The sequence below is a fragment of the Aristolochia californica genome, unplaced genomic scaffold, assembly GCF_029961685.1.
Source record: "Aristolochia californica isolate CCGP_79_NKW_82.1479 unplaced genomic scaffold, dmAriCali1.0.hap1 SCAF_6, whole genome shotgun sequence".
Taxonomy (NCBI): domain Eukaryota; kingdom Viridiplantae; phylum Streptophyta; class Magnoliopsida; order Piperales; family Aristolochiaceae; genus Aristolochia; species Aristolochia californica.
In genome coordinates this window covers 3841629-3970183 of record NW_027182257.1, presented here as the reverse complement: position 1 = coordinate 3970183, position 128555 = coordinate 3841629, and the positions used below count along the sequence as shown (strand labels likewise).

Genomic DNA, 128555 nt, shown 5'->3' with positions numbered 1-128555 from the left:
TGATCATGTCACATTGATGAGTCTTCCCTTTTTCTTACTATTAAGTTTCCACCCTATTCGTCAGTCACTGTGCCCTCACCACTACCCTCATTGATTTCACCATCACATCCTTTGCTACAACATGGTTCTACAGAGCCTAGTCTTCCTCCTCTCCATTCACATCCTCTTTCATCGATTCCATCAATCCCTTTATCTCCTCTAGCTTTTGTGAATGATATGCCACCGTAACATAAGCCTATAGACTAGGTTTCTATTACCAAAATCGAAGGAAGACGATGACCGGATCACGAGTGCCAGAAATAGAAATTTTAAGTTTTTTATTTTATATATAAATATACGATGTAATCTTAGTTTCTAAATCGTGGTGAATAAAGAGTTTTTTTATTAAAAACTTACATAGTATCAGTCACAGTCGATCCCTTGTTGATCTGATAGCCATTTTTCCAGCGAGAAGCTTCCCCTCTGTGCATTGTTGCTCTGCTTCCGCTACTGTCCACCTCTACCCATCGGTTCTTGGCCCCGGCACTAGCATAGTCAACGCCCCTCAAATATCCGACTAGACGTGAAGCCACCGGGCGTACCTCTTTTCTCTGTTGACTCGTCATCGTTGTGTCCCGCAACTTCCTTCTCTTCCGCTGACCTCGTCCACAGAGACCTCGGTGATATTTTTTTTAGGGACCACTGGAATCGGTATCTCACAAATTTTTTTGAGTATGAGAGGAAAGTTCATCGGGGCCACGAGTTAGCCAACCCACACACGTGAACCTAGGTTGGTTTGTGGTTCAATCCTGTGCAAAACTCGGTTCACAAAGATTTAAAAAATGACCGTTGAATCCTTTTCTCATCTTCTCCCTTTTCATACCCTCATCCACATGATTACCATTAAACTCTCTTCAAAAACCTACCTCTATGGAAAAGTCAACTTCTTCCTCTTCTGGAAAATCAAAGTCTCTTCAACTATGTGGACAAAACCCTCGCGACACCACCTCAGTTTGCCAACATGGATTCTACCACCCCTACTGTAAAATATATGGCATGGACATCAATGGATCAATGCTTTCTCAACCTCCTTCTTTCCTCCCTCACTGAGGAAAGGAGCCTTCAGTCTTTAGTCGAAGCCGTAGGCCTCTCCAATACACACGAGGTCTAGTTTGTGTTAGAAGCCTTCAGTTTTTAGTCGAAGGCTCGAGAAATCCGTCTCAAAGATAATTTTCAGTAGCTAAAGCACGGAAATCAATCTGTTGTCATTTATACCCAAGTTTTCAAGGGTCTTTGTGGTTAGCTTCACGTGATCGACAGATCTGTCAACAACACCAACAAACTCCATTGGTTTCTCCGTGGATTCAACTCTGAATTTTCCACCTTCTCCATCACACAAATGGCCCTCATGCCTTTCCCCCCATTTCTTTGACCTTGTCTCCCGAGCTGAGAGCTTTGAGCTCTTTCAGAAATCTCTCGAAAGCTCTGTTTCTCCCAATGTGCTTTCATTGCCGCATCCCGTGGATTGGACCAGTCGACCCCCAACAGCTCTAGTCGAACCCATGACCGAACCAATGGTTCTGGCCACCACTATGTCAACCGAAGCCAAACTTATTCTGGACAAGGGCGTCACCCTCTTCACTGCCAGATATACCATCTTAACGGTCACTATGTTGATCAATGCAACCAGCGTTATGCACGCAGTGAGTCTAGTGAGTCTCATGTCCATCTTGTTGAGACTTTCATTGGATATGCTCTCTCACTGGATTTTCACCCTCCGACTAGTGCAAATCAGTGAGCGTGGCAACCTTACCCTTCTTTCTATCCTTAAGAATAAATCGTTACATGCTTCTTATGATTTATGGCATGCGAGTTTTGGACATGTAAATCATTCTGTTATTTCTTCCTTACATAAATGAAGACATCTTTATCTTACCTCTTTATTGCCTTCTCCATCATTATATAGTTCATGTAATTTACGAAAAATCATCGTATGCCTTATCCACGTCATGAACATACATCGTCTAATGTGTTAGATCTTATTCATTGTGACATATGGGGGCCCTTCACCTATCAAATCTCATTTAGGATTTTCATATTATGTTATTTTCATTGATGATTTTCCTGTTTCACTTGGTTTTATCCTTTGAAATTAAAATCTGATTTTTATGATATTTTTATCCGATTTCTAAAACTTGTGGAAAATCAATATTCGGCTCATATTAAAATTTTCCAAAGTGATATCGAGGATAAATTTACTAGCACTTGCTTCCAAACTCATCTTCATACCTCGTCATCCATAATAAAATTTCTTACCCTTATACACCTGTCCAAAATGGACGTGCAGATCGCAAACATTATCATGTGTCTAACATCACATCCACCTACACTGCCACCTGTAATCACTGTCCCAGTATTTGATCTGATTCCGCCCAAGCAAATTCTTATTATACCAAGAACTAAGGCTTATCAAACCATTGATCTTGTTTACCTACACAAGCGATGATGGGGACAGAGTTTGCATGATCTACTGTTAAACTAGTATCTGTAGATAGTAGACGCCTTTTCTTTTCTCTACAACAATAATAGTCAAAGGATTCAAGTCAATTAAAAAATAAGATCATCGCTTATTATTTTGATCTTTATCGCTCCAAAAGAACCATCTATATGTTAAAGTTGTTAGAATAGTTAGAAGGAACTATTCCTTCGGGACTATTTTTAGTCTTGGACCGTTTCTTCCAGAATGTTAATTGGAAGAATTTCTGTTTCTCTGTAAGGCTATTTGTAAGGCATTTTAATTTTTGAATAAACTGATTTTTCAGCTCCCAAATTCTTGCTTCGTATATGAGTTATCCAACATTTGGTATCAGAGTGAGGAGAGAAATGTTGCATTGTTCTTCGAGGAGAGGAGAACAGTGCCAGTTTCGAGGAGATAAAAAAAATTGAGGTGAAAAAAAAACTTGAGGTGAAAAGAAAAAAAAACATAAGAAAAAAGTAAGAATGACTTAAAGTAGGGGCATAACTCACAGAAGGACAAAATAAGGTTTCAATTCCAAAGCTTGATGAACACTATGATCACTGGTGCATGTTGATGGAAAATTTTCTACGCTCGAAGGAATATTTGGATTTGATAAAGGAAGGAATCCCTACAGTAGAACCAGGGGCAGAACTCACAGAAGGACAAAAGAAGGTGATTGTAGATGCAAAGCTGAAAGATTTAAAGGCTAAGAATTATTTCTTCCAAGCCATTGATCGATCGGTCTTAGAGACTATTTTGAACAAGGATACATCGAAGAATATTTGGGACTCCTTGAAGCAAAAGTACAAGGGGACAGCACGGGTGCAGCGTGTACAACAACAAGCACTTCGAAAGGAATTTGAGGTACTCAACATGAAGGCAGGAGAATCTGTGAATGAATATTTTGCTTGAACCCTTCTATAGCTAACAAGATGAGAGTTCATGGTGAGAAAATGGAGGATATTGTGGTCATTGAAAAAATTATAAGATCTATCACTACAAAATCCGACTACGTTGTGTGCTCTATTGAAGAGTCTCATGATCTAGATACCTTATCTATTGATGAGTTACAAAGCAGTCTTCTAGTGCTTGAACAACGCATGAATAGTCATGTTGTGGAAGAATAAGCATTGAAGGTTACTTATGAAGGACAATCAGGAGGAAGAGGACAAGGTCGTGGCGGATTTAGAGGGAGAGGACAAGGTAGACAAATTTTTGACACGTCCACCATTGAGTGTTACAAGTGTCATAAGCTTGGACATTTTCAATATGAATGTCCAACAAAGGGGACAGAGATAAAGGCACATTATTCAGAAGTTAATGAAGCAATGTTGCTAATGGCATATGTAAACTCCAAGGAAACTAGTAAAGAGGAAATATGGTTTCTTGATCCAAGTTGCAGCAACCATACGTGTGGCAAGAAGGAGCGTTTCTCCTCGCTTGATGAAAGTTTTAACAATTTTTTAAAGTTGGGAGATAATTCAAGCATGGTTGTGATAGGAAAAGGAAGCATACGAATGTTGGTGAATGGACTTGTGCAGATCATCACTAAGGTGTTTTATGTTCCTGAACTGAAGACTAAATTGCTAAGTGTTGGTCAACTACAAGAAAAGGGGCTTGCAATTCTCATACAGCATGGGAAATGTAAAATTTATCATCCTGAGAGAGAATTGATCATGGAGACTGCAATGACCTCAAACAGAATGTTCGTCTTACCTGCCCAAAAACTTAAAAAAGAAGAAATATCTTTTTCTTCTCTTACAGAGGATCCAATTTGGCTTTGGCACTCAAGATATGGACATTTAAGTTTCAATGGCTTAAAAACTCTTCAACAAAAAAGAATGGAAAATGGACTGCCGCAATTCACAGCTCCTTCAATGGTATGTGAAGACTGCTTGGTAGGAAAACAATGCAGAGATCCATTTCCAAAAGAGAGCACATAGGGGGCTTATCAAAATCTTCAACTGGTGCATGCTGACATCTGTGGGCCAATCAACCCTACTTCAAACGGCAAGAAAAGGTACCTAATCACTTTTATTGATGATTTTAACAGCAAGACTTGGGTTTATTTCTTGGTAGATAAATCAGAAGCTTTTATTACTTTCAAGAATTATAAGAGTCGTGTTGAGAAAGAAACTAGTTCATATACAAGTTGTCTTCGCACTGATCGTGGAGGAGAATTTACATCACACAAGTTCACAAATTTTGTAAGGAAAATGGCATACGTAGACAACTGACTGCAGCATATACTCCACAACAAAACAGAGTTGCAGAGAGAAAAAACAAAACCATTATGAATATGGTTTGAAGCATGCTTTCAGGAAGAAAGATTCCAAAAACTTTTTCGCCTAAAGCAGTCAATTGGACTGTCTATGTTCTGAATAGAAGTCCAGCTTTGGTAGTTAAAAACAAGACTCCGGAAGAAGCTTGGAGTGGAATTAAACCATCAGTTGATCATTTCAGGGTATTTGGTTGCATATCACATGTTCATATTCCTGGTAATAAGAGGACTAAACTTGATGACAAGAGTGTGAGATGTATTCTACTCGGAGTTAGTGAGGAATCGAAGGCATACAAATTGTATGATCCAGCTTCTCAGAAGATAATAGTAAGTAGAGATGTGAAGTTTGAAGAAGAACACAGTTGGGATTGGAGCAAGAATCATGAAGAATCTATTATAGCTGATTTGGACTGGGGAGAAAGTGATAAAGAATCTCTCCAAATAAATAACAATGGAGGAAACATTGAAGTTGATCACCGTGATAATTCAACAGAAGATATAGAGGGTGATCATTCAGATGAGTCAAATGAAGAAAATAGGAGTAATGACAATGAAGAAAGAGTTAGAAGGCCACCAGCTTGGATGAGAGATTACAAAAGTGGAGAAGGTCTCTCTGAAGAAGAAAATATTGCATACCAGGTTTTGTTTCCAGGCAGTGATCCAATCTCATTTGGCGATGCTGTGAAAAGCATGAAGTGGAGAAAAACAATGGATGCAAAAATAGAAGCCATAGAGAGAAATAATATGTGGGAGTTGACAAACTTACCTGCTGACACAAAGAAGGTTGGGGTAAAATGGGTTTATAAGACAAAACTCAATGAAAATGGAGAAGTGGATAAGTACAAAGCCCGATTGGTCGCAAAGGGATACACTCAAAAACATGGCGTAGATTATACTGAGGTTTTTGCACCTGTTGATCGGTTAGATACAATTCGACTAGTAATTTCTGTTGTAGCTCTAAGGGAATAGACAATCTACCAATTAGACATAAAGTCAGCCTTCTTGCATGGTGAACTAAGTGAAAAAGTATTTGTCGAACAACCACCTAGCTATGAACAAAAGGGCCATGAGCAGAAGGTTTTAAGATTGAAAAAAAAAAAACCTTGTATGGACTTAAATAAGCTCCACGAGCTTGGTATAGTCGTATAGTCCTATTTTATGAAAGAAGGATTTGAGAAATGCCACCATGAGCATACTTTATTCATCAAGATTGGAAATGAAGGTAAGATCTTAATTGTGTGTCTCTATATGGATGATCTTATATTTACTGGGAATGATGAGTCTATGTTTGCTAAGTTTTAAAAAAAACATGATGGTTGAATTTGATATGACTGATCTTGGAAAAATGAGATACTTTCTTGGCATTGAGGTGATGCAAAGTTCAAATGACATCTTTATCAGTCAAAAGAAAAAGGTACGGGAAGTATTGGAGAGATTCAACATAGACAAGAGCAACCCAGTTTGCAATCCTATGGTTCTAGGATTCAAGCTCATGAAAAATGGAGATGGAGTGAGGATCGACAGTACTATAAGCAGATTGTGGGAAGTCTTATGTATTTGATTGCTACTCGTCTAGATGTTATGTTTGTGGTGAGTCTCATCAGTAGATTCATGGATTGCCCTATTGAACTTCATTTCCAAGCAACAAAGAGGATATTAAGGTATTTGAAAGGTACTATTGGTTTTGGTGTGTTCTACAAGAAGGGAGGAAGTGAGGAATTGATTGCCTACACAGATAGTGATTATGTTGGGGATTTAGACGAGAGAAAAAACACTTCAGGTTATGTGTTTATGTTAATCTCAAGAGCAGTGTCTTGGTCCTCGAGGAAACAACCTGTAGTCGCTTTGTCCACTACTGAAACTGAGTTCATTGTTGTAACCTCCTGTGTCTGTCAAGCAATATGGATAAGAAGGATATTGGAAAATCTCCTCAACTTGATTCCACAATTGTTTACTACGATAACAGTTCAGCAATCAAACTTTCTAAAAAATCCAATGATGCATGATAGAAACACATTGATGTTCGTTTTCATTTTCTTCGTAAGCTAACAAAAGATGATATTGTAAAGATGGTTTATTGTCATACATAGGAGCAAGTTGTAGATATAATGACGATGCCTTTAAAGTTTGACGCGTCCTTGAAGATACGTGATTTGTTGGGTATTTATTCGGATCCAGGTGTAAACTGATTGTTAAAAGCATTCAGTTTAAGGGAGAATGTTAAAGTTGTTAGAATAGTTAGAAGAAACTACTCCGTCAGGACTATTTTTAGTCTTAGACCGTTTCTTTCGGAATGTTAATCGAAAGAATTTATGTTTCTCTGTAAGGCTATTTGTAAGTTACTTTAATTTTTGAATAAACTGATTTTTCAGCTCCCGAATTCTTGCTTGGTATACGAGTTATCTAACACTATATATCTCACATAAGAGTTAGGTCAATTTCTAAGATTAAAGGAAGTGAGATTAGCTATCTGGTTCATGAGTTCCAGATGAGAAGATGATAACGTCTAAATATTACAACACAAATTTTTGCTATTGTTTGACAAACTTGAAATTAAATTATCAAAAAAATCAATACGAGTATTTTGATTTGTTTCCGTAATCTGTTTTTGAATAATATCTTCTTTAAAATGTTAAAGAAAATGAAATGCAGAGGCGCCTTGCTTGCTGAAGCATTTCATTTTCGCTCATTTGCTTCAACGGTGACATCGAATTTAGACAGCAAAAGCGTCCAAAACAAAGCCTTCGCCCTTTCTGGTCATGCTTCCAGACGCCAATCACTCTCTTGAATGGTCCTTTGACGGATTCTGGACTTCATGCGACGTAGCATCGGATCTTCTACGTGTTCATCAAACCAGGAAGATTTCTACGGAAAAGCTTACGGCCAAGTGTCTCGGCTTTTAGCCCCTTTCATCCTTGTCTCCTTCTCATTGGCATTCTTTCAAATACCCAGACTGCAAGTATGGTCCACAATAAATTCTAGAAAGGACATACCAAAATCCTAAAAACGACCGAGATTCATGGCTCCTAACTTCCCTGTTCACCGACCCATTCCAGAACAACTCCAGCGGAAGGACCCCAGAAACTCCGAAACTGGATAATCCAGGACCTTGCAGGCGGAGCCAGCGGAAGGACCCCAGAAACTCCGAAGCTGGATAATCCAGGAGCTTGCAGGCGGAGCCAGCCATGGACGATTTTTTCACTAACATATATGAAATTATTCCACTAAGAATTTAAAAACCAACCAATTTACTCAAAACAATTTTCAATGCTTACAAAAAACTGAAAATAAATTTGCAGAGGCAGGCAGGTCACCGCCCATACCAACATCCACCAAACAAAAGAAGCTCAAAACAGGCCATAACCTGCAAATAACCCAGGGGAAGAACATAGAAAACAAAGAAGCAGGCATTTAATCGGGTAGGTTGAAGAACCAAATTGGTGCCAAAACAACCCACCAGTCGCTGCTTTCAACTTTCAAAACAAAAAAAACAAGGGCAGCCTTTTTTGTCCTTGGCATCAAGGCAAACGCCTGAGTTTGATTTCTTTTAATTTATGCGCTTCTGGGCAGCGCAAACAGGAATTGACATTTGTTAATAAAGAGATCGTGTGCCTAAATTAAGGAGTTGGGGTTGGGAATTATATAAATGCGATTCGGAAATAGTAGTGGGAATGGATTCTCTCGTTTCAATATGCAAAAAACTGGAATCCCACAATGTTTAGAGATGTGATTGCTAGCTACTTCTTTCCCCTTCTTATGGCATATGATTCGGTTTGGGGCTGGTTTGCAGCAGCAGCATTGGATTCGTGAGAGAATAAAGTAGTTCCAATCCTATTTCCAAACTTTGAAGCTATCAATACCCGTTCAGTATTATTTAAGGCCACTTAATAGAGTAGGTCTCTTTCCTATCGAATAAGATGCTTCAATTTTTTAAATTTTTAAGAGAGAGAGAGATGATATATCATGGAATGCTCAAGATGTCTTACATTTTCTTAAAAAATGCAAGATGTCAATCCCTCAACCTTAGTCCACATCTCAACATGTCTTTAGTGTTATTTTCATAAAAAAAATTAAAATATGCTTATAATTAAAAAACCGCCTCATGAAATTTTTACAGATTTATATATATATTATATACAGATTTACAGTAAGAATCACATAAACAGAAGGATGATTCAGAAGAGTCTTATTCTTATGGAAAACTCAACTAATTAACTATTATAAGTGAATATAAATTTATATAAAGTCAAAAGAAGTTTATCTGCTCTTTAGAAATAAGGGGACCAAACATGATTAATCTTTTCTCTCTCTCTTGCTCTCACTCAATAGGGAAGTCGATGAAGTCTATTTTAATTAGTTCTTAAAAATGATTGAATGAACTTATTATAATATCTTCAAAGTTGGTATTTCATCTTCATTGTACATGTGGAGTTAACTATGCTCAAAATACTTGATATTTACATTTTATATCCTTAAGTGTTAGAACTTTTCTAATTAAATTATAAAATAAATTATTTTCTTATTTATAGTATTTTTTCTTCTATTCAATTTTCATCACAAAATTAAAATTACAAATTGAAATTCCTCCAACATTTCCCTAGAAACTATAATGCTATGGTCAAAGATATAATTGACCTTGCAATCTTTTATTAATAACTCATATAGACTAATTAGGCATTCAAACAACAATAATACCCATCAATTAATATTTTTTTTATCAAGGTTAAGGGTTTAGGGCTTAGAATTTAGTCATGTTTAGAAACACAACATTCAAGAGTAAGGGTAGGCATCATGTTGGGTTTTACGAAGAACTCAATTCGAACCAACCCGAAAACCATGGGTTTGGGTTGTGGGTTTCATCCAATAGGTCAGGGACAGGGCAGATGAAAAAAAACTGTCAATTTTCGAGTCAGGGATGGGTTTTCTCGAATCCAACCTACAAAGACGAGACGAGGATATAAAACAGGGTAGGTACAAGTTTGGGATAGGTTAGATTTACATGGATGGATTAGGGATGAGGATGGGGGGTAGGGATGGTATGGTTTAAATCGGGTTTACAAGGACAGGGTTGCGAGGACACCGATTAGGTTGCGATTGATTTGACATTTTAAATTGTTTTGGGTTCAAATTTAGGGAAACCCAACTCTGATCCAACCCATGTCCACCCTTATTTCTGTGATATTACAAGATATTGAGTTTAAAAATATTAACAAACTTAAACCAAATATTTGGATGGACATAATCTGTGATGGGGTCCATTTCTCAAGGTGAAGCAAAAGGCATTTTTCTAAAAATTTCCCAAGCAATAATAGAGTGACTTTTTCTTTCATGAAATTGATATGGTAGCTGAGCCCTCAGCATCACATGATCAAACTTGAAGCTGCCCTAAAATTGAATAGTTACAAAGTTTTGTCCCAACTTCCAAAATGCTTTCTTTCTATCGTTTAGCTAGCCTTGAATAAATCCCACATCAAGGGCCATGCCCTAGATGGTGGTGATAGGTGGTCATGGTGTCTTAAGTGGAGAAAAAAGAGAAAAAAAAATCTCAATCTTTTGCACTTTTAAGTATAGTGCTCAAGTCACTAATAGACAAAGATAAATCTCACAATCTATGTCGTTTTGTTTCGATTAAACTCTACAATTTGGAAAAATTGAATCATATTCAATTTATCTATTACTATCAATCGAAGTTCGTCTAAGCTTAGGTGCACCCAGTTTTTAATTTAATCGTTAATTAATAAGATAAAACTCGAGTCCGTCTTAGTCCACATTTGTTTACTATCTAATGCATTCGTGTTGATGTGTCATTTGTGAATTTTTTTTGTTTTTATCAAATTTTATTAACAAATATAATATATTAAATTAAATTAAGTAAGAGGGAGAAATATCAATAATGTTGGAAGAGGAAAATGTCTTGGCAGACTAATAAACAAGAATTTGCTCCATTGACTCCATCCTAGGAGGGGAGAATAAACAAGAATGTTTTGCACACATTGACCGACCGCATAAATTCAGGATTGAATTACTTAATCGGATTGGGGCCAACCGATGTTATCGGAGTCGGATCCGGAGTCCGATTCGTTTTCTTTTAAGCCCCGATTGTCTTTTCACTTGGTATCGAGTGAAATGACCGAAAGGGCCATAATTACGAATCGCGTGTCTGGAAATGAATAAGCGGCAGTGCTTTGACCTGCAACTCCGTTTAATAAAGTTTAAATATAAATAAACGGCTCCGAAGCAGCCACGGACCAGAGGCACCAAAACTCTTCTCAGTAGACACTGCGTCTGCGCCTCCCACAAAATTCTCGCTGTCCGTCTGCGTCTCTCCCGGTCACTCCATTCCATTTTCCCGCGCCGCTGAGCGAACCTGTGGTTTCCGCTTCTTCGTCATCCCTCTCTTGATTTCGGCTGTTTTTGGGTTTGAATTTCTCGGTGGCGGGGGCCGGGAACATGGCGGACTGTAGGGGAGTTTGGGAGAGGTAAATGAGGTGCAAGCGCCACCCCTACGAGGGCGGCGTTGGTGTCTGTGCTTCGTGTCTGCGGGAGCGTCTGCTCGCACTCGTGGCCGCGCAGGAGAGGGAGGCCGCGTCGCCGGACGATCGCCGGAAGTCTGACACGGACCAGCCTCCGCTTGTTTTTCCTAGGTCAGTTTCGCCCTACGTTTCGCGTCGATCTGCGTCGAGGGAGGCCTGGCATCACCACCCGCGGTTCTACAGCACGCCCCAGGTCGGTCCGAGTTGTGGCGTCAATAAAACCCGACGCTTTTCCCTGATTTCTTCCATATTTCGCTCCAGATCCGACGAGAGGGAGGCCGATCCGAGGACTTCGGACGCTTCTTCCAAGGTCTCATCCTCTTCCTGGATCTCGAATCTTCTTCCTGGTCGGAGGAAGAAGAAATCAAGGCTCTTTTCGCTGGACGAGGAGAGTTCCGGTACAGGCGGTTGTCGGAGAACGTGCCGTACGAGAAACCGAGGCATGTCTCCTGTGTCCAAGGTGAGAGATGAGGGGTCGGAATCTCCGGGGGGCAGCGGTTACTCTTCGGAATCGTCTTCCGGGTACAGGAAGCAGACTCCCGGGCCTCCGCGCCGGCGGGCCGCCCCGCCGCAGGCTCGCAACGTATCAGGATTTGCGTTTTGTTTGAGTCCTCTCGTCCGCGCCAGCCCCAACGCGAGCAGAGTCGACGCCGGCTTCTCCGGCGAAATCCGAAGCGCAAACCGATTCCACCTGTCGACGGCCGCTTCCCTCGGCGCGAATCGGTCCAGGAAGCTCGCGGATTTCAGAAGGTACCCCTGAAGCGAAAGACGCCGTTTTTTTTTTTTTTCTCTGACCCGTCTACCCTCCCTCGCCTTCTGGTTTTTCCAATCGGGACCTTCTCTGATTCACATGAATCCAAATTCTCTCTGTACAGAAGATAACTCTCGAGAACGGACGAACCCACGAACTAAATGAAAATTTGATCAAATCGATGCGTTCCCGAGTATATTTTACCATGTATTTTCTATGTCATTGTTTTCAGTACTGTTTTATCACTTTTTTCTGGAAGACGGAGATGCAGACTTGCAGACGACTGTGAACGTGTCGTCCCTTTAGATTTTCTGGCAGAAATTGAATTGTCGGGCTCGACCTTGATCACTTCACCGGTCGGTACGAAGTGTTATAAGTAATAACTGCTGTTAATGGTCATCTCTGGCAGTTAAAACTGCTCGCGACTGGTTTTCTCCATGGGCGTTACCGACGGGCAGGACTTGGGGTTCGGAGTCCGCGCTGTGATTACAGTAAAATTCTACTGCCGACTCCCAATTTAATGAGGATAAATGGTTTTCGAAAAGATGTTGTTGGTTTGCGTGCGGATCTTCCATTGCGGAAAGCGTCACTGCCGAGACTCCATCTGACGAGTCGTTGCAGTCTCTATTGACGAAGCCGATGATGGAGAAACGGATCCCCTGACGAAACTTTGTATGCAAAGCTTGAATTGTTTCAATTCGTATTCCATGCCGGAATTTGGTCGGGATTTTATTTACAAGTAGCTATAAATTATAATTTTCAAAAAAAGAACGCCAAGGAGGATTTGTTTTAGACGTGTAATCCAGAAGAAAGCTATGAAATCACGACGGGTAGAGTCTGTCCTCAAACAGATTGGGGACGATGTGGCCGAGGATTTCAGTCTCCAGACTCTCTGGGTCGTAACGCCGCGTCGTATACGAAAACGAAGCCTCTGCGCTCCGTCAGAGAGAGAACATCGATTGCAATGTAATCCTTTCTCAACGACAAATTTCTCCAATTAGGCGGTCTGGCAACATCTTTGAACGATTCTTCTGTGCCTTCTGTCCTTTCCCTTTTGTTTCTTCTCACCTGATATATCCAAGATTAATCATTTCGATTTTTTAGTTAGTTAAAAAACCATATTTCTGTCTTTTGGGACATACGTCGGCGGAGCTGTAAAGCAACGCAATAGGGACTTTCTGGCTTATGCTTTCAGAGACTCACAGTCAACTTCAGAAGAGCAAATCCCAAAGCGACGACTCGTGAAGCCTGTGCCTGTCATCATCCCCACTTCCCTTTCAGACTCGGTCGCGCGGCCGCTTTCTCGATCCGTCGCCTCTGTGGCTCCACCGTACGCGAACGCCGGGATCTACCTTTCGGCCTGCTCCACCATGTACGCCCGCAGAGACCTTCCGGAGCAGAAGAAGAAATGCCGGAGAAATGGGACTCGAACAGGGGACGAACGAGATTATTTTTCATTTGTACTAACAACATTGACCCGGACTTCTTTTTCTGTCATTTCAGCTGTCTCCACGATTGATTAAAGTTCATGAAATCTTCGGACCACGTGATTCGTCAATCGAATGTGACAGAACAAATGGTTCGGGCAGTCACTTAGTGACTATATTGTCATTGAGAAATTTCCTCAATTTGTGGCCCCATCTCATGTCCGGGACGCCTGAGAGACAGCCCCGCCCTTAACTAAGAAGGATGCCCTAAAAAGGAAACTCCAACGGACTTTTGTGTGGGGTCCCCTTTATTAACATCGACCCATGAAAGGATACCCTTAAGGTCTCACCTACCTCCGTACTGGTTCAATCAAGTGGTTAAGAAATTATTTTTGATGGGTCCTCTTTAATTTGTCACAAAAGCCCCCCCCCCCCCCCCCAAAATTTGAAACATATTCATGTGTTGATTATATTTAGTTTTTTTATCAAAGAAATAACTAAATAAATTTTAATAACTGAAATTATAAATGTTCTCCAAATGTGACATAAATATCGATGTCGGTGGTCACGACCTGTTGATAGTTATTGTGATGGCATTTGTAAACCCTAAACCCGAGATATGGCTTCAAAATCTATTAGGGTAATTGATTTGTGGTTTGAAGGACAAAAACAAGGGTGGCTAATCAATTAAATGTAGCGAAAGAGAAAGAGAGTACCTTTCAAATGTCAATTTAAAACTACCGGATTGATTTGTAGCTTTCTTTTTTACTATTGGATGTTTAATACGAAAGAATCTAGATAGAAAGGAATAGCCAGAAGGCTAGGATAAATAGAGTTGACATTGTTGTTGTTTGCTAGCTTTTCTTGAAGGGACTTGATGGCCGGGTTCAATCTAAGTTGAAATAGAATTGGAGCCTTTTTCGATTCTTATACCACTCATAACTAGATTCTAAGTGAGAACTAAGGAAATTGGTTAATTGTTCAAAATTGACACATATACTTGCATATACCCCACTTTCGAAACTGAAATATATTAAGGTTTAGGGTTTAGGGTTTAGGGTTTAAGAAAGTTAAATTCATTTTCAGTAATATTAGTTTCATTTTCAATGATGTTAAATCTTTTATGTTGTATTTTTTATATTTAATAATTTATGGAGTTGCTACTTAGGGGTAGGCATTGGGTCGGGTTTTATAGGTAATCCGACTTGACCCGAGTTGAAAAACCTACTAGTTTACGGGTTGAGAAGGGTTTTTCCAAATCCGATCCGGACCCAATCGACGAACAAAACAGGAATATAGAATGGGGATGGGTTGGATTTTGGGAATGACTCGGAAAGGGGGTTATAGGGACAGTGATCGGGTTGGGGTCGAGTTTGACGAATTTTTTTGGGTTTAGGTTTCAGAGTCCGGGTGAGGTTGGAATTTTCCGACCCGACCCGTACCCACCTGTACCAGTATTGATTAAAGCAGTAATTGGAAACTGAGGAATACCGAGGTTTACATGATCATGTCATAGGCAGATGTCATTAAACCCTCTCGTTTTCATTTTTCTCGTTTCGAAATTTCAAATTTGAATGCTTTGTGGGCTTTAAGGCGGTCAAAGGTAACAGAGAAGAGCTAGCGGCGGGTTGGATCATGGATGCAGTGTCGAGAGGCAAGGCAAGTAAATTTTCGTCTGACGAAAAATAAATTTGGTGGGAGAACGATAATTGGCTGCAGTTCCGAAGTACAATCCAGAACTGTTTGCTTTTCTTTCCTGTTGTTGGTTGATTCAGTGCAGTAGGTCCTTTTCTTTTCATAATGTGGAATTGAGTGGTTTTGCGTTTCTTTCGGGCAGGAGGATCCGGGTTGTTGCTTGGTGCTTCTCTGTTGTTTTATTCATTAATTGCTCTAACAAAAGCGATTTCTTACCGTGTCCTGCAATATTTTAATTTGGAATTATAGATGGCAGTTTTTTTTACTGTTCTTTGGGAGTGAAGGTGTTCGACGAGTTGCTTTTCTGATCGGGTTTATGCCATTTTTCATATTTTTACTCTCTTTTATTGCATCTCAGTACAGCTGAAAGGCGACTTTAATGGCTTCAACAGAGTTATCTTGCTTTCTTTGCGTATTTTTAACTTATAGATTCAGCCTCTAGTTTTGGAAATGCTGTCAGGTCTTAATTCTTACCGAGGGTAATGGAATCATTAGTTTGTGATATGTTGCTTCATCTCTACGGTATTCTAAGCTACATTAATTACTGAGGTTAAAGCTATGAAATAGTATAGCTGGAAGCATAAAAACGAGAAAATTGATGTTTCATACAAATTTATTTCTCTAAATAGTGCTGATATTTCAGAAACAAATTGAAGCATAATCTTTTTCAACTCTCGTCAATGATTTGTCTCTCTCAAGAGACTCTCTTTCTTATAATTCACAAATTCTTAGAACTATTTTTCGATAATGTTCTATTTTTGTAGGAAATTACAAGCAGAGTATTTGATATAATAGACTACTTGCCTTTTGGATGTAGAAAATATATCTCTTGCACTGCAAACTGATCGTATTTCCAGAAAACTCAATTTCGATAGTGTAACATAAATTCATCTGGAATTTATTAAAACAGCATAAGGATCTGGAAATCATAAACCCAGTGGAATGAAAGATGGAGGGTTAAGTTATAATTATAATGTAGAAAAGATTACATTCCAGTCACCTCTCCCTTCAGTGAAATGAGAAATGATCACTGCTCCTTATCATCGCAATTGTGATCAGGTATTGTTTTCATGGTCATCGTTATCTATGCTGAGGCCACACTGCTGCAATGTGTTGCAGCTGCAACTGATGTTATGACGCTGCAGAACGCTCAACAGGTGATGAAGAATTGTTTGTTGCTGTGCTGCAGATATGTAGGTAATCTATCTTGTCAAACTGTATAAATGTTCTATGTCGCAGATGCTTGATCCTATATGAAGCAACTTTCTTCTTTTATTATTATTGGACTTTGCTTGATAAACGGTCACAGATGGTTGCTGAGTCCATAAGGACAAGGATTTTCTCCTCTGATCAGGAAAAGGAAAGCGCACAGATCCTTACAGAAAATAGAAAAGCTTATATTTTTTACTTCTAATATCTGTACTTTACCTTTAAATAAATAGAATCTGTGTTATGTGGACCATTTCTCGGTTATTTGTGTTTGTTTTTCAAAGAAATAATTATATTAACTATTAAAAACTAGGTTGCTTATAATAACTACAGAAATTATTTTGATTTATTGGTATCAGATACTTCCAAAACCCTGTTTCAAATGAGTTCTGGCAAGAGAGTGGAAGCTTTAAGTTTTTTTTCAGACTTTTCAGAGCTGGGAAGTAGGCCTGTCATACTCAATTTCTATAGCGGCCACTTTAAATGCAATGGTTTATGCCTGTAGTTGACACAAAATCAAGGTATTGTCTTTAAGTTTATCCCTTTTAGATTTACCCTTGATATGGTGTTGTATGATAATTTGGGGTTATATTTCGTGTTATATTCCCAATACAGTTGTATTATTTTTTAGGCTGTGTGTTTGGAACAGTGAAAGTGAATAGAAAAGAAAAAGAAAAAGAAAATTAATTTCTTTTCTCTTGTTTGGATGCCCATGGAAAATGAGAGAGAAAATGGAAAAAATGTACTTTATCTTGTTTGGGATACATGTGAAAAATAAAAAATAAAAGACAATTATTAATATTTTAAATTTTTTATGATTAAAATTTTCTCTCAAGTTTCTATTTATTTTTTTCCCCCCAAATTCCATCATTTTGCGAGAGATAATTTATTAACTATGGATCTGTTTGGAACCCCATGGACAAGAAAAGAAAAGATTTTTTTTTTTTTTTTACTATTATTATTCCCAAATATAGTTAGTGAAATGGAGAATTTGATCATTATCTCATTTTCACTAACTATTTTTGGGAATAATAATGGTCAAATTCTCATTTTCTTTCCTTTTCTCTTAATGATTCTCTGCGGCCAAACAACAGAAAATAACTTTCTCTTGGCTTTTATTTTTTTTCTTTTCTGTGAGTTCTTGACAGGCCCTAAGGTAATTCTTATGAAATATTATGTAGATACTGAATATTTTTCTTTTGAAATGGATGACGTGTTTTTTTTTTCTTCAATGGAGTCCACTGAGCTCTAGAAGCAGAAATCTGCTAGTTTCAACCATAGGATGTAGGAACTAGATGGTTCTCTTTTTTTAAATGCTGAAAGTATTGCTAGTTTAAGAAGATTTCTCATATTCAAGTTCACACCTTTTTGATAATTTTCTTGTGCGATGGCTACAATCACAAAAGAAGTTTCATGTTATCTGTCACATGGAGTGCTTTCTATTTCTTGGTCTCATCTGTTGAAATATCATAGTTAAGTCTTATGGTCATCTTAGAAGAGATCACCATTCGTTCAGATTTTCATATTGATGTTTTTTCTTTTAATAATTGTAATCGTAGTAATTCGTATGAGAAGCTTCCTGGTAGGGGATATGTGGGGTTAGTCTGCACATGAGTCTATGACATTTATTTCTTTGACTGCTTTTGAAGTCATTATCAACTTGACCTTCCTTGTACTGCAATTAACGTAATATTTTCAATTGATGGGTTATAGTTCATCCTTTGGTGGGTCGATGAGCGGCACCACATGCTTGCAGGATATTTGGTGTATCTGATCAATTATCTGGGCCAAAAAAATTCATATAAGGGACTTGGCCATTTTAGTATTTTAATTTCCAGAAAGCGATATGGAAAGGGATCCCAATGTCTGACGTTTTCATCACCAAAATTAATGATCTCTGCTGTCCAAATTCAATTCCTTATGAGTGACCTGCTTATGATGTCACTTTCCTTCAAACAAATGTGCCTTGTTCTTGTGGTAAGAAGACCGTCTCATAAAGCGATGGTCCTGGATGGACTCTATTAACTCTTTTTGAGAAGTTTTGATGGATTATAATGGCTGTGGGCACCATTTGCTTTGTCAGATTGTTAGAAATATCAAGTTTTTCATAGCATAATGCCTCTTTGTGCCTTTTCATTTGTTAACCCATATCTCTGCTGTTCTCCTTCATGCTCCCCGTTTTGTCAAACAGCTTTCCCCTTTGTTAATGGCGGACAGGAAGATAACACTTTGCTCTGGTGGGTAGTTGAGATATTGGTAAGCAATGGTTTATGCAAACATAATTCTAGTTGAACAGTGAACTGTGGGAGGGTGATCCATCCATGTTCTAATTAGAAAATCTCCTTCGATGTGTTGGGAATGATGATCGTGGATGTTGACTCAAAGGTAATGTGTTTGGGAAATTTTTTTAGCTTTCGCAATGATTGATTTTATTTTATTTTTATCACCTCTCATGTGCTGACCAGTGAGCAGTGTTTCCAGGAATAAAGGAATCACTTTTGGGTCAATATTGATAAAAAAAAGCTTAGAACTTAAAAGCACTGGTTCTAGAATGTTTAGGACTTTTGAAGTGGATAAATGGACTTCCTGGTGTGGTTGAAAAGCTGTTATATTTGGAAGTAAAGTGTAAAGCTTTATTCCATGCCTGTAAGATCTGTTTGGAACCCATAAAAAAGAAAATAAGAATTTAATCATTATTATTCCTAAAAATAGTTAATAAAAAGGAAAATTTGATTATTATGTAACCGGAGACCGAAAGTATGAGATGCATCTAGTACTGGGTGAATGGAAGTACTTTTTTCTGTGTATTTTTTTATTTTTTCTTGGATTTTTCAGGTGCCAATATGATGCTTGATGTGTATTATATTAGGGAAGAAAAGGAGGCCACCTTGTTAAACAAAAGGCAGCGTCAAAAAAATCAAAATTTTGACAAAAACAAGCCAACCCGCTCCAATCCAAATCAGAGTGTAGCCTTCGTCTTTCTCCAATTCCATCTACAGTCTCCTGCCCTACAATTCCTTACACTGATGACTCAAACACTGGCGAGCAGACCCACCAGCAGACAGGCTCTCGAGCTGGTGCTACAGATTCATGCAAGTCCAATGGCTTTTTGCCGAAGATAAAAACAAGAGAGAACAGATAAGTTGATCATTCTGTTACAGAAATCTCATTCTCTTTCGTACTGTTCTCAGCTTTTCTATCTTCAATCTCTCATGGCCCAAATGTCTCCTGATCCAAAACAGAGCATTTGAATGGGGGCAGCGCGTGAGGGGGAAGGAATGCCACTTGGGTCAAAGTTGGAGAGGCACCACACAACGCCACTCACAAGCCATTATTGAAGAAGAACATGGATTTTAGAGGAGGTGAAACGCATCTGCTTCATTCTCCTGGTCTTGGATGCATTCTTACTCAAACTACTGCAGGAAGTTGACATGATCATACCGTTTGGGATGATGGAGACACCACTTTCACCCAATGCCTTTCCTTTTGGTAAGGAAATAATCTTTAGTGGGACACTAATTTTGATGGTTCATTCTATATTCATCTTGTTTCGTTATTGGAAGCAAAATGATAAGAATATCATATACTCAAATCTTTCTCACATTTTTAGCAATAAAAGATTCTTTCTTTCCCATCTTACACTTGAAGTAGGTGAACTAAATTTAGGTTCATCCATCAAATGTCTTGGAAAGAATATTCCGATGAAATTCTCAAGATCTTGAATAAATTTGATAATTTAGACCTAAATAAGTCTGAACTTCTCACATTCTAGTTTTGGGAAATACCTAATGCTCTATAGTCAAAGTCAAATATTAATTTGCTTAAGTGATCAGAGTCTGTATATCCAAACTCATTTTATATGATTTATTATGATAGCAAATCATCTAAGTCATGGATTCAAGCAATCTTAGCTCGTATTTTCCTATACCGACAAAGTGATGTCAAACAAAAACAAATTTACTTTATTGTGGGTAAAACTATTTGCTAGATTTAAACTTTTGCATATAAATCTAAATGTGGAGATTTGGAGACATTTAGGCCAACCAATCCAATTCAACCAATTTAAACTCATTTTTTTAGGTTAAAAGTTCATGACAAGTAGCTCTAAAAAAATGAAAATAACAAAATAAGGTGATGGTTTTAATCTAATCTAAGGTTCTCAAATTCATTTAACATTGAAACCTAATGCTAAAAAAAGATTTACCCAAGATGGACAGATAATTTCAGAATTGAAGCCCAATCCCCAAACTATTTTCGAGCTTTATTAATAAGGTAGAATTAATTTCAAGTCTAAGACCTTATAACTAGCTTGTATCTTCTTGTCTTTGTGATAACTAAAGCCTCATATATCCTTTTAATAATGGGTCAAAGTTCCAACACTCCAAAGGCTTAAATTTAGTTTTAAGAGTTGTGTACTTGATTGTTATCACTGTGTTAGATAACTATTTATACTTTAGACAAATATAGAAACCCGAATTTTTTTTACAGGGGTAAAGAATTCATAGGGGCACTAAATCATTATAAAGGTGCTGCAATTTTATCTCACTTGAGAAGAAAATTTAGATGTTTGCATTTTAAAGGATCAAAAGATTGTTAAACTCAATTTTCTCTCACTTAATTACACTAGTTTGGTTCTTTGGAACCCCCTCTAGACTAGTTCAAATAGATGTTAGTTGAAAGTTGTTTTCCAACACTGATATGACTAGTTTTTCACAATTGACTTGTTTGAAGCCTATGAATCCTAATACCTTGATTAGTTGCTACTAGGTGGACTCAAGGTCATGTCATTAGGAAGAGCTAAAAGTTCTTTTTTAGGTATTTGAAGGAAATTAGACAATCAAGTTTGTGTTTGTTATCTTCTTCTATTGTGAAGGATACATTGACTCGAAATAATAAGAAGTCTAGATGATAAAAAAAAAACTTCTTGTCTTGTTTTCATTGTCTATGACGATGACAGTAAATCATTTAAATGAAAAATGTAGTGTATGTTTCCTACAATTCTAAGGGTCAAGACATAAGTTTAATCCAAATTTGTATAGAAAATCCACTTGAATTTTTTTTATAATACAAATTGTTTATGTTTTGTTTGAGGTCTATTAATTTTATTTAAGAGTAAAGCACATTGATGACAAGTTTGGTTTGATCAAGAAAAATGTGCAAAAGGAAATCAATTAATAACTAATAAATTCCTTTGTTGTGATAGTTATTGATCCCTTATCCAAGTGCTTGAGTTTTAAAAGTATTTAACATTTGAATGGCTTATACACCATGAATTGATATCTTTGGTTTTGATTGCACCTAGTCGGAGATTGCTATCATTTTTAACACTTAAGTCCTAGAGTCTGGTCCTCAAATTCAACCCTTCGATTGAGATTACGTGGAACTAGGTTTCTTATTAACACTAAGTCCTAGAGTCTGGTCCTCAAATTTTTATTTGGGTCTATATGAAAATTTGGGTAGTTCACTTAGATCTTTGCATATTAGATGCTTGAATATGGGGTGTTGGACATGACACCATGTATTGACAAGAAGTCACATCACCATACAATATTGTGTGAGTACAATATATAGGCCAATAACCACTTGATCAGGTAATTAAGGGTTGGAATTTATGAAAAAGATAAATAATTTATTAACTTGACTATAATTATGTACAATGAATCTTTATTCATAGTAGAAGAAATAAGTAGAATCAAATTACAAATAAACTACCTATGTCTCAGTTTCACCCAAAGTCAAACATTAAAATATAAGTCCTCGAATAATAAAAAAAATAGACAAATAAAAAATCAACATAACTAAAATACCTTAAAACTAACTCTTCTATGAGACTTTTGTAAGACTGCACAATATTAATTATGGCTCTGTGGGACTACTTATTGTGAGAGTCATATAAGACTCTTCCATACTTGTTCCTCAATACTCATCCTCAAGTTGGAGTTTATAATTTCAGCTTGTAATGAAGACAATTCTTGGTCTTTAAGAAAAAATTCTTCATATTGTACTCTCCCTGACTTAGATATTCTAGTCACATAAAAATTTGATTACCTTAACACGTGAAATTCTTCATCCTTCTCCCTCTTAAGTTGGGAGTTAATTGCAATGATCCCAAGTAGAAACAAAAAAATAACTACAATAATTATCTTGGTCTTTCAAGGATAAGTACTCAACTAGACACAAATTCTCAAAAAAACTGAAGTGATAAAAAATAGTCAAAACCAACCTCATAGGATTTTGAACACAATAATTATAATAATCAACGAAAGCGTTAATGCCTATCACTCAAAGGACAAAAATATAAATCGACTTAAGGATACCAATAAAAAAAGTCTGAATGGACTTAAAAACACCCATATACAAAAAGAACTAATCGAAACAACACACCAAGAGGTTAGCCTAAAAGGGTACACGAGAGTCAAAAAATGGATAGTAGGAGAAATGTAACTAAGTAAAACAATTTATGAGAGAAAGAAGGTGATTGTACCTATAAAAAGTAACAAACAACTTAGACTAAGTATTATCTAAAAGGAAATTTTTCAGAGGGTGAACTAAATTTTTTAGAGATGATGATGCAAAAACTATACAACCAAGGTAAACAAGCAAACGAATAGGGAGGAGACCCCGAGCCAAATTGCCTCATGCGATCTTCCTTCAAAACCAAAAAATAATGTTAATAACAATAACATGACAACTTGTAGACCGAATCGGATTAGAGCACACAAGACTAAACAAGACCGAATCAGACCAGACTGGACAAAACCAAATTGCTAAAAGAAAATTTTTAATAAGCAATTTGGTTATGATTCTATCTTCAATGTCTTTTGCTTTCGTTTGAGCATTTGAAAGAACCATAAGTGTTCCAGATTTCAACAGCGACATCAAGAAAAGACAACATTGAAACAAAAAGGATTCAGTGCTGAGAGTATCTTCTGAGAATACATGGAAGTTCCAACTGTAGCAGCTCAACTGCTCTTTAATTAATGAAACCACGAGAGGTGTTTCCATCAACAGCTCCTATAGCATTTGTTAGGGATTTTTGCAGGTGAAGTTGATTCCTCGATTGTTCATGGGTGCAAACAATTCTGGTATTTCTGCCATGACAACTACTGCTTCATTGAAGCATGAGTATACTAGTTAGCTTAACATGAATTGCAGTTTCAATGCAACAATAGCATCTCTTCTGTCTGTGTTTAATCCAGTTTCATAGAAGAAACAAGTAATACACAACCGGAATGACGAAAGGAATCCAATTGTGCCCGTTGCAAGCACTATTACAAGAACCATGAATCTACCATGAAGAGTGAGTATCCAAGGTAGAGAGTGGCAGACAGAGAACCACTCAGGCTCTTGACAAGGATTCATAGAAAGACTTGAGAGAATGAGCGCAGAGTCTGATGAAGTGAAAAAAACAAAAGTAAACTAGGTAAAAAGAAAACTAAGATAAGGAAATAAGTGATAATGGAAAAAATAAATTACATTAAAACCTGATTAGGAGAGAATTACATTCTCTCTATAAATTAATGTGATATCAATTACAAAACCTATTCTAATACGAAGTTGAATTACTAAAAAAGAGAAATATTCATTGACTTGACTATAATTGACTACAACGAGCATCTATTTACAAGAGAGGAGACAAGTATAATGAGATAATAAATAAACTACCCATGTCTTAATTACATCCAAAATCAAACACAAGAAGATAAGTCCTAGAAAAATTAAATAATTGAACATAAATAAAAGACTGACACTAAACACCTTGAAACTGAGACACTTTGAGTACTTGTTCTTCAACATTGAGTCATTTGCTCATGATCTTGATAACCTTTTTATATCACTTTCTTTGATCTTTGAATTGACTTGACTTTTGTGTTAGAAAAATTATTCTTTTGTAGTCAAAATGATTGCATAAATATGATATTTGATACATATAAATACTTTTGAGAATTTATATTTTCTAAGCATTTAAGAGGTTTTATTCCAAGAGAAACTCGTCCCATGAGCAAAATGTAATTTTAAGAGAAACCGATAGAATCGTGAAATTGTGGATAATACTTTAGAATTATGAATATTTTAATTTCTATAAATATATTTTAAACTAAATAGTTTAAATTATTTTTGAAAATTATTTTAAAATAATATTTATTTAAAACTTCAAATAGTTTAAATTATTTTTGAAAATTATTTTAAAATAATATTTATTTAAAACTTCATGGTAATTGAGATTGATGAACCACACTTGTTGGGTATCTTATTTGGAATCAAACTTACTATTGGGAGATGTCTAATCTAATTGGAGTTTGAGTTGGAGTTGCAATTGGAAGTGGAGATAGACGAATTCTCATAAGAGTTAAATAGTTTGCTGAGTCATATGACTCTATATAGGTGCATGTGGTGGAGCTCGCACAAATCCTTGAATATACCCAACAAGAAAATGTTTCAAAAGAGGATTGGAGGACTTCAAACAAAAGAGAAAAATTCTTACAAAAGATATTTGTTTCAACAACTTTATTAATTTTCCAAAATCTTGAGTTTAATCTTAGGCAAGACAAATTACTTAATGCGATCATAACATTGTAGTATTTCGTTGAAGCTTTGCGAGTTGGGGGTGAGAAAAAAAAATTGTATGGGTGATGGGTTTATCCAACATTGACTCGCAATTCAACCTAATTTAGTTTATTTTTAATTTACCCTTTATATATATATATATATATATATATATATATTAAATATATTTGGATTCTTTATAAAAGAGATATTCTACAACAAGGACATTTAGGAGATAAAATTTTAATTATTACATAAAATTATTATAAAAATTATTTTATTTTATTGATATTATTTTATGCTTTATATCTTGTTATATATATTTAGTTAGTTATGATTTTATAAGTCATGTTAAATATTGAATGACTCATGGACCAATGTGAGGATAGGCCAGGGATATATGGATGAGCCAAGGATAGAGTAGGAGAACAAAAGAAGTAAATAAGAAAAAGGTTGGATTTCCGATCCAGACATGGGATTTTGGATGGATAGGTTTCAAGAAGCAGGTTTAATTTTTTGAAAATTAACCTCGAACCTAACTCTTGGCCATCCCTAATTGCATTGAGATGAGTATGAGTAGAACGTTTAAGTCCTATAAGAGTTCTAGCTTGATTAGAAAGTTTGTGTTTCTAATTTGATGTACAAGTATTCTCTAATAAGTAGAAGAATTTTACTAAAACAGAGAGAATGTGCTAGTCTTATCAAATAAACAAATAAATATATATGGAGGTGTGATCCGATATGAAAAGCCATTTGGTGTGAAACATGCAAAACACTATCTTAGCCATCTAATCATGATCAACGGCTATCTCAGTCGTTCGATCATGATTGGACAGTTGAGATAGTCGTTTCGCACCAAATGGTTTTTCGTATTGGATCAATGGTGTTTCGCACCAAATGGTTTTTTGTATATATATGTGTGTGTGTGTGTATGTGTGTGTGTGTGTATGATCCAATATGAAAAACCATTTGGTGCGAAACATGCGATGTATGACAAAAGGGGAGAAATTTTTTTAGCATAGATTAAAGGAGAGTCCACACCAAGTAGGAATACATTAGAACAATGACCCTTGCATGCATAAATCAAGGGGGAGTTAATTACCATGCATGAATACATCAAGGGGGAGTTAATTACCATACATGCAAAAATCTAGGGGGACCCATACTTAGGGAGTTAAGCCTTTGTGCATAAATGCTAGAACCTTTTGGACTTTATTTCATATGGTTCATGAATTTTGGAACTTTCAAAGAAATATGATGTTTTGGCAATAACGTACCATTTCCAAAATTATGAATGTATTTTTCATGTATATAAACTTTAAGGTAGGAATTTTGTCATCATAAAAAAAAAGATTTTTTTAGACCAATGGTAAAATCATATTTGTCTCTATTATTTTAATGATAAAAATATGTAGATTGAAAGTATGCTACTAACTGTGTTATCAGTGTATTTATAGGCACAAGCCTTTCAACACATATACAACAAAAACTAAAAAAAAAAAAATGATTAATCGAATTGCCAAGTTGAGACCCAAAGTAAACACATTGAAGATTATTGTTGTGAAGAACTTACATAAAAAAGACGACTGAAGAGTAGAACACTTGAGTCAAAGTCAAATAGAAGATCTCAAAAACTCTATCTATATAAGTAGATAGCCAATCAAATTGAGATTCTTTAGCACATTCATATTATGGAGCTTAGGGCATAAATATTTTCTAAAGCCATGTTTTAATGATGCATATAATTATTTTAAACTTAGTGAATCCCTTAGAATAACCTATATCATGCTTAGATGTCAAAATAGCAAATTGACATATAGCATGATCAATCAACGTACATTTGGCTTGATTGATTATCCACAATACAATTTAGCATAACATATAAAACATGATCAATCATTGGTTCATGCATGATCAATCATATACAATGCTACCAGGAAGATGCTATAAAGCATGATCAATCATCTCTTGTTGCACGATCGATCATACATAACTCTGCATAGTCAGTCTTATAAAGTATGATTGATCAATCGAAATGGGTTGATTGATCAATGAGTTTTTTGAAAGGTTCAAAACTCTTTGATTTTTGCCTTGATCGATCAATAGGTTTAAGGAACACAAAAAATATAGTTGTTATACATGGTTGATTGATCATATCTTTTTGCTTATCGATAAACACTTTTTACAGTTTTTTTAAAAACGATAAAAAAATAATAGTTTGGATGTGAAACTTATAAATAGGTCCCAACTCTAAGAGTAAGAATTGAGTTCAAAATATCTCTAAGCTTCATATTCCAGTTTTACCCTTTTGAAGAAAAAACTCCATATTCACCTATACCTTCTATTTTCACTTCACTTTCTTTACATGTAAAGTTTCATAAGATCTTATACATTACAATTCTCGTGTTTAAGGATTTAAAATTTTGGATCCCACTAGGAGAAGAGTTATCTCTCCGTAAAGAAAATTGTAAATTTATTTATCTTCTTTTGTATTTTATAATTTCTTTTGTAAAAAGTTCTCTAGTACCTTAAAGTTATGGAGTGCCCCATTAGACCCGGAATCTAGTTTGTATTAAATCTCTTGGAGAGAGATCAATTTGTGTTATTGGGGATTACACTTGGCTCAAAGAGAGCCTTAATCCTCTTCATAATTTCAACTAATAAAGCATACTAAAGGAATTTTCCTGAGCAAAGGTTGTTGAACGGTGACTATCATTAGGGGAACATCGAGAACAAAAATTCATTCTCCTTATAGTGTGTGCTTGTTAAATATTTGTCATAATTTATTTGTATACAATATGCTTAAATTTTTAACTTAGAATCTCACTTGATCTCTCTCTTGAGAAGCCACCTAGGCCAATAATTAGAAGAGAAAATAATTTTTTTTATCAATTTGTTTGGAAACAACAATCTCTATTCCAAGTTATTCTTCATCATTTCCATCCATGTAATGTTGCCAATTATACTTTCAAGGGTAGATGAAACCCAAACTTCCAATGTTTTGTAGAATTAATCATATAAACTTCCATTTCATGTAGTCATAATAGAATTGAAAATGGAAACCAAATTGATTGCACTTAGAAGAGTAACAAATACTAAAGGGCAATCATTTGAGAGTCACACAGAGGTCAAAATAGTATCATGCCTTTTCAACATTAGAATTGTTTTCAAACTTCATCTCACTAAAAGTTGTAGAAGAAAACAAACCCAAGTCAATTTAATTACTAAATCAACCAACCCACTAGTTATCATTGTTGATTTGGCTATATAACTAAATTAATGAAACTGAGACATATAATCTTGTTCATTTCTTGAGAACAATCACTATTATATCTCGAAATTTAATATTACAATAAATTCCTATTATGTCTCCAACCAACAATACTTAAACCTACATTAGAAAATGGAAACAACTTCAATAACTTGTTTGAGTCAAATATTCATTAAAGGTGAATAGGTGATATGTTCTCTATATACAGAAGATTTGCCACATTTTATTTCATGGAGACACTCCACTTCCCTCAAACAAAGTATAAACTCTGAAGTCCCAAAGGATCGCCTTAGATTTTCCACTAAATGATATGGCAAACCTAATATAAAATATAAAAGCCATTCTAGGATTGAAGAGTAGACCATGTTTGTTACCTTGACCAAATTTGATTCTCCAAGCGTTACATTTTGGAACATCTAGAAATGAAAAGATAAAAAAATATTATACTTTTAGACACAACTTGTAAAAAGAATCAATGCTTAGCAAATAACCTTTAAAACATATAAATAGGTGGTTTCTCACATACTTGCTCACACTAATATAGGATCTGACTTACTATGCCCTCACTAAAGAAATTCAACACATTGTAGTAGTATAAATCTCCTTAATGGAGATTTTTGGACAGTTATTAGGCACATCTGGCAGTAAGTCCTTCAAAGTTTTAGAAGGAAACAAGTCGAAGTCAATCATTAATCCCTTAGTGCAATAAAAATGAGACATTTGATCTTTGTTCCATTATCGAAAACTATTCATACCACAAATATCAACACCACAACAATCCATATTATGCTTGCAACCATCAATACTAATACTACAACATTGAAAATAGAAACAACTTTAGTAGCTTGCTTGAGTCAAATATATTCCATTAAAGATGAGCATGTGAGATATGTTCTCCATGCTTAGATAGCTTGTCCCATTTCATTTCATGGAGACACTCTAGTTCAACCTAAAGTCTTCAATGACCACATTGGATTTTCCTCTAAATGATATGATAAAGCTAAATATCAAACTCAAAAGCCATTCTAGGATGGAAAAGGAGATATACATTGTTCCCTGGACCAAATTTGATTATTGTAGTTTTACCTTTTGGAACATCCGACACAATTTCTTCAAAGTAGCCTAAAATTTTTTCCCTTTGTCAAATTTCATCAATTTTTTCTAGAATGATAGAGAATAGAAGAGCAACAGAGTGAGTGAAACACAATCTCTTGTTATCCTTGCTCTGAGATAGTCTAAAGCACTGTGTGCCTTAGGTTAAGTGGATGCATTTAGATGCTAGGGTTACATAAAGAAAAGTTTAGACTGAAGAATGAAGACTCGAACCAAAATTAGAGACATTTTTGTTCCAAAGACTATGAATTATAAATATGACATTGTTGATCTGAAAATTGTAGATTTAACATGATTTATTAAAGAAAAATTGAACCTGAATAATGAAGACTCACACCAAAATTAGGGACATTTTTGTTCCAAAGACTATGAATTATAAATATTTAACATGATTTAATATATAAACCATAAATTTTCTTTACCTTATTACTTGTATATGGGCCCTATTCTTTTTGTAGTATGCGCCCCCCTTTTTCATGACTCCATCTAAATGGGCCTCTAAATGCTGCCTACAAGCGACAAGTAGTTCGTGGAGCGAGCCCACCGTTGGACACGTCTAAAAAGCCTTTCGGACAGAGTCGGATTTTTCTCTTCTTTGACCTCAAGTCAAAGTTCCTACGTATTAACTGGCTATGCTCCTTGCACATGGTGGACTTGCCGGTTTCCCGCTGCAGCGGCGGACAGAAAAAGGAAAAAGCATCCGCCGATTCCCTTCTTCATCACCCTACTCTTTTTTTCTAGACTCCTCACTAAACTTGTAGTCCGTCTCTCCCTGCCACGGGCGCACTGTTTGCTTTCTGTACAAATGTCGAACTTCTCTTCTCAGTTGAGACTCTCTTCTACTCTCATCCAGCGCTTCAAGGCGAGATTTGCTGCTGCGATGGAGACGATCGAGAGGCGCAGAGCCTTCACCACGACCGAAGGCTCTCGCCCCACCATCGTCCACAAACGCAGCGTTGATATTCTTCATGATCCATGGTTTAATAAGGTAATCCTCTTGGATCTTTCTTCTTCAATTGATTTCCCCTGGGTTTGCAAAAGACCTTTGGGTAAGATCTCCGTTCTAGTTAAGAACCGGGGCATTTTGTGTATGTAAGAGGAACATTGCTGGACGGAGAATTCGTTTGTTTCCGGATCGTATGAATTGCTTTCTGTACTTGTTTAAGAGAGAGAGTGAGTTTTATTTTGAAAGAAAAATATTAAAATTATTATCGAGTTTTAAGGTGTTGATGTTGAAAGAACTGAACGATTGTACATTTATTGGGGACATTATAAGAGTTGAGTAAGAAATTTTTCGTGATATTATTAAAAAAACTAAGGAAAAATAATACTTGTGAGATATACTGTAAAGAATATGATGAACAAGCCGTCATTCTTCCCTTAATTAGACATGAATCCATAAGTGCGAACAGTTTTGGAACATGACCTCTTAAATGACCTTCTAGATGAACACTGAATGCCAGCAGGGTCATACACCTGCATTAATGGGGCCTGTTATCCACTCTTAAAATCTTTCCACTTGTACACTGTCACTAAAGGATTGTTTCATGAGTAAGAGTTGAATATTTCTGCCTGAATGAGTGGAAAGATGTACAGATCAGTGGTTTCTATTTTGTTTGAAAATCAGGGAACTGCATTCTCCATGACGGAACGTGACCGCCTTGATCTTCGTGGCCTTCTTCCTCCAAATGTCATGACAGATGAGCAGCAAATTCAACGTTTCAGTAAGTTGACCTCTTCTTAATCCAAATTGGCAATAAATAGTAAGCAAGAATTGCTACCTCATTTTATCCAATTGGGATAAAAAAGTAATTGGTCTACTGGTCAAATGTAAAGATAACATTATGGCACTCTGCATTGAGTTACATCTACTGGCCAAGTAGGGGGAATATATGATGCAAAAAGTAATGGACTTAAGTCAATTGAAGTTGCATTCAATTTCTATTTAGAGATTAGATTTAGTTTACTATTCATCTATACATTTCTTTTTTCTGTCATTTTCTCTAGTGATTGATGCCAGTTTCAGTTACTTTAAGGAAAACTTCGTACCTTCAAAAAAATTATATAATGGGGCTAGTGGCAATAATGAATAAAGGGATAACATGCAATGCGGGATTAGGCATGTCGGTTTTTCATGATGTCTCACCCATGACAAAATCTCAGACTTCTCGGGCATAGTGGGCTAAATATCTCAGGTGTAACATACACAATGTTTCTTTTATACAAGGGGTGATATGTCTCACTCCCCTTAAAAATTTGAAATAGCTCAACAGGCAAGACGTCTTGTTGAGATACCCATCCCTGTGGCTATGTTGTCATTATGCAACTTCTGAACAAAGTGAAAAAGTTCTGTGCGGTCGCTTGTTGGCTGGACTAGGTCCATACTTTTTACCCTGAATATTCAATAGCTTGGCAGTTTGTTTATTTTTTGTAAATTATAGACTAGTGAGTGAGAGCTCAGGCAGTTGAGCTGTGGAATTATTTTTGGATAAGGCAACGAAATGCCCTCGTTACATAATATGGGTAGGGACTTTTTTGCCTTGTATTATTGTCCTAGAATTGGTTCTTATACAACATATGTGTAGTTAAACTGTTGCTCCTGTCTGATCCTCCCCCCACCAATTCTGTAGTGGTTGACTTGAAAAGGTTGGAAGTGAATGCTCGGGATGGGCCATCTGACACAAATTCTTTGGCTAAGTGGCGGATTCTCAATAGGCTGCATGACAGAAATGAGGCAATGTACTATAAGGTGAGCACAAATGACTGTTTTACATTTTGTTGAACTTGTAACTTCCAAATAAAGTGGCTTCTAGGCTCTACTTGCATTTCTCTTTGAACCAGTATTATTTTCCTTGTTCATAGATCAAATAAATGGGTGAAGTGGTTGATGTGTGGCAGGTGTTGTTAGACAATATTGAAGAATATGCACCAATAGTGTATACACCTACTGTTGGGCTTGTTTGCCAAAACTACAGTGGCTTGTTCAGGAGGCCGAGAGGGATGTATTTCAGTGCTGCAGATCGTGGGGAAATGATGTCAATGGTTTACAACTGGCCAGCTGAACAGGTCTTTGTCTTTTTTCAGATTAATTATGTAATAGTTTCTTACTACTGGTAGATAAGTTCCATTTTGAAAAGAAAGCGCCAACAGAAATAGACAGGATTTACCCTGCAATTGTGAATGGGTCAAAACAAGTGGGTAATACTTTTCTAACATTATCCTGAATGTCCTACTACATGTGATCTTTCCCGTTTGATTTGTTCAGACCTAAACTCAGTTTCATATCCCACATCACTTCAGTATTAATGTCTGTTATTTTGGTGGTTATACTTGGGCCATCACTTGTTAACATTCTAACAGAAAGCAATCTCTGTTTTCAGGTTGATATGATTGTAGTCACGGATGGAAGTAGAATTTTAGGCCTGGGAGATTTAGGTGTTCAAGGTATTGGCATTGCAATAGGGAAGCTGGATCTCTATGTTGCTGCAGCTGGCATAAATCCTCAGAGGGTATTTTATACTTTTCATCTTCTTGAAAGAGTTTGATGTCATCTCTTTCATCTTTTATTGAAAGAACCCAAGTAGATGAATAATCATTGGTGAGTTCCTTGATTATAGGTGCTTCCGGTGATGATCGATGTTGGAACTAACAATGAAAAGCTTTTGAAGGACCCACTATGTAAGAATTGGCTATCCTTGATTTTGTCTATCTTGATTAGTTTGTTCCTGATGTGGAGAAGCTAGACAAAACTTACTTGGATACACTTGATAGATCCAAGACCTATAAGAAGAAAAAGAAATGAAGCTCAAACTCATATTTTTTTGAATATTTTGTATCTTTTGATTTTTCTGTTGTTTTCGTAATGAAGTGTTTGGGTATTTTTTACCTTGCATAAGTTATAACAATAGGGTTATTTTGGATTTCTTTAAAGATGTTTTGTTCCAAGTATCAATCTAGGGTTTTAATTTTGTAATCTATCTTTAGAAAGAAGAATTCCAACATCCTTCTTGGTTTTTCCATATTCTCTATCTGTGCCCTTTATGGTCATCAAGGAAACCCTCGATTTTTCAACTATTCATGGCATCAATTTTTCACATGGATGAGTAACTTTAAAAACGAAGATTGTTAAGAGCGTTGGTTACTTTTAGTTTATGGTCATGTCACCATGTATCTAAAGTATACCCTTGGGTGTTTTAGTGGTGTTTAATTGATTTGCTTGCAGACCTTGGGTTACAAGAGAAGCGGCTTGATGGTGAGGAGTATTTATCAGTTATTGATGAATTCATGGAGGCAGTTTTTACTCGTTGGCCAAATGTAATTGTTCAGGTATGTGCTAGTTGTGTTTGTGTTGTACAAATTAAATATTTGGAAACAGTTTATGAAGTACCACTAAAAGTAAATAGTAATAAATTTTGCCTCGTGCAGTTTGAAGATTTTCAGAGTAAATGGGCATTCAAGTTGTTGCAGCGGTACAGAGATACTTACCGTATGTTCAATGATGATGTTCAGGTACTATTGATAAAGAAGATGAGATTCTAGTTGGCAACTTAAGGTTGGCATGGGCTGAAATATGAAGTTGATTCATAGAATTTGAATAAGAAATGAAAATGTTGCTTCACAGAAAGCTCAGTCATTTGGTCCCGCCTTATGAATTATAAACAATTGTCCCTTGTGACTCAGAATTTCATTGAAAGATATCTGCTTTTAGCTCTTTTTTTTGGCTAGTGAGAAAGTTCATATAATTTCTAACACAATCTGATTATATTATTGTCAAAGGGTACTGCTGGTGTCGCTATAGCTGGTCTTTTAGGAGCCGTGAGAGCACAAGGAAGGCCAATGATTGATTTTCCAAAACAAAAGATTGTTGTTGCTGGTGCTGGAAGGTTGCACTTTGCTCCTTCTACCTTTATTCGCTTACTTGAGAATCTCAAGGACAAGTCTTTCGACACTATGTTTACCTATTATATGTTTGGCAAGAAAAATTGTAACCATTTTTTAGTGTGGGTTAGGATTGAAGATGTCTACATTCACCATTTTTGGAAGTTCTAGTTCCATTTTTGCATATCTTTATCATTTGGTAAAAAACACAATGATATTTTAAGGAAAAATTCTTCCTTTGTTGAACCCAGAGTACAATCGTTGAACAGACATTGAACTGTTAGTTTTAATAATCGGTTTAATATTTTAAAGGGGACATATAGAAACCAGTACTTAAAGTCAAAGAAATCAATATAATTTATGTTTTGTATTTCACATGTTTCTCTTAATGGCTACCCTTGGTCTTTTGGAGCTGCATTAATAATCATTCCACTCAACTGTGAAGTGATTTATTTTCACTGCCTTCTAATGTCTTCTCTTAAAAAAAAAAAATGAATGATGTTGTTATTCGGCACTTCTGTTGTAGTTTAAATTGTGCAGCTCAGTGATAATTGCATGCTTTGATGACTCATTATGAAAATGTCAGCCATTCAATTAAATTTGAAAACAGCAATATCTTGGTATTATTATTTGTTAGAGTTCAAGGGTATTTTAGTAAATTTATTAGGATATTATTGTGTCTTGATGTTTTAGTCAGCAAGATGTTAATTAGGGAAGTTCAATGATGTAATTTTTATCATTTTTTATTACTATTTTATGGCCGTAAGTGGTATACGTGTCATTAGGGCAATATGGTTCTTTTCTTTGTAACTCACTTAAGTTGTTTAATAAGAGGATTAGGGGTCAACCAGACACCCTAACGAGATTGGAATTAAACACACGGCTCTTTATTCCCTCTTCTTCTTCTCCTCTCTTCAGTTTTTCTTCTTCCCTTAGTTTTTATAGTATTTGAGTAGTGAATCCTAGAGGGCACGTTGTATTAGAGCTTCATCCTTCCGTCACAAGTCTGGAGTACTCTTTAGGGAAAAGCTTCAATCCTTTTCTACTGATTGGACTAAAGGTAGAATCGTTTCATGTCTTTGTGTAAAAGAACCTTCAAAGTGATGGCATGTCTGCAAATTAGGCATCTTTATGTGTTTTTGCACCCCAAGAGGGTTGATTCAAGGTCTTCTCTTAGACCTGTACCTGCGCACCTCTTCAGGTGTTGCTGTTTTTTGTTTATGTCATCAGTTGTGCTTGCATCGGCATGTTTGTGGAAGTCATTTGGATGCATTCATTAGTAAAGATTGGTCTTCTTGTGTATGTACTGTGGTAATTGAGCCTAGGAGTGCGCTGATGTGGGGTCCTCAAGTGTCTATGCAATTGTTTTTTGTTTGAGTCACCATTGTTGTGCCTGTGTCAGCATGTTTGTGAGTTGGAAGTCATTTTGGATGCATTCATTAGTAAAGATTGGTCTTCTTGTGTATGTACTGAGGTAATTGAGCTTGGGTGTGCGCTGGTGTGGGGCCCTCAAGTGTCTGTGCAATTGTAGTGCTTGTAGTGATAAAGTGGGGTTTGTTGTGCTGGAATTGGTTGATTTTTGTGACTATTGATGGTGCTGGATTGTAATTCTTATAGGGATATCAATGGCTGACGCTACCGAAGTTGTTACAACTTCTAAGGGATCAAGGAATTGAGATTATAAGGACTCTACTGAGCTGAACAGGCAGAATTACATGAATTGGTTCAAATCTATTAAAATGTTCTTTTAAGGCAAAAAGAAAGGTGAAGTTCCTTAGTGAAGTTCCTCCTCTAATGATGATTGAGAGGTAGAAGATAGCCAAGTAATGTAATGACTTGCCTAGTGAATAGTATGGAGGAAAGTCTAAGTGATCAGATTATGAGTTGTACCACATTAATGGAGATTCGGGACACTCTTAAATCTATTTTTTCCCAAGAAACTAACCTGTCCAGAATTTGTGATTTATGTGCAAAGTACTTCAATATAAGGGATGCTGACATAATACTTTACAGAAGCGATAACCAAACTCGGTACCACCATAGCCAATAAAGAAACATATCTTTGATTTAGCATCAAGTTTACTTCTAACAGTAGAATCAATGTGAATATAAGAAACAAAACCAAAAACTTTCAAGAAAGAAAAGTTTGCCTTTTTGTCGCTCCAAACCTCTTCTGGTATTTTGCAATCCAATGGTATCGAAGGGACCCTGTTGACCAAATAGGCAGTAGTGCTAATAGCCTCAGACCAAAACATCTTTGGCAATCCCACATGTAATCTCATGCTCCTAGCATGCTCATTCAAGGTCTGTTCATCCTCTCAACGACACCATTCTGTTGAGGTTTTCTAGGAATGGTCTTCTTCATCTTGATTCTATTATCAATACAATATCGCTTGAAATCATCATCTATGTATTTTCCCTCATTATCTGACTACAAACACTTCACCTTCAAATCTGTCTCATTCTCAACTATTGCTCTCCATCTCTTGAATGTATCAAAGACATCAGATTTCTTTTTTGGGAATTAAACCCATACCTTTCTGTTTGCATCATCAATAAATGTCACATAGTAATGTGAATCACCAAGGGAGTTAACAGTTGAAGGCCCCCACACATCAGTGTGAACCAACTCCAATTTTTTTGTCTTTTGCAGCCGTAGAAAAGCTAACCCTTTTCTGTTTGCCGAAAATACAGCCTTCACAAACTGTTGTTTACAGTTTTCAACCCCGGTAGCTTCCCTTTGGATTAAAGCACTTTCATTCTCTTCTCACTCATGTGACCGAGCCTATAATGCCACAAATCAGAATCAATAACAGCATCAGCAACTGCAACCATGTCTCTACAACTGGAAGTGATATAAAAGGTTCCAGTTTTAATTCCTTGTGCAACAACCATAGCTCCCTTAATGACTTTCCAAGCAGTACCATTAAAAGTCACATTATTACCTTCATCATCAAGCTGCCCTACTGAGATCAAATTACGCATTAGTTTTGGTACATGTTTCACCTTGTGAATTTTTCACATTGACCTATTTGACATCCTCAAACTGATATTACCAATACCAACAATATCCAAAGGTTTTCCTGTCAGAGCTGGGTGGTTCTGTCCACCACTGATGGGTTAAGTACTTGGCTTTCCACACTTAACAGACCGGTCTTTTGGGTTGTATTGGCTAGGCGTTTGACATGTTATCAAAGTTGAGCACCACGTTCCGCGTTCGAATCCCGACAGAAGCGGTAGGGAACGGGAACGGTGGGTGTCAGAGCTAGGTGGTTCCGTCCACCACTGATGGGTTAAGTAGTTGGCTTTTCGCACTTAACAGACCGGTCTTTTAGGTTGTATTGGCTAGACGTTTGACATGGTATTAGAGCTGGGCACCACGTTCCGCGTTCGAATCCCGGGTGAAGTGGTAGGGAACGAGAACGGTGGGTGTCAGAGTTGGGTGGTTCCATCCACCACTGATGGGTTAAGTATTTGGCTTTCCGCACTTAACAGACTGGTCTTTTGGGTTGTATTGGTTAGGCATTTGATATTTGCATCAGTAAGATACACTTTCCGTGATCTCAAGCAACATTATTCTCCATGATCTCACGGTGTGCCATAGTGTGAAAAGAAGCTCTTGAATCTAACACCCAAGAGTCAATAGGGCTATCAATCGACATGAGTAAAACATTTTGTACTTCTTCAATCACTGCATTTGCAACATCGTTTTTCTTTTCATCCTTCTTCAATGCTCTGCAGTTCTTCTTTTTGTGTCACTGCTTGCCACAATTCCAGCACTCCACATTCCTTTCGAATTTGGACTTGCTTCTTCTATTCCTTGACTCCCCTCTACCGTTGTCCTTGTTGGAATTCCTCTCGAAGTTCCTGTCCCTAGTATCGACATTTAGGGTAGAATTAGATATTGACGATTCTCCGAAGTCCTTTCTACGAACCTCCTCATAAAAAATAGTATCCCGAACATCATTAAATATCAACTTCCCGTTGCCTATAAAATTGTTGACTGCAACCCTCATAGGTTCCCAACAATTTGGCAAAGACGCCAAAAGAATTAAGGCGCAAACCTCATCATCAAATGTAATTTGAACGAATCAATTGATTGACGATCGTGCTAAATTCATTCAAATGTGTTACTTAAGTATTTTCTGTCATCTCTTAATTGGAGAATTTTTTCATGAGATGTACCTTATTATTTGTTGAAGGCTTCTCATACATGTCAGACAAAATCTTCATCATTCCCGCTGTGGTTTTCTCCGACGCCACATTATGAGCGACGTTCTTCGACAATGTTAACTAGACTACTCTCAACACCTGTCTATCAAGGAGATTCCACTCATCATCTTTCACACCTTTAGTTTCATATCCAGAAGTGGTGAGTACAGTTTTTTACTGTATAGATAATCTTTGATTTGCATCCTCCAGAACGCAAAATCCATACCGTCGAACTTATTGATTCCAAGTGCCGATCCTTTTCCGCTAGCCATTGCTCTCAATCACAAACCAAAGCTCTGATACCACTTGTTAGGAATTAGACGCCCTCATTTCAACCTAACAAGAACAATAATAATAATCGTGGAAAAAAAAAACCAAAATACGACAAGATTTATACAGGTTTGCCTCAAGGTGAGACTACGTCCTGTTTTCTGCCGCTGCAATAATCCACTATAAAGATAAAACAGTTTACAAAGAGAAATCACACACACACTTCTAGGTGTTTTTCTCTAACCTCTCTCGGGCTACAACTCAAGGTCCTTCTCCGTGATGATAAAACCCTAAAGCGGCGCCCCCAATTATAAAGAGAAAATTAGGGTAACCGCAATACAGGAGTGAAATCCCCAAACTGCCCTTAATGAAACAACAATCAATATATCGTGGACCTTTCAAGGGCTCCCCGCCCCCCTTCCAACCCCCACGACGACCTTACCGCGAAGGTTGATCTGTGTACCAACTCAGCATAAGGCGTTGATTAGGTTCCACAACTTAACAAGGGTTGTATTATGAACCACATGGACACTTAAATATTGTAGATTTTTCATATGTAGACTATGTAGAATTGAACTTAGAAAATCTACTATAGAATACTGTGTATTTGTGGGAGGTAACCTTGTAAGTTGGAAAAGTAAAAAGCAAAATGTAGTTGCTAGATCAAGTGCTGAAGCTAAATATCGAGCAATGGTGCATGCTATAAATGAACTTATGTGGAAGAAGTGCTCCTTGGAAGTTGATTGTGATAAACAAGCAACAATCTTCATTGCTAGCATTTCACCAATCAATAAAAGAACCAATCATGTAGAAGTGCATTGCCATTTTATTCGTGATGCAATGTTAAGTGGAAAACTGACTACTCCATTTGTAAGGACCACTGATCAGAATGGATATTTGTATCAAGGCCCTTGGGAAGCGTCTCTACATATCTTTTTGCAACAAGCAGGGTTGACGGATATATATGCTCCAACTTGAGGGGGAGTGTTAGAGTTCAGGGTATTTTGGTAATTTTGCTAGGATATTATTATGTCTTGACGTTCTAGTTAGCAAGATGTTAATTAGGAAAGTCCACTTATGTAATTTTTATCAATTTTTACTACTGTTTATGGCTATAAGTGGTATAACTGTCATAAGGCAATATGCTCCTTTTCTTTTTAATCCACTTAAGTTGTTTAACAAGAGGATTCGGGGTCAAACAGACACCCTTACGAGACTGGAATTAAATGTAGTCTCTTTCTGCCCTCTTCTCATCTGTTCCTCTCTTTAATTTTTCTTTTCCCTTATTTTTCATTATTACCTAGCCTCTTTTGTTGTTGTTTTACTTGTGCAGCTCAGTGACAATTGTATGCTTTGTGTAAAATTTGATAACATTATTTTTGGTATGACTACAGTGCAGGTATAGGAGTTCTTAATGCTGCAAGAACAACCATGGCACGAATGTTAGGAAACAATGAATCTGCTTTTCAAAGTGCACGGAGTCAATTTTGGGTTGTTGATGCTAATGTGAGTATGAGCTATCTTTTGACTTCATAGTTCAAGTAGTACACCGTTTCTATGAGTTTTGTTACCACATATTAGAAGTATCATGTTTGATGGGTAAAATGCCCACCAGTCTATGGTTGTATACGTCCTCCTTGTCTCCAGCAGTTATTTGGCATCAGGGTTGTTGTATGAAGGAGAATTCTTACTGGTTTGGGCTTAAAAAGATCTCAGTTGAAAGAGGTCTCCTAACTTGGGCTAATCATTTTGGGGGGAATCAGCCTGCTTTATCATGGTATTAGAGCTGACGCAAACTTGTGGTTGTATTGTGTGTGACCTTTGTGTTTATTCTCTATAATTCTTGTGTGCAAATTCTCCTTGTCTTGAGCCAGGTTTCAGTTCAGGCCTAAAAGCAAGGAGAATTGTTGGTGGGTTAAAAGTGCACCAAGTTATAATTAGACATGTGCTTCACGTCTTAAGACTAGTTGTCTAAGAGAGAGAGAATTGTTGTGTGTAGCAGAATAGTCCCACATTTGTTTGGACTTGACAAGATCCTACACTTCTTTGTTGGGTAGAGGCCTCCTAACTTTATCCAGTTATTTTGGGAGGAACTGCCCAACTTTAGCAATTGTGCTGGGAGAGGAAAGCAGGATAAAGTGCTAATAAAGGGCAATTTGTTAGAAAATGTTCTGAACACAAATTCCATTTACATTTTAGACGACAAATCGTAGTAGTGGCCACATTTTCTAGTTCACTGTTAGAAAATACATCCAGGGGTATTTTGGTCATTTTAAAACTTTAGTGGTTAATTTTCTTTATGTAATCTTGTTCTGAATGTTAAATTATATCAGTGGTTAAATTTTCATTTACATACGATGTGTAGTTAGGGAGATATAAGGATATTAATTTTTATTAAGCTTATAGGGGTATTTTTATAATTTAAAACTCAAAACACCTATTTAAGAAGTCTGAGAATTCGTGCACAGTTCGCAACGAAGCCTATCAGGCTCTTCAGAAATTTTTTGTTCTCCTTTCTCCTTTTTCTCTCTATTTTCTCCTCTTGCTTTACCCAAATCTTGATTTTTACATTCACTTTCCTACCCAAGTCAAAAAAAAGCCTTTAGGGAACAATCAGTATGTTCAGATGTTGAATTAAAACCATCTGGTAGTGAAGTAAACTATCATGACATTGGTCATAGTTTTGTGTCCATGTAACTAATTAGTAATCAACCTCCCCTGAAAAACTGGTAGGATGATTTACTTTGATTGTATGCTTCTTGGTTTACCACTGAAAATTTAATTTCTGTTATCTTCTTTCTTTGCTAGTTGACTGAGTCATTTTCTCCTTTTTAATAGGGCTTGATAACCGAAGACCGATCAAATATTGTTCCAGAGGCGTTACCATTTGCAAGAAAGGTGAATGAAGTTGGTCGTCAAGGTTTATCTGAAGGGGCAAGTTTAGTGGAAGTGGTATGTCCTTGCGGCTGTGCACTGTTGCAACTTGCTCTTCATTTACTAATTTAATTGAATGGCTGCTTATATCTGTTTTTGGAATAAGCTTTTACTGATCTTGTTTGTTTCCTATATTTAGATGTTGGTAGTTGTAATTGGAGCAAAATGTATGAAATAGGAGGTTTTTTTTTCTAACACCATCGTTTTGTGTGACTTATGATCTTGAACTTTCACCTATTTGTTACCAATTAGGTTAAGAAAGTCAAGCCTGACGTGCTCCTTGGATTATCTGCAGTTGGGAGCTTATTCTCCAAAGAAGTATGTAATCTCTCTCTCTCTCGCACCCTCTCTCTATCCCTCTCATGAGCAATGTATTTTTTATATTCAACCTATATCAGCCAACATGGTTTGTAGTGTATCATACATATCCTCTAGATCCAGCAAACTCTGCATGCTCGTATGATTCTTTTTATAATGGTGTCAAAGATGATGGTATATTTTGTTTGAAAGGTTTAAAAAGGAGTTAATTGAGGAAGAAAAAATGAAGAGAAGAGAAAATAAGGAGATGAGGGAGAGAGTGCAAAAGGCCCACTCGTTGGAGGCTGAGAAAGTCGGCCTCTCTCTTTTATTATGTCACTTAAGTGATTTCAAAGGCGAGTTTACAAAAATTCCCCTCATAGCTCTCACTCATATAACTTCATGTACACATATCAGAATTCAACCGAATTTAACCATAGGTTCCTATACTCTACTGCTAACATCAGAAATATATACTGTTTACTGGAAATGACCAAAATACTCCTTTATATCTTTTAACATAGAGAAAGAAAAATCTCTTAACTCATGACTTTCAATTGAGATTTTTGTACCGTTCGCAGGTTCTAGAGGCTCTCAAGGACTCAACTTCTACTAAACCCGCTATTTTTGCTATGTCTAATCCCACAAAAAATGGTATTGATGTGTACTCAGTCATTGTTCAGTATATCAAAATACTTTGTACTTACTTTTTGTTGCTGAATGCAATTATAGCTGAATGCACTCCTGAGCAAGCATTTTCCATTGTGGGTGACAATATTATATTCGCAAGTGGAAGTCCATTCAGTGATGTTGATCTTGGTATGTCTTGCTGAACTCAATTTAATGCTGAGAATAACATGAATTTTTCTATTCTTTCTACTTCTGTTAGAAACTAATAAAATTCTTATCTCCACTTTGAAGTTGATTAGGAATTCAAGATCTTGAAAGTGTAGAATTAATGAGAAAGTGTTTTGGGGATGTCTTTAGGTTAGTTTTTGTGAATGTGGAAGGATAGGAAATATTGATTATGAAGATCAGATTTGTCAGAGTGGTTCCGTCCACTCTTGTAGGCGGTAGTTTTCCACACCTAATAAATCGGTCTTTTGGGTGTATCGGCTAGCCGCTGTCATGGTATCAGAGCTGGGCACACCACGTCCCACGTTTGAATCCCGTGAGAGGTGGTAGAGAATGGGCGGGGTGGGTGTCAGAGTGGTTCCGTCCACTCTTGTAGGCGGTAGCTTTCTGCACCTAACAGATCGGTCTGTTGGGTGTATTGGTTAGCCGCTGTCAATATTATGCTAAGAATCCTTGCAGCTTTTTGGAACTATTCAAACCTTCTTTAACCCTAGGGAAATCAATTTAGAGCATCCCTAATGTCACTCATACAAAACCATTATGGTTAACCACAGAGATAGCAAGAGGGGAGCTAGTTGAGGGAAAGAGAAAGAATGAAGATATGAGTGAGAAGAGAGGAGTTGATAGATGTTAAGGAATTATTCCTACATGGATTAGTGAGTACAAAGATCTTGAGTTTATTAGTTGGGAAAGAGGCTTCCTAGGTTGGCTAGTCATATGTGGGGGATGGGCTTTGGACCCAACTTTACATGCTATCAGATCAGATACTCATATGTGGGCCTACACCTAAACTATCCACTTGCAGAGCCACAAAAGAGGGCCTACAGTTAAAATTATCAACTTGTGTAGAACCACAAAAAGGGCCTACACCTAAATTATCTATTTGTAGAGCCACAAAAGAGGGCTTATACTTAAATTATCCACTTGTAAAACCACAAAAGAGGGTCTACACCTAAATTATCCACTTGTAGAGCCACAAAAGAGGACATACACCTAAAATTATCCACTTGTAGAGCTACAAAAAAGGGCCTACATCTAAATTATCCACTTGTAGAGCCACAAAAGAGGGCCTACACCTAAATTATCCACTTGCAAAGCCACAAAAGAGGGCCTACACCTAAATTATCCACTTGTAAAGCCACAAAAGAGGGCCTACATGTGAGGGGGAGCGTTAAGGAATAGTCCCACATGGATTAATGAGTACAAAAAATTTGAATCATTTTGGGATGGGCCTTGGACCCAATTTAAAAATAGAAAATCATGTGCTGCCCTTGCAAGCTAAGTAGTTACATATAAAAAAATTTATGGCTGGAGGTTGCTGTTCCATACTTGTGTTCATGCATTGACAGTTAACAATTTTTAATGATTTATACTTCTTGCTGCAGAGTCTACACTCATTCTTTCTAATTTGTAAATTTGCGTAGGGGATGGAAAAGTTGGCCACTGCAACCAAGGGAATAATATGTACCTTTTTCCTGGGTCAGTGTTTCTCTAATCTTCTATATTCAATATTATAGGGTTTTTCTTTTTCTTTTTTGTCATATATTTGACCCTGCAGGATAGGCCTTGGCACCCTACTGTCTGGTGCACGGTTGATTTCAGATGGCATGCTACAGGCTGCAGCTGAATGGTAATCTTGTCTAATAACAATATAGGGCTATCCTCAAAATTTAAATTTTGATTTCTTAGTGTTGCAGTACTTTTCTCCCATAGTTGACAGATTTTCTTTTAACCCACAGCTTGGCTGCATATATGAAAGAGGAAGATGTACTTCAAGGTATTATATATCCTTCCATATCCAGGTATATGAGGAAAACTTTTGAAGGTTTGATTCCATGAATGTTGGTGCCAACATATATCCTGACATATAGTCTCCGACAGTATACGTGACATAACTAAGGAAGTAGCTGCTGCTGTGGTGAGAGAAGCAATAAAGGAGGATCTAGCTGAAGGATACCGTGACATGGATGTTCGAGAGCTTAGAAAACTAAATCAGGTAGCAATTCTAAATATGTTGCTTCTTTTTTTTTATCATGAGCATCATGTAAGAATGGACTTTATTCATGTTGTGTGGTGAGTCCTTAGATTTTATTCCACAAAATTCCACCTTTTGAAGTGTTGTAAAGTAACTAGGTGCAGTCACAAGCTACTGCAACCCAACAGGTGCAGCCTTAGGGAGACAGGGAAATAATGGAACAAAATCTGCACTTGGAATTGCCGAGAACATATCACGAAATTGTTTGCGAATTGCAACTTGACCTTGAAAGTAATTCGAAAATCATGCAAGACAACTTTCTATTAAGAAAAAGAAAGAAAAAAAACCCTAAGAATTTGATTAATTCAGATGAGATAAGATGTGTTATCAAGGACATGATGCATGCTTTTTGTAGCCTTGTATTTGCTTATGTGATAGAAACTTAGTTGCACTAGGACCGTAACTTACCTAACAACTCTAATAACTTGAATCTATGCTCAAACTACATGTTGATTTTCAGGACTCCATGGATTTAGCTCGTGGAGAAAAAAAAAGAGTGACTCATTGGGAGAAAACAGTAGAAGAAAGAGGTTATGGACTTATGTCCTAACCCTCCATCTAAGGCTCAATTTATATAAATAAGATTACAATATTACAATAATACCCCTAAAACTTAAACTAATTACATCAATGCCATGTTTATGAAACGACTTTTTATTTACCATCATGCCATCATTGTGTGGGCCTATGAGGCTTTCTCCTTGGTTTGTGGGCTTGAGCCCATCTTCCACCTCTCTTGGATGTGTGGGTCTTCTTTGGTCTTATGGGCTTGAACCTATTTTCTAACATACTTGGACGTGTGGGCTTGGGCCCATCTTCCAACACTCCCCTTCAAGCTGGGGATGAGAGAACATCATGAACGCCCAACTTGCTGCAAATGGTGTATAGGATCTTACCGTATAAAATGGCAGTCGACCATATCTTCCAACACTCCCCTCAAGTTGGTGGTCTCTTTGTTCTTTTCCAAGAGACCGAACTGGCATAATATAAGAGAGAGTAAAATCACTCCTAGCCGTAAGACATAGCTCTATCTTCTAGTCAAATGGTCATAGCAAAAAATACTTTCCGCTCAATTTCACAGACAGAAAAGTAGCCCTACTGTGGGGCACAAACTCTACCCACTTTTTCAGGGTAGCTCAAAAAAACATCTCTTGGGTGAATAATAGACTTGACTCACGTTGGATATTGGGCATGCTCCTATCTTCTATAGGTAGTGGGTTTATAGGCATTGCTCAGAAGTGTAGTAATAAACTTCTCCATCATGGTGTCCCTCTATAGGGCATCGACTCTCAAATGGTAGGGGCAAAGATGCCAAATAAGGAGGGTAAAGGGTAATCACCGGAAAATAATATTCTAGGACCACCATGTGTATTCTTCTTCGTCAGAATAACAATGCTGATAATAGTCAGCAACCAAGAAGTCCTTCAATAATAATGTCTCAATCAGAGAGACAATAGCAGCAGCTGAAATGGGCTTGGGCCCAAATAACATGCACCAAATAATGAATCCTTAATACGCTGACTGAGTAATAATAATCTGAGTCAATAAATAAGTCATGGCGAGTCAAGAGACCAGGATGAGAAGGCCGAGGCAAACTGACCCGGACCGAGTTGACTCGGTCAGGCTGGTGCGAGTTGACTCGCAGATCGCTCAGTCCGACTCGACTCGACAGAGCAGGCACTGGATTAAAATCAAGCGTTTCCTAACTTAGGTAGTCTTTTAATCCAGAAATATCCTTTCTTCTTCCCCGCTCGCTTCCAAACAAAGCAGGACAGCAGCGAGAGCAAAGAGTTTCCGGAAAAAGAGTTGTGAGATAATTTCGCCCAGCTCGGTATGGAAGGGCCAGCGAAGAACAGCAACTTGATGCTATTATCAATCAGCGAAAATTAGCAAAAAAAATCGGGTAGAAATCAGACAACGCAGCACAAAAGATCAATCCCAGATCAGATTGCTGGTTTGCTAGTTTGAGCCTCGGCAACTCAGGAATAAATTACCATGTGTGCCAAAAATAAATGTCCAAAGAGCAATCTGTCAGCAACTCTGGATTGAAAATCATATAGATCCGAAAGACTTTCCTTACTGATACACGCCTCGTGAGTCGAAGATGCATCTTTGAGCAAACGATGAGGAAACAAATCAGTGTATAACTTCTGAAAATAAACTTCCAACAAGTTATACGTGATACCAGCTTGAGATGGAATGAAAAGCTGCGATGAAACAGATCAGCAACTTCAAAAATAAACCAACCAGCAAAGTGAGGATATAGCAGAGTGCAATTCTTCCGAATTGGTTTCAGGCTTCGGATAGAAACCAGAAACCTTACCAGCTATCTCCCCAATCTTTTTTCGATTACCAGAGACAGCGGGGATATTATCAGATGGCGAGACAGCGGATTAAGGCAAAGCACCAGAGACAGCGGAGAGATTATCAGATTTCCATCCTCACCGCACTAGAGACTTCCGCTATTAATGTCCGAAGCTCGGTGATGACGGCCAGAGCGGGAGACAACCAACGAGAACCAGTAGGCTATACTGAGCAAGTTTACGGAAGCAATGGCCGAGCTTATATTGAAGGAAAGCAGCTGCAAATACCAAGATTATTCCAAGTCACCGAGATCTCCGGTCTGCTAACAGAGATAACAAAGATCGATGGTAATAGCAGAGGATGATGAGTAATAGCAGCGTGACCTTTCATCGATATATAACTTCCGTCAGTTTGAGGACAATGGCAGTAAGTCAGCCAGATAGAGTAAACTGACGAGCAAATGGAGGTTCTGCGCTGGCAAAATTTTGTGTATGCGACCATCTGTGAACAGATTATCAAGATGCATAAGGCTGTTACCACGCAGCAGGACTCCATTTCAGGAATGAGGCTGGGAAATATGTATTGTGATCCATTAATGATATCAAGTGGTTACAAGATCACAACAAGGCAACATTGGGCCCCGACCCCAATGCAGCTTCAAATTTTTTAGAGTATTTTTTATCTAAGCAAATAGACCTCCAAGCAAGCAAAGGATTAAAGAGATAACCTCTGAAAAATAGAGTGCAATTGATCACCGGTACCAAGAGAGATTTGAAACAACCGAGTACATGATCATCAAAGAATACCATCAGGCCAGGTATTTAGAGAATGATTAAAGGCAAGATACCCTCAACAGCAAGGTAGCAACTATCAAAGACAAGAAATAAACCAATGTTGTAGATCAACGAAATACCACCAACAAGTTGATCATCCACCGAGCAAAAACAGTTTGGAATTCTAAAACACCTTAGCTACGAGTCCTGAAAATCAATGCTTTGATACCATGTTGATTTTCAGGACTCCATGATTTAGCTCGTGGAGAACAAGAGAGGGATTCATTGGGAGATAATAGGAGAAGAAAGAGGTTATGGACTTGTGTTTTAACCCTCCCCCTGAGGCTCAATTTATAGATGAATAAGATAACAATATTACAATAATATCCCTAAAACTTAAACTAATACATCAATGTCATCTTTATGAGGTGACTTTTTATTTACCATCATGCCATCACTATGTGGGCCTCTCTCCTTGGTCTATAGGCTTGAGCCCATCTTCTACCTCTCTTGGATGTGTGGACATTCCTTGGTCTTATGGGCTTGAGCCCATCTTCTAACACACTTGGACATGTGGGCTTGGGCCCATCTTCCAACATTACACACGTATTAGGAACTACTAATCAATAGGAAACTCCTAATGTAAAATGATAAAAGTATGAAATACGATACATCAAACTAAAAGATTAGTATGAAGTAGGATACATCAAAATAAAAACAGGAGAACCTTTATAACAGAAATGCAGCTGTATGAAAACAGGAAGTTTCATAGAAAACAAAACCCAGAATTAGAAAACTCTTCAGAGAACAATTATTGCATCAGTAGCCCCACCTTGAGGAGAGCTCATCCTTGAGTTTCGTACATTCATTTTATTGAACTATCTAACCATGGATAACCTATCTTTGCCTGTGATCACAAGTTTCTGGACAATTGGTGCTTTTCTGTGTCAGCTCTATAGTTAACTTGTATTACTAATTGCCTTATGAAGTAGAATTCATCTTTGGAATTTGTAAATGTAATTTTCCTTGAAGGATCATACCTGAAATGCCCTAATTAGAGTCTCAACTTCTAACCACCCTTCGTCTTCTTTTTCAAACTCCTCCTGTGATGAGAAATTAGTGTGCAAGGCTAATGATAGGTTACAAAGGCATGACTTCTGGATAGAGCCTTTGGCTGAAGGACCACATCCGATGCTGATAGTGTGAATCTTGAATTTTATGACTCATTTTTTCTATCTTGACTAGATTTTAGCCATTACTCTCTTTTAGTCAACTGAGAGATAATATGAACTGGTTCCTTGTTTTTGGCTATGATCAATATGTAAAACCTCTTGTTTCATCTCTTCCACTACAACCTTCACCGACTTTTTGCTTTTCAAGTCATTAATACTTGTAAGTACGGTGTTTCCCTTCTATCATGAGTAGAATCCACTGCTAGAAAGAGAAACATACATCTGTAGAAGTTCCTACACCAAGTTAAACTTGAATGCCTAGGGAAATCATCTCTTCTTTAACATTCTCTTGGACACTGTGTAGTCCTACGATGTAGAGAAACTTACTATCACTTCCCAACAACTATATGAACTGAAATAGGACCTCTACCCTTTGAAATACGAAACTCGAAGGACACTTGAGTTTGCATCACCAACCATTATTGTATGAGAGGATGTGATCTAGTACAGATTGCTCCACAAGTGAAAACTCACAGAAAGCCTCATTGGGTTTTTCTGTGATGGAAACTTCCACAGATAGATATAAAACAAGTTTATTTTGCAGTCATTTGAATTACTGTTAGTGTGCATTGTCAATATTTATCCATCTAACCAGGAGTCTCCCATGCAATGTAGGAGGAAACTGTTCAATATGTGAAGAACAACATGTGGAATCCGCATTATCCCACCCTAGTGTATTGGAATGAATGAAGTGCCCGGTTTGCTGGAGAGATTATGACCTTCAAACTCAGGTAATAATAATTGTATTTGCCCTCAATTTACCAATCTTATTTTCCAAGACCCATCTTGCCTGTTGTACCGGGGAAAGCTTAGATGCCCCGATAGTATAAAAGGAAAATGATTGGTTCTTGATGTTTTGTAATTGAAGTAAATGGTCACAGTTGAGGTTTTACCCGGCGGAACAAGGATGGGATCTTTGCTGCAACCAAATCCCTGCAGCTCTCCTGCCTTGTCATGACCGTTGTTGATTATATCCCGAGACCGCATCAAAACTAAATAAATCACAATGAACCCAACATATGAAAAGGAGAGAACTAATTTGGAACAGATTCGTCTATAATTGATTTGAGATTTCACCAAAGGACAGTGAAACTTCACTCACTAGTGTGGTCGTGGAGCAAATCTGTCGTGTAGATCAGTTCCAATTTGGATAAACGGAAAAAAAATATATAAATAGAGGCAGATGAAAAAAATATAGATAAAGTTGGCAGATCACATCCAAGGGTTTTAATTTTGTGAGTGTCAATAATATTATATTTAAATAATAATAATTTTTATTGTGTTCACCCATAATCTTATATTTTATACAAGAAAGGGTTGATCTAATATGAAAAATAATTTGGTGTGAAACATGTGAAATGTTATTTCAATTGACCGATTATGATCATCGGTTCAGTTGTTTGATCAATGACTATCTCAACCGTTCGATTATGATCAAACGGTTGAGATAGTTGATTCATATTAAATGATTTTTTATATTGGATTAACCGTGTTATACAAGAAACCGATAAAAGATTCAATTGAGTTATTGAGTTTCAATTCATATCTATAACTCAGATTCAATTCCATTTTTGGCTTTGAATTCATATAAATCAAGGATCCCCCCATATATTTTTTTATGTAAAAAAATGGAGCCGCCTAATTCCCTTCCAGAAGCGCAGTTGAACAGCAGCCAGAAAATATAGCGTCAAGAAGACCTTAGACTCGCCTTGTTCCAAGTTTGAAATTTCAAATTTGCTCTACTTCGGACAACGATTGTCTACAGTCATTTCTTCTTGAAACCGGCGGGGCCCACCCCGATCATTTCCCCAATCTAACGGTCGGAGAAGCTTCGCCAAAAACTATAAAACCGGAAAAATAAGAAAAGAAGAAAGTTCAAACGCCTGAAAGAACCTTCCATCCAACTACAGACATCGATACTTTCTCCCCTGGCTCCTTCCCGTCGCTGCCTCTTCCTTTCGATTTCTCTCAATCTAGGGTTTGGAAGCTGAGACTCGTGCTAGGGATTCGAACATGACGACCATGGAGAGCTTGATCGGTCTCGTTAACAAGATCCAGAGAGCTTGTACTGTGCTAGGTGACTATGGCGCCGATAACGCGTTGCCGACTCTTTGGGAAGCGCTGCCCTCTGTTGCGGTCGTTGGAGGCCAGGTTTGGTTTATTGATCTCTTGATCTGGTTGCCTCGATTGATTTCTTTTCTTTTTGTGTGGATGACGATTTGTGGTGTTGCTTTGTGTGCAGAGTTCGGGGAAGTCGTCGGTTCTTGAGAGCATCGTTGGGCGAGATTTCCTTCCCAGAGGATCTGGTTTGAATTTTTTGTTTTTGTTTTTGTTTTTGTTTTTATTTTCGAAATTTAAGCTGCTTGTTGTTGTGATTGCTTCTTTTTTTTTTTTTAGTTGTATTTATCTTCTTATGTATTCTTTCGTTTTGAAACTCTAGGGATTGTGACGAGGCGGCCTCTGGTTCTACAGCTGCACAAGACTGAGCAGGGAGAGGCGGAGCATGCAGAATTCCTGCACTTGCCGAGGAAGAAATTCACGGATTTTGGTAGGTTCTGATTAACCGTTCGGATGGCTATTTTTAGTTAAAATTTTCATTTACGGCGGTTCTACAAAGAAATGAGTCGATTTGATGCATTTGCGTGGCATTTATCTTTACTTTTGTAAATGATACTATTAAGTGCCTACCTGAGGCAATCTTTTACATGTGTGGAAAATCTACTCTGTTGGAGATTCACCATATGTGATGTAAAATGAGTGCAAAACTTGTGACCTGCTTGTGAGGTGTATGCCTGACTTTTGTCAAGTGCCATTTGTACCTAACAGCCCATGAAGAATTCGTGTATGTTCATTAGGTTGTGAATATTCGTCACTCGCTGTTGCCTCCTTAATTGGTTGCTGGTTGATTTATAATCTCTTTTCTCTAATCTTCTTCTCCTTGCCAGCTTGTTTTTTTTAATGCTTCTTTGTGCAGTTGTGTTCATGCTTGTTTCTGAGAGTGCAAAGAATATTGAAACTTCTTTGGCTTTTATGAGTTCATGCAGTTTTCAGTAGATCACATCTGTAATCATGATTTTGAGCTCTTTTTTTTCTTAAACTCATACTTATGTGAGCATTGTGTGCCTTGCTACAGCAATGGTGCGGAAAGAGATTCAAGATGAGACTGATAGAATGACTGGGAGAACAAAACAGATATCACCAATTCCTATTCATCTGAGCATATACTCTCCAAATGGTGTGTTATTTGTTTAGCTACAGACTTTTTCCATCTTCCAGTTTATTGTATATACTTACTGCAAAAGTTTAATACTAATGTATGTTGGTCTTGGCTAGAAAAGTATATTGGTTGGCAGGACTACTTGAGATGAGTTTGGGTTATTCTATTTGTTTATGTTAACCCTCATTTCAATATTTAATTTTTTAAATTTAATATAAATACATATTTTGGATAAAGTTCTTTACTATCATTGTTGTCATCTTCATTGTCATAGTCGCCTTCTTCTTTATTGTCATTATCATCTTCTTTTTCTTCTTCTTCTTCTTCTTCCTATTCTCCCATAAATTTGAGCTTTCTCTTTGTGTAGATAAGTTTACTTTCAGATATTTTTGGTATCAGAAGTACATAGAATAAATTCTTCTCGTTTTTTCACTTTGCAGTTGTCAATTTGACACTGATTGATCTACCGGGGTTGACAAAGGTTGCTGTAGGTAATATTTTCTTTGGATTGTATTGTATTTGTTTGGCATTGTCTTTCATTAGATTTCTAAAAAATGCTAAGCTATTTTGAACAGAGGGACAACCGGAGAGTATTGTTGAGGATATTGAGAACATGGTCCGCTCATTTGTTGAAAAGGTGAATTGGAAATGTTTCTATGGTGGTGATGAGTGTGTTAGGTGATCGCTGAAAATCATATGATTTACTATTAAATAAATGTTTGTTGTTTTTGTAGCCCAATTCTATCATTCTAGCCATATCTCCGGCCAATCAGGATATAGCTACATCTGATGCTATTAAACTTGCTCGAGAAGTTGATCCGGCAGGTGATCTCCCTGTACAACAAGTTTCCACTTTGTTACAGGTTACTTATAGTTTTTGTTACTGGGTAAATGTGAACTGTTTGAACTTTTTTTTTTAGGTGAGAGAACATTTGGTGTCTTGACTAAACTAGACTTGATGGATAAGGGAACAAATGCTCTTGATGTAAGTGACCAATTTTTAAGCTGGTATAAGAAAAGGCTTAGTTTGTCTTTTGTAACCAAATTTTCAGCTGATATAGAAATGACTTCATCTGTTGTAACTGTTGCTGGTTGGATACTTGAGCATTCTAGAACAAGTGGCTTCTTATATTTGTCATTCTTGACTCTCTTCTCACTGAGCAATGTTTTTTCCTCCACCTACTTTTGAAGGTTCTTGAAGGAAGATCTTATCGGCTCCAACAGCCTTGGGTTGGAATAGTTAACCGCTCCCAAGCAGATATCAATAAGAACGTTGACATGATTGCTGCAAGGAGAAGGGAGCGAGAGTACTTTGCATCAAGTCCTGATTACTCACACTTGGCAAGCAAGATGGGTTCAGAGTATCTTGCAAAGCTTCTTTCTAAGGTAAAAACTTTTATGCGGGCTCCTGAATCATTTAAGAATACTTTTAAAATGACACTGACACTTAGCCCCAGAAAAGAAAATACAAAGTAGAACATTGATTTTTGTGGTATATATGGTTTGCAGCATTTGGAAGCAGTCATCAGGGCACGCATTCCTAGTATCACATCCTTGATTAACAAAACAATTGATGAGCTAGAATCTGAGATGGACCATCTTGGTCGGCCCATTGCTCTTGATGCAGGGGTAAGTTTCTTATGGATCATGTCATTTAATCAATTCAAATTTTTAGAATCTAACTGGTTGATTCAATTTCTCTTGTTGTATTTTTATGTCTACTATTCAGGCCCAGTTGTACACAATCTTGGAGCTCTGCCGTGCATTTGACCGGATATTTAAAGAGCATCTGGATGGAGGGTAATGCGATTATCATCTTCTAGTATTTTTTGTTTTGTACAAAACCTGTATTTTAGACTAATTTATGCAGTGGTATTTTTTGCAATTACTTGCTTTGTGTATAATTTGTGTTGATATGTGTTGGGAATTGTCATGAGCACAGGCGACCTGGTGGTGATCGCATATATGGTGTATTTGACAACCAACTCCCTGCAGCATTGAAGAAGCTTCCTTTTGATCGACATCTTTCACTGCAGAATGTGAGGAAAGTGGTTTCAGAGGCAGATGGTTATCAGCCTCATCTTATTGCTCCTGAGCAAGGTTACCGTCGCCTTATTGAGGGTGCTCTCAGCTATTTCAAGGGCCCTGCTGATGCTTCAGTGGATGCTGTAATGAAATCATTAATTCTGTGATTGATGCTTCATTTCTTTAGTGTCATAACCAATTCTTTCTTTCTTTTTTCTATGGTCGAGATGATAACCTTAATGCATTTACGAAGTTCTCATGTGTGGGAATGTCTCTTGCAGGTGCATTTCGTTTTGAAGGAGCTTGTTAGGAAGTCAATTGGAGAAACACAGGTGAGGGGATTTGCCAAGTGACTCAGCAGTCTTCTGCGTTTCTGGTCAAGCAAAAATTTACTTTGATTTCTTGTGTCCAGCTGAGCAAAAAGTTTATATCGAATCCACTACATGTGACTGCAGGAACTGAAGCGTTTCCCAACACTACAAGCTGAATTAGCAGCTGCATCCTATGAAGCTTTGGAAAGATTTCGTGAGGAAGGTCGTAAAACAGCACTGCGATTGGTTGAAATGGAATCTTCATATTTGACTGTAGATTTCTTCCGGAAGCTACCTCAGGAAGTGGAAAAGGGTGGAAACCCTGCTGCATCTGCTGCTGCATCTGCTGCTGCGATTGATCGTTACACTGATGGGCACTTCAGGAGGATTGGGTCAAACGTTCAGTCTTATATATCCATGGTCGCAGACACTCTCAAAAACACCATACCTAAGGCCGTGGTTCACTGTCAGGTTCGAGAAGCCAAGCGTTCTTTACTGAATTACTTCTATACCCAAGTTGGAAAGAAAGAGGTACTCAGCTACAACTACAAAACTACGCCTTACTTCATAACGGTCTCGCGTCTTTGTTTCTTTTCCCTTGATGCTTTTACTATTTAACATGAGCAGGCCAAGCAGCTCTCACAGCTTTTGGACGAGGACCCTGCACTAATGGATCGTAGACTACAATGTGCTAAGCGGCTTGAATTGTACAAGTCAGCAAGGGACGAAATTGATGCTGTTTCTTGGGCCAGGTAGGAAATGAAACTAACATATGGATATTTTTGTACCATAGTTGCCAGAGAATACACTGCTCGTGCTACAGAAGATTTCTTTACCTCGTTTGCTTGTGAACGACGGGGGTATTCATTCTTAGAGCTGGGAGGTGGTTCGATTTTCTTTTCGGCCTTTTCATCGTGCATGTCCGTGATCCTCATCTGGCTTGCAGCAGCTTTTTCCATGTATTTTTTTTGAGTTTGGAGATAACACACATATATATATTTTTTAACACTTGGTATTCGATTACCCTCTTGCATATATAAATATATATAAAAAAAGCATAAAAGAAACTATATTTTGATTTTAATGTGTCCCAAAGAGGAGAGAATGGCAATTTTAGCCAATTACCTGTTAATACCCATTTAATTATAAAGGATATGTATGAAAAAAAAATTGCTTATTCGTCACTCAGTTTATAAATAAAACAGATATTATATTCTCACAGTCAGTCAAGCAATCCCATTACAATTCCCACATTATGTATATGAACCAAGCGATTGATCCACTCTTTTCTCAACAAAGAGGGGGTGAGTTCGTACATATACAATCTCACTATCATCTACATTAGAAACGTCATCATCTTTCCTTCCAATAGAAATAAATTTTTTTCCCCAGTTAATAGTGCAAGTCAAATAAACAATCCTAACACCTTTAAGAAGAAACTGATGTTAGTCCAGGCTACTTTTGGCTAATGGACATGGATGAAACAAAAAGATTAAGAAGAAAACGAAGATCTTTCCCAGCATTTTCATTTATTATTTTTATGTACACACAGCAACACAAAAATAGTCTCTTTAGCTGAAGTAAATCATCACAGAATGAGCTTTCACTTTTATCTTTCTCAGGTGATCTAATAGTCTCTTTGTGCACTACACCCCATTTCCCTCCCCCATGAAAGTTTGTCAGAATGCTACTTATCACATCAAAATTGAAATTCAAGTATGATAAATAATTCAAATTTTTTTTACAGAATGCTGCTACATATCACATCAAAATTGGAACTCCCTCTGGGAACAGTATTCCTTTTTAGAGAAACAGGAAAGAATATAATACAATATTTTTTATTTATTTTTAATATTGAACGTCATACCCTAGTGAACTTATACTCTGGTGAGACTTGAACCCAAGACCTCACAATAAAAGCGATTGCATATGATCATCATCGAGCCAAAGGCCCAATATAATGGCACCCAAAGGATTTCTGGAAAAAAAAGATACCAGAAATGAGACTTAAAAATGCACAGAAAACTTTTATTAGTAAATATTTATTGTCTATGTATACCAGCAACTGCTGATTCAAACAACTTCTGTTTTCTGAGTTGCTCTATCCAATGCCTCCCACAACTTTGGGTCCTCATAATCCTTGATGAGAAAAGTAGGCTTCGCTTCCATTAGTATGTTCTCAGGATTTCTGGTTGTTATACCAACAACAGGCACCCCAGCTGCCACTCCAGCTTTTATACCAGACACGGAATCCTGTTCAAACAAACAACGATCACAAGAATTCCAAACGAGGAAGCTGAAGCTGTACAATAAAGTTTACTTGCTGGGAAAGAAGTCGAACCTCAAATATGATTGTGTGATCTGGGGATGCCTTGAGTACTTGGAGAGCCTTCAGATACGGATCGGGAAATGGTTTTGCATGCTCACACTCACCACCAATTATAATAAGCTCAAAAAAATCAGATAGGCCAAGAATTGAGACCATTAGCTCAGCATTTGCTCTTGGAGCATTGGTAACTGCCGCTCGCTTGAAGCCACGCTCCTGGATCCATTTGCACAATTTGTGGAGGCCATTCACAGGTTTCAATTTTTCCTTTGCCAATCTGTAAATTCAAATATTGCAATGTTTATTGAAACACCATCCTTTTCATGTCCAGAGGCGGAATAATTTACAGTAACTACCCTGTATCTGATTCTGTTGTAAATTTGACAACACTTGTGGATCTAGGAATAGCGTTTGATAGTGTTTGATAATATTTTGTAATAGTCTCCAGGAAGCATTTAATTTTTCTAAAGAATTCAAGCATCTCGTGAGAGTTATGAGGTAATTAGCCCATGTCATGTCAGTATTATTTGAATCATTCACTGATAACAGTTCGCAATTTGTCATCAAAGGTGCCCCAGAATGATCCCATATGACATGGGGCTGCCTAAAAAAATATCACATTCAGGTAACCTAGAGAAAACACTGAATTTGGTGCAAGTAAATACAAATCATTTCAATTCACCTTCGAAACATAGCTTCCTTGTCATCCGTAAATTTGAGGCTCTTTGCTAGATCCCATTCTGGAAAGAGGATATGACAAATGTCTTCATTGTGTCTGCCAGCAATATTATCAATAAAAAATTGTTCATCAATTGGAACCCCTCCATTGAACCCAATCTGCAAAGCATGTCCCAGTTCAGAGCTCATTGATATTGAAAATTTTTCAAGGCAACAGGATTTTTTTGGTTTGAATCACATGAAAGAACATATACCTCTTGAAGCATTTCACGGAAGGCATAGTAATGGAGAGGATCTGAGTCACACAGAGTTCCATCAATATCAAACAGCACTGCTTCAAGCGGAGCAAGCCTTGATAAAGAGCATTTGCTGTTCATAGAACAGCTAAAGTTGATCAGAATTTTGAGAAGCTAATCCAAGAAAATATTAATAATTACAAATATTCACTTCGAGGTCCTGAAGCAAGCCTTAATAGGTAATCCAGAAACCAAAATTTGATTCGTCTATAAACTTTAATAGGGGAGAGGAATTATCTACCAAGATAAAACAATGTTCTTACAAGAGGCAAAAATTGTTGAAAACGAATCAAAGGCTACAAGGGGTTCTTGAACAAGGATAAACTTTGTTCAGAAAGAAGACAGACGAACAGTAAAACTCGGTATTCGGGGGTTCACATGAATCCTAGAAAAGATAAAAGACAAATTAAATCAAACAGTTATCTAACTATAAATCCCTCAGCAACAAGAACCATTCAACACGCATATTCTATTCCAGCCATAAACGGCAAATAAAACAGAATTTGATCAAGCTATTTGGCCAAGAAAGCACTCCTGTTGAAACTGCTTACCTGCCCTATAGAAAATGGTTGATTGGAATATCTCAATTGATGATTCCCATACAAAAAATCAAAGCGATATATAAAAAAAAGGCGTTTGGGAAAGCTGGAAACAAAAAAAAAAAAATGGTTTTGTTCTGCACTTATATCCTCGTCCTCTACATTTTCCACTACAAATAGCCAAAACACAAATTTTCGCTAAACGAATAAAAACGTACCAAGTAAGACCATACCCAAACAGAGAAAATAACAAGAAGCAAAAGATCGAAGCCCAACCTCAGCAGCCAGGTTCGAGCCGGTAATACTCCAAAACAGCAGACTATGAAAACTAAATGCAGATTCAAAAACAGAAATCAAGGAGCATTAGTCACACAGAAAAATGGAAATTACCTGTCGGATCCATTGCAGTTCGAAGAAACCGACATCTTCGGAACACTGCCCACACAACCTTCAGCTGCTTCCTCCTGAAGATCTCGTCCCCAGACTGTGGGATTTATGTATTGCAGAGTGGAGAAAAATGGGAGAAACAACAGGAAGCAAAAATCAAAATTGAATACGGTTCTGCGTTTTAACGAATAAATAAAGCAGATTCGTGGAATCCATCGCTTTCTTTTCTCGCCTTTAATAGTTTCTTTTCGCTTCCCGGGAGTTTCGCGGCCTTTGAATTACCGCCTGGCTTCCGGCCTCTGGAAAAGACCGTTCGTAGAAAAAACTTTTCATGGCTGAGTTTTTTTGGGTTTCCACGTAGTGTGAACAAATTGCTTTTCGTCTCTTTCAATAGGCCAACCACGTGGCAGATTTGCTGGGCCCCATTGAAGGAAAGAAGGTAAAAATAATGTCCCTTCAATTCCTAGAAAGGTATATTTCTTTATAATTTTTATTTGGAAAATATGATATTGAAAAAATATAAAAATTATAAAAAATATAAAAAATATATGATATATTCAATATTAAATTTTCATTTTTATATAAATTTATTATGATATTATAATACAATTATTAAAATCATATAGTATTAATATTACTATATTATAAAAATTTCTAACTTATTTATTCTAAATTATATCATATTTAAAAAAAAATCAAAAGGATTGAGCTTTCCTAAAATACAAATTGATTTTTAAGTGAAATAACCATTCTCATAACTCGAAATAAGACATAGTTTCACTAAATTAAGCCGAGTTTGAGTATGATATAGGGTTTCACTAAGGAATCCAACAATCGGTAGGCAATTTCATATCATGATACTGATTAAAATTTAAGTTCAATATTTCCACTATGCAAATATATGTCGCCTTTCCTTAACTATATCATGACTTTAGCATGTTTATAATTGTCTCACTAAAATTCTTATACTAGAAATCTATTATTAGTACTAATATTCAAGAATAAATATTTTTAGAATATAGAATACTAAACTGATAAAATTAGATTTTTTTATGCATTTATAAATAATAATAATAAATTATTATTATATAATAATTGACATAAAAAATAGTTCAACAAAATAAATAACTTTTATATTTAAAAAAATATATAATTCTTAAAGCTATTATATTTTATTTTATTTTATTAAAATATTATTTAATATTATTAATTAAATTACTAAGAATTTATTTTCTAACTAAAGGTTTTGAATCTAAATATTAAATCCTATTAATTGTTTATCTGAAATAATGACTTAAATTAAATAAGTTTTAATTTAAATAATATAATTATAATTTTTATATAAATTAAAATAGGTCGATAATTTTCAATAAATTCATTACATTTTACCCTAATTATATGTTATTAATTAAACCTCCTAAGAAGTAATCTTATAATTTCAAAGAATAAAATAAAATGATAAATCATACTCAACATTTATGTGAATTAAGTAATTATTTAAGTGTGAAATTGAATAATATAATTATAATTTTTATATAAATTAAAATAGGTCGATAATTTTCAATAAAGTTATTGCATTTTACCCTAATTATATGTTAGTAATTAAACCTCCTAAGAAGAAATCTTATAATTTCAAAAAATAATAATAATAATAAATCATACTCGACATTTATGTGAATTATGTAATTACTTAAGTGTGAAATTGAATAATATTATTATAATTTTTATATACATTTAAATGGTCGTATAAATTTAAATAAATTGAATATATTTATTCCTAATTATAAGATATGTATTTAAATAATTAGATTTATTAATTTAAACAATTTAAATAGATGTTTCTTAAAAATTAAACTATTCAATAATGAAGTAAATAATTATATCTTTGCTTTATTATTAATTAATGAATATAATTTTTATTAAAATGATAATTTCACGTTATGAAATCTTTTAAATAATATGAAGATATTATAGTTTAGATTTATTATTATATCTAAATAATATAAATTCAACAACATACAATAATAATATTATTTATTTTATAAATTATATAAATTTAAAAGCATTATTTATAATTAAAATTTAAACATATTTAACTTTAAACCAATACATTTAAATATTTTTAACTTATTCTAAACATATTAAGATTTCTTGCTGAATTAATCAAAATTCCACATCCACTGAAAAAAATTCAAAATAATTGTAGACATGCCAAGTCTAGTATTATTATCGATCTTAAATTGAATTTCAAGTCCAAACACATAAATCCCCAAGTTTTTTTCTCACAACTTATGCACAAAATGAGTCTTTTTATTCCTAAAAAATTGATACATGTTGATACATCTAAAATCTTGTACCATTGTTTGCCCTCATTAACATAATAATAGTCTAAACTTGTAATATACAAATATACTAATAAATGGAATAGGACTCTCAAACCCTTAAGAAAAAGGACAAAAAAAAAGGAGAGGTGAAACAATACTTGAAAATTACAAATAATCATTTTGAATAATAAAGTGACATAAATAAATCCCCCATAATTCTAAAGTATTAAAGAGACATTACCAAAGAAATTCAAAATAATGAATAAAAATTCCAAAAAATGAAATTTAAATCCCAAAACAAGAGCTTGAACTTTGAACCTACAATGAATTTAAACAAAAGAATGAATTCCAAGATTTGGATCTCAATTAAAAAAAGAAGATTTGGATCCCAGATTACTCTTCTTCTTGTAAACCATTATAACCACATTTTCCCTCTTACTAGCCCCCACATCAAGCCCAAACAAACTAGTGATAGGCCTTGCATTTGATTTTTTAAATTGTTCAATTTGTTTAGAATTTTTTTAAGAATGAAAATAAAGCATTAAAATTTAAATTTTAATAAAATTCACGCAGCTTTTATTGGAGAGATAAGAATTTTTCATAATTGTATAAAAAATTGACATAAATTTATAACAAAATTTAATTCAAGAAATAGTTTTTAGGAAAAATGAGACACAATTCCCTAGTATCAAGTTTAAAAATAAACATAAATATAAAATAAAATAGACAAGAGTAGATTAAGTCTTCCAATAAATTGTGCCGACATAATGAACAAATGTTCTACACATAGTATAATTGAAATCTTGAAAAAATCTCTAAATTGGCACTTTGATTGAAAAATGGCCATGAAAAGCTAAGTCTATTTGCTAAAACTTTTTAGGAACCTATTGACATCTTTCGTAAAACAAAAAACAGAAGCTTGATTAAAAAAATTAAAAATTGGAGAGAAATAAATAAATAAATAAATAAAAGATTCTTCAAAGCTAGAGCAAGAAGAAGTCATAGCTACTTTAAATTTTCAAATAAAAATTTTAAAATAATAAATAATTAAAGAATTTAAAAAAATACTTTTATTAAAAGGAAGAAGCAAAAACAAATCCAAATAAAAATAAATTTCTTAATGACATTGTAAGTGAAAATGAGTGAAAAGATTAAATTGAAAAGAAAAAAATGGTTCAAACCATTTTTAAGTTTGAACTGATTTCAAACGCTTTGTTGATTTTGGTTTTGAAAGAAGAAGGAAAAAGCCCGAAATGATAAACAAAAACCAAGTTAATTGGTTTAAATCTTTGTTTACCACGGTCGTGCAAAAAGCTTCTAAGTATAGAATACTCAGAAGGAAGAAGAAAATATTTTCACCATGCTTTACATTCATGAAGACAAGTATTTATAGTTTACATATAGATAAGATTTTGAATTACATGATAAGAGTTATCGTTGAGATTACGGATTCGTTATCTCTATCATACAAGATAAGAATTATCTTTGAGATTCCAAATAAGTATTATCTATTATTTCTATTCAAAATACCCATTGTGTTCAGGTGTACGTGGAGGGGACATGAGATGAGAAATGTCATTAGTAGCCAGAAGAGAGGACACAGATTCATATATCCCCCCCCCCCCCCCCCCCACCACCACCACCAAGAATAGAATGTTTATTCCATTTACCAAAGAAATTTTCAATAAGATATTTAAATCGGACAATGTATTAAATATATGCGATTTTCGTTTAAAAGGGCAAAACCATATATACTTTGTAAAGTGATCGATAAAAATAACATAATGTTTGAAATCATCAATAAAATAAATAGGAGAGGTCCAAACATCTAAGAAAATAATGTCAAGAGGGGAAGAGAGACAAGAGAAGGGTGGAAGAATGATAATTTGTGACTCATATTGCATTAAAAAGAATTGTAATTAAAATTAGAATTCAAAGGATGTGATTAATCTAACTGAAAAGTAGAAACAATGTGTCTTAGAATTGGAGAGGACGGATGACCTAAGCTATGATATAATGCAAATGAAGTGGTCTTGACACTAGAAAATGCTACTAACGATGAAGACTGGGTTGAGGACGATGGCCACTCATACACACCAATTTTAGTTTGAACATGCCAAAGTATTGCCCCCATGCCAAGATCCTTTCACAAGAAAATAAGTAGGTAAAAATTCAATGAAAGTATGATTAGATTGATAGAATTGGTAGATAGAAATAAGATTATTTTTCATGGTAGGAACACAAATAATATTATTTAAAAAAAATGTGAGGTAGGGTGTAGAGAAAAATTTGGAACCGTTACGAGTAATAGGAAGACCCGTTTCATAACCAATCACAATATCGTTAGTATTGTTATAAGGAGTGTGAACAAAGAGATTACTCAAGTTGGTGGTAACATGATGCATTGCGCCACTATCCAAAAACCAAGTAGAATTAGCAGGAGAAGTGGTGGTTGCAGATATGTTGTGGTTGCCATTGTATCGTAAGGTGTAGTTGCCATTGAGGAGTTGGACGAGGAGCTGGCAGTGGTGGCTATAGTGGATGCATCTGACGAAAGACAATACTCTGTGAAACAATGTGTCCAAGTGCACAAAACCACTAGCAACATCCGAGGTAGGGTCAAGGCCAGTGTCAACCATCAGCCATGAGCATAGATTCTGATGACTAGGAAAGAATAAGTTTTTGTTGACAAGTTGGAAGACCACTAAGAGAAATATGTTGGACTTCGTCAAAGTGGAACTTGCTGAGGGCAGTGTAATTTTTTTCCACTATTGCGCACGTGCGTTGGCCTCTTCTCTAAGACTTCAATTAATTAGAGTTCTGATTAATCGAAACTCAAACCAAAGGTCTGCGACAGGGAAGAATTTCTGACGAGCAAAGGTAGATGCAACTGCATCGAACGGACCTCGGGGTCTAGCTACGGTGGTGGCGAGCCTTTAGTTGCGGTTGTGGTGACTTTCCCCTTAGAGATGATGTTGAGCGTCAGCGGCAGCTCGTAGGTTTCATGGATGGCGGATTGGCGAAGAAGGACCGGTCACCGGAAAGTTTTGTTGACATTGGCGATGAGCTATAGAAAGGGGAAAGACATAATTGACTCGACGAATTACCTGGCTTATGGTTACGTTGATGACGATGTTGGTTGTTCGGAGGTGACGACGGGAACCATGGATGCGTTGAATTTTTCTAACGACGACCAGCGGTGATGGAGAGAAGCGTCGCTAACCTTCTCTCTCTAGATGTAGGTGAGGTACAGATCGGGTGAACAACTCACAACGACTAGAAGGTTGGGAGAAGAAGGAGAAGTCATGACGATGGCAATAGAGGTGTCGACTAACAGCGATGACAGAGGTGTCTATTGAGAAGCAAACATGCATTGGGAAGGGAGTTATGGTTGGAGACGCAGTGGAAGCGGAAAAAAATTCGGATGATGGTAGATGCAGAAGATCAATTTGCTCTGATACCATATAGAAGAATTAGAAGGAAGAAGAACATATTTTCTCCATGTTTTACATTCATAAGACAAATATTTATAATTTACAGATAGATAAGATTTTGAATTACATGATAAGAGTTATCGTTGAAATTACGGATCCATTATCTCTATCACACAAGATCAGAATTATCTTTGGGATTACGGATAAGTATTATCGGTTAAGTTTATTCAGCGATGTGGAACAATTTACTGCATTGAAAATTTTCAATTCAGTGTCCATTAGTGTCAACCAGGCTTTTCTCCAACCTCTGTGAAATAAAACCTGAGCATTATTAATAATAACTCATAAAAAATAATTAACCCGGAAATGAAAATAGTATTCGTATTCACAAGTTATCGTAAGAATCTCTTCAACTGCAATGGGAAGAGAGCATGCAGAACCATCAGTTACTGCACCCAAAAAATTGCGATAAACTGTGAGTTTCCATTACATCGCCATTGGGTGTGTAGTCCCTGTCGATTTGAAACTTCGACCAACCGCCTCCATTTGTTCTTGTCAAATCGAGCCTCCCTCTTGCACTGTCAGGTTTGTCCTGGTGTCTATCGTTATTGGTTGCTAATCAACAAAACAATGTTCGACTTCTTCAGTTGATGCCAGCCGCATCTGAAATCTTGAAGAATAATCATCAAAGCTTTTTCTTGGGGGGAATTTGTAACCAGTGTGATTGCTGGTTTAACCTCGTTTATCTGATTTAACTTAAACCAGTCATTTTTTTCCATTTTGGAGGCTGACGCAGCCAGTTTTTTCTCCTCGTGAACATATCTTTAATCACAGTGTGAAAAATGATCTTATCTGAAGTGTATCAAACAGATTCCAAGTTTTTTTTTTTTTTTTACCATGGCATTCAAAGTTGAGCATTCAAACACGTAAGAAAGAGCAGCCATTTTCAGTCTCCTACGTCAAAATCGCAATGAGTTTCATGTCCCCAGAATCAAACCAGTTCATAACTTACATCTTTTCTGATCACCCACGAACTCTCTTCATGACTTCCATCTTGTAACGAAGAAAACCAGCTCTCCCTAAAATATTTTTCACAGCCCATCTTCCCTTTCAGGCTACGCTGCTTCTTCAAAGATAAGGATTCTTTGAAGGTAGGCCATGCCATCATGACTGTGTTTTCTTTTCTTGTCTCTACAGTGACGCAATTCCTAAGTATATGTCTGTGTGACTGAATCATTATCTTGCTTTGCTTTTCTTATATAAGGGAAACTAAAAAATATACTCTATTGCCTATGTTTTTATCTATTACTCATCCTCATGAGAAGATCATTATTTTAGTGAACCGAGTAAAGTGTAAAACGTACTCATCCCACGCATGACGTTCTGCAATGAGTGTTGGATATCGGTCTCATTTGAGACTCAGAATTTTATTTAAGATATCGGTCTCAAATTAGACTTCATTTTCGGTTTTAAACCTGTTTTGAACTTTCAGTAGGAATGAATAAACTATATATATATGAGGTCCCCGGTGATCATCACTCCATGACTATAGGGATCATCATCCACAGTGAGAAGGGGAATTGGGCCATACAAATTGAGAAGTTTGGGAAGGGGCACAAGTTGAGCTTCGGAATCTTACCCTAAGTGGAAGTATACTTCAGTTATGTCACAGCTTACGTGACATAACTTTGTGGAAGTCCATTTCATGGGGCAGAGACCCAAGGAGCTTCCCCTTGCGCCGCCCCTCCTCCCGGAGTTCGTGCAGTGAACCAGAAAAAAAGGAAACATGACAGTCACAGAGCCAAGAGGCATCTTCCTCTTCCTCGAACTGAAATTAGTAAATAATGAAGGGCTCTCTGGAATCCCAGGGAGAAGAACCTGAAAGGGTATCTTCCAAACTTGACAGAATTCAAAACTCTGATGGAGAAACAGCGATTGTGGACGTGCCTAACCTGAGCTGAATGCCTGGTGCAGGCTCACCAAACTGTGAGTTGCTGAAGAAATATCTGAGTAGTTTCCAGCTCAACGGATTTCCTTGTCTAGGTCGTAAAGTTGTTTTCTGTGTTCTGACTTGGTTAGGCAAGTCCTATGGCTGCCAAAGTTTCCACTGTAGGGAGGTGCTTAATCCTTCATTTTTTCACACTTGACCTTACTTGCATTTCCAATCCATGGAATAACGACGAGTATTATAATCACTTTAGATACTGCTACAGTGCAGATCTCTGATCGTTTCCATCGACAAGATATAGTTTATAAACATTATTTTACGTTCAGAAAAAAGGAAAAAAGCATTAATCGACTAAGCAAATTCAAGAAAAGTCCAAGAAGGTAGCTGTCATTCCTGTTGCAGAACCATTCGTTCAAATTTGTAACGGAATGTCTAGGTCCAAGTTCTACCAACTTGGAAATGAGGTTGGCGAATGGGTGTTCTTTGTGCTATAAATACTCACCCAACTCCGAGCTTCATTCATCACTCGCAACTACGTTCTTCATTGATGATCTCCGTTTCTCTCGTTCTCTTCTCCATGGCGCCTTCTTTCAAACTCCTTGCCTGCATCTTGTTCTTTTTCCTTTTAACTCAATCTCCAGCGAGAGCGGCCACTTGTAAGGACTGCTTTGTGCAATCACGAGCAGCTTACTACCCCAACTCCGACGAGGCCGGCACAGAAAGTGAGCTCACACCAACTTCCTCCCAATTTTTACCTTTCACTTCTCTTTGGAGTTTTATAGTTTTCCGCTCAGAAAACAGAATCAACTTGTTTGATTAATTTTGCAGCCGGAGCATGCGGGTTCGGCACATTTGGAGCGACTGTCAACGGCGGCGACGTATCCGCGGCCTCCGACCTCTACAGGAACGGCGTGGGCTGCGGAGATTGTTACCAGGTAAGCCGATTCAGCACAGTTGAATAAGAGAGGATATTACGTTCATATCGGTGGCAGCTTAATTAACTTCGATCTGCATGACTGTGATTAATTAACCAGGTGAGGTGCGTCAACCCCAACTACTGCTCAGACAAAGGAGTGACTGTGGTGATTACTGACAGTGGATCTAGTGACCGGACGGACTTTATTCTCAGCCGCCGGGCCTTCGGCCGGATGGCTCAGACCAACGACTCCGCCGCCTCCCTCCTCGCTCTTGGCGTTGTTGATATCGAATACAGACGGTAGGCATGCACCTTCATCATATTCAATCTCTAATGACGCTCACCTCTCATTAAAAAACCTGAATTAAACGTAGAATATTACGTAGAAACGAGTTCGGAGAAAATCCAATAGATATAGTATGTAAAAGTAAACCAGAAAATGAAATAAAAGTAAACCAGAAAGAAAGACTAAAGCATGGCCTGGTTGTTTCAGTGTCTCTTGCAGGTATCCAAACAAGAACATCATGTTCAAGATAGACGAAGCCAGCAACTACCCCAACTATCTGGCTTTCACCTTATGGTACCAACAGGGAAAGAAAGATGCGATTGTTGTTCAGCTCTGTGAGGTAATTTTTCTCTTTAAAAACTCGATCGGTTGCATCTTAATACTGTTTTAACACTTAATCTTCCGATTTGATGGAATATTCAGACTCAGAATCAAGTGTGCAAGCTGTTGGACCGGAGCTATGGTGCGGTGTGGACGACGGTGTCGCCGCCGAAGGGGCCTTTGGCAGTCAGGATGCTGTTTAGCGACGGTGAAGACGGGGAAGAAACATGGGTTGCCTCCATTAATAACATCCCCGGTGACTGGCAACCAGGAAGCGTTTATGATTCAGGAGTTCAAGTGGATTCGTAGATGAATAATACAAACTCAACAGAAGCCCTTCATTTATTAGATTTAGAATCATTGATTAAGTATTTGTGATCTGGTTATTAATTAAATTTGGCAGGAAGAATAAAGGGGAGGTGTAGGGATGATTGATCGATCAAACAGATCATCTGTTAATCTTATTCGTTATGTATTTATGGGTTTTTAATGAAGGCAGAAATAATTTTACCTGATCATCTGTTTAATGTTTATTAAATAAATAAAATTCGGTAAATTTTATTTTTACCCAATTATTTGATTACCTGAATGGGTATGTTTCACGACCGCCAAGCTCAAACGCAGATACTTGACCTGTTCTCCTGAGATGTAACAGAAACAGTTCAATTAAAAAATGAACACAAAAATTCTTCCTTTCTTAGTAATGGCCATGGCTGACATACAAACAAGTGCTATACTTGCAAGAATGTACAGAAGAATGTCAGTCATATTAACATTACAATTAATCAGATAGTATTGATACATATATGCTCATTAGTGCATTCATTTTCTATCTTCGAGAGCAATAACATGTACTGCATCTGAAGCCAACAGGCAGATCTCACCCAGCAGTAACTCCCACTGTGTATCTCTCATTTCTCTTCAATCTCAACATCGATGATGTCAGGCCCTGACTTTGAAGAGCGGGAGTCTTTGCCTCTAAAAGATTCGTCTCCAGGCTGCCATACAATGCTTCTGCAGCTTGTGCAACGGATGACTTGATTACGATAACCCCTGAACTGCCTCTTACAAGCCGGGCAGGCTCCCTATATCAGTAGTTTGACAGGAGAAATAAAATTAAAAGGGGATGATGACAAGCAAACAAGCCTCAAAATTGAAAGTTCACTTCCAGAAAAAGGTAACTCAACAGTGAGGCAAACATGCCTCAACTTTGAAAGTTCACTTCAAGGTAACTTTGACATCAATATGTTAACATCTGAAGCGGGTGAAGCTAGTTTACTGCAGGTATGGAAAACCCATCAAGTCATATTTTCCTGTATGGCTTATTTTGAGTACTGTTTGTTATACTCAATTGCAGTACTTAGAGAAGTACAGCTAATTTTTTATGTATCCACTCACAAAACTAAGGCAATGAAGTGGGTTTAGACAGATAGAAGTTGACCTTCTTTTTTTACGGAGGGAGGGAAGGTTCCCTCTGTTCTCTCAGCCATGTACAGAGGAGGGAACTCCTCTCAGTACAAGCAGAGAGGAGCAGCTCTGTGTTAAAATCAAAGAAAAAGGAAGGAAGGAAGCTTCCTTCCACTCTTTTCACTCTCTCTGTAGTTGAGATTTCATTCCTAAACTCTCTGATGCCTTGGGAAGAGGGAGTGTAGTAGGCCAAGTTCAGTTCTTAAAAACCCACTCGATACCATCAATCTTGATAGTAACAGTTTCAATCTTGATACCATCAATCTAGAGAAAATTGTAACAATTTCAATAACAAAGCAATTGTAGTATGCAATATAATAGAATTACCTCAATCACAAAGTTATTGGCAACAGCTCCGATGAGAAGAGGTGCGGCAAATGGCAATACCCAAGTTGCCAAAATTATAAAATTAAACAACCATCCAGATAATGCAAACCATAGGAAGAATATTGTCTGCAAAAGAAAAAGTAAAGAAGAGTAAGCAGAGGACTTTGCATTTGAATTAGGACAGCTTTAAAGTCAAAAACATAAACCAAGGTTCAACGGCCAAGTGCAGCAGCAATTTCCTAACTGTTGGCAGATTCCAATTCTCAAACTCTATAGTCAAGCAAAGTGTCATTATCAAATATGGCTGAAGACTATAATTGTGCCAAAATTATCTCTTATACACTCCAACACTTTGTACTGTACCAAGTAAGCATTTCAAAAAGCATTCAAGGAAAAACAGGATGCACACAAAATTGCTTGAAAGCAGGACATATTTCAAGAAAAGACAAATACCCAAAAAAAGATTCAAGGAGTTCAATCTCAGACAGAATAATCTTCCTAGTGCTGGCTGTGAAATCAATGAAACTGAGATCATAAATGGATGAGAATTAGAGACATCGAACAGCTATACTACAACGAACACAAGTAAACACACGTATTAACTTTCAAGACTATTAAGCTCCAGTGACTACTGTCCACTTTTCCACTACATTTACAAGATTTCAAGACTAAGCCCCTGAAATAATATAATGTTGGAGATTTAAGTGTTGAAAATAAGAGGAAGTACAATATGAAGAGACAGAATGAAGGGGATGAAGAAAAAGAGGAAGAAGAAGAAGAAGAAAGAGGGAGAGAGACAAAGAGAGATAGAAAGAGAGAGTGACTGAAGAAAAGGAGAGAAGAGAAGACTAATATCTGATCTACCTGAACTCCGGTGGGGATAAAGAAAAAGACGACGAAGAAGAAAGAGGTAGGTAGTCAGAGAGAGAGAGAGAGAGAGAGAAGAACAAGAGATGAGGAAAGAAGAAGAGAAGACTAATATCTGATCAACCTGAGCTCCGGCCATTTCTTTGTAATAACCCTTTAAAGTGAATTCAATTAACAGTCAACAGGCAAAAGCACGAGAATACAAACAGCAATATAAGCACTAAGAGGGGTTGACCAGAACAGTGAGAGAGTGGTGATCACCCCCTTCCTTGGCTAGCTTATCAGCTAGGCCACTAGCATACCTACTTTTGTGAAACCAACTACAAACAACATTTCTTGAAAGGTTACAATCTGGTAAAAGGAGTTCTAATGTCTCCAGAGATCTCCTGCACCAGCTTATAAATGCCTTATAACCACCTTCCACCTCTGGGGGTTCAGAGAAGTGCTCCTGGTACAGCTTAAGGACTTGGAGCATAGCACTTATTTCTGCAGTGTTTGAATTAGATTGATCAAGTGGACCTCAGAATGACAGAGCAACAGAACCATCATGTCATCTAAAAGTTCCATCGAAGCCTAAAGGACCAAGGTTTCATCAGTTTCTGATTATTAAAAATAAATTTTATGTTTAATGTTCTTTTCGCACATCAATACAATCACCAATGTAACAAATGATCTAGCAAAGTAAGATGAACCATCCAAAAATACCCCACAATAAGTAAATACATTACTGAAATTTAAATTTTACATAATCACATTCTTATATATTATCTTAAATTTTATAAAATAATAAGGGTATTTATATGTTATATATTGTCATTTAAATGCGTTTTTTCATTTTTATTGTAGGAAACGCCAAATGCTTTTATGGAAACTCAGGATAATGTGGAAAGAACAAATAAAAAAAATTCAAATGATTGTGAAACATATTTCATTAAATATTTCATATAAAAAAAAACATTTTTTTCCAACAAAGCTTTTTTTTTTATTTGCTATTTTTGGCCTGTACATCACAGAGGGTTTTTAGCTATTTTTAACCTGTTTCTGCCAAAAGGGGCAGATCATTCGACCACTGTTGTATGTTGAAGTCCCGACATATTATCCACAAGTTTCCAGCTACTTCTGATCAATCCACCAGAGATGCTCTGGAAATGAGGCAAGCTGCACACCCAAAAAATACCCAGCTAGGTGATATCATCAATAATCTTCCTGACTGTAGAAATTGCTACTGATATGCTCCTTTTATATCCTCCACAGAATTTGGGAGAAGCAGACATTCCACATGAGTTTTCCAAGCAAGGGGACACTGGCGGGCATCATTTGCTGGATGAAGCCTTTGAAAGAGATAGGGAAACATCGAGGGTGGGGTTTTTTAGCTATTTTAAACCTGTTTCTGCCAAAGGTGGGGCAGATCATTCGACCACTATTGTATGTTGGAGTCCCGACATATTATCCACAAGTTTCCAGCTACTTCTGATCAATCCACCAGAGATGCTCTGGAAATGAGACAAGCTGCACACCCAAAAAATACCCAGCTAGGTTATATCATCAATAATCTTCCTGACTGTAGAATTTGCTACTGATATGCTCCTTTCATATCCTCCACAGAATTTGGGAGAGGCAGACGTTCCAAATGAGTTTTCCAAGCAAGGGGAGACTGGCGGGCATCATTTGCTGGATGAAGCCTTTGAAAGAGATAGGGAAACATCGGTGGAGGCCGAATTTTTCTAGAAAAGAAGAACAGACATCTCTTCCAAACATGCCATGTAAGAGCAAGTGGTTGATAGTTTCATCATCTGCACCACACAGTGCACACATGCTACTGCTAATCCGCACACCTCTTCTGGTTAGGTTATCAAAGGTGAGGATTCAGCCCAAGAGTGCACTCCAAGCAAAAAAAAATTCCTGTGTGCTGCCCTTCTAACTTCCGAGCAATATAAGCTGGGAGAATTTCAGAGTTACTCCCAAGCAATATGTTGTAAGCACTGCAGACTTCAAAAATTCCCAAAAGGTCGGGGTTCACTGTATCCTTGTTGCCTGGATGGGGAATGAAACACTCAAGGATAGAAAGAAGGCTGCATAGATCATCTGACTACTCATCTTTGAGATTCCTCCAGAAAATAAATTTCCAGCTATTGAAGCGCCATTGTTTCTAAATCCCAAATCGAGAGCTCGAGCAATCTGAATACTAGAGGAAGGGAGAATGGGAGATTGAGAAGAGTTTCAGAAAAGTACAGTTTAGTGGCTGATTTCAAAGCTAAAGGCCCAACCAGAATTTTGTCTCAGCACCATTTCCCACAAAAACCATCAAATTTCTTTGCACCACTGGAAGGAGATGAATGAAATTCTGCCAAATTGGAGAGAATTTCCTCTTTGGCATGTCAACAAGCAATCTCATGCCACTTTGGAGGTAAAGCTTTGCAATCATCAAGTGTCTTCAAATGGCATTTCTTTGGGTTCCAAGCTTCCAAGTCCATTTCTTTGTAAGAACTTAAATTGATGCAAAAATATTATGTTCTTGGTAAACAAATATTAAAATAACTTCTATGTGGTTCAACTTAACAGCCACAAAGTGCATATATGGAGACGTTTACTCCCATGTTCATGTTGGAACCTTATTGTAAAACTGAATTACTTCCTACAAGATAATGGATTCAATGTCTGAAAAGTGTATTTGACTGGAGAAAATTTTCCAAGAAGTAGTAGCAAAAGAAAGAAAAAAAGAACTCCAGATAGCTTTATACAAAAATACTATGAACCAATCAGGGAACTCACAGCAGATGTTTTGCCCAGAGGAGATTCCAGAAATCCACTCAACTCTCTTCTGTACTGCAAGGACAAAAGATAATTTAGTACCATTTTTAATTGGAGAATCAAGTATATCCAAATTCCAAGGTGGAAAGAAAGTGATGTAGAGAAGCAAGTCAAAGAGTAGTTGAATACACTTGATAGATCCAAGCTCGATAAGAAGAAAAGGAAATGAGACACAAATTCTGATCGCTTAGAGTATTTATTTTTCATTAATTTTTCTGTTATCTCGCATTTAAGGGTTTAGGACATTTTTACCCTTCATAAGTTATAACCGATAGGGTTATTTTGATTTCTTTGAAAATGATTTGTCTTAAGTATCAATTTAGGGTTGTAATGGGCATCAATTAGTGAAGAGAAATAAGAATTCCAGCAGCCGCTTTGGCTCTTTCATCTTTTCCCTTTGTGCCCTTTAGGGTTTCAGCAAGGAAACCCTAAATTTCTCAACTATTTGCTGTGTCAGAAAGATAGCGTAAGAGAAATTACAAAAACAATATATTATTCAATACAATAAGCATGACCTGGATCAGATGCCTATCTCGTTACTCTAATAAAATGAATGGAATATCAAAGTCAGTCTTAGCATAATATCATCATCATCTCCTTATCCCATCTATCCAGCATTGGGTAGTAAAAAAATTCAAATTCCTACAGAAGGAACATCTAAACAAAATCACCATAATCCCATGCAAATAGCAGATGCATGAAGGAGGGCTTTCCCGATAAGATAAAATTTGATGATGAGGGCTGGCTAAGGTCTGGACAAGTGTATTTAAAGGAGAAAACAAAGAAACATAAAAATGCACAAAAAATAGTACGACAGTCCTTGAAAAATGATGCTTCCTCTGAGAAAAGCCAAGGTCGGAACCCATTTCACGTTGTCCCAGATAAGAGTCTAAGGTCCTCGAAACAGAGGCTGAAGTCCCTTAAACAAAGTAACAAGAAAAAGGCTTCTCACTTAGTCCTACACTAAAGTCCTCAAATTCGAGCAAAACTGTAACTGATAAACCTCATGCTAATAAACGATTCCGGTTACTCTTTCACAACCTTATGTCCAGAAATACACGGATAACCTGATCCAATGCTCCAGACCCTCCAATTGGACAAGTTAATTTCCACAACTTGACACCTAAATTTCGGAGCGATATGCTAAGAAAAACCGCAAACCCCCAAATAACACAGTCCGAGCATTTCAAACTCCAAGTTTGAGAAAGCAATTAAAAAGAAATCACTTACCCGGGGCCAGTTTCTACTGAAATCTACTGTAAATGTCCGCCACCTCCGTTGAACTCCAAGATCCTGATCGAGCTCGCGAGCGCGGGAGGCAGCGGAGCGAGCAAAGGAGTCGAAACGGCGAGAGACGGAGTACTGACGGTCGAACCGCTGGGCAGCCTTCTGAGCGTCGTAGAGAAAGCGTTCGAAACCGTCGTTAGCGCTCCGCCAGGCGTCTCTGAAGGCCTCCCCTGACGCCACCCTCTTCGCAAACCCATCGAAGTCATTTCGCTTGAACGCTTGAATGTTAACATGACGCGAGGAGGAGCATGGATTTGTCAGAAGGGCGGAGGACCGAGAGTGCGTATTTGCAGAGAAGAAGGGGTGCCATGGCAAGCTCGTTGCTGTTGTCGCCGCCGTCATGGCAAGAAAGACGATGCGTGGGTTGATTTCTAGGAACTGGGAACTGGGAACTGGGAAGGGAAGCGTCTTCTGCGCGCGGCCCCTCTATGTAATTCGGCTGAGACGTCGCCTGTGGTGCGCCAAGGGTTACGCACGTAAATAGCGAGCACCCTCGGGCTGTAAATTTCGAAGAATCAAAAGAGAGATGATCGAAACACTTTTAGGGCGGGGTTACTCGACAAAACGAAAATTTGATCGTCATCTTCACCTCTCGTACCATAGGTCCATTTGTAAATCCTGGTAATGGTTAACTTGGGTACCAATCAACCATGGTATATTTTTCTAAAATTGAGTATATACACTTAAAGTTGGTATATACCCTGGGTCCATTTGTGGAGCAATGGTGTATCTTCGTTGCTACATATTTTATTACGTATTGGTGCCACTCTCGGTTTCAATCAGCCGATCTGAACCCAGGAATTTGCTGCTTATCTAATATCCTTTAGACAAGATAATCCAACGGCTAAAATCCCCAGATTTCGTTGGCCTTGGGTCGCATTAGGATTTTTCAGAGAGTAATCCGGGCACATCACAGGCTCTCCTAAGCCAGAGAGTCCGGTCGCTCGCATCAATGTCTTCCGCTTTCAGTATTTTTTAATAGGGCTTGCGTTTCGTAAGATAATGGCGTTGATCCTTTCTTCCTTTGAGGCAGCAGGTGAGTCTTTGCATCTTCTCTTCAGTAAGTCTCAGCGCTGGAATATTGGCCTCCCTTCTCATACGTCCTCTCATACCCTAATTTTATCTGTCACAGATTCCCGGCAGGGTCGAAAGACGAATTGGTAGCTGCAGAAATCTTTCCGCATCGTGAGTGTCGCATTATATTTCTCCTTTCCTCTCGTTCTGTTTTTCTTATGAGCTTATTTGATGTTTATATCACGGTTGTTACTGTTGTGTTTTCTGCGCCAGCGTCTATTGCTACTCCTGGCCTGATTGACTTTTACGTGCACGGGAAAATTTAATCATTTGCGGTTATTGCGTGTTAGCATTTATCTTTGATTGATTGAAATTTGTGGAGCCTCTTGATTTTTATGATAACTGACACCCATTGATTAGCGATGTGGGAAACTTATTTGATAACCTTTTACTTTCTTTGGTTAATTGATTGTTATTGCTCCTGATGCATTGTCCTCGCACTATGTTATTTGAATGAGTGCTTGTGTTGTTTTTCTGATAATGGATTGGCTAGTAGAAGTTTTAAATTTAGGCTGTCGGTATTCCTTCTTTTTTTGTTTTTTTTGTTTTTGTTGTTGTTTTTGGTATAAACCCTCCTCCCCACTCTTAATCAGTTCCCTGTTACTGCCGTGAATTGCGCAGGCATCATCTATTACATTCACCTGACAATATCTCATAATCTGTGTGTTTTTGCATGAGAGACCAAATGTATTTTCTGTATTAGAACTCTTTACATAACATATTTTTTACCATGCCATTCCTTTCTCGGTTAATGCTTGTCAGGCTTCTGGCTAGTATACCGTTTCCTAATGTTTCTTAACGGTTCTACACGTGCACTGTTGTTCACTGATTGTAGTTTTGTGTAAGGATGGAGCTGCCAGTTGGAGTTTGTTGATATTAGCCTGTTTAGCACTGAAATCAGGCTTGCTGTTGGCTTTTGGCTCAACGGTCACATGGGGGGAGGGGGGTGTCTAGCGTGAGGTTTTTGGTTCAAGTCTCACTTGGGGTATTGGATGTAGCGTATGTGTATTCCTCATAAAAATAAAAAATCTTTTAGGTGTGTGGCTTTCTGTTTCCTCCTGTGAATTTGCTTAGAAATGTACTGTTTTGATATTTATCCTATGTGACCTTTAATTTTAGTGCCTTGCCAAGCCTAATTTTTTTCACAGTTCTGAAGCCGTAGTCAAAGAGTTTTGCCCTTTCAATATGGTTATATGTGGGGCTCTGTTGTTAATCTTTTATCTGTTAGATCCAACTTTCAACTTTTGAACATTTATTTTCTTTCTGTTGTGAGGCCTTGAAGATGGGATGCTTGTAAGAGGATTAGGTTTTTGAAGGTTCCACTTGAAGGGGTAGCCAAGTCATGAGGATGGGTTCTTGGTTGACATTGGTATAACTATCTGTTTGTGCATCGGTTACAGGATAGGCTCTGAACAATCTGCACCTGAAATTCCTGAAAGATCAAGAAGACCTTGTAGAGGTTACAGCAACTGGCCATTTGAGATATGGATCCTGGGCGCTATATTATTCAGCATGGATGGGAAGATAACAGCGTAATTGCAGTTTTCTCCTTAATCACCTCTCCGGGATGCTATACAAGAAATTATGGCTCACGTGATTGTCCTCCTTGTTTACTGGCATCTCTACATAAATGAACCATGAAAGGAGCAGTGGGCCAGTGAGGATATGGAATCGATTTGCCTACGCCTACCATTATTATTAGTTGCTGACTTGGCTTATTGTGTTGAATCCACAGGCTTTGGAGGGGTACAATGGGGTTCATGAGCCAGATTTCAGGTCAGTGCCTGCTGGATATGTTTAATCTCATTAGCATATTGAATGACCATTATTGTTGCATTTTGATTATTCTAGCTGGTTCACTTTGATAAATTATCCTATTTGTTTACAAAGTGCTTTAATGCTTATTATGCATGATTATTCAAAACTAAAAGAAGAAAGGTTGTACGGGCTCACCAATGAAGGCTGGTTGCAAATTTCATGTTCTCTTCTTTTGTTGTTCTTTGTTCTCTGTTATTGTTTGTTTTGGTTTCTTTTGTGAGCATAAACATCTGATGCTTTATTGTTATTGAGAGTGCTAATCTATTCTAAGTAGGTAAAACATATGAATTTTGGGCTCTTTATACATATATATGTTTAGTATGTATAGATATTCTGTTTGTCAATTTGAAGCTTTTGATGTGTAATCTTTAGAGTTTCATTTTCGTTTCATTAATGTAGTTGTATCACAATGTTTTCTCTTTTGCTCTCCCTCACTTGCTTCTGCAGGGTTGGTGGATCCTACAATGGTAGGAGGTATGTGGATGAAGGTTTCTCAAAGGATAACTTGTATCCAAGGGGTGCTTACCATCATGACATGCTGGAAAGAGAAAATTATCCTCCTGCACCACCTGCTGTTGGACTTTGGCCTCAGTCAAGGGGTAGAAGTTATGAGGAAGGTTATTCACTTGCTAGGGATTCTAGAAGACATGAGAAGCCATACCCCGATTCATACCATGAGGTGGATGGCTTTCATGAAGCGGGAAAGTTTCAAGATCCTGATACATTTCAAGACATTGATAAATTTCGTGACAGCTATCGAAGTGTTGACAAGTACCGTGATTTGGATGAATATCAAGATTGTGACTATGATCGGCCTTCTCGGCTGGGTGGGCGTGATCATGATGACTTTGGGACTGACGATCAGGACCGTCGACGTCGTGGTTCTCACCAAAGCAGGGAGCATAGTCGGGAAAGAGATTACGAATATGTTCGACATAATTATGACTCTGACTATGACAGAGGCAGGAGAGATTCAAGAGAAGGTAGTTGGAGAAGGCGAGAATCCCGTGATCGCGAACAGGATAGGAGAGGCCTGAGTTGGGAGAGAGATTCTAGTCCATATAGAAGGCATGAACACTCTAGATCTCGCAGTCATGATGACCGGGCCAGATCGAGGTCTCCTCGAGGTCGCAGCTATAGCCGAAGTCATAGAGAGGATAGTTATGATGACAGTAAATATGAAAGGGGTGAGAGACGGAGGGACCGAGAAGAAAAACAGTACCATGAGCAATCATCTGTGGTATGGTGAAGAGTTAACTTTTTATATGTTAGCAGTTCTTGTATGTCTCTATAGAAATTTCAATCATGTGTATTATGCACGTAGGCCCCATCAGCCACTCTTGTTGTGAAGGGTCTCTCACAAAAGACGACGGAAGAAGATTTGTATCAGATTCTTGTATGTGTTTTTACTCCTCACTCTTGATTATCATATTTTTCTTTAAATATTATTGTACTCATTCATCTGCCTAGTTGTTGTGGTTCTTTTTTCAGGCTGAATGGGGTCCGCTTCGTCATGTTCTTGTTATTAAAGAAAGAAACTCTGGCATTTCACGTGGATTTGCATTCATTGATTTTCCTTCTGTGGTAATTGATTTGCTCTCCATTTAGCAATACTTGTTTTGGGTTTACTGTGATGCAAGGTAATCATTTTCCTTCTCATTTCTTGCGTACAACAGGGAGCTGCAAGGAAAATGATTGATGGAATTGGGCATGATGGTCTCATAGTTGATGGCAGAAAACTTTTTTTCGAGTATAGGTAGATTTCGTTCTAAACTATTTATGAAATGAAACCAAATTTAGTACTATAATTCAATATTTAGACATTTAATATCCCTTTAATTTGCGTATCACTATATCTTTCTCCGGAACAGAAATCCTTGGTTTGTCATACTAATATTTTGCTTTCTTGCAGTAGCAAGCCTACCGGTGGGGCTGGAGGACCTCCTTATGGGCAAGAGAATGCAATCAAATCTAGCTATGGGAATGGCAGAAGTTTTTCTGCTCCATGTGACTGGATGTGCACTATCTGTGGTTGTGTAAATTTTGCACGGCGGACTTCCTGTTTTCAGGTTTGTTTCTCTTCTCTTCACTATTTCAATTATTGTTGTAATGTTTGGGTGTTTGTAGAAAATAACATTGTTTACATGGTTGAGTTTCTTTATGTCACGTATGCACTTTCCTGAGCAATATTTTATAGGTCTCATTTTTATAGTTACTTAAAAGAAAGCTGTGGGAATTTTTTCTATTAATGTGTAGATTTACAAGGGAGATGCCACACCCATGCTCTGACAAGGAATGCATGGTTTGAGGGAGAGACAAAGAGTTAAAAGTTAATTGCCTGCTGGCACCATTGGAGAGTAGTTCTTTTCTAGTAATTTGTCGACAGTGTTACTGGCTTGAAAGTATGGAGGAGAACCCAATTGAAGGAGATAAACTGGCTATTGTCCACCATAGGTGGTGTAAGACGACAAGAGGATTTGATTTGGGAAGGTTTCTAATTGGTACTAAAGTTAGATTAAGATAACACGATGAAAAAAATCTGATCGGGCTTGGAGATGGTGCTCAATTCCATACAGACACTAATTTAAGACAGGAAATACAGATAAAATGTTCTATAAAAATTAGACAAAATGATTACAACAACTTCTAGTAAGTTACTAGAGCAAAGTAATCTGTATCATTGAGAATGTGGATCATCCATATAACTACTTCATTGATAGAGGAAATCATGTCCTTATGATGAGTAGGCTGGTGAATATTGTTACAGTGCATTCCAATTGGAAATGAAGCTCCAATGTGCTATAGGTTTAAGGGAACCTGTGTCTCTGGAATTATTGTTCACGATAGAGAAATGAGGAAGAGGGAAAGAGAACAAGATAGAGAAACATGAAGAGAAGAGTGGGACAAGAGGGTGCTGATCATAGGGAGAGGTGAAGTTTCTTTCTATCCATCGGATTTTCGTTTCCTTATCTTAAACTGAAATGAAACTCCTCCAAATGTGGGAAAAAAGTATCTCATTCAACTTCAGCATTAATTTCATTCAGATTAATACTAGAATAACTGTTTGCCAGGTTCTTGGAAGTCCATTTGTGAGCACTTTGGTATTTGGTTTTGTTGGGATATTAAATCTAGTTTAAGGAAAAAAGGGTCTTGAAAATTTGGACACCTCATGTTTGTTCTCCAAAATTCAGTGAAAATAATTGCCACAACAGAAAGGAGATGTTGAAACAAAAGAAAGAGGGTTAGAAAGAGATGAACCCTGCTTTCTTGGGCTTTATGCCAAATTAGTGTTACCATATTTCTGTAGTCGTGGAGCCATGTTGCTTTTGAAATTTCAAGATTGAAAAAGTAGAGATTAGAAAGAAGAGAATGGGAAGTAAAAAGAGGGAAGGTTGAGAGAAAGATCAAGGAGAGAAGGGACAATTTTCTCAAAAAAGGAGAGAAGAGACAAAAGGCAATAAAGAATAAGTCTTTGCACCTTCATTTGGGGCATTGCTCATAGAGAAAGTTTTGGTCTTTTTCTTTTTTCTTTTTTCTTTTGTCTTTTTGAAAATGGCGATAAGCTTTTATTAAAAGTTTAGCAATAGTCCATTTAAAAAATAATAATTTTTTTAGCAATAGTGGTACAATATATGCCATAATTTATATGACAAAGCTGTTAATGAAGAGCTAAAACTCTAGGAAAGGCCCAAAGGCGAGGATATATCTAGAAACACTAGCTTTGGCTAGACTATCTGAATCTGAATTGGCTGATCTTGGAACCTTATTCCAAGTGATGTGTCAAACAACTGATAGATCTGCAATTTCATTGAAGAGTTCTCTTAACTTCCATGGGGCGACTTTTTCATTTTCTCTTTGCATTATACAGGGAAAGTCTCTGCAGATCTTTTCATGTAGTTAGTGGCATCAGTAGATTCTGTGAAACAAAATGTCCAAATTATGTAATAACAAAACAATTAATTTCTAATGTCATCTAATTGCAACTTTGTATTTTAAAAAAATTAATTGTACCTTTGGATTTTTATGGTTGTATCACCTTCCTAAGTTCTTTATTCGGTTTTCCCTTTAAACTCCTTTTTATATTCAGAGCTTCTTTTTAGCCTTCTTATTCTTTTAATCAAAGCATTATATTTGATAGAAAGGCTGTCTACTAGGGTTGCAGTGATAGATCTACAAGAACGATGATTTTGAAAAAGGGCCTATAGTTGTGGTTTTCTTTTTAACCAGAAAATCGATTAGGTTATATTAAACACTTAAATAAATTAGTCTGATACACGAGGCGTCTAGAGTTAAGAGCACATTTATCCTGGTACATATCATAGTGCGTACATTCATCCTTTATAACTAATTTACTACCTGGAACACGATTGAACTGAAGATCTTGGATGCTTGCTGGCTTTATTGCTGTTGCATGAATGAGTGACTTGTGTTCATCTCTGAGCTGTAGTGAGCATGGAACACCCTTATAAATTCAATCCTCTATGATATGTATCGGCATCAATTATAGTAATCTTTTTCTTAATTTTTTCAGTGTGCAAACTTGATAGGTATCACAGACCTCCTGTGGGGCATTGATATGTACTGCTAAACGTCAGTTGTTTCAATATCTGTCAATCTTCTACAGAGTGCTTAATTTTGTCTTGCTTTTTTCTAATTGTAGTGTAATGAGGTACGGACAGATGATGCTCCTGCAGCAGATGTGGCAACATCTAACCCATTGCCGATGGGCAAAAGAGGTTCAGACACAGGTATGTTTTACTGTTTTTAAGATGCGACAAATTCATGCCATGCATTAACAACAAAAAAATGTGATACCGCCTATGATATGACGGAAGCATTGCATTTCAGGTCCCTCTCATGTCTTGGTTGTCAGAGGATTGGATGAGAATGCTGATGAAGAAATGCTTCGCTATGAATTCTCCAAGCATGCTCCTATTAAGGTACTATGTGTATATATTTCCTTTCCCATGTAGCATTTTTTGCAAAAAAGTTGCTGAAAAAGGTGCTTTAACTTTATTTACAGGATCTGCGCCTTGTAAGGGACAAATTCACCCATGTCTCCAGGGGCTTTGCTTTTGTTCATTTCCATTCGGTAGGTGAATTTAAGTGCATATCTAAACTAAATCTATTTTCTTTGTTATTTGCTTGATATTAATGTATTTTTTGCCATTAAGGTGGAGGATGCTACAAAGGCACTAGAAGCAACAAATGGAACCACACTTGAGAAGAATGGCCAGAACTTACGTGTGGCATATGCAAAAAGTGTTCATGGACCAGGATCATCTGGGGCACCTCACTCCAGCTCACTTGCTGCTGCTGCCATTGAAGCTGCAACTTTTGCGCAACAGGTTATTTATTTATTTATTATTTTGTATGTTTTAGTTATTGCTTTTGTAAAATGAGATGAGAGAAGAGATTGAAGGAGCAAGCGAGCAAGAAGAAGAGAGATAGAGGGAAAAGAAGCTTGTTGAGAACCAACTTGATAGGGGGAGTATCGACCCCCATCTCTATTGTATTAAGCCTCTTAAGATGTATTGCAAAAGGCTGAATTGCCCCTTACAAAGGGATGTGTTCATAAGAACCAAAAAATAGCTTCCAAAATAATTTAGAAATTACATACTAGCTAACCCAACTCCACACTCTAAATCTGGGACTCCTGACTACATTATTACAGATTTACCACTACTATGAAATGACTAAAATACCTCTGACTTCTAACACTCCCTCTCAACTTGGGGTGTATATATTCAACAAACCCAACTTTGTATAAAAGTTATTGAAGTCTCGCTCTTGAGGAGGTTTTGTAAAGATATCACCAATCTGCTATGTGGTCTTGACATATGGGGTAATCAACTTGTCACCAATCACTGCTTCTCCCACAAAATGAATTTCAACTTCAATATGTTTTGTTATCTCATGGAAGACATGATTACTGACAATGAAAGTAGTTGCTTGATTATCACACTTAAGCACCATAGGTTGTTCAATTGCAACCTTAAACTCCAACACAAAATGAATCCACATGAGTTCACTCATTGTGTGCCATTGATTGATACTCTGCCTCAGCATTGGACTTTGCTATGACATTTTGTTTCTTACTTTTTCAACTAACAAGATTTTTTCCAACAAATACACAAAACCTTGTAGTGGATTTCCTATCAAGTTTCGATCCAACATAATTCACTTTAGAATATCCTTCAATCTTGAGATGCTCATGAGGAGTATTGCCTAGAGCTCTCTTCAAATACCGTTAAATTCTTTGAGCTGCATCAAGATAAACTTTGCCTAGAGATTCCATAAACTGACTCACCAAACTAACAAAAAAAACAATATTAGTGTTAAATTGGGTCCAAGGCCCTATCTCAAAATGACTAGCCAACTTAGGAAACCTCTTTTCCAACTAATAAACTCAAGATTTTCGTACTCACTAATCTATGTGGGACTATTCCTTAACACTCCCCCTCACGTGTAGACCAATTTTTTGTGGCTCTACAAGTGGATAATTTAGGAGTAGGCAGTTTAGGTGTAAGCCCTCTTTTGTGGCTCTACAAGTGGATTGTTTTAGGTGTAGGCCTTCTTTTGTGGTTCTACAAGTAGATAATTTTTAGGTGTAGGCTCACATATGAGTACCTGCTTTGATACCATGTTAAATTGGGTCCAAGGCCCTACCCCAAAATGACTAGTCATTTAGGAAACCTCTTCTCCAACTAATAAACTCAAGATCTTTGTACTCACTAGTCCGTGTGGGACTATTCCTTAACAATTAGGTATTATGACAATCACATATATCAATTGCCCAACTAGGTTGTCTTGTCTTTCAGTAATAGGCTATCCTCATCCACAAGTTATGATCAACCTTTATAGGAGTATCTTTTGGTTTGGCTCCACTAAACCAATACTTGCATAGCATGTCAGTAAGATACTTCCTTTGGGAAAGTACTATCCCTTGCTTTTAGCGACTTCAATCCCCAAAAACTATTTTAGAGATCCGAGATATTTGGTTTGGAAGTGGCTGTTCAGATAGGCTTTCACTTCTCAATCCCTTGAGAATCACTACCAGATAGCACAATGTCATCTACATATACCACAAGAATCATACTCCCAAATGAGCAATGTAAAACAAACAAGGAATGATCACAATGGCTCCTAACAAAACCCATGCTAGGACAACCTTATTGAATATATTGAACCAGACTTGAGAACTCTGTTTCGACCCTTAGATAGATTTATGCAACTTGCAAACTTTTCATTCTCCTCCTAAGCAACATACTCAGGAGGTTGCTCCATATGCACCTCCTTTTGAAGGTCACTATAGAGAAAAACATTTTTGATATATAGCTGAAACAAGGGCCACCTCTTAGCTACAACCACAAAAATTAAAATTCGGACTGTAGTCATACCGAAAGTATCAAATACATCCACACCATATGTTTGGGTATGAACTTTAGTCGTCAATATCTTTTAACTGTCCCATCAATATTATATTTGATAGTATAAACTCAAACATAACCCACAATGGTAGCATCCGTAGGAGGTTCAACCAAGGTCCAAATATTCCTAGTCAATAAGACATCCATCTCATCATCCCTAGCTTTCTTCCACTCAGGCGAACATGTGGCATCCTGCACTTTAGTAGGAATAGAAACACTGGGCAACGAAGCAACAAAGACTAGAATGGAGGAGGCAAATTATGGAAAGAAATAATACTTTGAAATAGGACGCCAAGTACCTTTTTCTTATGGCAATGAGAAGATGCAAATCAGTGAAGGCATGATCTACAGACTCAGAGGAAGAAGATCCAACCATGTCAAAGGGGGCCATAGAGGAGCCTTGATGTTACAATCCATTGGTGGGCTGTTGTCTATTTACTTTTCTAGGTTGATATACCTGCAATGGTGGGTGAGGCAAAACGATGGAAGGTGTACAGTAGGATTGTTCATTACTGGAACAGGAATAGGGGGACTCAACAACTACAATAGGATGAGAGGAAGTCTCAGAAGATACATTGAAAAATGTAGTATCAAAAACTGTTACATCGGCTGAAATGTAAGTTTTCCTGTTAGTAGGAGAAAACTTGTCAATGTGTGGACCCAATGAATGAACAACACACAAACAACCAAACACCTAAACGTTACTTCAAATACGGTGTACAGTAGGATTGTTCATTACTGGAACAGGAATAGGAGGACTCAACAACTACAATAGGATGAGATGAAGTCTCAGAAGATACATTGAAAAATGTAGTCTAAAAAAGTGATACATCGGCTGAAATGTAAGTTTTCCTGTTAGTAGGAGAAAACATGTTAATGTGTGGACCCAATGAATGAACAAAACACAAACAACCAAACACCCTGAATGTGACTTCAAATAAGGACATTCTGGTTTCAAAACTTGCAATGGAAAATTTTATCCTAAAATAGAGGATGACATCCTATTAATTAAGTAGCAAGAGGTTAGGATAGCATCTCCCCAGTAGAACTTGGGGACATTCATTTGAAATAATAGAGTACGAAGTACTTCTAACAAATGACAATTTTTTCTTTCTACGACCCCATTGTTGATTGATGAGATTGACAAAGTGATGAAAATTTTTGATTCACAAATTCAAGACCATTATCAGAACAGAACACACGAATTGAACCACCAACTCGACTTTTATTTCATTGAAAATTTTGACAAATACATCAAACACTTCAAATTTCTCCCCAAGGAGATACACCGAGGTAACTCTACTACGGTCATCTTTACAAGTTAAAAAATATTGAAAACCAAACTAAGTGGGATTCGACAAGGACCTCAAACATCAGAATGGACTAACTCAAATGGAATTGTATTATGGCCGCTACTCAATGGAAAAGAACTCCTGTGGTGTTTCCCAAGTTGGCATGATCGACACTTAAAAGTAAATATCTGAAGGAAAGTATGAAGAAACTAATGCAACTTTAATGGAGATGGATGTCCTGGCTGTAGATGTCACAAGTATGATTTCACTGCAATAGCTCCCAATGTGGTCTATAGATTGGCTTGAGTACCGTCTAGATGGTAGATGCCTCCTCTTTCATGTCCAAAACCAATCCTCCTCCTTGCCTGCAAATCCAGAAACACACAATGAGAAGTCAAAAAAATGTGACTGAACAATTTAATATCAACTCACAGATTGTAAGTTGACAACAAATTTTGGAACATATAGCACAGATGATAAAGAAAGATGACGAGTCGGTTGAATTACTCTACTTATAACATAGGAGGAAGAATTATTTGCTAATGTCACAAACTTTTACGAGGAAGTAGGGACAAATCGGTAAACAAGGATGACGTACCTGACATATAGGCTGAAGTCCGTAATATAACCTATGATGGCTGAGAAGAAACATGTAGTCCAAGCATATCTGGCATAGCTAGAGTGGCATGAGTGGTAGATGCTGCACTAGCCACAATAGGAGCAGTCATATGTATCGTCGTGAGTTCTCCAAAACGATGAAGTAACTACTGAATTTCACCGTGAACTAGTAGTAGATTCCGGTGCACTTCCAATGTGTTCAGATATAGGGGAGTTAACCCCGCTTGTTTTTCAAAATTCTGTTAGCATTTATCTGAATTGTGGTTGGTCCATCCACAATGTGAATATTTCCTATCTCCACGTCTTTGGCTTCTACTTTCTCCATCACAATCACATCCTCTACCTCCCCCTCTCCCCCTCTCTCCCTCTCCCCCTAGCTGTCTCTGATCGAGGAGTAAAGGATAGAGTAAGGGCTGCAGCATCTGAAGTTTTGGGTTCCTTGTTGGTTTAGACACCACTGCACTCTCTGCTCTAATTACTCTGTTAGAAGGTTCTCAAGAGTAATTTATCTGAATTGTGGTTGGTTCGTTCACAATGTGAACATTTCCTATCTCCACGTCTTCGACCTCTACCTCCTCCATCACAATCATGTCTTCTACCTCCCCCTCTCCCCCTAGCTGTCTCAGATTGAGGTGTATAGGATAGATTAAAAGTTGCAACATCTGAAGTTTTAGGTTCCTTTCTGGTTTTAGATACCACTGCACTCTCCGCTCAAATTACTCTGTTATAAGACTTCACAAGAGTAATTTATTTGAATTGTGGTTGGTCTGTCCACAATGTGAACATTTCCTCTCTCCACATATTTGCCCTCTACCTCCTCCATCATAATCATGTCCTCTACCTCCACCTCTCCCACTAGTTGCCTTAGATCGAGGAGTAGAGGATTGATTAAGGGTTGCAACATCTGAAGTTTTAGGTTCCTTGCTGGTTTTAGACACCACTGCACTCTCTGCGATAATTACTCTATTATTAGCCTTCTCAATGGTAGACATATCATCATCTGCTAACATATCTCATTTCAAAAAAAAAAATAGTAGACATATCATAATCTCCTAACATCTATACTCGTAGACTCGTATTATGGCCTCAATTCATCCAAAACTCTGAGAACTTGTATTTGTTCATTCTGTTCCCATAGTTTCACAGGATCAGTGGTAAAGGAATGAATTACCGCTCTCTGGCGATACCCCGCACATCTCAGTAAAGTACTCTCAGTGTTTCCCTTGCTCATGCTAAAAAACTTAACATAACACTCATATGCACGAGACAAGTTGTTTTCTTGTTAAATAGACTCTAGTGTCCTTCACATATCCTTGGCAGTTTCACAACTGAAAACTTGATTACTAACAATAGTTTCATAGAATTCAGCATCCATGTCTGTACTTGAAGATCTTCCGCCTCCTAATCTTCTGTAATTTGATCCCCTGGATCCTCTCTAAAATACTTAGCTTTCCTTTTGGCGATCAGAAATTTCTTAAGACCTTGAGACCAATTCAAGTAATTCTTCCCTTCTAATTTCACAGAGGTTATCTGATTATATTCCTTATTTTTTGCAAATCTCAATAGACCTCATATAGGTGATAACTTCTCTAGAATGAACCATATTCACCACCAGCCACCAAGCACAAATGTAGTGACACAACACCTTTTCATAAACACTTGGCAAATCCAACATAATATGCGCAGTATGTGGGCCTCACAGGACACGAAAAGAAAAAAAACTCCTGTAATTTTACAGCACTGAGCCTTGATATGTACTATTCCCTTTTGGAATACTAATCGATGCGTCCTGCTACTGAGGGCATCTATCACTTTATTCACACTCCCAGATTGGTGTTTCATGACAAAAGAGTATGCTTGTAGGTACTCGACCCATCACCCATATCTAGAATTAAGTTTCTTTTGAGAAGTGAGATATTGAAAGGTCTCGTGATCGCAGTACAAGACAAATTCATGCAGAAGGAGATAGTGACGCCAATAACGTAAAGTTTTTACAATCGCATTGAATTCTTTGTCATAGGTTAAGTACTTTTGTTTGGCATCGTTAAGTTTTTCACTCAAAATATGCGATTGGATGCCGCTCTTGACTCAGTACTCGACCTATTCCAATGCTTGATGCATCACATTCGACTTTGAAAACCTTAGAAAAATCAGGTAGTCTCATAACAGGTGCCTTTGTCATATATTTCTTAATTTCTTAGAAATTGTGAGAAGCAGCTTTCGACCAAGGGAACTCCTTTCTTCATGCAATCAGTGATGGGCATCATGATCGAACTGAATCCTTTGATAAATTGTCAGTATAAAGTGGCTAAACTATGAAAACTATGAACCTCATCAATGGTAGAAGGTTCCGGCCACTTGACAATTGCGTTTACTTTCTAGGGATATGTAGTGAGACCAACAAAAGTTACGACAAAGCCCAAAAAAATCACTTGATTAGTCAGGAAGGAACATTTGTAGAGATTTGCATAAACCTGTTCCTTCTGGAGTGTGTGGCATACTAGGTGGTGGTGGTCAAGGTGCTAGTCTTTGGTTTGCTTATAAATAAGCATGTCATCAAAATAGACCACCGTGAACTTGCCAAGAAATGGTCGAAGCACTTGTGTCATCATGCACATAAAAGTATTAGGTGCATTCAACAATCCAAATGGCATAACCATCCATTCATACAACCTATATTTTGTCTTATAGGCTGTTTAAGGTTGATATTTGAAAATAATGTGGCACCCATCAATATATCTATCATATCATCCAACCGAGGAATTGGAAACCTATACTTTACGGTCATTTTATTGATGGCCCTGCCAAGTGCCATCCTTCTTTGGTGTGAGTAGGGTTCGTACTGTGCCTTTATAAAAAAAAGGTTTGTACTGTGCAAAGACTTAAACTCTCCATGATGAATCCCTTTCAGAGGAGTTCATTCACCCGCCATTGAAATTCTCCATGTCAGTGGGATTCATTCGATAATGTGGTAGATTTGGCAGTGTGGCTATTGGCACCAAAGCTATGGCGTGCTGGATGTCACTCATAGGTGGTAGTGTATCAGGAAGCTGCTTGGGAAAGACATCCTGGTAGTGGGGGGTTGCCTGAGGATTCCATCTGTACCTGGTGGGCTATTACTGCAAAAACTGTAGATTCGTGCAATATTTCATGCTCCAAATATTCGGGACTGATGAAATGAAAGGTTTTCTTTTGGGAGCTCGATTGAGGTTTACTTGTGTAACAAGTTTTGGGGCAATGGTTTAAGGTGGATGGTCTTTCCATTAAACAAGGAGTAAATATTTGAGTGCCCATAAATAATAACATCTCGGTCATACAACCAGGGCCTGCCCAAAATGATGTGACCCACATCTATGGTAATTACAACACACCAAATGTCTTCATTGTAGTCGAGGAATTGAATAGGAATCAGACACCTACCCTCGACTGAAATGGTGTCATCGACTCACAAAACTCAATTGGATTTGGGATGTGGAACTATCTTTAGGTCAAGGTGGGTAACGGTATGGGATGACATGACACTAATGCAACTGCCGCTATCAATGATGACCTTGTAGCCCTTATCTCTATACTTGATGTAAGTGTGAAAGATAGTAGCCTGACACTAGTCGTCAGACTCCTTGAACTGAGTCAATGCACATCGGACAACATTCAGCTTGTTAATGGGAGTGTGATCGGGCTTGACACAATTCACGATGGTTGTGTTTTTTTCACCTGTCTCATCTAGGAGATCAAAATCGGCGAGATTAGACTCATACTCCACATTTTCTTGGTTTTCTTGCGAGTATTCCTGATCCTCGACAAGAAGGGCTTGAGTGCTATAATTGAACATGATGTACCCAAATCTTCAACACTTATGACACTGAATCTTCGAAATGAATTTTGACAATTATTTTCCTGCCTTTGATGGAGGGGTGTCCAGATTGTGACTCAATCTCTGAGGGGGAGCTTCTGTAAGACTTGAGGACTGGTGGTGGTAGACCTAAAAGGGATTGTACGGGTGTTGTGTGGGTGGAAGTGCAAGTGCCTGAGCATCCTCCATGGTAGTGACACCCCGAAGCATCATCTCTCGTCTAAGGTCATCATTTAGGCCCTTTTGGAACCTGCTTAAAGTGATGACCTTGTATTCCATTTTAGAACACCGCATTTGGAACTCATCAAATTGAGCAATGTACTTGGCGACTAATTTATTCTTTTACCTAAGATTGTGCCATTGATCTAGAAGTGTGCTTCTATAGGAAAGGGGAAAGTATTTTGTTTGGAGTTTGAGTTTCATTTCCTTCCAGTGAGTAATAGGAGGCTCGTGTCTTCTTGCGGTATCCCTCTCAACGTTTTCCCAAAAAAGTTGAGCAGTGCCTGTCAATTTTATTTTCATGAATTCTACTTTTCTATCCTCAGATAGGTTGTACTACTCGGAAAATCGGTCTATCTCATGAACCCAAGTGGAAAATACCCATGGATCCAAATGACCATCAAATGTAGGGGCCTCGACTCTTATGCATTTCAAAATTGTCTTCGGATTCCTCATGGTGTTGGGGGTGGGCTACATGATTCATAGAAGGAGGGAATATGTGAGGACGAACACGAGGTAAGTCCTTCTCTTCGATATCATAACCCTTAGGGGTCCTAGTTTCTACAATGCTTTTCCCTTTGGTTGATCGAATTTCTAGAGCCATGAGCCTATCATTAATAGTGCCAAGTTGGTTGAAAATTTGTTTGAGAGTATCATCTTTAGTGTCTAGGATGGAGGATGATGCATTTCCTGACATGATGCGACCTCTATATAAATGCATGTACTATTGACTTCCTGCAAGTAAGCCCAAACAAACTCTATGATTGTTAAGTGTCTTGCTTATAAAGTCATAATTCAGATCAACAAAGATGCAAAAAAAGAGTGTGTTGGCCATTAAGGTAAAGGAAAGGGTGATACTAAGGCAGTGACGTAGATCGCATCGATTGGCCAAGCTTCAAAATTAACAATAAGAACCGAAAACACATTGGTAAAATAGACACACAGTTCAACATAGTTTTTTGGCAGGGATTTTGAGGTCTAATTAACGTCGGTGCAACTAACTACCTGCACAAAATTAAATATTAATGCAATCTAAGACGAGTTGTGTAATACCAGAGAGGGGTAGAACGACGTAACCTGGTACGCTGGTTGGGGTGGACTATAGCAACGTATACAATGTAGACGACAACTTGGGGCTAGATGCAAAAAAAGAGTGTGCTGGACAACTTAAGTCACATGTACGATAGTCACATGTGTGCTTTGCCTTGTGACGAGGAGGCAGAAGACGGAACTACGGCCGGCAACTCCGGACGCCCAATTCCGATGAAGGCAGTTGACGATGGCTCCAAAAAATCTCTTTTGGAAGGGGAATGGGGCTGCAATCAGCGGCGGCGACCGTCGTTAGTGGCTCGGCGTCGATGAAATGCTTCGGTGGACAGCGACGCTGGTGGTCCAGCTATGGAAGACAATGGTTGAAGGTCGGAGAGACAGTGGGGAGGTCGGAACAGGTGATTAGGCTGCAGATGGTCGATACTTTGGTGGGATGCATGGTGGTTTTCAATTTTCTCTTTTTTTGTTCTTAGTTTCGTCTAATGGGGAAAGGAAAACAAATAGAGGAAATCGGGTAGGAAGAGGTGAGAAGGTGTTACCGAAGAGAAAAGTGGTATGTCATCAACGGGATCTTCGGCGGCGAACGGTGGTAGGAGCTTCGGCTAGGTGTTCGGAAATGATTTCAGCGCTAGGATGTCTTTAGCGATGTGTCTTCAGATAGGAATGTGTGCTCTGATACCAATCTGATGCGGGGACGGCGCAGAGGAATTGAGGTGAAAAAGAAGAGGAATTGAGGAGAAAAAGAAAGATAAGATGAGAGGGGAAGAAGAGAAAGATCAGGAAGGGGAGAACGAAGGATAATTTCAATTCAACAACAATCCGTTTATCACTAATCCGATTACAATCCCTTAATGAAATTCAAAATTCAAAAAAGAGGTAAATCACTAACTGATAAATCTCGTAAAATCAGGAAAAAAATAAAAATAAAATAAATAAATTACAAAAATATAAGGGTAGCGAGTCCTGGTGGGGCCCGATGCCTCCGAGTGTAAACTCGTGTGACTTGTGGCACACTGGTGTCCCCACCACTAATTGAACTAATTAGACAGCAAATTGGGTCCAAAAGTTAATATGCATAGGTAGCCCTCTGTCTGAGCTAGGTGATGCAGGCAGTAATTCTTCAGGAATGCACTTTTATTTTTACAGGATCAGATAATCACATAGTAATTGCTTGTAAAGTAGTAGTATGAGCCATTAACCCTAAGGTCAAGGCACAATGGAAAAGAAAAGACCAAACCTTTAAGTCCAATCAGTGAGGAATCAAATCCTGGAGAGAAATCGAAGGCTTCAAAAAAAGGAAAACCTACCTTAATTCTTGATTCCTGGATTGATTCGCTCTTGTCCCATGTAAAATGAGATGAGAGAAGAGATTGAAGGAGGAAGAAAGCAAAATGAGATGAGAGAAGAGATTGAAGGAGGAAGAAAGCAAAAAAGAGAGATAAGAGGGAAAAGAGGGCTCGTTGAGAGTCTACTCGATAGGGGGAATTGCCCCTTTCATTGGGATTGTGCATAAGAGCAAAAACAGTCTCTAAAATAATCTGAAAATTGCATACTAACTATATGCTATAAATCTGAAACCTCTTGGCTACATTATTTCTGTTTTATCACCACTATAAAATGACTAAATTACCCCTGGTTTGTAACAATTTTTCATGTTACATGCGAAGTCTAAGTGGAGTCGGTCCTTAATTCGTTTTTCCTTTTCATACACCTATAGTCATCATCTTGAAGCTACTGATTTTTGTCTTAATAATTCTTGTTGTTGTGTGTGGAGTCTATATTGAACCATTTGATGTTCGATTCCACTTTCTCATTGTTATAAAAAAAAAAATTGCCTTTAAAATGGTCTCAACTTGCAACTCAACTTCTGAAATAGTTATTTCCATAGATTCATTCTACTCATTATTGATTAATGGAAACTATTAATACCTAATGTTGTGTTGCTAATTTTTTTATTGCTATTGCTTGTTCCCAAAGCAAGTTTGGTAGTAACAGGGACTATTTTGACTTTATCATTCTCATATCAGATACATACAATTTCTTGGTTGTCTGCAGTACGATGCTGTTGGATGGGCACCCAAAGAATACAATCCTGATGACAAACAATCTAGCGGTGGGCCTCAGGAAGGAATGAATGGGAATTCAGAGGCTCAGATGGGTGATTCAGCTCCCCAGTCAGGGTTTGTATGGGATGAAGCATCTGGCTATTATTATGATGCTTCTTCTGGCTTTTACTATGATGGAAACACAGGTTGGATCTTAATCCTCTCTGTTCCTGTTTATATAATTATGCTGGGTAGCAGATTAAGTTGCAGATTGGAAGCAATACTAGAGTGATCTGATTTTTCTGATGCCAGGTCTATATTACGATGGTAACGGTGAAACCTGGTACTCATTTGATCAGCAGACTCAACAGTATGTCCGTTGTGCTGGTCAGACGGACAAACCCTCATCTGACAACACTGTCAGTGAGCCCTCAAAAGCCTCAGATGGTTCTAATAGCCGCAAAATAGTGATATCTGCTCCTGCTGCCACTATAACATCCAGTGAGAAGACCTCGTTACCTGATGCTGTTCAGGCTGCTGCTGCTGCCGCATTAGCTGCAGAGAAAAAGGAAAAGGAGAAACTGAAAGAGATAAAGTTGACATCTAAGAGCAGTATTCTGGCTAGTAAGAAGAAGATGAATAATGTATTAACAATGTGGAAGCAGAGGAATAATGAGGGTCCGGCTGCTCGTGTGGTGGTTGATGACAATCAACGATCAGCAACTTCTGCTGATGATAGAACAACAAATTCTGCCAATTCAACATCAACCATGGGATCAGCTGTTAGAAATTGGTCAAAACCTGAAACATTGACTAAAAAAGACAGTGTCACAAGCACCTCAGCAGGGGAGGATTCACAGGTCAAACCAAAGTCGATCATGGGTGTCATTAGAGGTTCAGGGCGAGGCACGGTCAAGTCAGACACAGTATATTCAGGGTATTTGGCTGCGCTTGGTGGCAGTAGTGTTTCTCCTCCTGCATCAGTTACAGCTTCTGAAACACAAACTACTGCGACTCCATTCAGGACTGATGCTTCTGCCCTGGGTTCGTATGCACCACCACCAGCTAGTGGTGGTGGCAAGCGTAGATTTTCAGAGGTGCCACAACAAGCAACTGTTCACAGGGAAACTCAGACAACCACATACAGGGATAGGGCAGCAGAGAGAAGAAGCCTTTATGGGTCTTCATCTTCCTCAATTGGTGATGATCTGTCAGACCTTGAAAATCCTAGTAAGTTCAATCTGTTTCTACTTTGTTGACTTTTTTCTACTGTACATGGAAGCGCATGAAATTTATCACCTGGATGCAGAATTTCTGACAAATCAAGTTACACCCAAATTTACCATGCGCTTTTATTGTGTTTGAGATCAGTTTGTTGATCTCAAAAAAGATTTGTCATTAACCTATGAAAGTTACGTTTTTTGTCAAGACCACGATTTGCTGTTACGAAAGGGTTCATTACCAGATGCTGCAGCCATGCCCTTTCCTCCTGGAGTAGGAGGAACGAGGGGTGATGTTAGTACAAGTGTCCAGGATTACGATGTGATTACAAGTGATAAGGCCATAGATGAGAGCAATGTTGGCAATCGGATGCTTCGCAACATGGGTTGGCAAGAAGGCTTGGTACTCATCCCCCTTTCTTCCTGATTTTTTTTTTTTCTGTACTCAATGCATGTCTTCGTTGCTCCCTTTCTGGAAAGGTCTGAATGGTTAGTAAGAAACTGTTTCGCTTCTGTCAAGAAATGTCACTACTTACATGGATGAATTTTCTAGTTTAACATTATTGGGATGTGACAAAAGGCTGAGGGTTTTGGATTCCTTTCACATTTATTTCTTTCAAAAAATTCCCAGGGACTAGGGAAGGATGGCAGTGGCATAACAGCTCCGGTGGTAGCACAAGCTGTAGAAGATAGAGCAGGACTTGGAAGCCAGCAAAGGAAGGTGGTAGACTCAAGCTTGGGAGTTCAGGCAGGTGACAGATACCGTATGCTTATACAAATGAAGGCGCTAGCAAGGTATCGAGAGATGTCTTAGTCGACAAATGTTTCTCCAGGTGCTGTCCTTGCTTATCTGGTTTGAACTATTGAACTTTGTGAACCCCTGTAAATCAAGTTCAAAGGCTATGCAATGCAGCATTTTTTTGGTTGTCAGTAGTGTGAAAGTCGGCCATGCCTAACAAAAATGATTTCGTTAACCCTGTTGCACCCTCTATATACGCTGAACAGCGTATTCTTTCTCTAAGTTTGTTATAGGGCTCAAAACTATGCCATCCTTATTTCCTTTATGAAAAATGATTTGCTCAGAAATTTTAAGTCTATCAATCATAATAAAGTCTGTAAAATTGTTGGCCAAATGGGGTTCCATTTCAAACTAGAATGCTTTTAGCAGAGCTTCTGGGAAATTTGGAGATAAGGAGCTACAGAACATTTTGGTGTGCTTGTGGCGTAGGGAAGATTAACCAGAAACCTATTCTTTGGCTTGAGCTCAAGTAAAAACAGAATTGACCTGAGTTTTTTTGAGCTGAGCTCGAGCTGCTTGTGAGTCGGTTTGGTTCAGTGCCTACCCCTACATAAAATACTTCGTTATCTAAAACGAGGACCTGAAAAAAGACTATTTTATGTGTCATAGCCACCCCAAAGTAATGCGGTTATTTTGATGTGGACTATGCTTGATGAAAAGGTGATTGGAAGCCAACCACTGGTTTTTGTATGTTTATGCTTGATGAAAAGGTGATTGGAAGTCAACCACTGGTTTTTGTATGTTTGTTGGGACAAATCTAGTAGCCTCGAGGACTAAAAAATAGAATGTTATAGCAAGATTAAGTGTAGAGGCTAAATATAGGGTCATGACATATATATTACATGTGAAATGATATGGATGCATTCCCTTTTGTCAAAAGACAGATATTACAAGTGAAATATTATGGATACATTCTCTTTTGACAGAATTTGGTTTGAAGGTAGATCACCAATGGTTTTGTATTATAGCAATCAAACCTCTATTTTTATTGTCAATAATCCTAAAGAACCAAACACATTGAAATGGACTGTCAGTCCATTTAAAGTATCAAGTGTGGGAACTAAACATCAGTTGACATGTATATTCACTAAGACATTGCCAGGAGTTCAATTTGATCCAAATGTGATGTTTATCTTCCAGCTGATATAATCTCAGCTTGATCAGGAGTGTAAGAACAGATAAATAATATGTAATTTGTGCTTGAAATATATGAGTTGTAGTTTCTCTTCTTTTCTTTCTTTTTCCTCTCTTCTCTCTCTCTCTCTCTCTCTCTCATTCTTTGGGTTATTAAACAGGTAATAAGACACTTTACCCATTGGAATAGGTTTTGAATAATTAAAATAGATAACAGTACCGTTTAACTATCCTATTAAATAGAACTATTTATTAAATCATCAGATACAGAACAAAAGTGAGCAACTGCGAAGGAAAATCATTCTAAAGGTTACATGCAAAACAAGTTAGAGAGCTATAGTGTATAACCAGAAAACCTACCGTTGCCAACAAAAAATTTATTTTCGAATTTTTTTTTTGTGGATAGAGAACTATACTCAAATATCTTTCCAAAATTTATATTTTTTAATATGAAAACTATGTATAATTAATATGATAATTCAAAATCCAAAGACAAAAACGGGTATAGGATAAAGAAAACCTTCTCTTTTTTTCTTCTTCTTTTGCTTTTTTTTTTTTTCCATGTCAGGGTTATGTATGCTCTGATACCATGTTGATCTTCAAAGAGAAAGCACAGAAGATAAAAGAGAAGAGAGGAGAAGAAACTCGAGAGAGAAAAGAGAGGACAAGGAGGCACATTAGTATTGATTAAGAGAATGAGAGACATGTTTCGATCTCTTACATAATATCATATAATAATTGAATACAATTTGAATTATACTAAAATAAACTTATATCTCACTAAATCTAATCACAATAAGTTGTAATAAGGGAACCAAAACTAAGAGAATAAGAAGAAATATTTCTTTTTTATTCCACATTTTTCCTTTGAACTTGTTTCTCTTGTAAAACTTGTTTTACATGAAATTCACCTTAGACTCTATGAAGCTTGCGAGATATGTTTTGCATAAGACTCATCTTAAATTACTTGATAGGGTTTCTTCGACAAATAAAACAATTTTAGTCCTAAATATACCAGAATGAATTACTCCCGCATTACTTAGTTCATTAAATTAAGGTATTAGTGTAGAATAAATTACACTTCTTTTGAATCACGTCAGTTTATTGACTCAGGCAGAAAACAGGGAATCCATATTCGGACTTTTTTTCCGAATCATTCACATGAAACACCCATGAAATTTAAACTTTTATCCACGAAATATTTTGTAGGCAGAAGTTGAACATCATCTATTAAGGAAAATTGGGATATAATTTTCTCATATATGGGAATTTTAATATATATATATATATATTATATTATTTATTTCATTTTTACACTAATACATCAGCTTAAAAGAAGCATTAACTTAAAAAAAATTGAAAGAGTAATTAGTCTTCAATGATCTTTATTAACAATTTTCAATTCCTATTTATATTTAAGAAGTTCATAGTAATTATTACTAATTAATGGAGTAATAGTTGACTACTAATTTTTTACTTTTTTCATTATCCCTAACTATTTTTAACTTTAATATTAAAGAATTTTTAGTCATTTCTAATTAATATTTAAATAGTAAAATATTATTAGTTACTAATTTATCAATGGATAGGGATTATTGACTAAAAATTTATGAAAGACTTTCTATGACAACAAAAATAAAAAATTATATTGTGATTTATTGGTAATTATTTTTAATTATTTTTAATAATGAATAGTAAACAATTCTTGGTAATGAGTAACCAATGTTATAAAAACCAACCTAAAGAGGCCATTGGGTCTGGTTGAATAGGGGTCAATCAGGTTCCAAGGTGAGGGGAAAAAACCTGAAACTGGGTTTTTTGGGTTGAATCAGTTCACCCTTATACCCTAACAGTAATCCTCTCAAAAGAAAAAAACAAATCAGTATATTGTAGTCCATGTTTCAAACAAAAAAAAAAAAAAAAAAAAAAAAAATTCCTCATAAAAAGATTTAACTTATTTGCAATTTAAAAAATGAACACTTGAAATGCAATCTGAACTTCAAAAACCTGAAGCCTCATTCGACAGGTATTTATCAAGATAGAAATGAAAGAAAGAAAAAAATGTCAGTAAAAAGTGAACCTGGCTACTTTGGTTTACAATATTGATCAGCACATGCAGTCTAAACATGCACTACAATGAAGTGATATCAAACATGCATAGGAGCTGAAGGATCCGTCGAAAAGGCAAAATTGATCCTGGAAGGCCAAGCCAAAGCAAGCTAACATGTACCTATTTTATGCAGCTTGTTGAACTTGACGGTGTATTTGCTGAATCCAGTCAATATAGCCACCAGTTCCCCCTGTCTGTTCTTCCACAAGGTTAGCAAGTAGCAGTAAACCTTCCCTTGGCTGTTCTCCTTGTCTCACAAGATGGCACAACTGATAGGAGGAAGGGTCACTCTCCCGAATCTTTTTGAGTAGTGCCATGACCTTTCTTGACATATTATTATCACGCTCTCTAAGAACAAGCTGGGAAGTTGGAAAAAGAAAAAGAAAATCAAACGAGTCCTTGAAAGAGATGCTGCAAGAATCTCACGAAACTTTCATAACTTAACAGGTGCCACTACTTCTAAACCAGCAAAAATGGAAATAATAAACCTACGCAGGATCTGTTACTAAAATTATTAAAAATGCATATTCAATACCAAACTAGAGTTAGATGAAAGAACTAATTAATACCTTGGACCAATCAGGGAAGTCACCTCCTAGTAAATTGATGACAATTTCAGGAGACAGTGATCTGCCAAACCAAATAATGAACCGAAAACCATCATCATAAAGATAAAGACCTCTAGGGTCTAAGCTCTCAGCAGTTAATGGCAGCGGCTTAGAGACTTTCCAAACATCATCGACATCAGTTGGACCCTGAAAAACATTGGTGGTAGCATTGTCAAAGTTGAGACGCAAAAATTTTGCTTCCATTGTTCTTCAGCACTTAATATAATGAGAAAACAAAAATGGTCTTCTACCTTTACAAGAAATTCATCAAGCCGCATCAAGCTAGGATAAAGAGCTTTTAATAATCTTTTAATAGGCAAAATCATGATGCTGTACCCAGAAGCACATCTTTCATCCAGTTGAACATCAGCATACCCTCCATGAAGAGGAGCAGATTTCCAAATGGCTAACCCGTATAGTGGCAAGAACTTCAATGTTTCTGGGAAAATCATCCTGCCAACCAACCTATGCTGCACAGAATAGAGGTTGCGGTATTCCCTGAGGCCTTTCACAATCCTTAGCTGCACTGCATGGCGGGCATCTTCCAATTTGCTAGACTGTGTTTTTTCAATTCCTGAATCATTAAAGGCTTAAATAAGAAATATAAAGACTAAATGAGGCAAACTCTTTAAGCATTCACAGGACTACAAATTTTTTACCCAGCCTACTCAGCACAGATACAATGGCCCCACAATCTGCTTTTCGATACATCTCACTAAGTTCTGACACCACAGGCGCTGCTGCAGTATGCACTCTGATGCGTCTCTCACCAGAAGATGATGTGTAACTTTTCATTTGTTAAGGAACTTTTCTACAAGTAAGAAAGACAATGGGCCCATACTTTATATTAAATTACCAAAAAAAAAATAAAGGAAGATGAATTCCTACGATAATGGAGGATATCCATGTAGAAGGGTACACCAGCCACTAAATGGTTCCACATTCTAGTGAAAGTGTTCGGTAGAACTATGTACCATATGCACTATATTTGAAAGATGCCAATGTACCTCAGGCATTGGATAACTTGAAAATTGCAGAAAGAATGACCAAAAAAAAGAACTTCCTTATCTGCAGCAATATTATTAAAACAGACCCGGTGAGGTTAACAGCTTAACTGCGTTTGATCGCAGTTGACCTGGATGATGTCAGCATGACATCATAATTTAAAAAAATCAAATCAAATCAGGGGAAGAAACTTCTTTTCCCGATCCGACATCACAGAGAGGAAGTGGCAAGGCTCCGCCTCCTCACCCGTCCTCCTTCACATTTTTTACGATGCTGCTACCCACTGTAGTGGCAGGGGGAGGAGCCCCCACCCTCACCACCGCCGACCTTTAGGAGCAGCAAGGGCAGAGTCTCCTCCTCTGCCCATGTGCCCTCACCCATCGCCCCATACTCCTGATCACCTGTACCCCTCGACCCGTAACCCGGCTGACTTGGCCGACACATGACCTGGCTGGGATGGGTTGATACATTCATGGTTTTATGACCCATAACCCAGACAAAGGACCAGGTCCAGTCAAACCTGCTTCAACCGGCTAGTCTGGTCCAGGTTAGGTTCCACTGGACCTGATCCTTTGTCTGGGTTATATAACACTGATCCGCAGCTCTATGTACATAGTATTCAGGAAATTCTGATGATCAAGGAACCTTTACCATTATTAATTTCAAGAAGGATACAGTAAAGCAACTTGAAAGTAGACAACAGGAGTGGTTAGCAAAGTGTCTTCAAGAGCTAGCTGCATAGCAAAGGCCTTATCACAGTCTACTGCCGGGAGAGCCAGTAAGTCAGTAGACCTTAACATAAAATGACCATGGTAAGTTGTGAACCTCACCCCTGCAAATAAAAAAAAAAAGACAATAAAGAAAAGTTTCATAAGGAGCTCAATGATAGACAGTTTTTTATGGATGAAGAAAAAGAAGAGAGGAATCTGAGTGATTTCAGAATTGAAATGCTTCCACTGTAAGTAAGGTGCACCTTTTCCACATCGTATGCGCATGACAGCTTCCCAAGCAGTTTCCCTTGTAAGGTCTCTAGCTAAATCATGTGCCAATTTCTCTTGGTGAATAGCTCCTTCATAAGAAGGGTAGTAGTAAACTTGGCCGCCGGTATATTTTGCAAGACTTCCTGTAGAAAAGAAAAGTAAGGAAAAAATCATTAAAAGTGAGAGTAAAAAAACAATCAAGATACTGTTTGCCTACTTCTGATAACACATGGGAATGCCAATACCTAATGAAGCTATATCAGTATACTTGTCACTAAAAGAATATACGTTAGCTGCTATCTGGAATTTTGTAAAATCTGCAGCCATTTGCTTATAAAATGGATCTTCTGGTATTCTTAATGCATGTTCTTTATCTGTGCCATAAACACGAACATCATCGCCACGTAGCTTTAGACGACCAACACCAATAGAGGGTAATGTGCTCTGAAAGATCAACAACTTTCCTCCCAGTTGGCTCTGCTCATTAAAACACACAAAAACAGTTAGATGTAAGTCGCTCCAGAACTTAAAATCCAAGCTAGAAACTAAGTATGAGTAAAAAGGAAGATAGCTGACCATAACCAGAAATGCTGCTTTAAGAGCTGGCCCAAAAGCAGATTCTATGTTCACATTGTCCAGAAACAAGGAAGGAAGGCTATCCAAAAATGCATCAACTACACTTCTAGACTCGGACAAGTTTACAAGTAGGTCATCAGGCAAGGGAACAAATATGTCATCCAAATCCGACACCACCATCATCTGCGGCTGTGTTAAAGATGACTGGCACATAGAACAGCACACATAAGTACAATAGTACCTATACGATCAAATAGAAAATAGAACAAAGACAAAATCATGAAAAATAAATATATGCAGAATGAACGCTTGCCTTCATATTGTAAAAATGGAGTGTACTGTCATATGTTATGAATCCAATCTGTGTCCTGGGGAATCCAGGCAACTCATCTAAACTGGCCTTTATGGTCTTTGCAACAACCTACCACACAAGTGATACATGAATTCAACTGATGCCAAAGTACCTGTTGTACTGCTCCAATTGCAGCTTTATTAACTGTAAGGATAAGTCCAGTATAGGATAATTACCTCAAGCATACCACTCCTAATGGCAGAGAGTGAGACATCAATGAGGAAAAAATATAGTGGTGGCATGGGAGGGCGCACCATATATTCTGTTGGAGCAACAAAATCTAAACTACCCTTTGAAAGCTCAGGCCGTTGATCAGCGTCACTCCTACGACCAGATGCATCCAAAAGGGAGAAATAATCCCCAGGCACTGAATATATATATATATAGAGACCCAGTTAAAAACTGATATCCTTCTCACAGTGTCAATAACAAACAAAAAACAAGTAGAAAGAACAACCAAATTATCTGCTAAGAAGTGCAACCAAAGATTCAGGTAAACAAACAATTTTGAGAAACAGTAAGGAGGAATATTGGTTTTAGTTCAAATTAGTCTCCCCTTTCAGCTCTCCGGAACCCACTTTTCCAACAGACCAACCAAAACTCTTTGCCTTCTGCCCCTCTTGACACCACCTGGTGTGACCTTTCAAATTCCATGCAGTATAACGTGAAAACCCATCTTAGCCCAGTCAGACCAAGCCCATTAACACACCCTCCATCAACCCAGACAAACGAATCCCCCCACCCTGCTCAGTAATGCAAACCCTGATCCTCCCTTCTCACTAAACGCAACCACCACCACCACCACCAACCCCCCTCCCCCCACCCCACCCCCATGATGTTAGATGCCAGGAAAGACCAGGGCGAACATGTAAAACTTTTTCCTCATCCTCTCCTCTCACATTGTGTTGAACTTCCCAACAGTTGATGATAAACATACTCATTCCACAGCATTATGCTCAAACCAAGGGGAAATGCCTACAGACGGAGGGAGTGACAGAACCAAGGTGGAACAAATCCAGTGATGGTAGCAGGGGACACAAAAGAAGATCATCCATTCTCCACACACCCATCAAAAGAACATATTTTTCCAGTCACTTAAAACACAGGAACAATCACCAGTCTTCTCGTTTTCAAGGACCACCTAGCTACCCCCCTCATCATTGAGGGCAACTCTCAAGTAATCATCTCATTGTGCTCCTCCGCCTCCTCCCCTCCTTGGAGGCACTGGAATGTAATCAATAAAGTTTTTGACATTTTGCCCCTTTTGGAATGTTTTTGAATTTATGTTCCGAGACTGGCTAATTCTTTGGCTGACTCGCAAGCTAAAGATGGAGCCTCCCTCCAATCCCTTGTTTTTGTAAAGGGAGCACTCCTTGACTAGGTATGATTTTTTCTCTCTCTGAATAAAATTCGCATTTCACTAAAAAAAAAAAAAGAATCGTCTCCCAAAACATCAAAGGCTTTGGAGGCACTATCAAATGTGCCATTGCTAGTGAGATGCTTCGGGCCCAGCATGTTCACCTTGATTTCCTTCAACAGCCCAGGCTTGCCTCTACATCTACCTCCTGCATCAGAGAAATGGTCTAGCCATCAGCATGCATGGAAAGCTTTTGATGCCAACACTTCTGTGGGTGGCATGCAATTTGGAAGACTTCTATCTTCAGTTATTACAGACCTTCATCGGTCGTTATTCTCCTGCTCTTAAAATTAATGATTTGTCAATCAACTCAATTTGGGCTGCTTGTAGTGTATACAGCCTCTCCCTACACACTGTTCATCACGAACTTTGGCCTGACCTCGTGCCTCCTGGTCAGTTCCTAGGATCCTCAAAAGCGATTTTAATGTTATACGGAATCAAAATAAGAATGCCCCCTGCCAGCTCCACAACTGCAACAATGAAAGAATGCAATAATTTCATTAACAAGTGCTGCATCCAAGGGATCCCTCTGAGCAACAAGCTCTCTACTTGGATCAACTGTCAACAGCTACAAATTTTCACCATGCTAGATAAATTTTTGCCATGATAGATTGGCTTGACAAAATTCCTGAAACTGCCAGAACTACCCCTCCAAGGCTGTTCTCCAATCATTGTCTGGTTTTGGTTGATGGCGCCCCAAACTTTTGGAGGCCTTCCTGTTTTGAGCATTATTGGCTGAACACTGAGGGATTTGCTGAGAAGTTGGAAATTTGATTGCTTCCAGGGCTGTCAATTTGCAAAGAGCTTCTAAAAACTGCATTAAAGATTGGGTAAAGAGCTCACCACTCTCAAATTCAAGCCCTTGATCACACAGCTGAAGCTCATCCCCTTGACTTGAGGCCCTTTTTCTCTTCTCCCTTCAGAATAATTTTGATTCTCTTGCTTCTCAAGAACACATTTTGGAAACAACATTCTTGTTTTGAATGCCTCCAAGAGGGGGTGGCAACACTAAATAAATTCTTCCATGCAATCGCCCCTCACACCATCAACAGAATAAGCTTCCTCCCTTATCATCAATGGAGAGAAAATTCTAGAAGGTACCACAACCACACAAATATGCTGAGTTCTTTACAGGTCTCCACAAAGAGGACATCAAAGACAACCTCTTCCAAACTTCCATATTCTTTTGGCAGATTTCCTTGTATATGAGCAGCAACCTTGGAGCCCCATTCTCCTTCAAAGAACAGAAAAAATCATTTTCTTCATCCCAGCTGATAAAGCCCCCAGTTTGTATGGTTTCACTGTGAAGTTTTACCACACAGGTGGAGCATTCTTAAAATTAACAACATCAGAATGTTCACTGGGTTCAATAAGAATAACTATTCTAGTAGTGTTCTTGGTGCACCCTTTCTTAAACGTGTGCCCAGAAAGACTCATGCAAGTTCGGCAGTTGATATGCACACTATCAGCTTGATTTTTTTTTTAACCGCACATTATTTTTTTTAAAAATAAAAGGCCAAAAGGAGTGCAAGGGGCAGGAAGCCCCTAAACAAAGACAATCAGCAATACAAGCCCAAGTAACCAACAAACAGCGCAATGGCAAAGAAATAAAATTAGCTCGATGGTAAAATCACTAAATTCTGCTTAGTATTCCCCAACTTGGGAAAATGATTAGCCGAAGAGTGAGCCTCATGGGGATGTGGGACCATTCCACCCTTAAGGAACTCACAATATTGTCAATCTGGATAAACTGCTGGTCATATATCCAAGATATTTACTTCTCCTTTGGCCCTAGAGATTACAGTTTTTGAATCACCACCCAGAATTATCAGCTTTGAGAAATGACTTTAATGAACTTTCTGCCCATTTCAAAGTCCATGAAGCTGCAGTAGTGGAATCAGTAATACCCAGGGACCCAGAAAATGAGATAAGAAGATGGCTGCTATGGTCCCCGATAACTCCTACATATCCCCAATGCCTGGATTTCCAAGGGAACTCCCATTAAAATAGAACGAGCCAAATGGAAATGGGCTTATAGAGATAGCTAAATGCAATAGGTCTCCAATTTTACCAAATGATAGCAGCTGGCCAATCATCAAATTCATGAAATAACATCCTTCATTGCAGGATTAAGTGCATTGCCTTCTCAAGCATGTTATGACAGAGTATATTTAATTCTTCTCTAACAAGAGGGAACAAGGTACAGCCACATAAGGATCCCAGCTCTGGGAACCTGAAGTAAAAGCTACTACACAAAAAATCAGAAAGAAAGGCAGGCGTACAACAATAAATCTCAAATCTTGTAAAGGAGTTCCAGATCTCAAATGGAAGGGTACAGTTAAGTCAATTGTCACCCATTGACTCAAGCTAATTATATCAATATTCGTGTTCAGGTTGCTCGCCTTCATACCTCTCAATTGGAGTTGATCACACATAAGAATTTATTTATTTTTCAAGACACACCAGAGGAACATTTTCTCCTTGGGAGGAGCAATAAGTTTCCAGGCCAACAAAGGCTGGGCAAACATTCCTGGAGGATTCAAGGATATGAGCCAACAACATTTTGTATCCACTAGAGATCAAGCTGATGGCTAATGGCTTGACGTCGGGCTTAGCCACTAATCTCTGGCCATCAGCTTGATCTTTAATGCATAGAAAATGTCAGCCAGGGTACTCACTAATTTTATTCGAAAGAGGAACAGACTGACCAAAGCCAGCACACAGAAAACTAGCAGAAGTGCACTAGATTTTTTTTTTTTTAATGAACAGCACATTGCATTAAAAAACAAACAAAACAAAATAAGGCCTAGGGAGGGGAGACCCCTCACAACAAGGGATAGGAGAGAGACACCCTCTCTAGTCAAGGAATGGGGTATACAATTTGCAGATCTAGGAACATAATTCAAGGAATCGGCTATACAATTTGCAGATCTAGGAACATGATTCCTGAAAAAAACTGGGGAAATAAGGTCAAGAATCTCGGAAAAATAGTTCCAGACGCCAAGCTAGGTCCTTCTTGCGGGAGGATCAAGAAATGACTGCTAAAGAGTCACCTTCAACAATCAAGGCGTTATGAAAGCGGTCTTTGAAGATCCTTAGCACGTGTCTCAATGCTTGGAATTCTGTAGTGGTAGATTCACAAGTGCCAAGAAAACCAGCAGCGGCAAGAATGGGCCAAAGGAGTCACAAAAAACATCTCCAAACCCAGCTGGCCCCAGGTTCCCAAGGGATGAGCGGTCAAAAGTTGATTGACCACCAAACAACACTAGATTGACCACCAAACTTAGGCTGCCGCAAATGAACCTTTCTTGCAAAGCAATCGGCTAACAAATTGGCTACCCAGGTTAATACACGGCTCTCATAGCTCATGAGATTATTGATAAATTCAAAAGAAAAATCCTTAGCCAAGTAATGGTAAAATTTTATCTTGAAAAAGCTTTTGATAGAGTAAATTGGTAGTTCCTTGACTTCATCATGCTAAAGATAGGATTCAGCCAGAAATGAAGATTGTGGGCAAGAAGTTACATATCTTCCACTTCCTTGTTGATGCTAGTTTAACGGCGGGGTTGGGTTGCACATGTCTTTTGAAATTCAGCATAAGTAAACCCCCTTTCTCCGATGTTATTTAACCTTGTGGGTGAAGTATTGTTTGTTTTCCTCTCGTACAAGGAAGAATTTTTGGTTACATACCGTGACTGATATTGAAGCCCTAAACATTCGCATCCTTCAATTTGTGGATGACACACCATGCTCTTGCAAAGCCACTATTGATCAAACTAAATTAATCTCAAAGCCATCTTATCCCTCAATGAGATCATATCAGGCCAAGTAATAACTGGAACAAATCAGCAATAATTGGGTCAACCAGCTATGAGGTATCTCAACCCCCAGTTTCTTACTTTGGTTTACCTTTCTCAACCAGCAATCTAATCCAGGATCCTATTCTTGAATATTTTGAAAAGAAGCTTTCTCTTACGAACAGAATGATGCTCTCCAAAGCCAGTTGACTCAACCCACAATTCTTAATTTGGTTTACCTTTCTCCACCAGCCATCTAATCAGGAATCCTATTCTTGAAAATTTTGACAAGAAGCTTCCTACTACGAACAGAATGATGCTCTCCAAACCCAGCTTACTCACACTAGTCCAGACAATTGCAAGCCTTCCCAACTATTTCCTTTCCTCCCAAGTGTTTCATTGCTAACAAGGTTGAGGCCATAGAGAGTCAAATTTTTGTGGCAGGGATCTTTAGACAGCTCTAAATATCATTATTCAAGTGGGACAATGTTTCTCTTCCTAATAATATGGGGGACCTTGGCATTAGGAAGGTCAGAGACATGAATTAATCTTTGTTAGTAAAGGTGGTTATGGAGATACAGAACTTACAAGGATGCTATGTGGTGCAAGTCATAGCTGCTTTATACAACAACAGTGCTAATTGTGGGTTGCCCGCCTCTTCCCTCTAACAAAATTTCTACCACTATGGAAGCCATTCTCAAGCCTGCGGAACAGTGAAGCATCTCCTACAAAGTAAGATTTGGTCTCAAAGTTAATTTCTGTGTTGATTGCTTGATTTGTGACAATTCCCTTACAATTTATTACTGAAACCTTTATAGATTCTCCTGTAGTAGCAACTCCGGGTTGCTGACGTTTGTACCAATGGTGGATGAGACCTGCATCTGAGAAAGAATCTTCATGAAGTAGAGGCTATGGAGGTCAGCAATCTCATCTTTACGTTTATACCAATGGTGAATGCAACCTGCATCTGGTAAATAGATTTTTTTCTGCTTCTTCATTTTACAAATCCAGATTGCTTGCCAGCTACAATCATGACTGTGCCCCCACCATAACATGGAACTTGCTTGGCCCACCCAAACTTCTGTTTTCAGCTGGTGTGCTGTGAAGAACACAATTCTTACTTAAACAACCTAGATAAGAGAGGAAGACAAGGATTAACACTATATGCAGAGTATGTGGCAGGATGAGGAGACTGCTGACCACCTTTTCATTATCTGCCATATCGCTTCCAAGAAAGGATACTCTGTTTTTCAGCTCTTTAACATCAGCCTCTGCCTTCACCAACTCCTTCAGAAACTAAATTATGCATTGTCCTTTTGTTTCTCTCCCACTCCTCAGCAATCTCCTCTGGTGAACTCTTTTAGTGAGGGTCCCTGGTGCATCTGGAATGATAGGAGCAGCAGGGTGTTCTTTATCAATACAAGCCCTTGCGATGAGGTTAGTGAAAAGATCAGGCAGCTATCTCTCTCCTGGGATTGCACTTGAGAATTGCAGGATTTGAAAGCGCTTATATCTGTTAAAATTGGACTTATGGCCTTGCTAATGACCCAAAGCACCACACTGTCACAGCTTGGATTCCCCTCTCCCCTGGGGCTCTATTAAACTTAAATTTGATGGTTGCTCAAATGACAACCCAGGGCCTGCTAGTTTTGGTGGTCTCTTTCAGGATTCCCAAGGCAGAATTATTGTTTCGAATGCATTGTGCTGGGTGTGGCTAACACCATCAATAAGGAATTCCTCCTTCGTCATTAGCTGCTGTGGTAAAGACCTTGACCATTCCTCCCCACCACCTCTCCTGCTGATTTAGTTGTCTTGCATTAGTTTCTGTGAATATCATTCATTTCTTTTTATATCTGTTTCTTGTTCTTTTCTGTAATTGTCTGTATTTTCTTTTGATATATGTTGCTTGTTCTTTGTTGTAATTTGCTGTATTTGCATTGTGGTATTTCCCCTTGGTTTGGTGTGTCGCATTCCCCCTCCCCCCAATTGACTATTGAATTACAGGAGAAGTAAATGCCTATGAGCCACAAAGTAAATCAGAAAGGCAAGGGGCAGATACAAGTATATCTTCAACTTTTTTTTACAATTTCAATTAAGAAATCCTACAGTTAACTGTCTTACTTCTTCTTGACATAATCTGCCATGACAGACCAACATCCAGTGATCTAAAAGCATCACCTTCATCCCACAGGTTTTTAATGTCTTAACTGTACTCCATGAAAAGGACGAGCAAATCAAGGAATCTTAATACTATCTCTGCTTCCTAACAACTACAGAATTCAGTACGGTGTCAAGAATAACACTTCATTTTCCAAGATAGCCATTCATCTTCCAAATGTTTTCTTCATTTTCCAAAGAGGCAAGCCCTTCAGCGCTTCCTTCACTCAGCTGTTAATTTTAGAAAAGAACTCAAAGGTGGTCATTTGTTGAGGTATTGGACAGGTTTCTCATCCTTGGAGAGTGGCATATTTATATGAAGATACTCAGAATATCACTCATCTCTTGGATACTAGCAACACATACCAAGAACAGCAAACTCAACTGCAGATAATCAGCAAAAGCTTGTTGTGGGAGGCTGCTTGGTATGAAGATATTTTGTCAAGGGCTTGCCCTCTCTTCTTATTTTCTCTTTTGTTCTCAGCTTCTTGACGTTTGACATCAAGCTTTTTCTGTATTCTCATTTCTCTCTTTTGGATAAAAAAAACCTTCTAACCGTTGGCTATAAGAGGATCAAAGTTTCAAAGAAAGAAAGAGTTAATGCAACAAATTAGTCTTCGCAGCTTTTTTTTTTTTTTTTTTTTTTTTTGAAAAAGATGTAGTCTTTGTTTTTCCACTTCCTTCCATTTTTGTTCAATAAAACACTCAAAAGAATTTCACAATAAGGGCTGTGGACTGTACCACAACAGATATATCACAGCAACTTACACAAAATAACCAATAAGTGACATGGTATCTTAGTCCACTTATGATTCTGTAGATATTTTCTTTCTTTTCAAGGACCAATTACAACTGTGCAAAGGGAAAGAAGATATAATTCAGAAAAATTGTAAGACTATACCATGTGAACCAGTGAGCTGCAGTGATATAAAATATGTACACATTTCTGGAAAGAAAATAGTTATCCAAGTCACCTCATGCATATATTGCAGTAACTTACTCAAAATAACCAATAAGTGACATGGTATGTTAGTCCACTTATGATTCAGTAGATATTTTCTTTCTTTTCAAGGAGCAATTACAACTGTGCAAAGGGAAAGAAGATATAATTCAGAAAAATTGTAAGACCTGATACCATGTGAACCAGTAAGCTGCAGTGAGACAAAATATGTACACATTTCTGGAAAGAAAATACTTAGCCAAGTCACCTACCATCGTTAAGTAAAGAACAAATGTTGCAACGCCATTTTCGTCCACCATCTGTAAATGTTACATAGGGGTTGACATATGCTCGGCATCTTCTACATCGAATTATCCCTGTTGATCCAAAATTGACAACAGGCACTTCCTCCTGCAGACAGAATAACAAAAACCAAGAAACTAAAAAAAATAATAAGGGCAATTTCATAAGATAAGAAAATCAACAATTAACATCACTGACCCCATCAGGAGCTTCTGCCAGAGGATGAACCACTGCTGCAAGTGGTAAATGCCATCGGGAAAGCAAAGATTGTGAATTTGGCATTGCAGTTGTTGTCAACCTTAAATATCTTGAGTGGCAATTTAAAGGATAAATCTGATTAAGTGAAGATGGCTCAACATCACCATCCAGCGGACGGGGCAATGACTTGGAATCCACCCCAGGATCTATTGATCCCGGAGCAGAACCAACAGAAAGAGAGCTAAACTCCTCAATCAAACCCTGCATGGTGCCCACAGGAGGGCCAGCGCTAGGATATTGCAATTGCTGACCTAAAGATGCTGCTGCCAGTGGGCCTGGTGCAAAGCCTCCTTGCTGACCAAGATAAGGGGCACCCACTGGTGGAGTGCCATGTGTAACAGGAGCAGCAGGCCCACTAGGATAACCTTGCCAAGCTGGCTGTGTAACAGGCTTAGGACCAGGAAATAATGAATCAGATGCCATTGGGGGCATGCTACCTCTTGGTGGAGCTGAGCTCACACTTTGAGGTGGAGGTCCCATGGGCAAGGAAGGGATCTGTGGCCGAGGAGGCTGTGGATGAAAAGAAGCTGGTGGAGGCATACCTTGCGGGGGTCCAACAGGAGGTTGAACTGGTGGAGCAAAGATTGGTTGAACAGGAGGAGATTGAACTAATGGAGCAAAGACTGGTTGACCAGGAGGAGGAGGAACCTGCACAATTGGTGCACTTGAAAAATAACTTGGTGTTGCAAAACGTGGATAAGCACCCATATCAGGCGCAGGGTAAGATGGTGATAAGGAAGGAACAAACGGACGTGGAGGGTAAGATGGCATTGATGAAGGTACAGATGGTCCATTAAACCTAACTGGAGGTGGAGCTCTATAACCAGTGGCTTCTGGCCCGGTGACAGGCCCAGAAGATGAAAAGGGTGTCGCAATTGAAGGAGCAGCCCCAAAGGAGGAGGCTGCAGGTCTTCCAGGAAAACTCGGAAGTCCAGTTTTCTCATTCCCCATAGGCTGCATGACTCTGGATCTTCTTACTTCCTAGTTAGAGTACCATGTGCAACCTTGTAACCTGTTCTAATAAAAGACACGAGGATATAAATACACTGAATCAACTCCAATATAACTACTAAAAGGAATAACAGTAATACTTGACATGCCAAATAAGAAAAGCCAAGAAAATATTCACGTTGAGCATGCTGTCAAAAAAAATTCTGTGCAACTAAACATAAACTCAACAACAGAAACTCCTCTCATTCCCACAGGTAGTTAATCATACACAATCAAAAACAGAACCGATAACAACAGAGATAGTATGGAATTTACCGTTAGCAAAACTGGAAGTAAAAACATGTATGTTCAGACATTACAGCCATTTGCAACTAATGGCATGCAGCAAGGTAACTGAAAGCCAAATCCAATAGAACCCGTAACAGTTATAAGCATGAAAGAAAGAGGAGTGCAAAACACTAGATTTTAATAATATTCAGAATTCAGATCATACAAAATTGACCAAGAAAGTCATGCAGATCAAACAGAAAGTCCCAATAAAATAAATAGCTTCAGAAGATCATACATAGATATGTCCTTGGATAGATCGAATTCGCCAATTGATGTAAACCATCCCAGAGAGAAAATTTCGAGATCTCCGGTAGCGGGAATTAATCACGATTTGGAAAACCCATTTTCTCTTACGATCTTTAAAGTATTTTCCGCCAAAACCCTCGCACGAGGGGGTTTCCCTTGCTGGTGCGGAAACTGGTGCCGTTCACTAGAGGAGATGCGGGGACTGAAAAGGCGAGTATAAGGCCGGCATTACCGAAAGAGCGCAGATCACTGCATCCTGGAGAGACTGGGAAATGGGAATCACGGTGGCTACGAGCGGAGTGACTCAAATGGCTCATCATGGAGATGAATTTTACAATCGTACCACTTCTGCATGGTCCCATTGTTCACAAGCATAGGGGTGGGTACTAAGTCAAACCGGCTCGCAAACTGTTCCAAATGGACTTATAAAAGTTCTGCTTAGTTCAATTTTTATTTACTTAAATTTGAAATAAAGCTCGTTTAAGTATAACAAAACAAATTCGAGATTTTCCAAGTTTGACTTATTAGCTCGCGAGCTGACTTATTAACATATTTTTTTTTATAAAAATACCCTTTATTCTAATTGCTCTCGTCAATTCTCTCTTTAGTTGTTGATAGTTGCTCTTATTTACCTAAAAAACTCAAAGATGATCCATCGTTCAACCCTTTTGGATCCCTCAACATCTAATATTCTTGTTTGCTAATGGAATAAATATTATTAATGGATGTATCTACTTTCTTTTAGGTCTATTAAGTTGATTGTCATACAGTAGTATGCTTCATTGCAAAGTTTTGTATTCTTCTATGATAGCTTGTAATTCAATGGTATTAAGTTTATCATAATATTATATTTATTTTTTTATAGATTTAAATATATGTTAAAACTCGAACCCGGCTCGAGCTCAAGTTCAAACACGATTAAAATTTTTAGACTCGAGCTTGATTCCAATTTTAGGCTCGAGGCTGATGTCAAACTCTAGTTTGAACATATGCAGATTCGAGTTTAGTTTGGCCGACCCCTCTTCTTGTACTTAATAGAGCTGGTGGTTTCATAATGAAAATAATTCATTCTTATCGACGAGCACTCGTCAATGTAGTTGTGGCATTTCATTCTTAATTCATTGTAGATGACTCAGGCCTTAATGTCCATAGCCTTGCTTGGTAATTGTGGCATGAAATCTTTTCACTTCATGGACACTATTGTTCTTCCATTTGCCAAAACATTGTTTGAGATTGTCCCAGAGAAAGGATTATTAATTAGGATTCTACTGCATGCTTCCAATTTAAGACTTGGTGTTGAACAGTGGAGAATAAGGTAGAATTGTTCTTAACGATTAAAAGTTTCATGTAACACATTGTTGGTTAATCTTTGTTTAAGCTAGCGTACTTTGTTTTAAAGTTGGCCAAGGTTTTTACTCTTTAATCTATGCCAAAGTATTCTTAACATCTCGCTTATGGGTGGCTTACACACAGAACGACCCAAACAATAAAGTGAAAAATGAGGAAGAATTGTGCTAAAAAGAATTAAAATACTAAGAATAAGAGAACTTCAGTCACGAAGAACTCTTATTTGATTAAAAAAGTTACAAATGGTGAGGAAAATAGACCAAAACAGAGGATGACTTATTGAAGGATAGTCTTATATAATAAAAATATTAATAATACAATGGCACTAACACTCGTTACGGCAACTACTGCTCCGAGGAGTTCAAGTTTTGCCATATTCATCTAAGCTGCATGCTAGTATAATTACCTGCACAAAAACCACATATGTGACATTAAGAGTAGATGAAAATTTAAAGCTACTTTAATGTAATTAAACAATACATTGGTTTTTTTTCAAGAAATGTAAAATAATAATTCAACTTTGAAGGCAAAGGAGAAACAAGAAGAGCAGCTCCTAATTGCTGATCTTGGAACAGGAATTCAATTACAAATCTGTGCCTATTAGTTAGGAAGAGGACTCCTAACTATTGCTAGTCATTTTGGGAAGAGCCAGCAACTTCAGCAGAATCTAAACCAGGAAGAAGCACAGGCAGTACTGTGAAATCTAAAACTTTTTCAATCAATCAATATTCTAAGAGTGGGACCAGACTGGCAGGTTGAAATTGGTGGAACCAGAGCCAGTGCATTTTCAAAACTATGAACACAACTTTACCAAAAATCAGATGATTAAACAGTTCGCAAGATATGGACTTTACCGTTCAACAAACCTGTTTTGAACATGAACAAGCAATCACACTGTTTGTGGCTGGGCCAATTAGTAAAAAGTTAGTTTTTCATCTTTTAGATGGCAAGGAGACATTTTGCATTTGTGTGTACAGCATTGTAAAGTTTCATTAACAAATCTGTATATAAATTGACGGTTAGGAGGGAGTAGGCAATCCTTACTTAATCCGTAGCAGAGAAAATGTTCTTGACAGCTTCAAAAACCTCTTCAATAGGCTTTCCAGCATCAATCTGATAAGAAAAGGAAAGAAAAAAAACAAAAACTACAATGAGTCTTGACAAACTGTAGCTTGTCAAGTTAAAACAACTATCTTTTCTCTTTTTGATTGTCAGCTATAGAACAAAAAACAACCCTGGTCCAAGTAAAACTTGAACCCAAGACCGCATACCAACAGAGCCCCTCAGTTGACCATTAAGCCAAAGTCCCAATCTACCATTGACAGAATATGAAGCAATAACAATGGAGTTTCTATATCAGGTTGCAAAGCATCAACATGAATGACTGAAATTTTCAGCACCACGGTAATATAGTGTTGAATGAAAAACTATGATAATTGCTGTATCACCTTGCGAACTTTCCCCTTGGAGTTGTAATACTCAATCACAGGTAAACTGGATTCTACAAACACTTTGAAGCGCTTCCTTATTGTCTCAATGTTATCATCAACTCGCCCCTTCAAGCACAAATTGAAAATAAATAGAAAGAAGAAAGGAGAAAAGATTAAGGAAAGCATCATTAGATGTAATAGGATCAGAGGACGCCAAAGAACCACAAAAAATTAAGATATTTCTGCCTAACCTGGTTCCGGTTCAGAAGACGTCTTTCCATCTCCCCTTCTGAACAATCAAAAAACAGCACAAATTCTGGCACTATCTTTGTCTGCATCAAAATCCAGTGGTTAATGCACAAACTATGAAAGGAGATATTGTAGTTAATCCAAACTGTTACAGAAGAAAATGGACAACAAAACTAACTCAGTAATCATTACTGAAATGCTTTCAGGACAGAAAGGAAAACTCAGTAATTAGAAGTGCTTTAAATAGGTAAAAAAAATCTATTGCTAAGCATTTAGACTTACAACTTTCTCAAAGGCAGCACGATTTTCTTCATTCCGTGGAAAGCCATCAATCAAAAATTTGTCATTTTCACTCTCAGCCATTGCCCGTTGAAGGAGCTTAACTGTTACCTCAGAAGGGACAATCTTGCCCTCTGTTATCATGTTTTGTATCATGTTTCTGTACCAGAGAGGAGTGAGTGAGAGAAAGAGAGAGAGAGAGAGAGACAGTCAGACAGACAGACAGACTGGAGTGAGAGAGAGAGAGACAGAAAGAAAGAAGTGGGCTATTGACTATGAGCCTGTCAAGTGAAAGGTGTTCACTGAGCTTTTTCCACAGACACCTTCAAGGAAAAGAAGTCAGGCATGTACCCATTTTCAGAACCAGATTTAATCTCTGCTCGAAGAAGGTCACCAGCACTAAGATGGGTGTAACCAAAATGTTTAACAATATCGGCACACTGGGTGCCCTTGCCACTACCTGGGCCACCTGTTCATATTAATAGTCAAAGTTATAGAAGGGACTCACCAAAATTCTTTTCCAATGAAATAAAATCAATATGGGACAGCTATTAAATGAAAGAGAAAAACCGGTAGCGGTTGTCCAAAAGACAAGGTTAAGCAAGGAATACTTTTTCCAACAGGTCAGCTGATAAAAGTGAAGGAATTTCAGAACATTTTCAAAAATGCTGTAAGAACACATCTAATTGAACAGTGGAGTCATCAAATAAGCTCAACTGGGTTCAACCACCCAATCAAAATGATGGGACACCATGGCACATAAATGACCTCAGACATATTGAATCATGAGGTTTGGTCTTCCATGTATTATAGAAGTTCGAGCACAATACGATGTTGATGGTTTTACAATAGGTTTTGAGTCTTGGAAAAAAGTTATATAGACTAAGTCCTCATAAGTTAGGTGGAATTATTTTCAAATTAATCATTCAATTTAGATTACATGGCTTTTTATTTCATTTATTCTAGGTTTCTGTTTTGTTAGAACAGTCCGACTCACATTCTCCAAAACGAAAAAATAATCCCATATACATCCAGAATCAGAAAGATCTTTTGCTTATTACTTGGGGAGAAACCTCTGAATTTTTGCTAGTAATTATGGGATGGAATTGGACCCAAATTCAACATAGTACAAAAGCAAGTATTTATACATACGCCACCACTCAAAGTTGTCCACCTGTAAGAGCCATAAAGAGAGCCCAAACATGAAGAGGAGTGTCAGAATAGTCCTACATATATCTAGGATTAAAAATGTCTTGTGCTTATTACTTGGAAAAAGATTTCCCATCTTCCAGTTGTCATTTTGGAATGGCCTTGGATCCAACTTTATGTTAAGCACCTAGCCAATACATCCCAAAAGACAGGCCTGTTAGGAGCAGAAGGCATAGGTACTTAACCTTAGGACCATAACAATACACCCCGCCTTCGCGAGCCGACGTCCACGGCAGCTTAACACTCAACGACGAGGGACGGGTCAAGATCCCATAATCCCTTACGCCCACCACGTCCGGGGCTCGCGACACCCACTCCGGGGAACTCCCCTCAGGGATTCGAACTCGAGACATAGGAGCCAGCTCTGATACCAAATGTTAAGCACCTAGCCAATACATTCCAAAAGACCGGCCTGTTAGGAGCAGAAGGTATATGTACTTAACCCTACGACCATGACACTTTTTCTTTCCAATGTATTCAATATTGAATATAACTTGACTTTTTTTTCCTTTCATCTTGAATAATAAGACATATAGTATCATTGTTGCACATGTTATCAAGTGGTAGTCTATGGCCTTTGATCAAGAGAAAAGAAAGGTGCAGCCGGCTCCATTTCCTTGACCTTTTAAATCTAAAGGTAATTTTCCTAAGTAGAACTTTTAAGACCTTCAAATTTAATTCTTTGACACAATGGCCCTTGTTTGACCTGGCCAACATGAACCATTCATCCAGATGAACTAGTGGACAAAGCGTATCTAAGACCCAATATGGCCTCTGGTTCTGATTCAGCCCATTCTAACCAGCTGCTATTTGGTTATTGTAGCATTGTTCTTGAATGATACAACAATAGAAAAAATGAAGTCTTTTTACATCCTGCCACCATATGATTCATGTAAATCAAAAGGCAAAATTTTCTTAATCAATAAAACACTTTGTCAGTGCTTCTCCATTAAGCTAGAGGGCCAGCAACTTGGTGACAGACACATATACTGATTTTTTTTGTTTTCTTTTCAAAAAGTGAATTTATAATTCAAAAGGATTGCGTACATAAATACCACAATTCACCCAGACTAGGAGTGGGCACTGGGTCGGGTTTTGTGGGAACCTGACCCGACCCAACCCGAAAAGCCAGGAATGGGTTGTTTTAGATTTCACCCCGCAAATTGGAGATGGAGCAGGAAAAAAGACCCGTCAGGTTTCGGGTCAGGATGGGTTTCCCCAAACCCGACCCGCAGGGTTTTATACCCGTAAGGTCCTTTAAAAATATATGAACTACATATGTTTTATGATAAAATTATGTAATTTTCTAAGTTTCTTATGGGTATAAACTTCTTGTAGGATTTTTAAGAAGTATTGAGATTTTCTTAATTCTTAAAAAAAATTATAATTTTTACAGGTTTATAGAATTTCTAATGGACCATTATCTTATGGGCCAGGCAGGGATGAGTCTGGGATTTATAAAAAAATGTGGGTTCAAGGCAGGGACAGGGTTGGCAACCCTGTTCAGGTTTTATTTGGTGAGAGTTTCAGTGTCGGGTTCAAGGTCGGGTTTGGTTTTGGGAAACCCGTCCCCGACCCGACCCGTGCCCACCCCTAACTTTAAATTTAACCAACAAAGAAGTAAGGACATCACAAGATTTAGAAATAAGCAAGTAACAAGCAGAAACTGGCAAGAAATGTTGTTAATTGAAATGATTGTGCCTCCTATTCATCTATATTCACATATCCACAAATCAAAGCATCAGGTTCGAAAAATAAAAGACAATATCAAAAAAGAATTTCTAGATGCCATTAGGAGCTAGTTTATCATACAACTTTACTATAAAAAAGACCTATCTCTTTGTAGAACACGTATGAAACTATTTGAGTGAATGATTATTTCATAAGAATACAAAGGAATTGAGTGCTCACCCAGAACAAAAACAACTTTGACCTTCTTATTTAATAAACTTTCATCAGTTCCCTGCAGCCAAAGTGAATGAATCACACAGAATATCAAAGACAAACCTATAATGAACAAATGAACAATATAAACTGGTCCATCATTTACAAAATTGTCCATAAAATAATTCAACAGAAATCTATATTAAATGCAGATATGTTAGATACCTCCTTTGGAACAACAGTTGGAGCTGCATCAGTCACGGACCCCATGAATATAGTAGTACCTGCATCACTTGAAAAGGAATTGTTAAGACAATTCACCTTTCTACTTGAGAACATCAAAGAACACAAAAAGGAAGAAGAAGAAAAAGATTGATTGGAGTCAAAAGCGGGCTTGTCACCACCAGCCCATTGTGAACGCAAGCATTATGCAACATGACAGGCAGTAGTAGGTGTATCAATGATAAATCTCGCAAATCATGTAAATTTTAAGCCCAAAACGGGCTTATATAGTCCAACACACGCTATGTATCAGCCAATAAATAGCGGATTCTAAGGGTTCCAATACCAAGACGCCCAACCGTAATCACAGGATCCAGCTTAATGTGAATTGACAATACGATCTACTACTTGGTAAATATATAATAAGAGCCAGGATCTCTTCACACACCAAAAGAGGGTAATAACTACACGATGCTTTATACCAGCATTGCTACAACATGATCTATCGGAAAGGGTAACCTCGTCTGATTAATAGGGTCGGAAACAAGTCCAAAACCGGTTTTCCCATCTCTACAGATATTACATTATGATGAAAATTAAGATTCACATAAATAACGTCACATCTACTATCGAATCGATGAAAAAATCACTACTTGTAAGCATTGATCCTTCGAACAAACCAAAAACAACAATCAAATAAGAACTAGAGAGTTTCCACAGAATTATAAAACAACTCGCGGTAAAATATCAAAATGCAATAACCAACACGAGAGTGTGTGTGTGTGTGTGTGTGAGAGAGAGAGAGGCCTCTGTAAATGAACGAAGAGTTACAAGGACAAAAAAACACGAAAATGGCAGAAGATCTGAATTCATGACAACGGTCGAAACAAAGGCCAACCTCAAAAGAACCACCTTAATTGAACAAAAAAAAAACTCACAATATTTGCGCACAAACAATTAAACAAAAGTGGCGGGAAAGGAAGATCAGATCTGGAGGAATGATTTTCAGGAAGCAGAAGAGTCCTGAAGTTTACCTTACCCGATCCGAGTGGGAGCACGAAGATGTAGATTGCAGAGAAGGAAAACAAGGAGAGAAATTCGGGACGGAAACCAAGATCTGAGAGACGAGGGACGACGCATAACGGACTATTTTCCAAGGCAATATATAAGGGCCGATGAAACTTACGCGTGATTCTGATTCGTGGATTACACCAACCGGCTCGGCTAAGCGCGCTCGGATCTCCTGCTCCGCCGCGCAGCGTCTAATTTTAAAGCTTACGAATTCGCAGACGCGTGGATCGCAAGTCACCACCTTTAACTTGAATTATTTGCAAAGACCAAAGAAGCCCCGGACCCTTTTGGATCCTCGCGTATCTCGACCGGTCTGCTTCCCCTGTGTGTCGGCAGGCTCACGCGTCGAGCGCCGTTCGACAGGGCCCCGCGCAGCCTCTTCCATGTCTTGCCCGTGTCTTTCTCGCGCATTTCATCGAACAATTGGAATGCGCTAGGAATTGAGGACATTGGTAACAGAATCTCGACAGTAGAGTGGTTGCTTGTACGCAACATCTTATTCTAACAACAAAATCGTTAACTAAGCTTATTGGACATCCGATAAGAAAATGGCTACAACATTTTGTAACCAAATAATTAATTTGATAATTTGCATAACTAAAATTAAAATACTAAAAATATCATTTATTGGTAATATAAATTATGAAAAATAATTTAAATTATAAAACAATTTAATTCAAATAAAATATGATAAATAAATTTAAATTAATAAAATAATTTTAAAACTCACTCTGTTTTCCTTTTTTTTTTTTTTCTTTCTCCGTTTCTTCTCCTTTTTTCATGTCAAAAATACTGAAAAATAGTATAGGGAATTTTAGGATATTAGCCAAATTTTTTTCATATAATCACACAAATAACCAACGTTTTAACTTATTTGTACAAATACCTAACTTTGATAAGTCAACTGTATATGCGTATAGTCAAAAGTGACACGTAAACTTTGACGATTACATGTTACCGTGTTATCATGCCACATTAGCCCTCACCTAAAGAGTCTTATACCATATCACCTACCACATCATTGGGAAACTTCCCACATCACTCCTTAGGATGCCATGTCACTGAATAAATATTTTAAAGTATTTAAAATATTTTATAAAAATAATTTAAATATTTTTTAAGGTTTTGGAAATATTTTTATAAAATTCAAGGTAATAAAATGTGTATTGATAAATTAGATTTTAAAACTCTAAATAATTTTTATATACTTTTTAAAATTAGAATGATTTTCATTCGATAATAAAAGTATTAAATAGGTAAGAATAAATTTTTAATTAATTAATATACAATTTTATATTTTGTTATTATAAAAAAGAAGGTAGAATATTTGTACCAACAAATAAGAATTTTAAAACTAAATTATTTTTACTAAATATTGTATTAAATTAAATAATATCTTGGAGGAAATAAATACATTGAGACATTAAGTAAAATAAAGTGTTAATTATATTAAATTTTATTTTTGAAATAATTAATAATTAAATCTTATATTTTAATTATATTAAAGTGAAGGTAATGAAATGAAATGTGTAAGATTTTTTAAAACCAGAAATTAATATATATTTTTTTAAATTATAAAATAACCTAAATCATTCATGAAAAGAAAATGGGAGAAAAATAGGCAAACTGACGTGGAGGGCAATGTGGCATTTAATGACGTGGTAGATGACATGTCATCCTACACTGAGGGTAATGTGGCTTTGTATATGACATGTCAATTATCATGGAGTAAGACTCTTCGGGTAATGATGTGGCATGATGATGTGGTGCCACGTAATTGATCATAGCTTATGTGTCATTTTTTACTGTCCACATGTGTAGTTGATTGGTCAAAGTTGGGAATTTGTGTACATAAGTTAAACAGTTGGTTATTTATGTTATTATATTAAAATTTTTTGAATAATATCATAAAATTCCCTTTAATATATCAATGCAAGAAGGCCTTGTAATCATGATTTTTCAGATAGATGACTCGAGAACCAACTCGGTGACTCGAAAATCTGTGTTTGGTCAGATAACTCATAATTCGAGAAGGGGAGGGGGGAAGGTCACAATCAGGGGTGGCACCAAGCCAAACCTTTCGAACTCGACTCAATTTAGTTTTTACATCAACTCGACTTGAGCTCAAACTTGAAATAAGGCCCGTTAAATATAATAAGCCAAACTTGAGATTTTCCAAAATCAGACTTGTTAGCTCATTAGCCAAGTAGTTAACATAGTTTTTTTAAGAAAATATCTTTTACTCTAATTGCTCTTGTCAATCCTCTATTTAGTTGGTTGATAGTTACTCTTATTTACCTCAAACCTCAAAAGACAATCCATCATTAAACCCTTTTGGGTCCCTCAACCTCTAATATTGTTTTTTGTCAATGGAATAAATACTATTGAAGAAGGTGTTTGCCATTTCTTTTAAGTCTATTAAGCTAGATATTATTCATTAGTATGCTCAATTTCAAAGTCTTGGACTCCTCAATAATACCTTGTAGTTCAATGGTACCAAGGTCATTACAATATTCTTTTTATTTTTTTATTTTTGAAGTTTTGAATATTGGTTGGAGATCAAACCCGGCTCTAGCTCGGTTTCAAACTCAGTTAAAATTGTTAGGCTTGAGGTCAATTCCAATTTTAGGCTCGAGGCTGAATTCGAGTTCTAAGTATTCAAAGTATTAAGATCAAGCCAAAGCTTGGTTGGCTGGATGCCACCCCTGGTCCCAATGCCCCTTCCACCTGACTCGGTAGCCTTACATCGAGTCGACTCGCTGAGTCGGGAAACATTGTTGTAATTTCGTACCATCCTGCAAAACACTAGAAAGAAAGTATCGGGTAGAATCGCAGTTGAGAGTTGAGAGACATCGGTAACGAGGTGAAGAAAGCAAGACGAAACAAAAGCTCCAGGAACGGCCTTGTGTGGGTTACTGCGCTAGGCTCCTCTGCGGAGCCCGGGCGCTAAAGTTCCTTCTCAGGCAGGCTGGGAGGCTCTCCTTCTCTGCGTCTTAACCCTAAAAAGAACCTTCATTTTGATCATCGTCATGCAATAAAACCCTAACAGCATCCTAGATGTTAGGGTTTTCGCCGGACGATGCTGACCACGAGAAACGCCATAAGCGCAGCAGTTCGGGCTAGGAGCCTTCTTGTCCGATCCTACCTCGTCGTTTCCGACTCTCGTCTATCGACCTCCCTCCCCTTGTCCCAGCCGCCGCCCGGTCGCACTCGTCCGGTTGACATCAGCCCCGCCGATATCGCTTCGGAATTCAAAGAGTGGTTTGGATCTAATAAGAACAGCGCCGTCTTAAACGCCATCTATGACATTATCGGGTCACAGGAGAACCCGGATGAGGCCCTCTCCCACCTCAATCTCCGTCTTAATGAGGAGTTCGTTGTGGAGGTCCTCCACCACCTGCGCAACTTCGATGACGTGCTCCCTTGTCTCAAGTTCTTTGACTGGGCGGGTCGCCAGCCTGGGTACTACCACACGCGAGCCACTTTCTACACAATCTTCAAATTCCTCTGCAAGGCTAAGCGCGTCTCCGTCATGCTTGACTGGCTCCAGTTCTTCTCAGACCACCGCAACGTCTACAGGGTCCGTTTCTACGATACGCTTGTCATGGGATACGCAGTGGCTGGCAAGGTTGATGCTGCCCTCCACCTGTTAGCTAAAATGCGCTTCCAGGGTCTCGATCTCAACTCCTTCGCTTACCACGTCCTCCTCAACTCCCTTGTTGAAGAGAACCGATTCAAGGCAGTTGACATGATTTTGGAGCAGATATCTTTGCGGGGGTTGGAGAACCCTGTCACTTGTTGCCTCAGACTCAAGTGTCTCTTTAAACAGAACAAACTAGAAGAAGCGAAAGGGTATATACTGGAGTTGGAGAAGGGGAGTTTTAAATTTAACGAACACATCATTAGCAGTCTTGTCGGCACACTTTGCAAGCAGGGTAATTTCCAGGAAGCCTGGAGCTTTGTTGAGAGGTTTAAGAAGTCAGGTTGTGTGGATTTATCCCGACCTTATAGCATTTTAATTAACAACCTTCTGGAGTCTGGATATGGTACTGCTGCAATGAAGTTTTTGAAGACAAATAAAGCAGAAGTGCAAGAGGTGTTCTGCTATAATAAGCTGATTTTCTGGCTTTTGAGAGAAAACCGGTTTGAAGAGGTTTATGATTTGTTAGCTGAAATGATAGAAGAAAGAATTGCACCTGATAGGTTCACTATGAATGCAGTTTTGTGTTTCTTTTGCAAGGCTGGGATGGTTGATGTCGCAGAAGAACTTTATAAATCAAGACTGGATATTGGATTCTCTATGAGCAGTTTAACTTATAATTATCTTATCAATGCTCTCTGCGGAGATGACAGTATTGATGAGGCATATAGAGTTTTAGAGGATTGTTTGAAGCACGGTTATTTCCCAAGTAAAAAGACTTTCTCCATGCTCGCTGATAAGTTATGTGAATATGGAAAGTTGGATAAGATGAGTACACTAATTGATGTAGCTCTTCAAAAAAGAGTGATGCTAGATAACGAAGTTTGTATCAAATACATACTCAGTCTCTGTAAAGCTGGCCGTGCTGATGAGGGTTACTTAGTTCCTCAAGTTCTTAACAAACCTGGTTCTATTTTTAACAAAAATGTTATTTATCATTTAATTAATGGGTTAGTCAGGCTGAAAAGAGGAGATTTGGCGACTGAATTACTTCTTGAAAAGCGCAAGAATGGTGGTACTCCTTCGAGGAGTTCATATCTTACTGTTATTAGGTTTCTTTGTGAAAACGGTCAGCTTAAAGAGGTTTCTGACATGCTGGAGAAGCACTTAATTGGCCAAGAATCTGCGGATAGACATCTTTACAACTATTTCATTGATGGAGTGGGTCATGCCAAGAAACCTGAGATTGTAGAGGAGCTCTTTACCAGGATGGTTGTTAGGGGAATAAGACCCAACCTACTTACCAAGATTCTGCTGCTGCGAAGCTTTTTGAAAGGTGGATGGATTCCAAGTGCTTTGAATTATTTTGACAAATTTGCAGAGATACAAGAACCTGGTTCACGGCTGTATAATACAATGATTGCAGGTCTCTGTCAGGTGGGGAGGTTTCACGATGCTGTCAAGTTTTTAAAGGAGATGAGGCAAAATGGGTTAATTCCAAGTTTGTGGAGCTATGAGGAACTCGTGAAAGTGTTATGCGCATCTAAAGAATATGATATGGTAGTGTATGTTGTTACTGATATGGAACAAACAGGTCGTCAAGCATCTTCATTTTTATGTAATACACTGATATTGCAGAGCCTTCAGGATCCAGGATTTAGACAGGCTTGGCCCCACCACTTTTTGGAATCAACCAGATTGAAGCTTCAGCTTCTGGTTTGTGTATTTTCAGGCAAGATTAGATTAAGAGACCTGGAATATTTGGATCAAGTTGTGCAAGAGCTGTGTCCAGTTGACCTTTTCACATATAATATATTGCTGAAAGAACTGAACAGAGCAGGAAGAACAGATTATGCATGTGAATTGTTTAACAAGATGCGGCAGAAAGGTTTTGAACCCAATCAGTTTACTTATGACATAATGCTGTATGGTTTTTGTATGCAAAGCCAGCTGAAGGAAGCTGAGAGATTGAAGGAGGAAATGGAACGCAAGGGATTTTATCCAACAGAAAGGACAAAATATTTGTATGAGGACTTGATGAGGAGGCTGATATTTTGATGTTTCTACTTGATGTTTCAACTTCAGTCCCTCTATCAGACTAATGACGAAAAAAGGGCAAGGTAATCCCAGAGATCTATTTTGTTAATTCTGTTTGTATGCCCCCGACCCCCCACATATTGCTCACTTGATTGATTTATTGTCTAGTTATTGGCTGCTTTGTCTGTATGATTTATTTTGCTTTGTTATCTTTTGCATGTGTTTTGCCTTGGGCTCCTTTTTATCTTTTTTTTTTTTTTTTTTTTTTGCCTTCATCAAAAAGATAAAAATTGCACTGGTTGTGTTAATTAAGAATCTGTCCCTTTCAGTTAGAGCTTTATTTCACATTAGGATTTCTGGAAGTATAACCTCCATTGTCAAGATGGTTGTACCAGTCTTTGCTTGACTAGGCTTGGTTGGGTGATTAACCATTTACTAAACCTACTTAAACGGTTCTTGAAAAAATGAGTTTGTCACTCCTGCTTCAGCTTTGGTAGTCAACAAGTGCGCCATAATCTTTTTTTGGCAAGTGCAATGAGCTCAGAAGCTTATTTCTAAATGCCTTAAGAAGGGAAATTTATCTGTCAATCCATTTTCTGTTTGGCTTCTTTTGTTACTTTTGAATATAACAGTAGGTGTATCATTTCCCTTCGAGGGTGCCTGATTATGCAGTCTGAGAGGGGACATGACTCTTGAGTATTTTTCGTTCTTTTTTAGAGAGCTAGTCATGGAAAGATTCCTTAAAATCTTGGATGGCATCAAGTACATTTTTAAGAGTGTGTGTGTGTATGTGTATGTGTCATATATTACTGATTCTGCAGAAGAAATCTTAACAGTTGTACTGCAGAGTTAGCTATGACTTTCCTCCCTGGTTGTGTCTCATTTACTTAAAAATGGTTTGCTATGAGTTCTTAGTGTGAATATTCTCTTTCTGTTTCAGCTTTTATATTCTTCTTCCATACTTCCATATTGTTGGTTGCATGACTCAGGTTGCAGATATAGTCCTAAATTTTAAGTTGCACGATAGGATACCAGAGTTTTCTATGCAGAATTTGAAATGCAAGGAAAATGGGATTAGTTGTAGAAATATAAGATTATCACTTAATCTATAAATATGTAGACGATGAGCTTGGATAAGGTGCATCAAATTAGCTGGTTCTACAAAGATGGGCAAGCAACAAGTAGTGCCAAAGACTGATAGGCGAGAAGTCCATAGGTCCAAGTCAGAAGGGAAAACTCACAGTAAAAAATGAGGATGCATTGACCATTCTGTTGTTAGTTAAAGAGGCAGGAAAGTGCTTATGCCTGTGTAGTTTCTGTGCTATGTACAATTTGCCCTCCTTCAAACAGGGCTAGTAAATTGGTCTTTTAATAAGCCTCTTTAGAAGAAGACAAGTTTGTAGTTTGGTCAGAAATTGTATAAGTCTTTCTTGCTACACAAATATCTGAAGTTTAATGTTTTATTTTGTCTAGAAAAACTGAAAATTTACTTATCTTGTATGAGATGAGCAAGGAGCTTCCGTTTGACTTTGAATAGAGCTTTTATTCTATTAATCATACCAAAACAAAACAAGAACATTTATTCTATATGTAGTTCTGTGAATGAGGCGAGTGGCCTATTTGGTGAATCTGCTTTTAAGTGCTGTGGGAGAAAACTCAGGCGACCTGGCCTCCAATGTACCTGGAAACAAACATAATCTGTAATAAAATGATGGTGAGCAAAA

At 37.7% G+C, this 128555-nt stretch overlaps 10 protein-coding genes across 13 annotated transcripts in view; 6 read left to right on the top strand and 4 right to left on the bottom strand.

Moving 5' to 3' along the window:
- Window positions 1–11041: 11041 nt before the first annotated feature.
- LOC137934617 (uncharacterized) lies at window positions 11042–12842 on the top strand. Its single transcript, XM_068779059.1, has one exon. It carries the CDS (start codon window positions 11262–11264, stop codon window positions 12069–12071), a length of 810 nt encoding a protein of 269 aa, XP_068635160.1. The 5' UTR covers window positions 11042–11261; the 3' UTR covers window positions 12072–12842.
- Window positions 12843–29959: 17117 nt separating this feature from the next.
- On the top strand, window positions 29960–49963 carry LOC137933881 (NAD-dependent malic enzyme 62 kDa isoform, mitochondrial-like). 2 transcript variants are annotated; one of them, XM_068777964.1, is made up of 19 exons: window positions 29963–30312; window positions 30952–31048; window positions 31955–32073; window positions 32223–32390; window positions 32705–32833; window positions 32942–33002; window positions 33547–33650; window positions 33750–33833; window positions 34101–34207; window positions 40079–40190; window positions 41523–41636; window positions 41871–41936; window positions 42497–42569; window positions 42648–42734; window positions 44195–44249; window positions 44329–44400; window positions 44510–44572; window positions 44652–44766; window positions 49730–49963. In XM_068777964.1, the coding sequence occupies exons 1-19, from the start codon at window positions 30130–30132 to the stop codon at window positions 49802–49804; spliced, it is 1884 nt and encodes a 627-aa protein (XP_068634065.1). In that variant the 5' UTR covers window positions 29963–30129; the 3' UTR covers window positions 49805–49963. The 2 variants fall into 2 exon arrangements, with proteins under 2 accessions (XP_068634067.1, XP_068634065.1); XM_068777966.1 differs by lacking the exon at window positions 49730–49963 and having other exon boundaries at window positions 29960–30312; window positions 44510–44547; window positions 44652–44745.
- Window positions 49964–51005: 1042 nt separating this feature from the next.
- On the top strand, window positions 51006–55751 carry LOC137933979 (phragmoplastin DRP1E-like). Its single transcript, XM_068778138.1, has 15 exons — window positions 51006–51265; window positions 51357–51420; window positions 51555–51662; window positions 52248–52349; window positions 52772–52822; window positions 52907–52968; window positions 53066–53156; window positions 53252–53316; window positions 53523–53717; window positions 53841–53960; window positions 54061–54131; window positions 54274–54499; window positions 54638–54688; window positions 54812–55198; window positions 55295–55751. Exons 1-15 carry the CDS (start codon window positions 51128–51130, stop codon window positions 55421–55423), a joined length of 1860 nt encoding a protein of 619 aa, XP_068634239.1. The 5' UTR covers window positions 51006–51127; the 3' UTR covers window positions 55424–55751.
- A 673-nt stretch (window positions 55752–56424) lies between these two features.
- Window positions 56425–59149, bottom strand: LOC137935092 (haloacid dehalogenase-like hydrolase domain-containing protein Sgpp). The gene is made up of 6 exons (XM_068779749.1): window positions 58897–59149; window positions 57926–58040; window positions 57676–57830; window positions 57009–57270; window positions 56727–56920; window positions 56425–56645 (listed from the first exon to the last, which is right to left on the bottom strand). Exons 1-5 carry the CDS (start codon window positions 58929–58931, stop codon window positions 56741–56743), a joined length of 747 nt encoding a protein of 248 aa, XP_068635850.1. The 5' UTR covers window positions 58932–59149; the 3' UTR covers window positions 56425–56645; window positions 56727–56740.
- Window positions 59150–67176: 8027 nt separating this feature from the next.
- On the top strand, window positions 67177–68431 carry LOC137934352 (expansin-like B1). Its single transcript, XM_068778635.1, has 5 exons — window positions 67177–67321; window positions 67428–67534; window positions 67634–67815; window positions 68009–68141; window positions 68225–68431. Exons 1-5 carry the CDS (start codon window positions 67177–67179, stop codon window positions 68429–68431), a joined length of 774 nt encoding a protein of 257 aa, XP_068634736.1.
- A 385-nt stretch (window positions 68432–68816) lies between these two features.
- Window positions 68817–75340, bottom strand: LOC137935128 (uncharacterized). The gene is made up of 4 exons (XM_068779791.1): window positions 74825–75340; window positions 73556–73609; window positions 69917–70042; window positions 68817–69207 (listed from the first exon to the last, which is right to left on the bottom strand). Exons 1-4 carry the CDS (start codon window positions 75221–75223, stop codon window positions 69034–69036), a joined length of 753 nt encoding a protein of 250 aa, XP_068635892.1. The 5' UTR covers window positions 75224–75340; the 3' UTR covers window positions 68817–69033.
- A 457-nt stretch (window positions 75341–75797) lies between these two features.
- LOC137934619 (SUPPRESSOR OF ABI3-5-like) lies at window positions 75798–96516 on the top strand. Its single transcript, XM_068779061.1, has 17 exons — window positions 75798–75917; window positions 76014–76066; window positions 77356–77487; window positions 77691–77731; window positions 78221–79013; window positions 79098–79169; window positions 79265–79357; window positions 79450–79529; window positions 79686–79842; window positions 82434–82521; window positions 82622–82713; window positions 82797–82865; window positions 82948–83121; window positions 94291–94486; window positions 94593–95510; window positions 95710–95903; window positions 96132–96516. Exons 3-17 carry the CDS (start codon window positions 77440–77442, stop codon window positions 96312–96314), a joined length of 3198 nt encoding a protein of 1065 aa, XP_068635162.1. The 5' UTR covers window positions 75798–75917; window positions 76014–76066; window positions 77356–77439; the 3' UTR covers window positions 96315–96516.
- A 2850-nt stretch (window positions 96517–99366) lies between these two features.
- LOC137934173 (protein transport protein SEC24 A-like) lies at window positions 99367–113741 on the bottom strand. The gene is made up of 13 exons (XM_068778425.1): window positions 113453–113741; window positions 111877–112948; window positions 111648–111786; window positions 103241–103431; window positions 103026–103133; window positions 102713–102916; window positions 102382–102613; window positions 102130–102279; window positions 101832–101988; window positions 100811–100938; window positions 100403–100725; window positions 100113–100298; window positions 99367–99902 (listed from the first exon to the last, which is right to left on the bottom strand). Exons 2-13 carry the CDS (start codon window positions 112894–112896, stop codon window positions 99669–99671), a joined length of 3072 nt encoding a protein of 1023 aa, XP_068634526.1. The 5' UTR covers window positions 112897–112948; window positions 113453–113741; the 3' UTR covers window positions 99367–99668.
- A 1231-nt stretch (window positions 113742–114972) lies between these two features.
- On the bottom strand, window positions 114973–121326 carry LOC137934846 (UMP-CMP kinase 4-like). 3 transcript variants are annotated; one of them, XM_068779397.1, is made up of 9 exons: window positions 121270–121326; window positions 120087–120145; window positions 119889–119940; window positions 117120–117237; window positions 116772–116928; window positions 116492–116572; window positions 116259–116366; window positions 115855–115923; window positions 114973–115216 (listed from the first exon to the last, which is right to left on the bottom strand). In XM_068779397.1, the coding sequence occupies exons 2-8, from the start codon at window positions 120129–120131 to the stop codon at window positions 115855–115857; spliced, it is 630 nt and encodes a 209-aa protein (XP_068635498.1). In that variant the 5' UTR covers window positions 120132–120145; window positions 121270–121326; the 3' UTR covers window positions 114973–115216. The 3 variants fall into 3 exon arrangements, with proteins under 3 accessions (XP_068635498.1, XP_068635496.1, XP_068635497.1); XM_068779395.1 differs by lacking the exon at window positions 121270–121326 and adding an exon at window positions 121118–121234; XM_068779396.1 differs by lacking the exon at window positions 121270–121326 and adding an exon at window positions 121123–121234.
- Window positions 121327–124026: 2700 nt separating this feature from the next.
- Window positions 124027–128555, top strand: part of LOC137934545 (pentatricopeptide repeat-containing protein At1g71210, mitochondrial) — a 5479-nt gene continuing 950 nt past the window's right edge. The window contains exon 1 of the mRNA XM_068778953.1: window positions 124027–126914. Within this exon, the coding sequence (XP_068635054.1) occupies window positions 124234–126852 (2619 nt within the window). The 5' untranslated portion in view covers window positions 124027–124233 and the 3' untranslated portion in view covers window positions 126853–126914. The remainder of the gene's footprint in view (window positions 126915–128555) is intronic.

Coding starts and splice junctions, on each gene's coding strand:
- LOC137934617 (XM_068779059.1), top strand. CDS start 11,262: ATGAGGTGCAAGCGCCACCCCTACGAGGGCGGCGTTGGTGTCTGTGCT.
- LOC137933881 (XM_068777964.1), top strand. CDS start 30,130: ATGTCGAACTTCTCTTCTCAGTTGAGACTCTCTTCTACTCTCATCCAG. Junction 40,191..41,522: donor TTTGGGTTGTTGATGCTAAT/GTGAGTATGAGC, acceptor CCTTTTTAATAG/GGCTTGATAACCGAAGACCG. Junction 41,637..41,870: donor GGGCAAGTTTAGTGGAAGTG/GTATGTCCTTGC, acceptor GTTACCAATTAG/GTTAAGAAAGTCAAGCCTGA.
- LOC137933979 (XM_068778138.1), top strand. CDS start 51,128: ATGACGACCATGGAGAGCTTGATCGGTCTCGTTAACAAGATCCAGAGA. Junction 52,350..52,771: donor GAGCATATACTCTCCAAATG/GTGTGTTATTTG, acceptor TTCACTTTGCAG/TTGTCAATTTGACACTGATT. Junction 54,689..54,811: donor AGTCAATTGGAGAAACACAG/GTGAGGGGATTT, acceptor ATGTGACTGCAG/GAACTGAAGCGTTTCCCAAC.
- LOC137935092 (XM_068779749.1), bottom strand. CDS start 58,931: ATGTCGGTTTCTTCGAACTGCAATGGATCCGACAG. Junction 58,041..58,896: donor AACTGCAATGGATCCGACAG/GTAATTTCCATT, acceptor TTCTATGAACAG/CAAATGCTCTTTATCAAGGC. Junction 57,831..57,925: donor TCCGTGAAATGCTTCAAGAG/GTATATGTTCTT, acceptor CATGCTTTGCAG/ATTGGGTTCAATGGAGGGGT.
- LOC137934352 (XM_068778635.1), top strand. CDS start 67,177: ATGGCGCCTTCTTTCAAACTCCTTGCCTGCATCTTGTTCTTTTTCCTT. Junction 67,322..67,427: donor CGACGAGGCCGGCACAGAAA/GTGAGCTCACAC, acceptor TTAATTTTGCAG/CCGGAGCATGCGGGTTCGGC. Junction 67,535..67,633: donor GCTGCGGAGATTGTTACCAG/GTAAGCCGATTC, acceptor TTAATTAACCAG/GTGAGGTGCGTCAACCCCAA.
- LOC137935128 (XM_068779791.1), bottom strand. CDS start 75,223: ATGACGGCGGCGACAACAGCAACGAGCTTGCCATGGCACCCCTTCTTC. Junction 70,043..73,555: donor CTCTGGGCAAAACATCTGCT/GTGAGTTCCCTG, acceptor TTTCTTTTGCAG/ACAATATTCTTCCTATGGTT. Junction 69,208..69,916: donor CCAATAACTTTGTGATTGAG/GTAATTCTATTA, acceptor CTACTGATATAG/GGAGCCTGCCCGGCTTGTAA.
- LOC137934619 (XM_068779061.1), top strand. CDS start 77,440: ATGGATCCTGGGCGCTATATTATTCAGCATGGATGGGAAGATAACAGC. Junction 79,843..82,433: donor GGCGGACTTCCTGTTTTCAG/GTTTGTTTCTCT, acceptor TTCTAATTGTAG/TGTAATGAGGTACGGACAGA. Junction 82,522..82,621: donor CAAAAGAGGTTCAGACACAG/GTATGTTTTACT, acceptor ATTGCATTTCAG/GTCCCTCTCATGTCTTGGTT.
- LOC137934173 (XM_068778425.1), bottom strand. CDS start 112,896: ATGCAGCCTATGGGGAATGAGAAAACTGGACTTCCGAGTTTTCCTGGA. Junction 103,432..111,647: donor TTGTTCTTTACTTAACGATG/GTAGGTGACTTG, acceptor ATATATATTCAG/TGCCTGGGGATTATTTCTCC. Junction 100,726..100,810: donor ATCTGTGCTGAGTAGGCTGG/GTAAAAAATTTG, acceptor TTAATGATTCAG/GAATTGAAAAAACACAGTCT.
- LOC137934846 (XM_068779397.1), bottom strand. CDS start 120,131: ATGGGGTCCGTGACTGATGCAGCTCCAACTGTTGTTCCAAAGGAG. Junction 116,573..116,771: donor GTGCTGCCTTTGAGAAAGTT/GTAAGTCTAAAT, acceptor ATTTTGATGCAG/ACAAAGATAGTGCCAGAATT. Junction 116,367..116,491: donor GTCTTCTGAACCGGAACCAG/GTTAGGCAGAAA, acceptor TTGTGCTTGAAG/GGGCGAGTTGATGATAACAT.